This window comes from Aricia agestis, chromosome 18 (genome assembly GCF_905147365.1).
Source record: "Aricia agestis chromosome 18, ilAriAges1.1, whole genome shotgun sequence".
NCBI lineage: Eukaryota > Metazoa > Arthropoda > Insecta > Lepidoptera > Lycaenidae > Aricia > Aricia agestis.
The window spans coordinates 9793388-9910331 of NC_056423.1; the positions used below are offsets into that span (position 1 = coordinate 9793388).

Genomic DNA, 116944 nt, shown 5'->3' on the forward strand with positions numbered 1-116944 from the left:
GATTGGGCCTCCGGTAAACTCACTCACTCGGCGAAACACAGCGCAAGCGCTGTTTCACACCAGTTTTCTGTGAGAACGTGGTATTTCTCCGGTCGAGCCGGCCCATTCGTGCCGAAGCATGGCTCTCCCACGTATAAATTCCCACGTAGAATTTCGGAATTCGGTGCAACGGAGTTGTGGTCGTTATCTAGTACCCACATAATAATTACAACCTTAAAACACGTAATCATGATGAATCCAACCCAACCGGGAACTCACTATAGCTTTCTACTTCGACCAATATAACATGAACCGTGGTGGAAATGTGAACTAAACTCGCTGGTACATCGCAACCTGTTTGTTGACAACTAGCGCCTCCCGCGGGGGTCAAGTTATGCTGGCAACTTGTTTGCCGGAGGCAGGGCAAGTAGTACAGTTTTGGGCTGCACTAGTGTCTTTATACTCGCTAATTACTATATTACTAATTACTAATTACTATAAATAATATGAAAAAAGTCATCAAACTTTTTCCATCTTATTAAGTCGTAGCCGTTTTAATTTAAGGAGAATGCCACAAAAGCACAGAATAGATAATAGTACAAGACGTAGACAAAACCCTAAAGTATTAAAATAAGTAGAATTATTATTGTTCTGACAGCTAATAAGTTAAATATTAGTCATAACTAATTTGTATGTCTATCATATCTATGTCTCTGTCAGCCCTGTCTGATGTCTGAAAAGGTGAAAAGATTCAATAACATATAACCTTCTCCTTTACGGAAGTCGGTTAAAAATAACAATAGTTTTTAACCTCAAAATATGAAATTCGACGCAAAGAAGTTGCGGACATTTAGAATTGAAGATGCTCCGGAAATATTAATATAGCGTAAATCCGCAATTTATTTTAGTGCAAGGTTAATAATTTTAAGAATACATGTTTTTTTTAATTAATTATTATGTTTAACCACTATTATCTATTCTGTGGTTGAACTATAAAATACAACGGGGAACAGAACGGGCGACCCTGACGATGTGCAGTCAGCACTCGATCACTTTTGTAGCTTGATTAATTTGGCGTCATTCATTCATTATTGTATTGATTTATTCTTCCTCTGTGAACTTCTTATGGCTTACCACATAAGGGTCACTTTTATAGTCGCAGAGATCATTTAATTCTAAACGCTCTATATCCATTATTCACGTACAAATTAAGTGATTTACGAATGAGACACTGGTGCAAGTATTTTACATACAAAACACTGGTACAAGACGTATTTTATGATTTAATTAAAACAAATTATTGATAATGAAATCTCCAGATTACGTACCCGAAGGGTAAAAAAGGGTAACGAATATGTCCGTCTGTTATCATTGCTATACGGGCCTAAAAAATATAGTGATTATATTTGGTGTGGGTGTATATGTATCGTTTATCAAGGTGTAGCGAAACATAGACGTGATAATAATTAATATACTTTAGGGTGTGTATGAGTCCCCCGCATAGAGTTCACTATGAAAGTAGCAGCGCTAAAAGAGCAATATTTTTGTGATTTGTATGGGCAAGCACCTCATTATCATGGATTTTCCCATACAAAAGTAAAAAAATTACTCTTTCAGCGCTGCTATTTTCACTGTAAAATCTACACAGGGTACTTAGAACACATACACACCCTAAACTATTATCACTTAGTTTTGTTACACCTTGTATAGAGTTATCTGTGAAAGCAGCAGCGCTGAAAGAACTTGAATGCTACAATGCTACACACACATGCACACACACACACAGACAGACACGTCAAACTTATGCGCGTCTTTATTAAAATCTAGATTCTAGATTCTGTATCACAATCATAAAGTTAATATACCTAGCGGAATAGAGCAACAATCTCGAGCTGTCAAATGTAACCGAAATTGGTTTCATCTGAGTGTAAAAACGTGGGAGAGCCATGCTTCGGCACGAATGGGCCGGCTCGACCGGATAAATACCACGTTCTCACAGAAAACCGGCGTGAAACAGCGCTTGCGCTGTGTTGTTGTTTTACCGGAGGTGAGTGTGTGAGTGAGTTTACCGGAGGCCCAATCCCCTACCCTATTCCCTTTCCTACCCTCCCCTATTCCCTTCCCCTCCCTACCCTCCCCTATTACCCTATTCCCTCTTAAAAGGCCGGCAACGCACATGCAGCTCTTCTGATGCTGCGAGTGTCCATGGGCGACGGAAGTTGCTTTCCATCAGGTTTTGCTTTGCCATTGCTCGTTTGCCCCCTTATTTCATAAAAAAATATATATATATGTGTACGTATACACTTACACAAGCATGATTGAACGTAATTTCTATGAGATTAAATTGTCAACGTGCGGCACGTGCCGACTGGACGTCAAAAAAAGAGTGCTGCTGTCATGTATCACACGTCTCTTTTTACCACGCAGTGTTACTGATAGTGACATCTCTCTTGCTCAGGCCTTTGTTTCTCTATTCCGCTAGGTATATTAACTTTATGATCACAACGTTGTAATCGGCCAGCCGTCAGCCGATCGTCAATCCGGATGACCGGTCGGCGCGGCGCCGACGATAATAAGACCATTTACACACATGCTAATGTACCACGCATTGTAATTACATTGACCTATTCGTTTGTTCGTCACGGTGTAATGTAAGGAAGCCAGAAAAGTTCGTTTAGCTTACCGCTAAAGCAGTGGTTCTCAATTTTTTTGAACCCTTTTAAGAAGTGACACTTTTGACGGACCCCCAAAAAAAGAATATTTTGTCTTTGTATAAATTGTCTCCTGGATGCTGGTGACTGCTGGTGATTGAAGACATTTGTGAAAACATGTAAGTCTACCAGAATCATGGCAAAAAGTGAGAAAATAAATTGACTCTAGCAATACCGAGGTAATTGGAATAAAACATTGTGATCATTTTTTCCTTATAGCGGCTGATTATGTTTGTTAAACATGCAAATAAAAAAAAATATCCAATGATCAAGCATATTTTTTGAAAATCGGCTGTCAGCCATCAGATCCTGGTAGACCTATACCCAATGTATTGCTCGCGGAGCCCCTACAAGGAATTTACGGAGCCTTCGAGCCACAGCTCGAACACACTTTGAGAATGACTGCGCCCGAGGCTCAAATTTAAAGGCTGTGTTAACGCTCAGGCTATATAAAGCTATATTTTATTAACGCTATAATATTTAAATATGTATTTCACGCCTACTAGCCCTGAGGCCAGTACGCAGGCTGTTAGAAAGAAAAAAAGAAAGAAAGAAAAAAAGAACTTTATTCAATGGTAAAAATAATTGTACATTAAAAAAGGAAATAAAACATTTGAAAACCGTATCTACCACACCGTGTTACATAACAACTCACAAGCCATTGGCGCCAGTTACTTCCTAGATATCTTGAGTATTAGATATATTTAAGTATCCTAGATATATTTAAGCGAAAGTTTTACGCTAGTAATTATGTATTTATTGTTGTTTATTGTTTAAATAGAATTTTCTTTAACGACGTTATAAGTACACTATACTTACTTAACGCCTCCGTGGTCTAGTGGTTAGAGCGTCGCTCTCGACTCCGGAAGTCGTGGGTTCGAATCCCGCGTTGGAAACATGTTATTTCCAAGTTTGGTTAGGACAATGCAGGCTGATCACCTGATTGTCTGACAAGTAAGATGATCCATGCGTCGGATGGGCATGTAAAAAGTCGGTCCTGCGCCTGATCTCTCGCCAGTCGTGTCGGTCTTCCGTCCCACTGGGTTATGAGAGTAAAAGGAATAGAGAGTGCTCTTGTGTACTGCGCACACACTTGGGCACTATAAAAGTACTCCTGCGTACCTGGTCTGGTTTCAATGAAACCGGCCACCGTCACCGAAACCGGTGTGGGGAGTATTATTAAGTACACTTCTTTTAATTTTGGCTACGCGCTAAATTACCCTTGTAGAGTAAACTTATGTAAATTGAATGAGGTACATGTCTCAAATAGTTTATTTCGGACCTATAAAATTAATCAACCAAGTGCGAGTTGGACTCGCGCACGAAGGGTTCCGTACCATTATAATTTATAGAGCAAAATTAGACCAAAAATTGTGTTTTTTGTATGGGAGCCCCCCTTCATTTTTAATTTTATTTTAATATAAGTAAGGACTTTGAAAAAAAATTCATACTTACCTACTTGTTGTTATTATTGATTAGAGCAAAAAAGGCCAAAAAAATCACGTTTGTTGTATGGGAGCCCCCCTTAATTAATATTAATTTTATTTTGTTTTTAGTATTTGTTGTTATAGCGGCAACAGATATACATAATCTGTGAAAATTTCAAAACTATTACCTTTCTTGAGTTACAACCTGGAGACACATAGACAGACAGACAGACAGACGTACAAACAACGAAGTCTTAGTAATAGGGTCCCGTTTTTACCCTTCGGGTACGGAACCCTACAAATCAATTATCAGCAATTAGCAGCAAAAATACTCGGTATTTCGTCTCATAGAGAGCTATATTTTTATTTCTCTCCTCAAATACATCTTCTCGCGGGGGAATAGTTTTTTAGGAAAGTTTCCTTTCCCTGGACCCATAGTATCTCCATAGTCCATACTCCATACCTATCAAAATTTTTTATTAAGAGGGCGACTAACCCAAAATTTTCGATTTTATAATTCATTTTTATCCTTAAAAAAAGCCCCGAATTGTTTGCTTTTCTAAAATTAGATACTAGTAAAGTAAGTAGTGCCTAGCGATGCCACGAATAGTGAATTGCCCGAACACTGAATATCGGCCGCCGATATTTCACCCTGGAAAATATTTTGCTTAGCCATATAGACATGTTTAGATGAAGTACAATTACGAGAAAGGCCCTTTAATTTTTTTGTCTAATTCCCTAACCTGCAACTATGACATATGTTTGATTTATATCGTTTGTCCACGTGTACCAACGGTTTTGCCGCTACACCACGAGATCTCTTTGTATAGCGGCCAAACTGCTTTTTCGCGCGGAGGGGCATATTCATGGCTTATCCTAAGTTTTATAAATTATAACATTTGCAACAAGTGTTTAAATACTGGCTAAAAATAGTTATCTTGTGTACAGATCTAGGAATTGATATGCCAGTGGCGTAGGAGAGCCCACAGAATACCTACATAATGACTGTAGTCATTGTACACGGTAAATTGATTAAAGACAGAGTTTTAAAACAAAAGAAATTTTAAAACATGTGTAAGAAGTTGGATAAAAATGCTTATAAGTATTATAATTTCAGTTTCGGATCCATAATTATATTATACTTAAATGCGAAAAAACTTGTACTTTAAAAACTACAAGGTGGTTGCACCAACTTACTTTAACTATAACTACAATACAAAATGTCAAATCTTTGGTTAAAGTAAAAAATGGACGCCATATTTATCCATAACCTTGAGCTCGACAAGGCTTTAAATGAACGTGGCGAAAATAGGAACTAACGCTGTCATCATTCATAAACGCCATTTTTGACAGTTCTCTTCTACCAGCAGCGCCCCCGCCCACGCCTTATCGTATAGCCTTGTCGGACCAGCTGTCATCTGTCAAATTCTGTGGTCAAAGTTAAGGTTAAAGTTAAAGTTAGCCTTAACTATAACTATAACTTTGACCATAACTTTAACTTTAACCACCTAAAATTATAAATTGTAAAATGCTATGACATATCCGGCGGATTGGGGACATCAGCCGGGGTATGTGGACTCCCTGCCACTAAAACCCCAGTCTCCATGGTGCTCCACTCCCTACTTAGGCTGGATTTATATGTACACGCCCAAACGCGCGGTTTGGCGGATACACCGCAAGATTACAACTTACAAGCAAATGAATGTAAATGTAATTACAATTAAGCATAATACAATTACAATTAAGTAATAATATTATGTATTTCAATTATCCTTGGTGCGAAAAACCTAATATATTATACAAAGATACCAAAAAAAGGATATGGGCGAACAGCCCATGACGGCCCTAAATTACATAATATAAAAATAAAAAGCAAATGTATGTAATTAATGATAAGCGCTACCGCGCCGCTATTTAAATAAATCGTTCCGTGGATACAATTGCTTGTGATCTCACGGTGTAGCGGCCAAGCCGCTCGTTCGCTCGGATGCATAATAAATTAAGTCAGGCAAGTACGATAGAACCTACCGCAACTCTGCTTGACCGTTGCTCTGCCTTTTACTAATTTGATACACATTAGTTTAACTAATCCATATTAATCCATTAGAAAGTGAGGTTCCGGTGTGCGTGGTTTCCTGGTTTCTCCGGCTAAAACCACTCCGTAATAGTTTACCATTAATAGTTATAGTTATTGGTATAGTAAATACACTAACTGTGAGCTGTTACGTATTGGAAAACGCGAATTTTAGAATCTAAATGTTTAATGTTAACAAAAAAAATGTTTCGTTAAAACATGAAAAACTTGGCATAACTTGTCACCCATACTATTTAAACAGGAGGTCCTTTCATAGTATTACTTAAAAGTATGCACAAGAATATATATATTTTTTTTTATGAAATAAGGGGGCAAACGAGCAAACGGGTCACCTGATGGAACCTGATGGAAAGCAACTTCCGTCGCCCATGGACACTCGCAGCATCAGAAGAACAGCAGATGCGTTGCTGGCCTTTTAAGGGGTAACAGGGGAGGGTGAGGAAGGAAATAGGGTAGGGAAGGGAAAAGGGTAGGGGATTGGGCCTCCGGTAAACTCACTCACTCGGCGAAACACAGCGCAAGCGCTGTTTCACGCCGGTTTTCTGTAAGGACGTGGTATTTCTCCGGTCGAGCCGGCCCATTCGTGCCTCATTCATGGCTCTCCCACGTCAATTATGATGGCTATGTCCTCGGTTGGATCCTGTCAAGAAAATAACTCTAAACACACTGCAGATACATTAGTATAATAAAGTTAGTCCTAAAACTATTTAAAAAAAAACTTTATATTATAAATATCAAAGAAAAAGTCTATAGCCCAAACGGAAAATTGAGGCGCACCGCGCAAAACTTCAAAATATCAAAATTTGTTTAGTTATTTTGATTAATTGTTTATATTATAGTCTCGTGGTTTCGTTGTTACTAAATAGAAATATACCTTTGCTGTAAATAATAATTTGATTTGACATTTCGCTCAATTAAGTTTAGCTTTCATAGCTTGTTAGCTGCGAGAGAAATTATACAACACACCTGATTCCAACCGGGTAATCGCCAACGAAAGTAAATTTGGCCGCGAGCGAATTATAATTACACTGGTTCTATTAGATACGAGCTATGAACATTTTTAGATCCGGTGTAAGGTTTAGGTCAAGAAATGCAACGCCAATATTGTCATTTTTGAAGTTTTGGATACGGTCAGAGGGCATGCGTCGCAACTCGCAGGCATGCCTCACGTTCGCTGTTGACTGCGCTATAACGCATGCCCTTGACGATCAGAAAAAGGCACAGTGTGAACAAAGCTATACGCCACGTTGCAATTGTTGCTTAAATATGATCTGTCAGCAAGTATGCCTGCTATATAAAATTTAAATAAAAAGTGAAGTTTCATTATAATATTTGAATAAATAGCAAAGACTTCGTGGCAAGTAAAAAATCTCCTTTTCACTCGAATATAATTATTTCAATACTAGTTAGTAGTTACCAATATATAATAATATATAATAGAAGCTTCAACCACTTTAAAGAAAAAAAAAACTAAAAAAAACACGGTTTTCATAAAAATAAATAGGTAGATTATTTTTAACTACTTGCTACAATACGATAATATTTATACTAGAAATAAATAAATTCTTTGTGTCATCTTTCTCCTTATGTTTGTATTTTTTTTAGTACAACAAAGTGTTTTTAAGAACTATAAAAATGACATGATATATCGCATTTTTGACATCCAGCTCGACCGCATCCATATTCCAGGCACGCCCAGATGCCGTTAATCCAGCAGCTATGCGGACATCACCAATTATGGACCTGGTCGCTCCACTCGGAGGAAACCTGGCCCCTTAGCCAAGACCTTTTCTTTATCGCTTCTTTGTAGAATCGCCGGTCAAAATGTATGGAACTGACATTAGCGTTCGTTAATAAGACGTTGACGTTCGACTCATCATATCATCATCATATCAGCCTATATTCGTCCACTGCTGGGCTTTCGACTCGTCTTATATCGTATTTTGATCGACGATTCTATAAAGTAGCGATAAAGAAAACGTCTTGGCTACAGGCTCTGGTTGCTCCACTAGGAACCTGAACGGATTTCTCCGAGGTCGATAGATTTTTTAACACGTACCATAGGTACGTGTTACAGCAGTTGCAGATCTAATTATTGACAGTTATAAGATAAGGATCGATAATTAATAATTATCATAGTTTAGTATAATTGTTCACCATAAATGATTTATGGTTAGAATATTTAGATGAAGTAAAAAGTGTATTGACTCCTATTTCTGTGAATTTTCATGCTATATCTCATGGTTTGCGGTCACGGAACGAGGCACAATACGGTCCAGTTTCACCACTTCCTGATAAAGTGCCGGATAGGCTATCGACAACTTTTTTGAAAGATTCTCCATTCTCTATCTGTCAAGTTAAGTGGTGGATAGTCTATCCGGTACTTATCAGGAAGTGGTGAAACAGCCCCTTAATAATTAGTCTTTTGGCTTGGATCATAGTACCCCAATTCTGCATTATTCATCTGACATTAATACAGCTTTGATGCAGTCCGGATTGTTAATCGATTCTCCATAATACTTTAGGGTGTGTATAGAGTAAAGGAGTTTGCTGTGAAAGTAGCAGTGCTGAAAGGGCAAATTTCCACAGTGAACTCTATACAAGGTACCCATACACACCCTAAAATTATTATCACTTAGTTTTGTTACATCTTGTAGATAATTAAACACACAAAATTTCAACACAATCGATGCAGCAGGCCATTATGAAGGGACTAAATGAACAAACAATGAGGCACGAGAATTTTATATAATAGATTTTTATTTTTATGTGTCTTAATCCATTAATTATCTAGAAAAGCGCCATTTCACATTGCTAAACGTGTTCTGTAGTGAGTGGTAGAAAGTCAACGGTACAGGGCTCGAAGGACCATGTATGGTCCTACTGCACCGGTAAAAACTGGTACAGACGATCAATGGTCGAATTTCATTAATCCAGGCTGGAGCTTTTAGGGTTCCGTACTCGAAGGGCGAAAAGACCCAGTATAAGTATTATAAAAATTTTAGAATTTTATCGAGTTCTTGTAATAAAACTCATGTTACACATTAACACAGGTTAATGTGTAACATATTTTTCGCACTCGAGGGGATATTACATTGTGCTGTTGAATAAACACACAGTAGATTTTTTAAATGATATATTTTGGTTTGGTTGGTAGCCGTCACAAGAAATATTAAAATAAAATAGCTATTAACCCGAATAAAAAACAATGTATTTTTTTTACATTTTAACCCTAAAAATCATATTTTTATTCTTGTCTTCAAGCAGCTTTTCTAACATATCGGACAAGAAAAAAACATTGTGTTAAGTATAACGTATTTGAAAGTGCCAAAGGAGTAAAGGTATTTGAACCCATTAAAATATTTTTATGTAGCTAGTGCATACAATGATACAACAAAATATGGATAATTATTGCGTGTTACGTGTATGTAACGAACCTTTCATGTGCAAGTCCGGCTCACACTTGGCTAGTTTTTTGCTAGTAGCGGTTTCGAGTTTCGAAACATCAAAACAAAAGGATTAAGAATTAATTTGGCGTGCGCGCGTTTAAGTCTTTTTCATAAACGAATTTAAGGAGACGTCTGGCAAAAGAAAGATTTTTAAATTAATACTGTTTAGAGATTCGTTATATTCTTACTAATATTCTTAAATGGGAAAGGGCTTCTGCCTATCTGTAATCTGTCTGTCTGTTACCTCTTTAGGCTCAAAGATTTACGCTTTTGACACTGAAAAACTGAAGGTTCCCGTGCAATAAACTAATTTCAGCACAATGGAGTTTAGGAATGGAATCTAGTGACATTATAAATCTTATACTGATTTAGTAATATCATGTATGATTGAAAGTACCTAAATCTTATTTTCTTAATAATTGATGAGAGTGGTCCATTTTTTACCATTATATTATTTAATGGCAACTAAATAATAAAATGTAACATGATTATGTCCATCCGTCGCTGATTATATTCAAATGACTGTCGATGGACTACAAAAAATATCGAGTTATCAATCAAACAGCGGGTGTAATAGCCTAAGAGCCAGCGACAGCCAGACGTTTCATCACACTAGTATTAATAAAGGCGAAAGTTTGTGAGTTTGTTACTTGTTGTCGCGTCTTAATTTGGTATGGAGTTACTTGATACCCTGGATTAACAGTTAACACATAATATGTTACTTTTCACAATGGCAAAATATCACAATTTATTTTCCCCAATAAACCGCGGGTAACACCGCTGGGTACAGCTAGTCTTTTATAATGACGAGATTTAGTTATACCAAAGAAAATAAGAAAAATAATGAGCTTTATACTTTATCGAAGGTTTGGTAACCTCCAGAACTGGATACTACCAAAAGTAACCGCAACCAAACTTATACTTATACTTGGGCACTATACTTGGTTTCAATAAAACCTGCCGCCGTCATCGAAACCGGTGAGGTATTAATATTATAGGGTTCATTTACAGGGGTGTGCGAGTAACTCCAACATCTCAATCCTACAAAGAACGCAGAACATCATACTAAAAACTATTTCAAAATCCCGGGGCTCATCACAAACACGGAGGTTCATAAAAATCTAGGCATACCCACCATAAAAGACTATATATATATATATAGTGCTATCTACAGTGGTAGAAGCACTCTACCTGCCATGCCATGTACATCTCACCTGCTTATAGTTAAATACTGATTAGAGATTAGAAGAGGAAAAAAAAATTACAGGAAAACTTTTATAAAACTACGAAAGTCTAGGTGTCGCTGGCTCTTTAGTCTTTGGCCACATCCGAGAACATACTCCGACTAAACTGTATTGACAGGCTATGAATCAATGACTCTATCGGATTATTGCTTATTGGTGAGGATCGGTAAAGACGTGACGAAATGATGCGTCGCCAACTCAAAACACATTACATAAACACATTGTGAATACAATATTTTGTTCGTGTCTGATTAATAATAAAGTAATATAATTATTTATTTACATTTGACAACCTAACCTAATAATACAGGGTGTAACAAAACAAAGTGATAATACTTTAGGGTGTGTATGAGTCCCTTTATAGAAATTGCTATGAAAGTAGCAGCGCTAAAAGAGCAATTTTTTTGTGATTTATATCTACGGCAAACCCCTTAACGTCATGGCTGTTCCCATACAAAAGTAAGGAAAAAAGTTACTCTTTCAGCGCTGCATGACACCACCTAAGGCATCCATTACACGATCATGCAAGCGACAGTCAATTCCGTCAATCATGAATTATGTTTGACTGATGGTGACTGATGGACTGACGAATGGTATTACAGTGTCACTCAATTCTCTTCAGTTTTATGTTAGTCAAAGCCAAAATTTTCAAACGTATATGTTTCTAATTTTTTTCCTATTTTGTCAGATGTGATAACGCTCACTCAAAATTCGTGACTGATGTTTGCATGAAGCAAAAATCAAAATATCCAGATTATTGTCAATCAACTTCATGCAACGTCTGTCATGCTCTTACACGGTAGATTATCCATCAGTTACAGCCATGACTGTGGTAAAACTGACAGCAAAACCTACCGTGTAATGGATGCCTAAGAGTCATGGGCCATGGCAAAGGTATGAAACAGTAAATGTGCTTATATAACATGTTCAATGTTCATGTCACTGAGGCAAAAGTGTTGTGGGAAACTCTAGCCCCTTGATTCTGATAACTCCTCACAGGGCCCGCATTACACAGCTGCGGCTGAGTGGTACAAAAGTCTGAGTGGATTGAGGACAATACTAGGAGTATTGTCCTCAATCCACTTATAAAAAAGGTGCAGATTCCATATTAAACATTGAAATAGAACCTAACGTCTAACTCGTAAAAAACCCTACAGGAAAACTTTCGGACACAACGATTGTCTAATTGCGAGGCAACGTGGTGACGCGCGACGCGCCGCACATACAAATGCCTCGTTAGAGATCAATGGATCAACAATTCCAATGTTTGGACACAAAAAGTGGTAGCTGTGGTGTATGGCGTCTTCATACTGCACGCGGCTGCGGTTGAGAAGTTTTGTTTTACGTGCCTTCGGAGCAAGAAATGGTAATTACATGTGCGGTTTTGGGGTTTAATTATTTTAACCAACTACGGGCCACGGTGAAATGGAATGATTTTGACGTAAAAACTTAAAACGCACCTGCACCTCTTCTGATGTTGCGAGTGTCCATGGGCGACGGTAGTTGCTTACCATCAGGTGACCCGTTTGCTCGTTTGCCCCCTTATTTAATAAAAAAAAACTGACAAACTTGCTAGCTGCGGTGTTGCTTGTTCAAAATCCAAAAAATGGCTTATCTAAACACGCGGAAACACAATTTTCATCTTAAATGTTTCTTTGTTTCCGTAGTAATTAACATAATTACGCTATTCGAATACTCCGATTTCAACTCAAAATTTTTATTTATTTACTTAATCTTAGCCACATCATTTGTTGGTTTATTTGACGAAACGCATTACCGCAGTTAGTATGAAACGCCACTATACCAGTTATAAAAAGCCAGTCAAGTGGCGTGCGGCGTCGGAACTTCCGCTGGCAGTAATAAGGGCCAGCCCACATACTTACCCCTGGTTAGTTGATTGTCGCTTCGTACTTGCCAGTCGCTGGCAAGGGCACTGACTTACTGGCGCTACTACTTTTTTTTTTAACATGGGGAAATGCTTTCCGCATCCCCGGTGAATTGGGGATATCCGCCGGGGTATGTAGGACTCATGTAGTCTACCCACTAAAAACCCCATGGTGCTCCTGTCCTCGCTTGGCCGAGTTGCGGAACCTACCGCTACACCGCGGCACCGGCGCGAATGCTGCTGATCTTGAGAATAGTATTTTTCATATTGTAAATGAAGTTGCGTCAGAACAGAGATGCGAATGAAGTGGCGAATGCAAATTCTTTTTAAGAAAGATTAGAATATAACCTCCATGTTGAATAGGAAATATAATCATATTTCAAAGTGTACTGTGCAAGGTAAGATAATGCGAAGGGAAGTTATAGGAAACTCTTTTACTATGTGTATACCTATTTTAGTGTGTTACTGCTGTCAAGCATGTGTCTGACTCTTCGCTAGCACAACCGATCACTATATTCTTCTAGCAGAATTAATGAGCCGATTATGCAAGTTACTGCAATAGTTGCTATATACAGTTTATACTTCCAACGGAGACAGCACATAACTACGAGTATATGCAAGTTACTGGCATACACTAAGTCGACGCGAGACAGTACTGATTTGCGAAGCATGCCAGCATGTCGGCACAGTGAGAAAACATCAGCTTATTAAATATAAACAATGGTCTATTCGTAGAATTTCGAAATATCCGGCTGGAAGGACCATAAAATTTAAGTTACCCGTAATGGTTGTACCGTGAGTTAAAGTTCAAAGATCTTTCTGAATTTCTTTCTTATAGTCTTTGACCATTTAAGTGAATACTGGATGATGCTAACTGTCGCGCGGGAACTGTACATTGCATCGGATAAATATATCCTACGTTTCCAGGTCTGAGGGTATCTCCAAACGATATTTTTTTATTGCAGACTGGCCGACGCACATTTACAATATAATAGTACAAGCAGAGAACATCAAGCGGCGCAAATATATGAGAACCTCAGCTCGGAGATCTCATATTTGAACCGTTTGGGGTGGAAACACTAGGCGCATGGGGTGCGGGGGCACATAAGCTTTTTAGAGAAATATCTAAGAAGCTTGTTGAAGCCACCCGAGACCCCAGAGCTGGGAGCTACCTGGCACAGCGGATAGCAATTGCCATCCAACTTGGCAATGCTGTCAGCTTGCTGGGCACTCTGCCAGATGGGGACGACTTGGGCAAGTTTTTCTTTTTATAGTTTTATATTTAAAGTTTGTATATATACATATTATAAGTAGTTTAGTATTTAATATTTTGAAAGTTTTTTTTTTCTAATAATATTAGACTGTTTTACTAGCTATATAGCTAGTAAAGTAGTTCTCAGTAGAAAACAGCCAGTAGACATAAAAACTTACAGCAAAAAAGGTGCAGCGCAGAAACTGCCTGACTCTTTGCTAAGAGATTTAATTGGTTGAAAGGTCAAAGTAAGTAGATAAAGTAAACGAAATCCGGAAATACATATAACTATTTCGCAGATAACGGGTTTTCGGGCCACGCCATTATTGTAGCTGTCTCTTTTACTCTCCTTATACCTGACGTATGAAAGAAAGGGACAGATGTATTGGATAGAACAGATAATCATGGGGTCGCTAATAGTTCTAATGGCGTTCCAAACACGATGGTTAGCACCCACCTGACCTACTTGTGGTTATATCCCATATTAACACCATAATCTCATGGCTATACAGGGTGTAACAAAAATAAGTGATAATACTTTAGGGTGTGTACGTGTTCCTTGTAGAGAGTTCACTGTGAAAGTAGCAGCGCTGAAAGACCAAAAAATTTTTTCACTTTTGTATGGAGAAACTCGTGACGCTCGGGCCATTGCCCATACAAAAGTGAATAAAATTTTTCGTCTTTCAGAGCTGCTACTTTCACATTGAACTCTCTACAAGGAATACGTACACACCCGAAAGTATTATCACTTATTTTTGTTACACACTGTATACACAGTACATCCGTACTAATATTATTAGCTGTCTGTCTGCCTCTTGACGTCCAAACCGCTGAACAGATATGGCTGAGTTACAAAAATGCTTTACGTATAGAAAGGACAAAGGGTACTATTTATCTCGGAAACATCAAAGTTAAAAAATGTACGGTTCTTGCGCGATGGAGTTGCAGGCGTTACAATATATGAATACAAGAAGTTACACTCAGCTCTACCCGCGTAAATAAAGAATTTAAGACCTGAATTTAGGATTCTGAATTATATGAACTGAATTTATGATTCTGAATTCAGGATCTAGAATTTACTAAGTCGCAGGCCCTTAGCGTGTCACTGATCTGATAGTCCTAGGTCACAAGTCATAGGTCCTAGGTCACAGGTCACAGCGGACCTAAACGTGATGCTCTATATTCTAACGAAATATTGCTGCAGCATTTATCCCTGAACTAGATGTTGCCTGCAGCTTTCTTTTTTTTTTAATGAAATAAGGGGGCAAACGAGCAAACGGGTCACCTGATGGAAAGCAACTTCCGTCGCCCATGGACACTCGCAGCATCAGAAGAGCTGCAGGTGCGTTGCCGTCCTTTTAAGAGGGAATAGGTTAATAGGGGAGGGTAGGGATGGGAAGGGAAGGGAATAGGGGAGGGTAGGGAAGGGAATAGGGTAGGGGATTGGGCCTCCGGTAAACTCACTCACTCGGCGAAACACAGCGCAAGCGCTGTTTCACGCCGGTTTTCTGTGAGAACGTGGTATTTCTCCGGTCGAGCCGGCCCATTCGTGCCGAAGCATGGCTCTCCCACGTATAAAATTTTGCATTTGCAAAAACTACTATATCTCAATACTCAAATATCTCCATGGCTAATGGCCTAAATAGGTGTAAGGGGGTCATAGACAGACGGACAAACCTTTACACAACTAATGATTAAGTCCACCTTTATACATTTGCGTGCTTAGAGTTTCTAAATAAAGAATATAAATAATGAAATAAAATTCACATAAACACGTTTTGTTAGCATCAATATTTCTATAGCAACTTTACTAGTCCCACGCTAAATGCGCTAGGGACACAGCGCGGTATATTTCATCAAATCAAACTCGCAAAGTGAAGGGAGCGCGTAGGCTGATTGCCTGCAATTGGCGATGTTCCACGATAATACATGTATCATTCGTCATATATAATTGAACCGACGACGTACCATACGGAGATATCGAGCAGTGCAAAAATAAGCTGTGAGATTGAGGAAAACAGACGTTTTTTTTTCAGAAGATGAATATGTTTAAAGGTGTAACTGCCGCATTCACAGACATTTACTTCACTGTCATTCAATGAACATCTTGACAAAAATTTATTGAGCTTTTGTAAAATAAAATATAGCTCTCTGAATGTGGCAGAACCTCAGACGACAATGAAGTCTAAGTTGCTGACGAGAATTTACTGCTCTTGTAGTAAATTAAATAACATTTTTTGGAAACAGTTTTTAGGAAAATTACCAACCAAAAATCTATTGTGCCTTTTAACATTTCATTCATAAACTGATAAAAACTTGATGAATGTTCATCTGACAAAAATCCACCTGAATTATCAAAATAGGACTGGTCATTGGTTGTTCAAACTCTACGAAAACCATACACACTAACTGCTTTTATCTTTTAACTGAAGTGAACTTTAGCGCTTAACATATTTTTATGCGACGTCTCTAATACGGTACGTCAATGAAGTGAACCGACAAACTTCCTTTGGGTCATCAGAGTATTACATTCGATACGCATGATTTACTTCTTTATCTCCATAGCCGGAGGGCACAGAATCCCGTGAACAAAGATCCGACATATCAGAAATCAATGTATTGATAGTAAGCTTGTTAATAATCGTAGTAATTTCTCTTTGTAACAATTAGGCATATCGGTAGGTCGGCAGATAGATCTAGGTGAAGCGAGATGTATGTATGTTTCATATTTATTTCATATACGAAACTGCAGGTATCGAAATGGATTAATAAAGGCCGAAAACGCACTAGCAGCTCCTCTGATATTGCGAGTGTCCATGGGCGACGACATGGGCGTATATAAGGGGGGTCCTGGGGGTCCCGCCCCCCCCCCCCCCCATTACTATCCAGCTTACTTGTCCAATCGACAAAATTTATGTACCGCACCGATTTTAATCGGCAGTGTTCCCGCCGCTGCGCCGCACCGTCATGTTTAGAAAATTAAAAGAAAAAATAAGAAAATATTTTTGAATATTTTTGATGATTTCCTAAATGCGTGACCTATTTGCTGCTGCGGAACCCTTCATAGGCGAGTCCAACTCGCACTTGGCCGCTTTTTTACGTTAGGGACCGACCCGCCCCCCCTTATCAAAGCTATACATACGCCCGCGGTGGGCGACGGTAATTGCTTTTCATCAGGTGAGCCGTTTGCTCGTTTGCCCTCTTCTATTTAACGCCGTATTTCTACGAGGCCCTGTACAGTCGTTCAATTATTGGGCAACAGTCCAGTATGCGCCCGCGCAGGCGCCATCGTGTATAATTGAGCCGAACTCGCCCTACCTGTCCAGCTACCTGTTTGCATAACCTAATCATTTCTCATTCCCTGATGCAATTTTCGTCGTCACCAACACCAACTATTTAAATGTAGAGTCCAGAGTCAGATTGGCTTTATATGCGTCCGCGCGAACGAGCGGCTTGGCCGCTACACCGCGAGATCACAAGTAAATATACTATGTTAGAAAGAAGAAGAAGAAAGAAAACCTTTATTCGTGTTACGATTTATTCAATCAGTAGCGCTGCGCGCTGTCGCCAACATACTACGAATACAATAAAATTTCTTTTCATCGTGCGTTATGTAGCCGCCAAACCGCGCGATCGCGCCGCCGCATATAAACCCAGCCTTAGATATCACAAATATATAGAACGAGCTTTTGCCCGCGGCTTCGCTCGCGTTAAGAAGTATCATTATATACAAACTTTCATCCCCTATTTTAACGCCTTGTAGGTAGAATTGATCAAAATCCTTTCTTAGCGGGTGCCTACGTCATATCATTTACCTGCATGCCAAATTTCAGCCCGATCGGTCCAGTGGTTTGGGCTATGCGTTGATAGATCACCATGTCAGTCACTTACCTTTGAGTTTTATATATATAGAAGATAGAAACGTAAAGATTTTAAAATCTTTACGTTTCGCAAGCGCCAAGAGATGCTATAATATGTCAAATCTCGCTTTATCCCATCTAACTTCGCTATCGAAACAAGTGATTTTGACTAAACACTCAAGAAAATGTTAGTTACTGACCCAGGATAAAAAACGGATGGTTAAGAACCACTGCTCTAGGGAAACAAGAGTTTATAAGTTCGTGTAACGTTATATAGTAAACAAATTGTGCTGAGATTTATTAGTGACAGGCAGATATAAGATACAACATGGCACAGGCGGTGTATAGTTACTGCTACTGTTGGTAGACACAGGGAGAGCGTAGATATGGCAGTCGCCAGTTATTTCCGGCTGTCATTTGCGAGATTATCTTTACTATTTAAGATAGACACTACCAAAAGAAATAAAATATATTTTTCGTGTAATTTTGTTTACATTTTTTAACATCGAGCCTACCTATTAGCCCGGTGGAACCGGCGCGGCGTTAGAAACTTGCTCGGCGCTATCTTTTACCAAAAAATATGGAACATTTTTCATTTTAATAAAATAATATTATAATAATACGTTCTAATATGTAATAAATAATAATAATCAATAATATCATAATAATCGTACGTTGTAATTTACCAAAAAAGCTTCATCAAGTTTCATCAGGGAATATTATTCCTAAAGTGTAGTTTTTTCAATGAAATCATTGACTTGTCTTTAATTATTATTTATTTAAATTACCGCGGTAATTGATCCAAATTTTCGTATGAAAAATTTCTAAGGATTAGTTCTGGCCCGGGGAAAAACAGACTAAGCTGCCACTTCTAAATCCACTAAGCATCTTTCGATCGACAATACTAGCAAATACTCAATATCTAAGTAAAACACGATATTTTATACGGTAGTCAAGGTCCCATGTATTATGTTCGAATAACTAGGATTCTGTGTCGTGTGAATGGAGTTCGATCACATTCATTCATTTATTCAATAGTTCATTCATTAATGTTTCGTTCTTTTTATGTGTGTTATGTGAATATTTTTTTATCTATTTATTATCACTTATTCAGATCCGCCTCACTTGATTATAATCCAATCAATTTCTAAGTTTGAGCTTTTACATGTAACATGTTCGACATAATATTATATTAAGTGACTAATAAGTAGAATATAATATCACACACAAATTCAAATCCAATCCTTCAACTTATTTTGTCCCTTATTCGATGTTTTTCCTACCATTTATAAAAATTCACGTCCATCCTTACGAACATCTTATAAAATACAGACTCCCTGTTTTTGCTTGCCGCATAAATTCATAACTCTCATAATGTGCACGTACCTTTACAACCTGCACTTTGCGTTCATGACAATAATTCTAGAATTAATTAGACTAAACCAAGTCTACACTATAAATAGGCACCAATTTCGTAACCTCAGCATTCCTATGTCCGATTGTTTGGGGTCCAGTACCACATTATTTGCATACTTCGACGCCCAGTCGTGTGCATATAGCCTTAAACACCTCCACCATACGAAAATAAACTCAATTTCTTACGATAATAGAGCGATTATTGTTTACCATTGGTATGTTAACTCTTATAACGTTTCCCCAAGCGAATATAAATTCTATCTGTTGGTAATAACAGTTGTATCTGTATAGCAAAATAGATATAGTAAATTCAAATTAATTACATTTATATGTTAATATATATATAACACATGTATTGTATGTTATGGTATGTGACTGCATAATAAATTTGGTGGCTTTCTGACCTCACAATAAGTAATATAGGTTATAAACACATCAAATATTAATATTGTTTTGATTTCCCTGTCAATTCAATAGTATAGCCCTATCATGGATATGTTTTACCGACCTCGAAAAAAGAAAAACACTACTATACTGTCCTCGGCGAAACATGGCGGTAGCGGTCATTGCAGATCATCCCTGTCAAAAACTTGTCATTTTCTATACAAAGCTGCGATTGACAACATCTGACACTTCATTGTCAATCGTGGCTTTGTATAAAAAATGACAAGTTGTTGACAGGGAGTCAATGACCGCTTGGTATGTATGGCTGTAAATGCCATACATTTTCATCGGCGATTCTATAACGAAGCGAAAATGAAAAGATTTTGGCACACCCCCCTGGTATTGAAAAAAGACCTACGAATAATAAAAAAAGATTCAAAAATAATTTTATTCATGCAAAATGTACGATTTCCGAGCGGTAATCGAATCACGGCACTACGAAGTTGTAGGCGACTTTTAGTTTTATAATACTACTAGATTTTAGCATAGTCTATGCGAAATACCTGCTATAAATAGATAACAAGGTGCCCGACCACATTCACCTGTTCTTACATAACTTACGGCCATTCCCAATATTTGATCTATCTCGGTTTTGCCCTACTAGAGATAGGAATAGCTCACATTAGACATTAGAGACATATATTTTATGTCAATTGTGAGCTATTCCTATCTCTAGTAGGGCAAAACCAGAGATAGATCAAATATTGGGAACGGCCGTTAGTGACTAGCCGAGTCAACCTATCTGAGTAGGAAACCTAGAGGCTGACTCTAGAACCGATAACATTATTTTAGTAATTATTATGGAGAAAATTTTGATTTTACTAGATGACTCCAGCAACTCCCTAGAGGCCCAATCCCCTACCCTATTCCTTTCCCTACCCTCCCCTATTCCCTTCCCTTCCCATCCCTACCCTCCCCTATTACCCTATTCCCTCTTAAAAGGCCGGCAACGCACCAATTCTGATGCTGCGAGTGTCCATGGGCGACGGAAGTTGCTTTCCATCAGGTGACCGGTTTGCTCGTTTGCCTCCTTATTTCATTAAAAAAAACTCCGTTGCGCCAAAATTCGTTTATCACGTGGGAACCGTACATTTTATACCGGGATAAAAAGTGTCCTATTGTTCTTTTGCCGGGATATAATATACCTACCAAATTTCAATAAAATCGGTTCAGTGGTTTGGGCGTCATAAGGTAACAGATAGACACTTTCGCTCTGTCTGTTTACTGTTACCTTATAACGCCCAAACCACTGAACCGATTTTGTTGGGTATGGAGTTATTGGAGATACTTTGTGTCCAGGGAAAGGACCTAGGATACTTTTGATCCCGGAAAAAGGTACGGTATTCGCGCAATAAACGCAATTTGGCGCAATAGAGTTGCGGGCGTCATCTAGTAATTATTAGTAAATAATATTAACTTTTGTAGTTCATGTCAATCATACTACGATCATTAGTCCACACGCCTCCGTGGTCCAGTGGTTAAGAGCGTGGCTCTTGACTCGGAGGGCGTGGGTTCGATTTCCGCATTGGAAACATGTTATTTCCAAGTTTGGTTAGGACATTGCAGGCTGATCACCTGATTGTCTGACAAGTAAGATGATCCATGCGTCGGATGGGCATTTAAAAAGTCGGTCCTGCGCCTGATCTCTCGCCAGTCGTGTCGGTCTTCCGTAGCACTGGGTTATGAGAGTGAAGGAATAGAGAGTGCTCTTGTGTACTGCGCACACACTTGGGCACTATAAATGCGTACCTGGCCTGGTTTCAATAAACTGGCCACCGTCACCGAAACCGGTGTGGGGGGAGTATTATTATTAGTCCACACGCTTAAAACTCTTCAACAGCATTCGATGACCTAAACCATAAAAGGATCAGCTAATTAGTTACATAACTTACAACTACCAGCTCTACAGGCTCGAATAAAATTTTAACGGAGTGTCATTTTAATTTTATACCTACTCAAATTTCGGTTATGACATTTCATAAGAATTAATTAAAACTTAATTGTAAGAACCTTTGACACGAACATAACATGTCTTTATTATTATTAATACCGACTAAATAAATAAAAAAGCGTTAAATAAAAAAGTTGTCCACCACTTCTCTACCACTCTAGAGCGTAGGCAGTCTACTAGGCAGAAATACTTTTTAGGGTTCCGTACCCAAAGGGTAAAAACGGAACCCTAACTAAGACTTCGTTGTCTGTCCGTCTGTCTGTATGTCATCAGGCTGTATCTCAAGAACCGCTACAGCTAGACTTCTGAAATTTTCACAGATTGTGTATATCTATTGCCGCTACAACAACAAATAGCGAATCCGACTCTCACTTGGTCGATTATTTTAAGTAACAAGGCATAAGGCATTATTATTACTTCTGGCTTTCTAATAAGAAAGCCAGAAGTAATAATTATTATTATTTTAATGACGTTTTGACGTGGGAGAGCCATGCTTCGGCACGAATGGGCCGGCTCGACCGGAGAGATACCACGTCCTCACAGGAAACCGGCGTGAAACAGCGCTTCCGCTGTGTTTCCCCAAGTAAGTGAGTTTACCGGAGGCCCAATCCCCTACCCTTTTCCTTTCCCTACCCTCCCCTATTTCCTTCCCTACCCTCCCCTATTACCCCTTAGAAGGCTGCAACGCACCTGCAGCTCTTCTGATGCTGCGAGTGTCCATGGGCGACGGAAGTTGCTTTCCATCAGGTGACCCGTTTGCTCATTTGCCCCCTTATTTCATAAAAAAAAAAAAATACTAATTGACGCTCACATGTCCATTGCGCCCAAATTCAGCGCGCGCGGGAACCGTACATTTTCCGGGACTCAAAGTATCTCCATACCTTTCGGAAAAATTGGTTTACCGGTTGGGACATGAAGAGGTAACAGACAGGCAGATACATTTTCGCATTTATAATATTAGTATGGAGTAATGAGTTAGCGGATCTCTAAAACCGCTAAAAATTGATAAGGGCAATGTCACATTGTTATCAGTTTGCACATCCTCTGGTTGGCTTAGTTCACCATGCGGGCTTGTGTGTTGCTGTTGTGTGTTTTGGCTGTTAGGGGGGAAGAGTGTAAGTTTTTATTATTCTATACTAATTAATATTATAAAGCTGTAGAGTTTATTTGTTTATTTGAACGCGATAATCTCAGGAACTACTGGACCGATTTCAAAAATTCTTTCACCAATGTATAGCTAAGATGTTCCAGAGTGCTATAGGCTATGTATGTACTACGGGCGAAGCCAGGGTGGACCACTAGTTTATAATATTCTAGATGACGCCCGCAGGCCGCACTCTCAACTCAACAACTCCGTTAAGCAAAGTTCGTTAATCGCGCGCGAATCGTACATTTTTCCGGGATAAAAATTATCCCATGTCCTTTCCTGGGACTCAAAGTATCTCCATACCAAATTACAGCGAAATCGGTTCAGCGGTTTTGGCGTGAAATAGTAACAGACATACAGTTAGACAGACGGACAGATTTTCGCATTTATAATATTAGTATGACTAGCTGATGACGCCTGCAACTCCGTTTATCTTGCCGGAACCGTACATTTTCTACAAACAAATCTATCCTTTGTCTGTCGAATAGGAGCTCTATCCTATCTCTACACTTTTGCATAAAAAATTAAATATTGACATTGAAACATAAAAAATACTTTGATCACACTAACAAACATGTTTTACGCGTAAAAGACAGGCGAATAAACTTATGTTTCACAATAAACTCCGTGTTTAAAACACGCTAAACTTGAAAATAAATGAATGCGCTATACTTTTTAAAATCATCAGATTGTTAATTGCATAAAGTAAAGCCGGTTCGATTGCACAAGCGACGAAAGCGATGGGTATTGAGTATATTTGAAAAGTGGATAACTGACATTTTATAACAAGGGCAAACACCCATTTTGCGTCATAATTTGAACAAACCTTGTAACTTACTTCATCATCTGGATAATATGTCTACACGAACATCCACATTTTTAATTTCAAATTATTTCCCCCGTTCTAAAACCGCCATTTGTGTAAAAAATGAACATTTTTAAATTGTTAGTTACCTACTTCTTCTACTTAAATCTTTATATTTTATGTAATTTAATTAAAATTTGCGTCCACTCGAATAAATCGCATACTTTATGATAAAAAGTCGATTCAAACGATATTCGCTAACGAGCAAAAACGATAATGAGGACGTCAACAGCAAGGATGCTTAAAATAATTAATTATTAATAAACTTAGGGCCTGTTTCACCACTTCCTGATAAAGTGCCGGATAGGCTATCCACAACTTATTTGATTCTCCATACTCTATTTGTCAAGTTAAGTGGTGGATAAGTGATAACCTATCCGGCACTCAACAAGAAGTGGTGAAACAGGCCCTTAGTAATAAAAACTTGCACGAAAAATTTTATTATATGCCTCGTCAGTAAGGACATCAAGAAGAATATCTATACTAATTACTAATATTATTATTGTTAATGCGAATGTGTGTCTGTATTTCTGTCTAATAACAATAAAAACGCTAAAGCCGCGTTTTCACTAGGGGATATTAATTGTCTCCTGACCTAGTAGCGCGACACGAAATGTACGTGTCCTGCGACATGTCGCCCGACGTCGCAGCGACATTTACGGGTTGCGGGACTTGTCGCTGGCGCTATACTGTTCACCACTGACTAGTGTGAACAAGTCATGTCGAGGGACAAAGTCGCAGGTGACAAACTACGTGTTGCAGGGACAAAGTACGTAAATGTCGGATGACTTGTCTCCGCGACATGTCCCCTAGTGAAAACGCGGCTTTAAACAACTTTTTAAAAACTTTATAATAAGGAGATACGTCTAATTACGGAAATACGTACCTACTCTTTCTATTTTCCCTATAATGCTTTTATAGGGAAAATTCAAAATAGAAAGAGTACGGTCGATATTTCCTCAACGATAAACATGAGAGAGAAACCGCTTCTATTTACCACTGGGGTCTGGGACATCACAACCACTAGGATGACCATTAGAAACCATTTGCTGACAAGCATTATCTTACAGCTCCCCTGACGAAGGAGCTGCTGGACCCGGAGTGGCAGCAGCTGGTGGAAGCCGGCGGGATGAGTCTAGGCCACGGACGAGTCAAGAGGTTCGTTGAGCTCAGCAACTCCGAGGTAAGTTGAATACGATGCTACTATTTAAGAAACGGACGGACGCAGCCCTGGATTTATATATAGGCAGTGTAGGCCATGGCCTATAGGCGGCAGCGTCCTAGGATGGCGGCAGATTACGTACATGGGGCGGCGAACTTAAAGTGGCCTACACTCATAAAAATATAAATCCGGAAACGGATTAAAGCGAACAAGCTAGTAGGTATTTACTATTTAGGAAACGGACGGACGGACGGTCAGTTTGATAGAAAACCGACTAACGGCCGTTCCCAATATTTGATCTATCTCTGGTTTTGCCCTACTAGAGATAGGAATAGCTCACAATTGACATAAAATATATGTCTCTAATGTCTAACGGCCGTTCCCAATATTTGATCTATCTCTGGTTTTGCCCTACTAGAGATAGTAATAGCTCACAATTGACATAAAATATATGTCTCTAATGTCTAATGTGAGCTATTCCTATCTCTAGTAGGGCCAAACCAGAGATAGATCAAATATTGGGAACCGCCATTATGTGAGCTATTCCTATCTCTAGTAGGGCAAAACCAGAGATAGATCAAATATTGGGAATGGCCGTAAAGCGAACAAGAACAGATGCATAAGCGGGCCCCTAGACGAGCAATTATTTTGTTGCACAATAGTGCACGTATTGCGCAGTGCCGTAAACAGTCTTTTTTGTCCTGTGCGAGCTTCTACAACTGCGCCCTTGCTTTTTTAGATATTATATTACCCAAAGCAATGTATAGGTCTATTTTACTTTTGGAATCGTGCTCTAGGGGCGCAGACCGCAGTGGGAACCATTATCGGGAGCAAACCGAAAAAATAATACTCCTGCCTGGTTTGGCCATTTTTGCGCCCCCCCAGAGTCTACGCCCTGTGCCTGGGCACCGGTGGCACCGCCCTATTTATGGCACTGGTATTGCGTAATATTATTGACCGTCTAGGAATGATACTTGATATTAAACATCAAGCAAGCGCCTTCAGCCCTTCAATCTAATAATTGGACCTATTTATGCATACCAGACTCAACCCACACGATGACAGTTCTGAGAAAGAGCCGTTTTTATTAAAATTGTGTACTCCTTAAAACTGATTGTTATTTTAAGTAAAGTTAATTTACAATAGTATATTTTGTAATTTATTCTATGCGTACAAACATAAATATGTTAAAAATTACTACTATTTCCAACAAAAATTAAACAAAAACAGGAGGGTTTATTTTAGCAAAACTATCTTAGTGTGGGATACATTTAATCCAAAGAGAATCATCTCTTAAATTTATTACACAAGTCAACAGGATTTTCGTGCATGAGATCTGTGTACCCGATTTGGATGTCTAACATCTAATTAGTTATAGAAACAATGATTTTAACTTATAAAATTTGCTTTTATATACAAACTGAGACCTTATGAATTTTCAAATTTTGAAGAAAACCGGTATTTTTTTCTATCGGTTTTGTAGTAAAAGAATGAAATATATATTCATTATTTTTTAATTTATATTGTTGCTTATATCCCCAAAACAAGATTGAAATGAAAGAAATATTTAATTTAGATTTAAAACTTAATATTTTTTGTATCTAGGTGAGCATATCCTAAATATTATATATTGTTGTATGCTTCAGCGGTAAGTACCTAGTACCTACCTGATATAATGTGGCGCTCCTACTTTTTTCTGGTTTTTACAAGGATGTTTAAAACTAGATGACGCCCGCAACTTCGTTGCCCCAAAACTCGTTAATCGCGCGGGAACCGTACATTTTTGTCGGGACAAAAAGTATCCTATGTCCTTACCCGGGACTTAAAATATCTTTGTACCAAATGTCAAGAAAATCGGTTTAGCCGATTGGGCGTGAAGAGGTAACAGACAGACATATAGATGGACAGGCAGACAGTCAGACACACTTTCGCATTTATAATATTAAAAGCATATATGTAAGTATGAATATGGATAAAAAAATTAAATATATTAAGAATTATCTATAGGCTAATAGGTAAGTATTAATGTTAAATTATTAAATGTTTAAACTAGACGAAACAAATTTAAAGAAAAAAGTTAAAAAAACAACATTTTTTTTTTTGTAATAAGTATTAAATTGTTACATTACCTTGCTTGTCGTTTTCTTTATTATTTGATTGTTTGAGATAATTAGAAATCATAGTACTTATCTTGGTTTTCATTTTTCCCATTGTTAGTATTTACTCCACAAATAAATTCGATAAATCTAATTTAAATAGGCTAGGCGCGCGCGCGCTTTTTTTTTTAATAAGAACTCTTAGGAACGTAAAGGATTTGTATCCAACAAATCCTATTTCAATTATTCATGATTTCATAAATCATGAACGCGCGCTTTTACAAAGTGTTGCTTTTATAAATATTTCATTTCTTTTGAGTATATCTTACTTTTTAAACAATGTTTAATTTTAAAATTTATAATAAAATTCTACTGTATAAGAATCACTCACTTGATGGAATTTTAAAGATTCAAAGGACAATATGGAATTTTAAAGATTCAAAGGATAATAAACTATTAAATGTTTAAAAATTAAAATATAATATTCTAGATCTCTTAAACATAATATCTGGGATGTTTAAGACATTACGTTTATGTGGAGAATGATTTATTTGTTGATTTTAATTAAGAAATAATTAGTATTTATAAGGACGGCTTTATTGTTTTACGATAAAGTCTCTTCTTTTCTAGATTAAAAAAACAGAATGGTAATAATTAATATAAAAAAACAGCCACGGCCCACGTGAGTCTTTGTAAAATATTAAGAACTAGGCCTTTTTTAAAATGCAAACAGCAACCAAGTCGCATGATTCTACTTGCCTAATTAAAAAAAAATATTGAGAGACCATGTAGTTTGGATCTATATAAGAAAAACAATACTCATTAATTTGTTAGTCGGTAACTTTGTTGTAAAAATGTTTTGTTCTTAAAAAAATGTTAGATTAGTACGATCTTCATAGGGTCGATAAAAGGGCCATTTTGGAATACTTCTGCATTATTAAATCAATTTTGGCAATGGTGTTGTTTGGACTCATTTTGCATAAATAGGGTCAATTGTCAAATAAGCTGTTCAATAAAATTTAAGGGTGATACTTAATTGAGTTATTGACAATACAATTAATAGTCTACCGCTGGCTTACATCTCTATTTCTTGTTCGCTTTAGTCGGTTTCCTATCAAACTACTAAGTTTGTTAAGACGGGTTAGCTTGAGTCTTGACCCACTTACAAAAATGTAATAATATGTTCTGTTTTTAGTAATAACTCACATATTATATTTTTTTAAGTAGGCATCATAATTCATAACGACAAAACGCTGTTTCTGTTTTTCGCTCTGTCGCTAAGTACCATTAGTATTTAGCCCTACCTATCTTTAGGTGTTTCGAGCAATGCTTTCTATAGCTAGCTCCATTATCATTTAGCATAGTAGAAGCTATTCATACAAACATTACAAGTTGGCCACAAAGGGAACATTCGCGGAGAGTGGAAACTCTAAGCACCACGAGTACCTAGGAGTACCTTGAACAATTCAATCAGGTTGGCATGGCGCCGTCGCGCGCCTACGCTGCACTTCACTAAGAGCATAGTGCTTAGTCAAAATGCATTCGCTAGTTTTGATAGCGTAGTTAGATGACTAAAATGTATGGAATTTGACTAAATGCAACTCAAATGCCGAGACATGAACTTCAGTTTCAAAACTCGCGAATTCATTTTGTGTGCACTCGACAGGGATTTACAAAAGGGTCATCTATAAATCACGTAAAACCAAAGGGAAACGGGTGGAATGGGTCTCCTGACGTCACTGTTCCAAATCTGTTATTAAAATTAGCATTAGAAATGACTATCTATATATATAAAACTCAAAGGTGACTGACTGACTGACATGGTGATCTATCAACGCACAGCCCAAACCACTGGACGGATCGGGCTGAAATTTGGCATGCAGGTAGATGCTATGACGTAGGCATCCGCTAAGAAAGGATTTTGATAAATTCCAACCCCAAGGGGTTAAAATAGGAGATGAAAGTTTGTATATAATAATACTTCTTAACGCGAGCGAAGCCGCGGGCAAAAGCTCGTTAAAATATATGGTAATAGCATGTTACATCATCTTTTACACAGCGAATACCAACAAGGTCTTCTTGTCTTCGTCTGGCACGTGGAAAAAGTCTGCGGACCTTAAATATTTTGCTCTTCCACTGATCGATCATAAAGTTTTACGCGACCTATACTTACTCATCTAATACTTTATTTGCCATCTCTACAATCTCTCTGAGATCAATAGTACTCGATAGGTCCCTCAGGCAACGCGCACTTTCCAAAAAATCTGATTAATAGTAACACCATCTTTTCCTGTTGCGTAAAATATTACTTTCGATAAGTTTCGTTTTAATCTCTAAATCTTCCGATCGTCGCTCATTGACAGTTGAACTATTGGATTTATTGTTTGGTTAAGTTGGTGATTAATTTCGAAATATTTTAAAGCTTGTTTGACGTGATACATTCGACGTTATTAGACTACTCCGAAGTCCGAATGGATCCGCCCGTGTAAATAAAGAATCCGGAAACCGTACATTGTCCTGCAAACGAAATATATCCTATAATATGCCCCATGGGCCATGTTCTACTCTATAACTGTGCTTAATTACATTAAAATCGACCCAGTAGGTAGTTTTTTTTTTATAATTTCATCAAATCCAGGATTTTTAATTTTTAATACCTACAGCACCAATAATAATTTTCTACCAACATTTTCCTATTGCAATCTTAATGCCCATGGAAGTTTAAAAAATAGGTAACTAATTTATTCAAATCTTTTACTAATGCTGCCAAATACAAAGATTTTTGTTTCTAGAAAGATATGGGGATGGAGCCACATATTCGAAGTGTTTTGATCTATCCTACCTCTGTTTTGTGGCCTCGGTGTGTGTCACGATAGCTAGTTTAGCGACTACGAGGGCATAAAACTACCGAAATATGCAAAATCAACGATTGTTATTATTATTATTGTTTTTAAAATTTTCTTTTCTCCCCTTGCGGGGTCCACTAAAGTTGCGGGCTTGTGGCCAAGCAACTTCAGGTGATGAGGGAGTTTAATCATTAATTGATAAAAATTTACGGACGATGCGACATGTGTTGAGGATGACTGCTTTTTGTAAGGTGATGTACGATAGAGGGTGAATGTCAAGTGTTTTTAGGGACGTATGTAATGTTTTCGGTATTACACCAGTAGTCGAAATAATTATGGGTACGGTTTTGACTGAGTTTATTTTCCACTGTGTTTTTATTTCCAGCCCCGGATCTTCAATTTTTTTAGGCGGGGCAAAAACTGAAAAATGCCGCCCCGCCTCTACTTATGTTTATTTTCACCTTTATCATCCATATAATTTCAGCTATCATTAAGTAGGATATATATTTAACAGGGTAGGGCTTAAAAGCGAGCGGGAGCCGGGCGTATTTTGGACTATACCTACGCGCCTCGCAGAGTCGCAAATAATAATAAATGTTCGTGCAGCACGTCTCACTCCGCGCTCAGGGTATCGGTCAAGTTGATATGGCCATGAAATTGCTATACTAAGTACTTGTGCTATTATTTATTACGTGGTCAAAATTAAAATATAAATGATTAGTTGTCCATTGGTCCGTGAAGTGTGAATTTGGCTGCCCCCTGAATTTGCCGCCCGGTGCGTAGGCCCCGGCTTGCCCCCCCTAGATCCGGGGCTGTTTATTTCTATGTGAAATCGGTATACTTAGTAACTTTACTTGTATGGGTGCTTGTGTGATTGTGTGTGTTGGGTATGGTATCTATGAGGTAGACTGTTCGGTTTTGTTTGTCGTGTAGTGTTATATCTGGTCTGTTGTGATGAACGGTCTTGTCTGTTAATATTGTTCTGTCCCAGTAAAGTTTGTAGTCAGGTGTGTCGAGTATGATTTGTGGTGTGTATTTGTAGTAAGGTGTTTTTTCTGTGATGAGGTTATGTTTGAGTGCTAGTGTTTGGTGTATGATTGCTGCTACCTGGTCGTATCTGTGTTTGTAGTCTGTTTGTGTGATGGATGAACAAGCGCCCGTGATGTGTTGGATAGTTTCAGGTTGGCGGTGACAGTGTCTGCAGTGATCGCTGCCTGCCCTGCGATCCCGGATAATATGTTTTCGATAATTTTTAGTATCAATGATCTGATCCTGGATTGCTACCATAAATCCCTCTGTCTCTGGGAACAGCTCGCCTCTCTTTAACCACATGTTTGACGCTACTTTGTCAACATTGACGCTGGTTAAATCCATACGATGGCGGCCGTGAAGAGACTTTTGAGTCCATGTGTCTATTTTTTGTTGATTGGAGGTGAGTATTATTATTATTAAAAATTGTCAAAATATGCACTATCGCCTAAAAAGTGCCATTATTTGCATATGCAAGTATGCAAAAGCACATAGTCCGAAGTCTAGTCATAACTGAATATGCGACTGACACTTCAGCCGCTGAACGTTCGGCGCCGTACGCTCGGTAAATGTGTCCTACTTGGTGTCTGAACACACTATGCCAAATTTCCGCGGCGGAAGTTCGGCTTGATTCTGCCTGCAATATATTTTAAATCACCGATGAAACACCATGCCGAAATTCCGTCGCGTTATGTATGCGTTTGACTTCGGCCTAGTGTGTTTAGACCATAAAGTTAATATACCTAGCGGAATAGAGCAACAATCTCGAGCTGTCAAACGAAACCAAAATTGGTTTTCATCTGTGTGAAAAATATGTGAACGTATACACTTACACAATCATGATTGAACATGAATTCTATGAGATTAAATTGTCAACGTGCGGCACGTGCCGGCTGGACGTCAAAAAAAGAGTGCTGCTGTCATGTATCGCACGTCTCTTTTTACCACGCAGTGTTACTGATAGTGACATCTCTTGCTCAGGCCTTTGTTTCTCTATTCCGCTAGGTATATTAACTTTATGGTTTAGACACTTACACAGCTAATTGTCCACAGCCCAACATCCCGCACCAAGCGTGCCTGCTGCCCAACGGCAAGGCGGGCCACTGCCGGCACCTCCACTACTGCGTGCAGGACGACTTCAAAAACGACTTCACCAAATTCATGGACTACCTCTGCATCATCAAGCATTCGTAAGTTCGGTACTCCTTTTCTAAGAAAATTCAAGGTCACAAGACAATAGACATATATTTTTCAAGACGTGGTACATTTTTAGCCAAAAACTCTTACAACAATATCGTATTCGTGATCCGCTAAAGGAGAAGCCAGCTTGAAATGTTTTTTTTTTTACAATTTAGAAACAAAACATGGGCCCTCATGCTGTAATTAAATAAGATAAGTAATAATTGTACTATCTACATTTAAACTGATAAACTTTTAAAAACCCTCATGCTTTTAGTACATTGTAGTAGGTAGGTACTTATAGCGTTTAGTATGTTTACCTACCTCCCTTGTACATCCTACTAAATAATGCAACATACTATTTGTAGCCACTTCATTGTAATATAAACCGTGTTTTTAAGGATCGAATTTGCTTAAAAAACATATTTTGTCTCCTACAGCCGGCTTTTCGTGTCTTGTGGCTGATGAGCTTTACAAAGCCTATATTGCAGCAAAATATTTAAAAGATTACATTTTACAATTATAATTTACAAAGTTTTCTACAGAGAAACATGTATTATGTAGTGCTAACCTATTTCTCGCAAATAAAACCATAAATAATGAATATTATCTAAAATTAGCAGATTATATTATGCAGCGTGGGCGGCGGACGTGGCCGTCCAGACAGATAGTACATAGCACTGCTCGCTGGAACTATATCGTAAAAAATGTGTAAAATCCATATCACGATTAGAAATTATGCAATTTAATTTAAAATTTGAATACACTACTTATTCTTACTACTAAAAATAAATGTAAATGTGTGTCTGATTAGTGATTAGCTTATACCTAGCTACAAGATCAAGCACTTTTTATTTTCATTAGTTTTAAAGAGCAATTATGCTTGCAGATTTTGATATGATCTTTCGTGCAGGCGTTAAAAAAATATATATTAATTTTATTTCTCTTTTACCACCTTCACCGTGCACTCGCATTCACTTCTCATTCACTTCTCATTCTCTACGTTCTAGCTTTTCTCGTTTTTTTTCCTCATTATCTCTGTCTCTGACCTTTTACCTTTACATCAATATCTAGATATTCATCTACCTATATATCTACAATGTGTAACAAAACTGAAGTGCTGAAACACCATTTTTTTCACTTTTGTTTGGGCAAGCGCCCCAGCGCCACGAGTTTCCTCATACAAAAGTGAAAAAAATTGGTCTTTCAGCTCTGCTACTTTCACAGTGAACTCTCTACGAGGAACACGTACACACCCTAATGTATTATTACTTAGTTTTGTTATAGGCTCTCTAACTTTACATCTCTAATACTCTAACTCTATCTTTTTTTCTCTTTCTCTCTCCAGATCAATTGGCGTGTGCTGCCCCGACGGCATGGGCGGCGCGGCGGACACCGCGGTGGCCGGAGACCTGCCCGCCACGGCGCCTCGCGATGAAAACGAGATCACCTTCAAGATCAGCCGAGCGGAGACAAGAGGTTAGATTAAAGTTTTCAATGTATTCATGTCTTTTATTTATACCACTGATCCCAAATATCCAGCACACTCAGAGACAAAGAACAGATAAAGGGACAGATTCCCAAGGAAATCAGCTTTCATTTTGTCCTAAAATATGTCAGTATTTCTATCGTCACATTTCTTAAGGCGAGGATAAACCTCAATTCGTTATTCCGCGACTTCCGGTCTACCTAGTTCCAATATAATAACGAAGTTTTAAAAAATATGAGGTATAAAGCACAATATTTAAAATATCTTAAACCATAAACATTTTAATAAAACTTAATACTTGGCTGTAATTAATTTACAAACTCACCTCCGATAAAAATCTATTTCATCGAAATATAAGTATTAACTAGGATAATTATACATTTTATTTGAATAAATTGTTAGTAAATCTATATTAAAAATTATTTAACCGAACAATTTTGTTTCTTAATGTTTATTTCCAAAGATATTTAAAAAAAACATGATAAATAGAGAAAATCCGTTTGAGTGACTTCAATTTTATGCTAAGCTAAAATGAATCTTATTGCGATGGGTATACGCTTGGTCTTTGGTTGTGTGCAAAGTTATAGTTTTGGATTGAGATTAATCCCCGCCTTAAGTTTCATGCTAAATAGGCTATAGAAGTAAAAAAAAGACATGGCATAGGTAAAACTTTTAAACTTACTACGTTGTAAGTTGAAGAAAATAAATAATAAATATTGTCTACCTATAATATTAAGTCATGATTTCATGAATAATAATATTAATAATATTGTCGTGTGTGTCGCAACAATACTGATTTCTATGTATTTCTATGAAATACACTTCGCAGCTAGCGACACGAAGCTTGCGACACTTTTCATAGTTCAAACAATAGTGTCGCTGCGACACGTCGTCTGCCGCTGCTTCATGTCGCCCGCTACCAACCGGCACCTTTATGCTCTGAAAATGGAATCTGTTGTTCCAAGTTTAGTTGCAAAATAATAATAATAATAATGCAAATATAATATGCAAATATCGGATCGCCTCGGCAAGAAATCTTAGAAAGATAATATATCCTTTTAGACTCAGATATTATTTTAGAGCAACAGCTGAACCTATAAGGTTAGGAATTATCCCAATTATGTAATGAAGTAATAAGAAAAACACTCAAAAAAGTTTGGTTTGGTACAATATAGATATGTACTAAGATACTACTAGATACACTAAGTGGCGAAGGTACAACGAACATGTGGATTAATTATTGTAAGTATATTGTAGCGGTGGTGGTAAGATCCAGTGTAGACTCTATACAAATGCCAACATCCCCCCCTACATAACCCCTGGTTGCAGGTTGCGGCCTCAGCACGCGGGCGACCTCGCGTGTGGTGGGTTCCCGGCCGGCCAACCCTCGCGAGTGGCCGTGGATCGCGTCCGTGACACCTCCCGGTTACGACCAGTACTGCGGAGGAGCCCTCATCACAGATAGACATGTGCTCACCGCCGCACATTGCACCAGGAGGTAGGAAAGAAAGATTTATTTTCAATAGACACAAAACGCCTTTTTATCCGACTACGGCAAAGCAAAAGGGGGGCAATGATTTTGACTAGGTATTATGTGCCTGTGTGGACTGTGGTTGTTATTGTAGTTCCACCTGACCATGCGGTAACACCAATGAAACACTAGATTTACTAATCAATATAACCGTAAAAATACATGACGGGTTTCGATAAAAATTATCACGCGGTAGTGCGAATTGCGAATGCGGCGAAAGACACGAGCGGAGTCGCCGCGGGTTATATCGACTGTGTACTGGGAAAAAGTGAGGGTACTCGTAGGTGGTACACTTAAGAGGATTCCACACCGCCGTTTTTCCATACAGACGCTGTCCCCTGTTTCCTTCCTGGATAATGCCGTTAGAGTTATGATTTTTTTCCTGAATATCTATGGCCACTATTAGCATGTCCCTATGTTATCTTTTTTTTCATAATTTAATTATTAAAAAAGATAAGAACGTCCAAAAACCCAAAAAATGGCCAGATTTTTCTCTGTATTCAAACACCCAGAAAACAAAACTGGCTAGAATATACAAAAAAAATAAAACATAGGAACACAGCCTTGCTTTAATTCTTAATGAAAAAAAAAACTTAAATCGGTTAAGTTTTGGAGAAGGAATCAGCGGACAACGAATCGAAGTTTTACTGTTCTTTTATTAGAACTTTTGTCGGGTTGTCTCTATCGCGCTCTGCGGTGGGAGACTTGAGATTGGTGAGACAGCAATACATTTTCAAATACCTATTTTCAATTTCTCTCGCCCCTGGTGTATCCTCTTAAGTCCAGGCGCGATCCGAAGGGGACATGACCCCCCCCCCCCCCCCCAAATCTAAGGTCAAATTGAAAAATCTCAAAATCTTGCCAAATAATAAAAGGAAATTTCTAGTTATCCTATAATAGCGATAAGTTTTTAGTGTAGTGACTAGTGAGTGACCCACTCCAAAACTTCAGGCTGCGACTGCGCCTGCACTTAACTGCTCAACGTCAATATACTAACTACCCTACAGATAAAATAAAATTTTGGTTGCACGCTGAATTTGCCATAACGCATCGCTGAGTCTTTTGCTGAGTCTCATGGTGCTTGCGATGCGTTACGTCAAACCTCTTACATTTTTGACTTCGCTATACTAGCAAACGATTGATTGCTCCATTTCGACAAGAACTTCGTCGCCGTAACCTGCAACGAATTTAATGTAACTAATATTTCATTGGCTGTTTAAAACTTGATTGGTTAACGTAGCTGTCGATCAACCTCCGGAACTAGGCATTAACCCTGGATGTCCTGATCGTTAAAAATGCGATGAGAAATAATAAAAAACAGATCAGCACACACGATGCAGATCGCAAATATAAAAGTATACGCAGAATTTATTTTGATGGCAGAAAAGGTGGCTGTGATGGTACAGTTGTGAATATAGGTTTCAAAGGAGATGTAATTCGTTTTATAGAAGAAGTAATTAACAAACTATTAAAATAGTTTTTTGTTTGAAATGCCTAATTGTGAAATAAAAAAACAATTTAATACCAAACTTTCACCGTTTTTCTGATGATCATTCCTTGATAATATATCATAAATATTTAAATTTTCTCGATAAAAACATTGATACCACTAACCAGAGCCTGTAGTCAAGGCCTTTTCTTTATCGATTCTTTATGGATTCGTCGATCAAAATGTATAGAATTGACATTAGACGAGTCGAACGTCAACGTCATATTCGCGAATTTTTAAGTCAATTCCATACATTTTGATCGGCGATTCTATAGAGGAGCGATAGAAAAAAGGTCTTGGCTAAGGCATCAGGCTCTTAACGTATTACAATGTAGTTTTTTTTACAAGGAACAGCAAATATAGAAAAATACTATTTGTCAAAACTAAACCAATGTTTTCAAAAAAATTGTATTTTTCGAATTGTCAATTGGGTTGGGGCACCTCATACAAGTAAAGTATATTTTGTATGCATAATTTACTCATCAAAGAGCAACTTTCTATTGCTATGTCATTAAAAAAAATTAAAAAAAATTCTTCATACATTATCGCTCCACCCTAATATTATATTTGTATATTTTTTTATAATACAAACATATATATATTATTAAAAAAAATGTCCATGGCGTGATGGACTACAATTAATTAAAATCTATAATATTAATTCAATTATCCTTGGTGCGAAAAATGTAAATAATAAAATAACAAAAAAAGGATATGGAGCAACAGTCCATAGACGGCCCCAATTTTATAATTAAAAAAAAACCCGGGATGTCCCATGTTGCAGGTGGAAAGCGGAAGAGCTGTCTGTCCGTCTCGGAGAGTACGACTTGCAGCGCACCAACGATTCGCGCACATACAACTTCAAGGTCATCGAGATCCGCCAACACGAGTTGTACGAAGTGCCCAACTACCACCACGACATCGCGATATTAAAGCTGCATCGCGCGGCGGTCTTCAACACTTACGTCTGGCCGATATGTCTGCCACCAGTCGGGTTGGAGTATACGGATGAGATTGGCGTCGTTATTGGTGAGTTGGGGAATATCCTAGAAACTGTGGCCTAGATTCTAGAAGTGTATAATCATGATATCGTGATACTGAAGCTACATAAACTGCCATGGACTACAGGTCCGTGTATGCATGTTGTGCATGTTCAAATGATCCATACTTTTGTATGTATCATTTGAAACACCAGAAGACTAGTTAGAACTATGCCAATATATCACTTTGTTTTGTTAGATCCTGCACTTGGTGAGTTTTTAAGTTAACAGAGTCATTATTTCACTGATGTTTTAATTTTTGAGAGGTCCTTTAATTACCAGCAAGAAATAATATTCATCATGCCTATTATCCAGGTTGGGGAACCCAGTGGTACGGCGGGCCGATCAGCGACGTGCTGATGGAGGTGTCAGTCCCGGTGTGGGACCACCAGAAGTGTGTGGAGTCCTTCGTCGACTCCGTATTCAACGAGACCATCTGCGCCGGCGGGAGAGAGGGTGGGAAAGACGCTTGTCAGGTGAGTTGATACCTTATGGTGAGGTAACAAGGGTCTAAAATGTAAACAGAATGTCGATAGGAAGGAGGCTAAACGATGGCGAATACACAAGAACGGCAAAATTAAAGAGCCTATAGTCTATACTCATAAAAAATATAAATCCGGCCCTGATTGATAACACTTATCAACTTTACCTCTTTTCCAGGGTGACAGCGGCGGTCCCCTCATGTACCAGATGTCCAGCGGTCGGTGGGTGATCATTGGGGTGGTGTCGTGGGGGGTGCGGTGCGGGGAACCTGACCACCCCGGCCTGTATACCCGGGTCGACAGATACCTGGAGTGGATACTGCAGAACGCACAGTTCTAGATGTGGATTCTGTAGCGTGGATACTGTTGTGTTTGGATACTGCAGAGTTCGGATACTGCAGTGTTTGGATACTGTAGTGTTTGGATACTGTAGTGTTTGAATACTGTAGTGTTTGGATACTGTAGTGCTTGGATACTGTAGTATTTGAATACTTCAGGGTTCGGATACTGTAGTGTTTGTATACTGCAAAGTCGGCCTTTGGGATACTGCAGAGTTTGGATACTGTAATATTAAGAGTGTGTTTCAAATGAATAAAGCATTTTGTCAATTTTTACTGTTTACTGTTTTTTCAACTTACCCTGATTGTAGATACAACAGAGAAGTTGATTAATAGGCGGACCTAACCAATTATGTCGCGTTTCGTCAAACCCAGCTAACAGATCACGACTATAATCGGACCAAACGACATAGGTCTGTCAACTGTCTATGAATCAATTTCTTCGATGGTACCCTCTCGTAAAACATTAATAATCGGCCAAGTGCGAGTCGGACTCGCGCACGAAGGGTTCCGTACCGTTACAGAGACGGACAGACAGACATCGAAGTCTCATGAATAGGGTCCCGTTTTCCCCCTTTGGGTACGGAACCCTAAAAAACAAAATAATAAAAAACATTCATCGACAAAGTATACCATTATATTGCATCATAATTCAGTCTCCCTAATCATTTCTCCGCACTCCTCTACCGCCTGCAGTATATCTAGGATGTTCTCCTTCTGCACGCGGGGGTGGAATGTGAGAGCCAGACGGAAGAAGTTCCTGTACTGTCTGACCGGAGAGTACGAGATGAGGAGACGGGAGTTCAGCGTCAGCAGTTCCTTTATCTTTGGCGTTACCTGAAAAATGGAAATTAAAAAACTTGAGAGGTATCAAGGGACACGCGGATGGAACGAAGCTATTAAAAAAACACATCTAGTTGACGCCCAGGAATACTTACTTAAAACGACACATTTGTGAAATTGTAATAAAATGTATTTAAAAGTCCAGTAGATGTCACTGTTTATTCTCAAAAACGAAATTTAGTTGACGCCCAGGAATACTATCAACGCCCTCTGCTCCTACAGCGCAGGAACTAACAAAAATGTGTCGTTACAATTTTTTCCGTCTAGCCCCCTTTCACAACGCGCGATAAGGAACTTCGTTCCAATAAATTTAGTTTTTTGCAGAAAATATAACTATGGAAAAAAGCGACATACAAGTGATGTCTTGATGAGCCAATCTATGCGTCGTTTACACTCAACCACTACCACTGATCCTCGCGCTGCCGGCAATATTGCTTGAATAGTTCTGCGGCTGTAACGACGCGAGTGAATTACACTCAGCCCTCTACATAGTTTGCTGCGTCAGGCAGCGGCAGCGGCATGACGAGTGGCAGCGCGAGTGACTATTTACATTCTCGCGTTGCTCACTTCCCTGCCCAACAGAACTAAGTATAAACGAAGCATAAGAATTTCTGTAAGCTCCGTGTTGTATATTACAGCCAGGCAGACTAAATGGAAATTTTCATCCCGAAAAATGTATGGTTCCCGCGCGATAAGAGAGTTTTAGCGCAACGGGGTTGCGGGCGTCATCTAGTACTCAATAATTACCTTATGCATCAAATCCCACCAGTTTCCATCTCGTTCCCTCTCCCTCATAAAGCGTGGTATATACCAGAAGCAGACGTTGGGGCATTGGATTCTGCTGGTCACCAGCTGGAACCCAGGTCTACTGACTAACGTCTCCAGGGCAAACTCAGCCATGTCCATCGTGTGATCCATGAGCTTCCCAAAGCCAGCGTCACCTCTGGCCTTCCACATCACCCAGAGCTTGAAGGCGTCTATCTGAAATGAGAAATCACTGGTAAAATGTACAATTCCCATTAGAACATAGCTGCATTCTTTTTTCGAGTTTTTCAAATAAAAATGCAAGAGTGATGTTAGTTAAAGTACGACACTTAAAGTGAACGTCACTCTTGCATTTTAACGATAAGTTAATTCCGTTCATCGCGATCGATAGTCACCGCGCGCGGCCTACGACTGTTGTCGTATGAAATAATCAGAGTATGAAAATCGACATCCCATCGACCTTAACGGTGGCCTTTATGTATTGCGCACACTCACTTTTCTCCCGCACTGCACGCTCTTGTCGCCCGTGTCGTAGCTGACGTCGTAGAACTTGTCCTGCTGGAAGAGGTACTGCGCCGCGGAGCAGTTGGCCCGGTGCAGCAGCCCCCCCTTCCGCAGCAGGAAGAGCGAGCACTGGAGCGGAGCACCCGCCATTTTGTGGGGATTCCACGAGATGGTGTCCGCCCTGGAATTGTGAGGAAAATATTGTTACGAACTTATGATCTACAGTGCCATCTAGCGTCAATCAGCGGCACCACTCGGGGAACACAGACAACATAAATTGCCTACTCGATACTAGATGGCGTAAGGTGTACGATTACATGCGCGTATTTTCTAGAAAAATTCAATCCATGTTTACGCGAGTCAGGTACGTTCAAGAAACGAACTCTCTGGAACAGTCTGGTACTCGTCTCGGTCCATATTATAAATAGCCGCAGGAAAACGGGTAGAAGTAGGGTAAAGTGAGTAACCTTTCAATTCCTTTAAGTCTGTGTTTTAGTTTTTCGGATAATATAAGACTGCCTCCCCAACAAGCCTGAAAATAAAAAAGATACTTATTTAGTTACTTAGGTCTAAGGCCGGCATAAATAGTATGTACTTAAGATGAGACCCAGTCTCAAGACGCGGTTCGGCTCTGTGATTGGTCCAAATTTTAACAGCCAACCAATCACAGAGCCTGAATCGTGTCTTGAGACCGAGATGCATCTTGAGTACTGACTATTTATACCGGCCTTAGAGCCTCTAATCATAAAATATGAAAATATTAGAAACTTGAACAACAAGCATATTCAAAACTTGAACCGAATATAGAATACCAATATTATAAATGCAAAAGTGTGTCTGTCTATCTGCAACTTATCAATAATTGTATTGTGCAATATCACGCTTCAATCTTATTGAACAGTTAAATTTGACAATTAGATTGAAGGCGCGTGATGTTCAATATCAACCCTAGACGGTCAATACCATTACCCAATACGTGATTAGATAAATTCCATCTAAGATGCCTACGCGACATTATGAACATCCATTGGTCCCAACGTCTTCGAAGCACGGAAGTTCTACGACGAGCTAATGTCAGCAGTATAGAGGCATATCTAATGAAACGGCAATTGAAGTGGTGCGGCCATGTCTCTCGGATGCCTAACACTGCTGTGGCCAAGCGCGTCTTTTATTCTGAACTTAGTAATGGCAAGCGAAAACAAGGCGGCCAATTACTGCGGTACAAAGACGTGCTCATGCGCCACATGAAGAAGTGTGACTTAGATCCGTCACAATGGGAGACAATGGCTGCGGACCGATCACTATAATGGGAGCGGACCGTGAGCACTAAGGTATCAGAGTATGAGAAAGTGCGTGTGGCCGAGCGACGCGACGCGCTCAAGGCTCGACCACCTGTAGCCATACACTATCATTATGTAGGAGGGGTACCGACTTGCCTTCAATGTTCTCGCACGTTTAGTGCAAAAATCAATTATTTTGATTTTTTTCGCTTGCTCGACACATTACACATTGACTGTGTAATGTGTCGAGCTAGCGAACGGTTGTGCTCCACGTTACCACAGTATAGCAATATGACATTGCTATACTGTGACGTTACACACGCGTTACATTACACATACATTAATATTTTCGCGAATCGCGCGGCACGTTGCCGCTGCACGTGACCATGGCGCTCGTAGCCAACGAGTTGCTGGCGTTTATCCAGCACGCCATCGACACCATGGACGAGGTCAGCATCATGCAGATCTGCAAGTCCTCCTTCACCAGTGAGGAGATTTGCAAGGGGAAGCAGCTGCTGTATGAGACGCTCGGCCAGAGCGCGAACATGCCGTCGCGACGAAGAGACGGAACCGAAAGGAGCGTGCAGGACATCATCTCCCTGCTGAAGCAGACTGATCCAGATGAGGTACAGGCTTTTGTGGCTAAAGAGCTGCACAAGCTGCCGCCCGTCACGTTGGACCACGTCGACGTCGTCAGCCTACTGACGGACATCAGGTTCCTGAAGGAGGAGCTGACCGGAGTTCGGGGTAGATTGCAGGCGTCAGAAGCTATCATTAGTGATCTACGTAATGAATTATCACAACTAAAAAGTAATAATTCATTATGTAGGTCACCAGCTGACGCCGCATTCGTCACTCATCGCCGAGGCGCACAAGCGATCACGTTTAGCCCGTCAGCATTATCGGACGGGTCAACGAACGCCGCCGCTGCCGCCCCCGCCCGAGCTCACCTCCCGGTTGCGCCGACGCCGAGTCCACAGGCGACTCGGCAAAACTACGCGACTGTTGCTGGTCGCCCCGCGCCTCCCCCGCGGGCGCATAAAAATGGGGAAAATGAGAGCCGTAAGGCTTCGGAGAGTCGCAAGACTACGGAGAGCCGCAAGGCTACGAAGAGCCGCAAGGCTAAGTCTTCTCGACCTGGCAAGGACGAGAGCAGGAGGTGCGATGAGGAGGGCTTCATACTGGTGGAGAGAAGGAAGAAGAAGCCCGCCGCCCGCAACCATCGCGGCACCGCGCCATATGTACCTGAGCTGCGGCCGACTGATGTGGTTTACCGAAGGTTCCGGGGGAGACTCCGGAATGAAGCGCGCGTCACGTCGCCGTTAATTCGTGATAATGTGTAGTTGTTAAGTTTATATAATTTTTATGTATGTTAGTCATTAAGGTATATATTGTATGGGCCTACGTAGCCTGATTTAAATAAATAAATTTAAAAAAAAAGATTACGTCAGTCACCTGCGAGCACACGAACGACGCTTGCAATAGCCGTAGCCCCAAAGTCGCTGTGGCCGAAATCGGTCAGAATAGTTATTATTATTATTATTGCACCATAAAGGAGTGAGCCCATTGAGACGGGCCGTGCCGGGGCTCAGCGTGCCGGGGCTCATCGCAAAAATCCGCCTCCATACAATTTGTATGGAAGCGGATGCGCGTATCGCACACTATGCCGGGGGGCGCAGCGGATTTCCGTCAATGCGACAAGGCCCGGCAAGGCCCGACAAACCCGCTGCGCCCCGGAAACAGTGTGACCACACTTCACATAGATTTCCACTTTTTGGTAGATTTGAGGTCAAATGAATGACGATTTAGTAGTCCAAATTTTTTTGTAAATTTTAATAGAAGATCGATATTATATAACAAATAATATAAAATTTTTAAAATGCATAATGAAGACAGTCCATATAAACATTTTAGTTTTATTTTAGTTTCAACCACGTAGGATTACATATTTTATTAATAAAGGTAGATTTTCGGTAGAAGCTAAAACACGGTCTAGTGGATTTTAGTAGTTTTTTATATATCGAGTCACGAGTGATTTAAGAGTGGTCACAATGGAGCTATCCAAAGTACTCAAAATCCGTCAATGCGATGCGGCCCGGCCCGGCAATAGTGTGCTATAGCGCATTTTGCGCTGCGCTGAGCCCCGATCCACCCCGGCGAGCCCCGGCACGCGCCGACAAACTGTGCGCGTACTTTAAAATTGCTCGTCTAGGGGCCCGCTCAAAGTTAAGTAACCATTAAAAGTAAACTGCAAGGTCAAATCTTACATCAACATGCATCCAAATCCCGTACTTCTTGCAGACACCAGCAATAGCATCCAAGTCATCTATGGCACCAAGGACAGTGGTACCAGCGGTGGCGTTCACCATGATGGGATGTTTGTTACTCCTCAACTCCTCCTGGATGGCCAGCTCAAGGTCAGGGACCAGCATCTGTCCGCTATCGCTGGTTCTTATGGTCCTAATGTTGTCCGTGCCAAAGCCCAGCCAGTGAGCGCCTTTCTTGATTGAGTAGTGGCTCTGGTAATGAGGAAGATTACGTAAAAATTGACAAAAGTAAAACAGAACTCTACATTTGTGTATCAGATTGTGATATATTTTCAAACAAAGAATGAAAGAACGCCCGTTTTTACCTAATTTTTTCCTACTTTTACTCTATAGTTGTGAGTCCAATTCGCCCTTGGCCGATTTTTTAATTCATGAAGCCCTAAGCGGCCGCATCCGGCCGCGATAACAATAGATAAGCTATTGTGTCTCGTTATTCCACGATCGATGGGATGGGATGGGATGGGATGACATATAAAACTGTATGTAGATGTGTGTTAATGAAAATCCTTACTCCCTTTTTTAAAATTCTCCTATTAAATATATCAATATATATTGACCCCCTTACTAATAAACGCTGTATAAGCTTTGATAGTTATACAGTGTTTTGTCTTCTTCAATCCAATTAAAAATTTCACTTGTGTGACAGGAACAAAACACTGTATAACTATTCAAAGCTTATACAACGTGTATTAGTAAGTGGGTTAATCTTTATTGTTTTTTATATGAAATAGTTCTTTCGATCTCTGGCAACCCCCTTACGGAAGCTTTGCGACCCCTCAGGGAGTCGCAACCCACAGGTTGAAAGACGATGGTATAGGAACAGAAACTGGTATAGGGAAAGAAATAAGAACTTACATCCTCCGAAGTGAATATCACCATATCCGGTAGACTCTTCACGCCTTTCGTCTTGACTTCCGGAAAGGCCTTATACCTGGCTGCCACCAGGGCGTAGAAGATGGAGATACTGCCTCCAGGGCTGAAGACCCCATCACCCTCGGGTATACCAAACAGATCCAAAACATGGGCTATGATCTTGGACTCTATAAGAGAGAAGACGGGTGCCACTTCGAAGGTATACCTGGAAAATAGAAGTATAAGAAGATAAGTAACAAAATATTGTAGGAAAATAGAAGTATAAAAAGATAAGTAACAAAATATTGTGTTGTAAATTGTAATAGTTGATGCCCGCAAATACGTTGCACAAAAACGGTTTATCTCGTGGGAACCCGGAACAGTATATTTTCGGTATTATAATATGGAAAAAAAGTATTCTATGTCCTTTCTTGGGATTCGGGACTCAAAGTATCTCCAAACCAAACTTCATTCAAATCGAATCAGCGGTTTGGGCGTGAAAAGGTAACTGACAGACAGACACACTTTCGCATTTATAATATTAAGAAAATATTCACGAATGCAGGCAATTTGAAGCAAACCTTTGGTTTCCTTTCCCATATGAATTTAATAAGTTTAGTTCGTTAGAATGTATGAAGGCTAACAAGTCTGGCTGACAAATCTGGAACGCCAGCTTTTTTTACAGCGCGTGGCCAAATATTTTTAAAACTTTAAAGCAAACCTTAACTACAAATATTCAAGATAATTTATTTTACTAAGGACCTGTTTCACTACTTCCCTATAAAGTGCCGGATATGCTATCCACCACTTGTTTGACAGATGCTCCATACTCTGTCAAGTTACGTTGTATAGAGAATCTGTCAGATAAGTTGTGGATAGCAAATCCGGCACTTATCAGGAAGTGTGTTGACCGTAAATGAAGTATCATCAGTCATCACTCTGTTTTATTACACTCCGTCTACACGAAACTCACTGGCTAGTGTTGAAGGCCTCGGCGAGCCAGGCCCCAGCCAGGCCATACACGTCGGTACCAGCATACAGCTGGTTTCGGAACATGACCCGGTTGGTCTTCACGCTGTACCGCAGCACCTGGCGCACAGACCGCTCCAGTTCCTCGTCGGAAACCGGCGACGATATGTCCAGGTCATGCTGCAGTAGCTTCTGGAATTTCAATAAAATAGGTCCTAGAACTTTTTGATAAAGAGTGGCCAAATACAGCAAAGGATGTGTGGAAGGAAAGGGCTTTCTCCCAACTGTGGGACACAAAATAAGATTCAAAATTAAAATTATTTAATCATAACTTTGTCATAGTTCAAGATCAACATCACTTTCAGAATCTGGATACGCCCTGCATAATCTTTAGATTTCGACAATTAATTTTCCCAAGTCGAGATAACTGACAATTAGTGATAAGCTTTAAATAATAATTGATAGCAGTTTTCAAGATTTAACCTTTCCGACTGTTTGTCAGGCCCCTGGCTAGCGTTTAAGGGTGGCATTATACATAATACAATCCATAAATTGCTCTAATTAGCTTGCATACAATTATATTGATATGAACATAAATTGATAATAAATTATTGCCAAGTGGGTAAATAAACATTACAATAATTACTATGAACTAATCAAACAGTTAATTAAGGTTTAATTGCCTATTAAGTTAAGTGAGCTAACCATTAATCTATACTAATTCGAATCGAATGTATCTGTCTCATAGGTGTAGGGATTATCTGAGTACCTACACTAAGATATTCTACTATTTAGGGGAGAGGGGGGAAGCCGGAAGAACATAGGAAAATATTTTCTATCGAAACATGTGCTTAATTAAGCTACGGTCTACACCCAATAAAGCAAGTAGCAGCTAGCAGGCTACATCAAGTATTGAAATATCCATACTAATATTATAAATGCGAAAGTGTGTCTGTATGTTACCTCTTTACGCCTAAACCGCTGAACCGATTTTGCTGAAATTTAGTATGGAGATAATTTTAGTCCCGGGAAAGGACATAGGATACTTTTTTCTCCGGAAAAATGTACGGTTTCCGCGCGATAAACTAATGTTGACGCAACGGAGTTGCGGGCGTCATCTAGTCGTATTAATATTATCATGGCGATACATGGTACACGAATTTGAAAGTCCTTATTGCATCAGCCTTTCGTCCTTATTACATATCTAAAGCTAGGGCTGCTAAATCTGAAAAACCGGACAGCTTAGCCAAACAGTCGAAAAAAAGGCCGGACACCCTGCTTTTGAGGATAATTAGCATCTCAACTCAAGATCTTAAATCGAGAGTTGGGATCATCTGCTCTCAGTATCAAGAAGTTCAGCATCGCGCTTTTGATTTTTTAGTTGAATAATAAATTCGTCTTAGGACTTAATAAGATTTTCATATAAAATTGTAGCTCTTCAAAAGCTGGACTTTCTCTAATTTCGGCCAGATACGCAAAAAGCCTTATTTTATCCGGCTTTATCCAGACGACTGGCAACCCTAAGTCTACCTAGTACTTGCACTGAGGTGAATGGTCGCTAGTGTCAATTAGTGTCAATGTATTGCTGCAGCCTGCAGTCTCCGAAAATGGCCGTTGATGGTATTTTCCGAATGTGTCATGTCATCAATGTTTATAAGGGATCGTTCATTGATCACGTCGGAAACTTTTCGGACAAGTAACCCTACTGCCACATACCACCCCCAAGGAGTATGACAACTTATTTATACCTAGCGACAGGAGAATTTTAGGTATAAGAGAGTTAGCTGACCCGGTAAACGCTGTTTTGCCATATAAATTATTTCTAGTAAATAAAAAGTAGATAAAAACCTATTCTCAGGCCTAAGTCCTAACGAATGTACCTACATACAAAATTTCATTAAAATCGGTTGAACGGTTTTGGAGGAGTTCGCGCACAAACACTGTGACACGAGAATTTTAAATAAGTATGGATTTTTTTCATACAAGATTTTATTTTGTATACAAGAGCCGAGTTTTTTTAACTCGTAAATGAACTTTGAAAAACTATTATCGCATAAACAAAATCTATATTAAAATATGAAAATCAAGTTAGTCACGCTAAAACTTAAGAACTGCTGCACCGATTTAGCTAATTTTAGCCTTGAAATATCTTGGAAGTCCAGGGAAGGTTTTCAATAGTGATACAAAGTTCACCGGGTCATCTATTTGAATTTTAAACAAAATAGTATAAACTCACCTCTAAATCCTTGGGGTGTTTAAATCGTACTAGAGGTTTATCTTCACCTCCTTCTTCTTTGACAATACTCAGTATTCTATCTAGAAAGCTCGACATGGTCTGTCCGTCTGTATGGTCAGTGGTATACTGAGTACTGCCCTTGCGTTAACCATTATACCGAGGAGTTTGAGAGCCTTATGCAGTTGGAACAGAGGTCAAGACAGGGGTAAAATAACAGTGAACAGGTTGTATAGAGACTAGGCACAATGTAAATTGACGACCTCTGTGGCTCAGTGGTGAGCGCGTTGGCAGTTCAAGCCGGGGGTCGCCGGTTCGAATCCCGCCGACGGACCAAAAAGTTTTCAAAGTTCCAGGGTCATGGATGTATATTAAATATGTGTATCATATAATAAAAATCTTAAATACCTATATGTATAGTATAAAAGTATTAGGTAAATATATTTTCGTTGTCTGGTAGTGGTACCTGTAACACCCGACGTGGTGTGAAGCGTCCCTAGATATTATTATTACTATTATTAAATTATTATTTTTAACAAAAACTTAAAACCGACTTCCAAGTTAAAAACAATAATAATATGAACTAAAAAGTATTAAATAACTCTTACTCTATAATGGTGCCCTTTTTCAGAATTCGTCTAAATCTCAACTATTTCTGTACATACTACAGTCTTCATTACTTTGAAGTCGGTACCAGCTAATTTTATCGTGAGTTCAGTCAATGTCAGAATATCTGAAGCTTTTGGGACTGGCACCGACTTCAAAGTAATGAAGACTGTTGTATGTACAGAAATAGTTGAGATTTAGACGAATTCTGAAAAAGGCACTATTATAGAGTAAGAGTTATTTAATACTTTTTAGTTCATATTATTATTATTTTTACCTTGGAAGTCGGTTTTAATTTTTTGTTAAAAATAATAATTTCACTCTTTTTAGTTATCCACAAGATAAAGTTTTATGCGTAAATAACCACTACGAATGTTAACTATTCACATTATGTTACTGTAAGCGAAATTGTGGTAAATGCTTGCAGTTATCTAAGCGTTGCTGCAATTTAAACACATTTATCTTTAAAGGTTCAGGAGTTCTGTTCAGTGCCTTTGGACCAAGAGACACAATCGTATGAACTTTCTCTTATTCGTAACATATGTTTAAGTTACTAGAAATAACATTTTAACCACTATGAGTCTTTTGAGGAGGATATATAAAATCCATAGGATGAATAAAATCATGTTTCCAACGTCATATTCGAACCCACGACCTCCGAGTCAAGATCCACGCTCTTCTACTGGACCACGGAGGTGCGAACCTGAATGAAATTTATCTAACTTGCATCAGGAGTCAGGATGCAGGATGCCGCGGCCACTGTACTATCAACATCGTAAACAAATCGCGAAGGAGGTCAAACATCAAAGTTTATCATCAATGAGTGTCCTTATTCAATAAATTACTACTTAATAATTGATCGTTAACACAAATAAGATAATTAAATAGCGCTCTGGAGTTACAGTTAACATTGATTGGCATAGTTTAGGGCCGAAACTACTAATCTATATACGTGGGAGAGCCATGCTTCGGCACGAATGGGCCGGCTCGACCGGGGAAATACCACGTTCTCACAGAAAACCGGCGTGAAACAGCGCTTGCGCTTTGTTTCGCCGAGTGAGTGAGTTTACCGGAGGCCCAATCCCCTACCCTATTCCCTTCCCTACCCTCTCCCCTATTCCCTTCCCTTCTCTACTCTCCCTTATTCCCTTCCCTTTCCTTCCTTACCCTCCCCTATTACCCTGTTCCCTCTTAAAAGGCCGGCAACGCACTTGCAGCTCTTCTGATGCTGCGAGTGTCCATGGGCGACGGAAGTTGCTTTCCATCAGGTGACCCGTTTGCTCGTTTGCCCCCTTTATTTCATTAAAAAAATCTGATTTTAATGATCATTCAAATTGATTTTAGTGTCAATCTATACTGATATATTATGAAAGAGAATGTTTGTCAGTCAGTTTATCTTTGTCTGTGGTCTGTAAGCCCTTGAAATTATTGAATAAAATGAAATGCGGCATTACTTTCAGTCCAGGGAAATAAGATGGAATAGGTTTTTTTTCCGAAAAATACTTTAACGGGATAAATGAACTTCTGCAATACGAAATTATGTCCACGGTACACGGCCAGAATATTTGATCGAAGTACACGGCTATTTAGGTTGGGTTGCAACTTGCACCAGAGCCGTGGTTATAGTTAAAGTTAAATATGGCGTACAAACACCCCATATTCTATAACCGGAAAAATTGACAGATGTCGTATGCGACATCTGTCAATTTTTCCGGTTGACAGATGTCGTATGCGACATCTGTCAATTTTTCCGGTTATAGTTAAGGTTAAAGTCAAAGTTAGTTGGTGCAACCCAGTCTTAGTTGGCGTAGCTTGAAGTTTCTTAAATAATTGCCAAACATATTTAAAAATAAATAATATATTTAAAGTTCATTACCCTGTACCATAAAAGGGATACTTTAACTAAGAGTGCAGACAAAAGTAAATATTTAAACAACAAATACTCCAGCCTCTACAGAACAATAAACATACTTACTCGATGTTTAAACAAATATAAGTACTTAGTGTTAAAATAATGAATACGACAAAAAAATTAAATCAATGTTATAAATTAATATTATTTGTACTAAATACAAAGATCTCCTCTGTTGATTACAGCTATTATAAGTTCTAATTTTATAACTAAACCAGATGACCCGGTGAAATTTGTATCACTTTCCTCCTAAATCCTAATAAATAATATAAACCTTCCCTGGACTTTCACGAATATTTCAAGACTAAAATTAACCAAATCATTTAGCCGTTCTTGATATTATGCAAGATTAAAAAAAAATTCATTCATCAATTTTTATTTGTCTAAATACATTGTCTAATGTTTTGTCTTTGTCTTTCGAGTTATTTTTAGAGTTCCGTAGTCAACAAGGAACCCTGTCCGTCCGTATGTCCGTCTGTCCGCCTGTCTGTCTGTCCGTCTGTCTGTCTGTCTGTCCGCGGTTTTGCTCAGAGACTATAGGACCTACAAAGCTGTAATTTGGCATGAATACACATATTAATGATGCTGACAAAATGATACATAAAATCTTTAAAAAATAAATTTTTATGGTAGGTACCTCCCCTACACATCAAGCGGGGATGAATTTTTTTTTCACGCCCACCCTTTATTGTGGGGTGTCGTTGGATAGGTTTTAAAAAAATATTGTAGGTATTTATAGATCATTTTCTGATTTAGGGATCCATTTGTTAAATATTAAGTTTTAAAGTGGAAAAAAATCGTTAGAGTCCAGTGTCCCCCCCTTCTACCAGCTAAACAGTTGTTTCTGGAAATGTGAAAAAATTTACGGGAATAGGAAATATGCTGAATTTAAAAGGAAAACTATCACGGCTAAGAAGACTTCATAAGTTATTGAGTAATAGTCGATCAACTAAAAAAATGTATTCGGCGAAGTGTAAAGGAACTTTTCGTTCAAATTCCTTGGAAAGTAACGATGATATTGTTAGTAGTGTAAAATACGTGATAAATGTACATTCATTGACCATACAATTTTTTTCAAAAACTAGCGGTACTACGGAACCCTATATTGCGCGTGGCCCGACACGCACTTGGCCGGTTTTTCTATCTTCATATAGTATGAATAAGAATAAGAATAAGAAACATTTATTTTGTACATCGTATAACACAATATTTACAAACAGACATAAGAACAAGGACAAAGTATAATTAATTTAACTTTTTATTGTGTGATGCCAAAAAAGGAACCCCAGCTCGGCATTAGCAGCAAGTCTGCTGCACTGATATTCTATATTAGTAACTAAACATCTCTAAAAAGTGTGTATTTAGTGTACCTACCTAAAACTCGAGTTGGCTGAAGTATATCCGGATTCCTGTCCGAGTCCATGGCCATTTAGATTTTTTTAAATTCCAAGTAACAGCAAAATGTAAAAATTTTAGTTTTCGATACAAAATGTTGGTAAAAACAAAATGAACTTTAAACGAAGATCGCGGACGCGCTCTCGGCGAAATTCCTTGAGTGTTGTAGCTGGTTAGTCAATTATTATACTATAGGCCTAAGGATGTATGTGTGTCTCTCATAATATAAAGTTCACTGTGAAAGTACCAACGCTGTAAGAATTACTTTCCACTTCTACAATCTACAGGAACTCAAAGTATCCCAATACCAAATTTCAGCAAAACTGGTTCACTGGTTTGGGCATGAAGAGGTGACAGACAGACAAACACTTTTGCATTTATAATAATATTAGTATGGATATTAATACAAAACATCATGAAGCATTACATGTTTCTAGTGCGCCGGTACCGTGGCGCAAATACGCCAAATAGTGAAATTAAACTTAATCACTTTTTATCATTACTAACATAGGATTAAAAAATTATTGTTAATTACTTACCGCTATGGGCTGTGATAGTCTGTAATAAACGTATTTTTTTTTTTTTTTTATTACATTACAGGACCAGAAAAATGGCAAAAATATAACAAAAAGATAAAGAACGATGCTAATCACGATTCTTCAGACGAAGATGGCCTAACAGCTAGCGAACTTAAAGAATGGGTCGATGAATTCTTCGTCCGCAAAAGCATGTTAGAAGACAATATAGACCAGGATGTTGAAGTGAAGCTGACAAGGAAACAAACGCTCGTGCTGTCAACACTGGTGCCAGATGAGATACTGCTGATGGAGAAGTAAGTAATTAGAAGGTAAGAAATAGAACGCTTATGACATAAAATGGTTATAGAGAGAGTTGAAGAAGAAATAGAAAGAGAGATAGTGGAGAAAGATATAGAAAGAAAGAAAGAGAGTCGCATAGAATAAAAATCTAAATCAATCAGTAACTTTGAGTCTAACAAGTTTTCTGTGTTTTCAGATTTGATGTGTCAAGTCCACGGCGCTTCGTTGGCGTCCTACTGATGGCCGATGTGTCCGGCTTCACAGCTCTCTCCGAGAGATACAATAACGCCGGAAAGGCCGGCACTTACCAGCTGACGGCGATCCTGAATACTTACCTCGGCTCCTTGATCGAAGTCGTATACAGCTATGGCGGGGACATCATAAAGTTTGCTGGCGACGCCTTCCTAGCGCTGTGGAAGTTGGACAAGCGATCATTTCTATGCCAAACCATTCACACCGCCATAGCATGCTCTCTAGTCATCCAACACGCGTACGGCTCCTTCGAGACCGACGCTAAAGTAAATCTAAAAGTAAAGCTAGCTATAGCGGCCGGGAACCTCATCTTCTCGCCTATAGGCGCCGGTTCCGAAATGAACTACGTTCTATTTGGCCTGCCCGTCTTAGAAGCGAAGAAAGCTGAGAGCCTCTGTGCCTCCGGAGAAGTTAAACTGACACCTACAGCATGGGGTCACTGCTATTCGAGGAACTACGTCCATCACGTAGATGACCAGGGCTACATAACAATAAAAGCGATACTTTACGATCCACACGAAACTAATGTAACCAAACCGTTCCTTGATTTTCCAGCGATGCTGCGACGAGTTAACAAACCCCAGACGATGTTGAATGACTTATCCGATTCCCTATTCGAACCCTCGAAAAAGATGAGTAACATTGAAATTATTAAGCGAAAAGAATTTCTGAGTCTGCGAAAAACTATACTTTTGGGTGAGGAAAGAAATATTGGGTCTCAGATAAGAAAGTTTATGATAAGGCCCGTCCTTACGCAGATCGATGCACATCAACCCTTGGAGTATTTAACTGAGATGAGACAAGTTTCTGTGATGTTCGTAACCCTAAAACCTAAAGATTGTCCTTTTTCACAAGTAATAAATATAGTTCATAATTCTTACAAGATAACTTGCGAACTAGTTTACAAGTCAATGGGATGCGTCAACAAGATAATATTGTTCGACAAAGATGTGATGATTCTGGTCATATTCGGCTTACGGGGCTTCAAACACGAGTCGGAGGCTCAAGCCACGCTGAAATGTTCCTACAACATTAAGAAGTTGCTCACGGCTCTTGATGGAGTACTAGAAGTTTCCATTGGGGTCACGACAGGCAAAGTATACTGTGGTGTTGTCGGCCATCCGCTTAGAAGAGAATTCACCGTTATCGGCGCGGCCGTCAACAGAGCTGCTAGATTCATGTGCACCTACAGAAATAAAATTACCTGCGATGAAGCTACTTATTTGAATAGCAAACTGTCAGGCAACGGGTTCACCGTCCAACCGTCTATTACAATGAAAGGTATAATACACCCCGGTAAAATATACGAGTACAACGAGGATATACGACTCAAACAAATGTTTGATATAGCAATAATCCCGCCACTCCTGAATCGGGAAGATGAAATGGACTATTTCAAAAGTTGGTTAAATAGTAACACAAGAACTTACCGAGATTTCGATGCTTTGTTACTAATCGGTGAGAGCAGAGTCGGCAAGACTAGACTCCTGGAATGGATGTTAAGATATGCTAAAAATAATGAAATTATTACTTGTTGCGTCAGCTTAACCTCCATTCATGCATCTACTCCATATTTGGCTGTAAGTCAAATAGTCAACCAACTACTTGGATTGAAAGAACCATTGAGTGAATTTGAAAAAGAGAAAAAAATTATTAACATTCTTAGTTACTACAGCGAAGATTTATGCTACCTTAATGAAGTTTTGAAAGTCCGATTTGCGTATCACGAACGTTCTAGCGATATAAGTGAAGAGACAAGATTGGAAAAAGCAAAGTATATATTTAGTACAATTTTGAAATCTTTGCCTCACACGTACGCTATTTTTATCGACGACTTGCAGAACCTGGATGATCTCTCCTGGGAATTCATTTCCCTTTTACTGGATGACATAAAAATATATTCGGTACTGACTGTGACACGTGGAAAGTTCCAAGCGATGAAATCGTGGTTCTACGCGGTGTACATGAAAAACAATATAAGGAAAATGGTTTTGAAACCCTTAGACAAACAGTGGATACCCTCACTCGCTTGCCAAATTTTAGACGTGAATGGAGTTCCTAATGAGCTATGTGATGCACTGAGGTCAAAATGTAACGGAATGCCAGGACAAGTGGAAACATTTTTAATGCATTTATTTTCTTGCGGGGCTCTAGATTTAAAGAGAATAAATAAAGAAGAATTGCCGTCATATAACGAGGAACTTCATTTCCCGAAACCTGCTCAGATACAATTTGTCGCTTTGGATAGCAAGGACCAACCATCCCTTGATCAAGCTCGTAGCGAAAATCAAAGTGACCAAGTATCAGTCTGTATTCTTAAAAACAAAGATGATCTGAATACTGAACTCAACGAAATAAATTTGGACGCTCTGATAATGATACAACTGGATTCCCTTGCCCCGTATCAGCAACTTCTTTTGAAAATAGCATCTGTTATTGGTAATATATTTTCAAGGGATCTCCTGGAGAGCATTATGTATGAAAACGATCCTACTGCCACAGCTAAAGCGATCAAAAGACTTTTTTCCATGAGAATAATATCCTGCGCGAATATAAAGCGTAAACAACACATAACCTTTAGAGAATCTACACCCTTAGGCTCATTCAAGGAGAGTCCTACCTGCGAATGTGGATTTGAATACGATCCTGACCAGAACGAGGGCCTACCGAAGTACGCCTTCTGTAAAGTTATGAAGTTCAAGAACAAGAACTCGAGAAAAACATTTTATGAACTACTACCTTTGAACCAAAAAAAGGATTTTCACACTCGTATCGTTAATCATTTGGAAAATAAGAAGCACAAATGTCATAGCTGTGGTGGTAGCATTACTATTGTACAATCAATTACAGGACTAGAATGTCTAAAAATCGACTCCTCCTCATTAATTAAAGAAACGAACTGCGATAGTGCCAAAGAAAATAAAATCCTAAATGCATCTTCAAATAATGCAATGGTATTGAAAACTCCGAATTTAACTACAAACAGAGACGACGTTACATCAAACGAAAAGAAACATTGTTGGGTTGATAACAATTTGATGTTTGTTAATATCAGGCACGTTCTGGAAGCCAAAACAACAAATGACTGGGAATCGATTGGTATAATAGAGAGTGAGGACAATTTAAATGAAAACAAAAATAATTTTATTCCACCAGGACTAAAACTTGAACGAGGTGTTTCTCGCACTGATTTCAAAGCATGCAGCTGCGCAGAGCTCAATATCACGGTATCTGAACAACTTATTTTCCACTCGAGAGAAGCACAAATTAAAATGAAAGTTGTAGACTTTCTTATTAAATATAGTTATTTAAATTTATTGGCACATATTTCTAACAGTAAAGTAATAGTTAAACTTAATGAGGCAGAAAGTATTTGCATAGATAAATCAGTTAATTATCTCTCTAAATGCCAACGCAAATTATATTTAGGCAAGATTTATACCCTAAAAGCTAATGCAAATCTTCTAGCCGATAAATTGATGGCCGCAAAGATAGATATCGATAAAGCTATGAGAATTTATGGCTTCGATGTTAACAAAGTTAGAAAAATCCTCAATTTTAGAAGCATTATCAGTCACATCAAGTTAAGGCATGGTAAATATCGCAACCAAGCAGATGAACGAAGATCTGATTCGATTATGTGTTTCAACGTCGCAACAGCACTGTATTCAGCGATCAACGATGGAACATCAGCAAAAGCTGCAGCACAACGCGCATTATATCTCAGTCAAACCGTTAAGTGCAATGTTATCGATCTTTGCAATGCTTTCTACAACTTTATTGAACTAGAACTGCCGGGACTGGCTAACACGAATCTCAGACTCGACAAACTAACTTACATGACACTATCAATGATTCCTAATGCAATACAGTCTGAAGAACTGTACGCTGTGGGGAAACTATTCATGGCTCTTTTTACAGCGTACACGGCAAGAGCCAATATACCTGTAGCCATTCGATACGGCTACCAAGCCCTGGCGCTTAGTCAATTCCTATACGTAGTCCATATTTCAATAGACATCATCCCAAACCTTTTCTATTTGCTGCTATCGCGTTGTCGAATAAAGGAGGCGGTTGAAGTGGTGGAAATTTTATTGCAAATAGGTTGTCCCGAAGAATGGTTCGAATGCCAGATATGGTACCACGCTCTATGCATGGACTTCATACTAGACGCGGGTCTACAAATAGAGACCCCAGAGATGATAGACGATTTCACCGAACTCAGTTTACAGAAGAGAAAGTTTTCGGGACCTTGCAGGAGACGACTGATTCTCAACCTCTGGACCTATTGGCTCCGAACGGATGAGAGTAAAGCTAAACGATTCGAAAACGAAGCGTTGACAATAATGTCGAGACAAACTGAAGACAGCTCGCTAAAAACGTTGATGAGTTCTATGAGGTTGGCTGAAGGCATGCTGGAGAGCTTAGCGCGAAAAGTTGGAGATTTGAGTAAAGTAATTAATTATGTTTAACGGCCGCACTGAAAGACACCATTACTTACTAAACTTTAATTTAATGAAGAGTTTAACAGAAAATATATATCCTATCCTATGTCAAAACCTTCAACAAATGAAGGTTAAATAATCATTAAATGTCTCTAAGTGCGGTCGTTACTTTCATAACTATTATAATATAGATATTAAATGTAAGATAGCAACCACGATGTCTCGGTTAAAAGTGATTCGGAATTCACCGCGTGTCGAAGGATTTAAAAGTAGTTGTACTATCATAGAAGTTGATTCATAGGCAGACTGCGGACCTGCGTAATTTAATCGCGTCATGTCACACGGCACACTCAGCCGACAGATCGCCACTAATATTGAATTGACATACAATAACCCACTTTTGGACCCAATGATCGTATGATACCAGGTGGTGGACTTAATGGAGCTACGTTCGCTGGCTGAGAAGGAGCTAAATGAGATGGAGGGGGACGTCCTCTGCATGCGCACGGCACTGCCCCGCTGGATCCTCCTCAAGGCCTACTCTCTCGTCCTCTCGGGACGACATGCAGCCGCCAACTCACTGTTTCTACAGGTTTCTTCATCATCATGGCTTATGCCCATATTAATATTATAAATGCGAATGTGTGCCTGTCTGTCTCTCTACACGCCTAAACCCTAAACTGATTTTGGTTTAGAGATAGTTTGAGAGGCAGAAAAGGATTATACTTTTTATACCGGAAAAATGTACGGTTCCCGTGCGATAAGCGAATTTTGGCGCAACAGAACTTGCAAGCGGCAATGCACGTACAGACGTACGCGTTTTATGCGCGTTTTCTGCTCGCGCGGATTCATCATTCATAGCAATTTCACATGTGCAGAAACCGTACGAAAAAAAAACGCGCATAAAACACGCGCGCTTACAATTGGCGCGATTTCGCTGGTACTCACATAAAAATGCTGTTCATACCTTCACAGGCAATAGAAGAAGCGCGTCGCAGCAAGAACCGCTTGGAAGAGGCGCTGGCTCGAGCGGCAATGTCCAACTCACTGATCTGGGTCCAAAATGCCGCCCACGGCACTTTCTACAGCTGGGAAGAGGGTGTCCCACTAGCTAAAGCTTGTTGGCATCAATATCTGTACAAAATAACATCCAATCGATGAAATTTTCGACTTCAATTAAAATTTAAATACTTAAGTAATATCTTGATTATTGTTTGAATCTAAACCGTCTTAATGGCTGGTTAACACGTATTAAGTAATAAGTTAAACACAAAATTTAGTGGCTAAGGTTCACAAAGCTACTCCAATTTTTTGGTGCTCACATGGGTTTGAGGAAGGATGTTTTGGGTGAGAAAAACCTCCTCGTGCCACTTCCCCCCCCCCATTTAGGAGAAATTTACATTGCATACTTGTGCTAGAGCCCAGAGAGTCCATAAAAAAAACTAATGACAGATGACAGGCAATGACAATCAGCTGTTTGTTATTTTTATTTCATTCGTGATAAGCAAATGATAAGGATAACCTGTTGAATATTGATAACCTTTGCAGAAAAATCCTAATAAATATAATTCTTCTGAATATCCTTCTGTATGTAGAACTCCTCAATCTGTAAACACTGTGATCCCACAAACTCCAAGGTTAGGTAATATACAATTTTACAAAATGTCTTGGAAAATATTCTTGGGGAATATAGTAACGTCTTCTAAAATTAACGAGTTGAACGCATTTTCTGGTTATGTGGTCGTGAAAGATGGACAGGTACGTACGGGATCTTTTATTATTTAAAAGTTATGTTATATCAAAATCATATCTAGGAGAAATTCTCGTAAAATTTTTGAAATAAATCAAGTTTAGTTTCATTAAATTATAGTGCTCAAACACTTTACAGTAACAGTTATTGGAGATAAAATTTTATTTGTACTTTTAGATAAACGGAGTTGGAAAACTAGTAGACTTGGAGCAAAAGTATAAGGACTTTGATACTGAGTGTGAAGTAATACACTTGTTGCCTCATCAATTCTTAATGCCCGGATTCGTGGACTGTCACACACATGCTCCGCAGTTCCCCAACATCGGCCTGGGCTTGGATCTGCCGCTGCTGCAGTGGCTAGACAAGTACACATTCCCGTTAGAGAAAAAGTATGAGGATACACAATTTGCTGCTCAAGTCTATGATAAAGTTGTTGTAAGTATAAAGGTCTTCTCAATTACACCAACTTAACAATCTTAATGTTATAAAGTTGTTGTAAGTATAAAGGTCTTCTCAATTACACCAACTTAACAATCTTAATGTTGTACTATAAATTTAATGTGGCCCATGATAAAATGATTATGAATATCTTGAAGGGCATACTTTCTTATTAATATTGATTATGCATGATTTATTATTTTTATATAAATCTAGCAAGCGTTATTTACAAGTTAACAAATGAGCAGGAAAATAAATAGCTGTTTCTTGAGCTTGTATTGGTTTTGGTAAATGTAAAATTTTTCCTGAAAGCATTATTCAAATCTGGACAGTAATAGAGCAGTTTTTGCTGTTCTGATTTTAATAAGGAAAAAAATGACCATGCAACTTACGACCTTAATCGAGGTAATTTAATACAAATTCATGGCTCTATAGCCATAAATATTTTATACTTGTTATTTGAATGCAATAACTTAATAAAATATACTATATTACAGAGGAGGTTACTCGACAATGGCACTACAACAGCATGTTACTTTGGCTCCCTCCACTCTGAAGGCACGGTGGAGCTTGCCAAAAGTGCTCTCAAACACAAGCAAAGGGCGTTCATCGGTAAAGTCAGCATGGATGTCAAAAACGATACCGGATATTATAATAACACGCAAGACGAGCTGATACAAGTGAAAATGTTCATTGAGAAGATTAAATCATTTCAGGTCATTTTTAATCTTTAATGATTAATTTAATGGCAATTTTAAAATAGCCTCCATACATATTCTGTCAAACTCTTCATTAAATTGCAGTTCATTAATTATGTAAGGTCAGAGAAGTGCGGCTGTAAGCAAATTTTATCAAAGAACATTTTCTGTTAAACGCTAGATTAAGTTAAAGCTAAGTAATCAATAAAATACGTCTATGATGTTTACACGTGGGAGAGCCATGCTTACACGTGGGAGAGCCATGCTTCTGCACGAATGGGCCGGCTCGACCGGAGAAATACCACGTTCTCACAGAAAACCGGCGTGAAACAGCGCTTGCGCTGTGTTTCGCCGAGTGAGTGAGTTTACCGGAGGCCTAATCCCCTTTTTTTTTTTTTTAATGAAATAAGGGGGCAAACGAGCAAACGGGTCACCTGATGGAAAGCAACTTCCGTCGCCCATGGACACACGCAGCATCAGAAGAGCTGCAGGTGCGTTGCCGGCCTTTTAAGGGGTAATAGGGGAGGGTAGGGAAGGGAATAGGGAAGGTTCCCTATTCCCTTCCCTACCCTCCCCTATTCCCTTCCCATCCCTACCCTCCCCTACTACTATATTCCCTTTTAAAAGGCCGGCAACGCACCTGCAGCTCTTCTGATGCTGCGAGTGTCCATGGGCGACGGAAGTTGCTTTCCATCAGGTGACCCGTTTACTCGTTTGCCCCCTTATTTCATTAAAAAAAAAAAAATATGAGATAGGCCCGGCCGTAAGCATAAGTGTACTTATAGTTTTTAGTATGTAACTGTTTACCCACAGTACAACCTAAAGCTTTTCCAAGCCTTTCCAGATGGACTATCCAACACAAAAATATTTCGAGCCGGTACTCCCTAAGATTAGCGCTTTCCGACAAAAATTCAGCTTTAAAATTTTAATTATTTTATCAACTTTCAATTTTAAGGTATACATATTATATGTTATTTTTTTTAGAATGATTTAGTCAAACCTATAATAACGCCGAGATTCGCGCTCAGCTGCGGCGGTGAACTCATGAAAGGACTTGCTGAGCTAGCTCATCAATACATGTGTCCAATACAGGTATTTTTTAAATAATCATTAAGGCGAGGCCGCACTAGGCGACACTACGCTGCAGCGGAGCGACGCGACACTGCACTTTCCATTGTAATTGACGTTTTGTGTGGCGTAGCGTCGATGCCGCGTAGTGCGGCTCCAGTAGGCCTACTACGATACTGGGCTTGTACCATGAAACTGTTTTGAGACTCAAATAGTCCAACGAGAATGCCGTCTCCTACTCTTACAAACGAGAAATTACGTTGTAAGAGCAGGACGCGGCATTCTCATCCGATTGTTTGAGTCTCAAAACGATTTCGTAGTAGGGCTACTGCTTTCGATCAACGCGGCATGCGACCGCGACCGACAAAAATTCAAATAAAATGCCACTTTATGACAATATAATATAGGTTTCATTTTACTCTACGCCACTACAAAGCAGCGGCGGCATGAGTTACTAGACCGATGTCGGTAGGAGATGGAACCTATTAATAGGACATAAAGTGGCATTTTATTTGAATTTTTGTCGGTCGCAGTCGCTTGCCGCGTTGATCGAAACCAGTAGGCCTGTATATAGGCCAGTAGCGGATCGGTAAGTCACCTTTGGCTCATACGATTTCAAACCGAGAGTATTTGGCCGTGAAATATCCAAAGAATTCTATTTAAACTGAGGGACGTATCATGTCGACTGTTTTCAGACGCACGTGTCAGAGAACCAGAAAGAGATAGAAGCGGTACTCGCGATGTTCCCCGACTGCAGCTCCTACTCTGAAGTCTACGACCGCTGCGACATCCTCAAACATCGGGTAATAAGTATATAAAGATATCGTACCGATAAACTGGAGGTCCCAATGTTACAAAAAAAACAAAGTCAAATTTTTGGGTGGTTTTCAGAATCAGTCAACATTTATTTTTCATACCCCAAATTACATCGTGACAGATAAAACAGCGCATAATCCCGCACATGTACAGAAAAAAAACCGCTCTCACTCTTACTCTCAAACATAATATTACCGCAACGTATGCCGGATGAGTAATGAGTATACCCAATTTTTTTGGTTCCAGTGCATCCTAGCTCACGGGGTCTGGCTGAGCGACGCAGAGTTGGCGCTGCTGGTGTCGCGGCGCGCGGCGGTGGCGCACTGCCCCGCCTCCAACACGCGCCTGCGCTCCGGCCTGTGCCCCGTGCGCCGCCTGCTGGATCACGGCGTCACCGTCGGCCTGGGCACCGGTAAAGCCATCTATCCGCAGCTCTATACATCCTAGATCACGGGGTCTGGCTGAGCGACGCGGAGTTGGGCACTGGTAAAAGCCCTTTACAAGCTAGATTTTCTAGCTAGAGCTGCCGTGTATACACCGAAAGAAATATGACCAAATGAGGGCCGCCATTTCTCCGGTGCGGGGCGTTTCACAATTCCCGTTCGACACGGATTCGGAAACTTTACCGTGCGGTCATTGGTCAATGCCTAGCACGGCGAGCGTTTATTGGATTTCGCGGGGTGAAGTTTCGGAAACCGAGTCGAATTAGGCATTACACATCAATGCTATGGTTTCTCGTTTCAGACGTATCGGGCGGTGACAGCGCGAGCATTCTGGACGCGATGCGGCGCGCCATGGACGTGTCCACCCATCTCGAGATGTTGACCGCTGGAGAGCGCGCGCTCGACTGGAGAGAAGTCTTCTACTTGGCGACGCGAGGTGGCGCTGAAGGTAAACTACCCTAATTTTTTTAACGCCAAATTTGATAACACATACTATGTAGGCCACTGACCTCTATAATACACTGGACAGGCTATGCCGTACAAAATGACAGCTATTTCTTATGCCGATTTGAAGCGCCGCGGTGAGCGTACTGTGAACTAATTTATATAGAAAATGACAACCGCCATTTGCAAAATAGTAGTTCCAAGTACACTCACTACTGCTTTCACATAGCAATCAGCGCCAATATGGCGACTTTCAAATAGGAATATTTTATTGATAGCGATCACCTGTCCAGTGTATTAGAGGTCAGTGATGTAGGCATGATACGTGTTATATAATTTGACGTGCCTATGTGCGTGCGTGCCTGTATGTGTGCGTGTGTGTATGTGATATGTAATTTTAAAATAAGTTGTGTAAATTGTGGTAAAGGAACTATTAAAAGCTGAAATTATTAAAACTTTCTTTCAGCACTATCCATGGACAGCAACGGTTCTTTTGAAAGTTCTTTCGACTTCGACGCTCTCGTGGTAGACGTATACACAGACGGACAGGTGGACAAATTCGACTATCCCCCCGCGTCGGGCGAGGAATACATACTACAACTACTACAGAAGTTCATATACGTTGGCGACGACAGAAACATAGTACATGTGTACGTAAAAGGAGAAAAAGTAAAAGATGTTAACCACCTTGAGAAAAAAGTTGCGACTTTGCAAAGTGTTATCAAAAATCTCACCGGTCGGTAAAAACCCATAAAGTTAATATACCTAGCGGAATAGAGAAACAATCCCGAACTGTCAAACGAAACCAAAATTGAATTACAATCTGTGTGTACAAATCTGTTTACGTGCGTGAAAACGATGTTCCTACATACATTTTTTTTAGAGCTCAAATTGTCAACGTGCCGATAAGTGCAGACTGAATGTCAAAACAGATAAAAAAAAATTTTTGATTTTTTTTTTTGATTTCTATGTGTGTAACAGACTTCAACCATAAATAAAAGAGTATAATTCGTATGTATAGGCTTGTCACTCAAAAATATGTCATTTCTCATGTGTGTGTGTTGTAGTGTGTGTAATGTTTTATTTGTTAAATCCATGTATGATAAAAGCATAATTTCAAAATAATATTAGTTCGATGCACTCCTTCTCCATATATGTATACTATAACTGTGCAAAATTTCATGCACCTACGTTTCCCCATTTTTCGTAAAAAGGGTTACAAAGTTTTTCGTTCACGTATTAATATTATGATAAAGTAGATATAGGTATAGTAGTACATTCACCTCGGCCTCGTGACCGCTCCATCATCATCATCATCATCCTCTATAAAAAAGACATAGATAGATATAATATTTACTGTTTAATGTAATAATTATTTTAAACGGCCCTACAATAGTTGTCTTTATCTGATACTTTGAAAAATGTTTAACAGTCAAGAATTATAAATTTTTAACAAAATCATTATTTAATTACAGTTAAAAATTCGTCTCCGAGTGCGGCAGTAAGATAAAGCTTAGATGTCCAGTTGGATCGCTGGTTCAACTAGATGGATAATAGGAGCATAAGATCCCAAGCAAAGGCGGAACGTGTCTTGGTGGGGCTCCGTATAAAAAAATTGCGGCCCTTAAGAAAGGTCGCCTATTTAACTTTTCTAATATTTTTAAAATAAAAAGAAAGTTTTTATAACTTTTTGCAAATGTACTTTGGGAGCACCTGTGACCCGGGGGTCCTGTAGCTCTACCATGAGTTTAAAGCTATAGTTTTTATCGATACTCTATACCGACTACGTAAATATTTATTATGGCAAATTTTACAGCGCCTCTAGCGGTCACTTGCGGAACTAAAATCGCCGTACTAATTATTTACGTAGTCGGTATCGAGTATCGATAAATACTACAGCTTTAAACTCATGGTAGACCTACTTTATAATTGATACGACATATAAGGCAGTAGCTACGCCCCTGAGTCCAAGTCGCAAAATGATGAAAAAAAAAACACAGTTTACATACTATATATTTTCGTGTAATCGTTTATTATAATTTGTAGAAAAATGTGCAAATACAAACATAAATATGGAATAATATGTATACATTACAATACTTAACATATTATAATACTATAGCGAAACTGTAACAGAAAACGACTGGCATTGCCTTTAGTCTGAAGTGAAGTTAGCAACGAGTCGCAAATAACAAAATAATGTCATGTGCAAATCGTTTCAACTTCATGTACAATCGGCAATAGGGCATATTACAGTTCGACAAGGCTCTAAATGAATATGTCAATGATGTCAATGGGCGCTGCTGGTAAAGGAGAACTGTCAAAAATGACGTTTTTGTATGATAGGAGCGTTAGTTCCTTTTTTCGCCACGTTCATAAACAGCCTTGTCGAACTGTACTCTAATTTTGTCACACTAGAGGCAGCACCGCCAGCGCAAACAAAAAGTTTTGTTCAATGTTTGACAACGTTTCTGTCAATATTCTGATATGACGTGTGCGACATTTCGGAATTTGGTCGGATTGTTTACTGTATGTGCTAGTGGCGCCCTCTGCTCTGACTTTTGCGATATTTTGCGATTCCCTATTGTGTTTCATTATGGACTATCACTTTTCTTATTCAATACAATTAATTTTGATCCAAATGTTATCAAAGTGTGAGCGTCTTTAATGCTACCAATTTCAATTATTCGACTTTCAATTTGTTTTCATTTAGATGAAAATTTATTAATTAAAGATTCAAATGTACTCTACATTTGAATTTCAAATATTTAGCCTCCCGAAAGTATTTATATATTATTTAAAATTAAGTATTTTTTTTAATAATATAAAATATTTCTAAGATTAGACAACATTACAAATTATTTTAAGATTGCAAAGTTCGCCGATTGTACAAATTTTAATTATCACTGAGAGCGCGTTACCTTATAGCCTATTCATTTCATTTATTAATTTACTTTTTCATTTAAAAGCTTGGAACCAAACCAGTTTTATAAAAAAAATTGGCAACGAAATAGAAACCAATATCTACAAAACTTAAAGTCTAATGAATTAATTTTCAATTAAAAAATAATAACCTCTTTCAACAATACAAAATGGCCGACATTTGTAACAAAACTAAGTCGGTGGAATGATGAACGTATAATCCGTTAAAATTGTTTTACCTCTGAGTATCTCCCTTAGGCTGGATTTAGGTATATCACCGCGAGGCACACCGCGAAATCACAAGCAATTGTATGTAACTATTTATTTAAATAGCGGCGCGGTCGCGCTGTCATTTACAAACATTTGCTTGTCATCTCGCGGTAGCCGCCATACCCTGCGTTCGGGTGGGCGCTAAATCCAGCAGTATTTAGCATTATGCATTATGAGCAGCTCTCAAAAATAATTTGGCCTCTTTTTATCATTATCTAAAGGTCTCATCACTCTCATCGTAGGTAAAATAATTCTGAACGGACTGTATTCGAGTGTCGATCATAATGGACCGTCTTAAAAAAATCTAGAAATATCCAGAGTCTTGGTTTACGTACAAAAACTCTAAGATGACTACATAACACTAATAATAATAGTTAATATAATAAAATATTGGACGCAGATTTATATTGGCTTTGACACTGCGTGCAAAAGACAGTGTGGGCGTGTTTTCGTACGCAGTTGGTACGCACTGTGCGTACGTCACTTAGATTTTATTTCAAAGACATAAAAATCAATAATATTTAAAAAATCTTTCATAATCACAACTGGTCGCTGTTAAGCATTAGTGTCCTAACCCACAATTTTTTTTGTTGTTAAATTTTGAATGCAGTCTTGTTCTAAATCATCTACAGAACATAACTGCATTCATAACTCAATACGTAATTTTTGTGTGGGTTAGTACACGAATGCTTAACAGCGTCCACTGTAATAGTAAAATTTTAATAGGACCGGTGTATACATATACCGTACAGAAATGTATGTTATTTTTTTATTTTTTGACGATTTAGCGACAAATCATTAGTCTTTCTTTGTCATCCCTTCCAATATTTCTTTGTCATTCCTTTGCGCACGAGATAATATTTATCTCGTGCCCAAAACATCAAATCCTTGCTAAAATTATCAAATGTCTATCTGTTACTACTTATCCGATTTTGTACAGGGATTTCGAGTCCACAAAAAGGACATACTATGATACTTTTTATCCCGAAAAATGCACTATTTCAAAGCTGCAACATCTAGTACAATATAAATCCACACCAAACTTACAATCTAACAATGAACACAGAACTTGGAACAACCGAGACGTTTAGAACCGAACCAAAAGTCTTCATATGGCTCGTTAACAGTTATTCTACCTCGGAGTTATATGAGATTGAACCTTATGTGCACGGAATAGAGGTCTTTCAAAGGTAGAATATATGTAAACGCACCGTAGCTACCACAACCTCATCGCACGTTGAGCTGCCGTAAGAAATAAAGCTTAATTATTTACAAACAATAATACTCTCTTATCTTAAAAAAAGAAAAATAATCATGGTAAAATTCGCTGAGATAATATGTTTTTAACATTTATATTTTTGTTTCATTTATGATTGATTTAAAGTCTTGCATGTTACAAAATAATGTTAATTATAAAAAGTATGTACGAGTATTGGGTATGCATGCGAGCTACCTGTCTAGCTATTTTTTTGGTTATTTTGATAAAATCATATAACAATACTTTAATACAAAAGTAATGTTTTTTTATTATTCTGGTAGTTATTCTGGGTTGCCATTCAAATAAAAAAGAAATGTAACATTATTTAATAATAAAATGCCCTTAAAGGTTGCCTTTAGTGACTTTGTCTTAATAACATGAAACACTTCTAGAATTTCGCACAATCATACCATCTATAATTATCGTGTGTTTTTTATAATAAAAAATAATAATACAATATATATACACCTCTTATTCTAATTTGACATTAAATTCTCAGTAGTATACGAACTAACGACAATAATTTACTATTTTCATAAGAGATTTCACAATCAGCTAGCACCTATAAATTATATTTGAATATTCAAATTCTGCCTTGTTCTATAATCTACATTTAAATCACGAACACGAAAATTTTAAGCCGGCAACACTCAATTCAACCTAGTGTTGCTAGTTGCAAATTTATATAGTCAGAAAAACTTGTAATTTTATTTACATTTTGGAATTGCACATTGCACAGAGTGTAAAAACAATATCCGAATACTTTACATAAAGGGAAAATACTTACTTTAAATTGGCAATACTGAAATATATTCAAAACAGGAATCGATCAAATTGAACATATTTGTACTGTAGTATTCGATTGATTTTTTAGTGTCTATCCCAAAAGTGGTTAGAAAGAGAGGGAAAACCTATCGTTAAATATTTTCTCAGTCTTATAATAATTATAGCTCTGTTCTAGGAAATTATACAATAGTTCATATTCGACAATTTAAAAGTATTTAAAAAAATTAACCGAGTTTAGTAAATATCTGACCGTAGTCGATAAATATTCCTCGAATTAAGTAATAAAATTTTGGTATTTTTACAAAAAATATAAAGCTACATTTACACAACGTATCAAACACTTGGATTAGTATATCTATTACATTCTAACATCCATACCCCCTTACTCAAAAAAAAAACATTACACAATGATTAGTCTATATACAATGTTTTGTCTTTATCTTTCGAGAAATATTTTCTATATATCAGACAAGATCAGAGCATTGTTAAGACTTTAGAGTATCCATTATATAGAATATTTATTAGTAAGGGAATAGTCTATACACATATAATTAAAAAATAAATTCATTTTACAAAGACAGTTCGAGGGATATACTTCCAAATTAGCCTTAAAGTGAGGTAGTAAAGAAAATTGAGTTTTATTTCAATAGTTACAAGTCGCAATTTACATTGTCCTATCTAAAATCGGGAATGTTACAAATTTTGACCCTTATAATATACAACTACCCACAAGCCGCCAAAAAAATATAGGCGACATACAATGGCACATACAACTATATTAACTATATAAAGCTTGACCACAAACTATATTCACTAGTTCACTACACAATTTGACTAATTAAAAGAAAAATTCGAATTAAAATTTTGAATTTGACTTTGATCGTTTAATAAATAGATATTGTTTAATTAAAATGTAAGGAAATAATCCTTTTTTTTCCTTACATTTTTTAAACAAGATCTATATTTTTTTCCTTTCATATCCATGAAAATATATCAATTTTTTAGATATATACCATTATTTTCCAAGAAGTAACAACTAAAAACTTGTATAGTAACAAGAAAATTTTAATATCAGATCAAATAGCAGTATTTACAAATAATTATAATCACACAGGAATTGATAAGCAGATGTCGGGTTATGCCAAAGACAAAACCTACAGTAGATCCCCCATCCGCTAAAAATCAATTTCTGTTCCAAAACATTTGTGACCTATCCTCAAAAGCAATGTCGTAAATAAAAATTACTTGTAAAATTCGTTCCTCAGTTCTCAAAACAGAAGAGCAAACAAAACATTATAATATACAATTCAAAATACTCTTAAACTTTTTGATTGCTCAATAATATCTAGGAGATCGAAGTAGCAAATCGTTCGTTATTTTACCTTTCAGTTGTTAACGTCAAGATAAATCATTAGCTCGAAAATTCAAGGTCAAATGGTTCAACTGTTAAAAGTGAAACAGAAGATATTCTATCTCGCTTTCATTTGACCCTTGGTGCGTCGTTAGGTAGGTACTCAATGCATGGACAGCCTTCATGCTTTTAGTGTGAATAGGGTTACTCACTTTGCGACATATGAACTCAGATCAAATAGAAAAGCAAGATGGCGCGCGGCCTTTCAATTAGTGGTTTTTTCGCAAGCGTTTTAAACGCCCAAATATGCAAGAACTATACTTTATTTCGTACGTAACTGACACGAATAAAAAAACGGCCTCACTTCGAACTTACAACTCTGTATTTTTATTTGGTCTGAGCATATGAACGTGTGAATGCGGATTCGGATTCGACAATACTCTCGGCAACCAATAAACGCCAGAGAGCTAAGCGTCGCCAAGTTGCATGTTCTCGAATCCGAGTCCAACGTTTGTGAACAGCCTCCATAGTGTAGGTACATACTGCTATGTAACTTAGTAGGACAGTAATCACAAGGGTGAGACATACAATATTCATAGTAATATTTCTCTTTGAACAACAAAAGTTGTGACATCGCCATTTCGAATTTCGATGCGTGCATGCAAGTTGGGGGCGTTTGGAACTTGCACGTCAGACATGACAGCGCGGCCATTTTGATTTGCGATGTTGGCGCCATTTTGGAGCTCGTTGACACTTTGGATATCGTGTGCGATAGCGCCATTTTCGTCGTGGACGTCATCTACAGCGCCATATCGAACGAGGACGTCATCGGCAGCGCCATATTGGAAGAGGACGTCATCGACAGCGCCATTTTGAAGGTAGGCAGCGCCGCCATTTTGGGTGGGTGTGTGCTAGAGTCAGGCGTGTCAGGCGGTCACTTTACGAGACTGGAGAGCGAGCGGGATCTCAGTGTCGGAGAGCGCGACGCGGCAGGCGCCACCGCCGCACACGCGCGCGCGCCGAGACCGACGCCGCGAACCGCCTGCGAGTTGCGACACACCGTTACGTCGCGTACGCGTGCGCTCGCATCACGTGCTCGCGTTATGGTCAATTCAGACCGCAACGCAACGCGTAGATGCATTTCTAAATTTGTACTGAATTAACAGATTTCAATTGCGTGAGACGTCTTGCAAATCTGTCAAATCCATAGAAATTTATAAATGCATCTACGCCTCGCGTTGTAGTCCGAATTGACCCTAAAATGCATTGAGAAGACGGTCGACGATTCAAACGATGTGGATTTTAGTCTTAAACTAATGTTATGATTTGAAGTTTATTAAATTTATTATTTATTTTTTTGTCGATTTTATCACATAGTTTGAATTGGACCGTCTCTGGAGCGCATAAGGATCAAGCTACATCTGTTCATAAAAAGCAGAATGTAATTTAATGCATCTATCCTTTACTTATTTAAAAGCGCGTACAGCAATACGCTCTTTGTCTCACTTTATTTTTAATAATTGTAGAAAAGTATAAATATAACAGATGTAGCTAAACCCTAACGGATCACAAGCATAATAAATACCCATGTATAGATTAAGTGTCCAAATGATTACCTCCATTTCATTTTTTATTCTATTCTATTCGTTATTAATTACTTAATTAGACACTGAATGTATACTTGGGGCATAAAATATTTTGAAAATATGTAGAAATTAATGGATCATTATCTATGCAAACGCACTAGGCAGTGTAGAAATAACGGCGACGAACAACAATCACACATTGTATGTATTACTGTCAATAATTCGAAAATGATCTGACTACAACAATAAAAACAATTTTATTTAATAAATAATAAAAAATGGGCAGCAAAAACTAACATTTTACCTCTCTACTAATAGAATATTTACGCAATGGATATCTCACAAACATTTCTGTCCCTGTCTGACAGACGACTATTCCATCGTATAGGTGTATCATACAAATGCAGCAATTCATAAGTATTATCCATTAGCAATTTCTATTACTAAGGAAGTCATAGGCGATAGGTTTTTTTGTATATTTTGCTGTCGTTTTTGTTGTAGTCAAATATTTTAAAATATTAATGCGTGCACTTATAAAGAGCTTATTACATTCTTATTATTGCAGACATTCGATGCAACCATATTTTGAATCTCAATAAATATTTGATTTTGTCATAATTTAGATATTATACGGTCGATGAGAGATCCAAGTTTACCACTTTATAACCCTATTACTCAGCAATACAATTCAGATGATACACTCTCTATCGTTGTTATAATAATTCTAAATTGATATTTATTGATATTTTATATTGTCTTAAAGTAAAATTATCGACAGATAGTGGGATTACTCAAAAAGACTGGTCAAAAAAATGTAATACGCTCCAAAAATAAGAAAAAAATGCATGCTACGCATTCTCACATTTCAGCAGAATTATGAGACATTAAGCGCCAAATACATAACAAACGGTAAAGAGAAATACATTAAAATAAAATACAGACGTACAAGGCTGGTTTGACATGGCCGTAATCAGAACTAACGACGTCATGTTGTAAAGTGTCATTTAACAGGTACTTTTACTGACCTGCATTATGCAAGTACGCTGGACTTATGATACCCTTTGAAATTACAGCTATTTTTTGTGCATTTGAAGCGGAATCAGCGCCCCCAATGCGGGGGAAGAGAACTAAATCTGACGTAAAAATGACGTTTGTAAGCCGCCATATTGGCGCTGATAGCAGTAGTGAGAGTACTTGGAACTAATACTAGTGATGACAACTGTTGTTATTGGTTGTGGTTACGTCAAATTTAGTTCTCTTCCCCCGCATTGGGGGCGCTGACTCCGCTTCAAATAGGCACAAAAAGCAGGTGGGCATCATAAGTCCGTACTGCGTACTTGTATAATGGAGGTCAGTGGGTTTTTGGCGTGTGACCAAAATGTAGACTATTATTGTTGGTGAATGACAGTTTGCGTGGTATTCGCATCCACATGCAATCATCGAGGATGACATTTTGGATGTTATCTGGATGACAATGTGGACGTCATCGTGGCGTGAATTCAAAGCATCCTTGTAGGTATTTTATAGATACTTGTTAATGTAAATAATACCTACTTACTATAATAAATACTATATTAAATTTTAAAATAAGTTGAAGAAGGAAGAGTCTACATAATAGCAACTATGATCAACTAAAATATATGCGTTATATAAAAGTTCTAATAAATTCGTCGCGATATAATAAATGTACTTAGTAGACCTATAAGCCTTTGCATGCCTTAAAAACATTGTTGTAAATCCTTAATAATTTTAATTTAGTATCTATTTTTCCTTTATAAACGATGATATACGATTATTTTTGGATCAAAGTCAGCCATAATATTTTAGTTATTCGTGAACCAAAAATTTGGTTATCCTGTTCTCTTTTAGAAAAATCGAAACCATTTCGAATGACGGTGATATAACTATAGACATAGTAATACATTCTATATTTTGAAGGTACCCGCGCATTACGTGAGATCACAGCGGATCGGGCGGCATTTTCTTTATACTTCTACTAGCTATCGCACACTAGGTCAGCATTCTGCAGCCTGACATAATGTGCGTACTTTAAATGGTATAGAAGAAGAGATATATATGTCAGTGTACATATAAAGCAGCAAACGTGCAAACATGCGAACATATACAAGTCAAATGCCACACTAAAGCTACCCCCTGCGCCACACTGTTAGTTGCGAAGGCATTTCGACGTGAAGTGAATTTGTCAGTCATTTATCTATTCGTTAACACTATTGGTTCGACAAATTGTTTAATTATAAAGTGAGTTAACTTAAATGACCAATGAGGTCCGTTTGTGGATTTCACAAACAAGGTATAACAACCTGTAAAACGCGAAAACAACAATAACTGGATTGTTTATGAATATATTATACATTAAAAAGAGACTGTGCGATTTAGCAAAACTGCGCCATCTATCCACAGCTCAGGAAACTAAAACTTTTTATTAACATTTTACCAGTATTTATTTAAAAATGTATTGGCTGTCAAATCTTTAGCCTTTCAGGACAGCAATGTGTTAAACATTTTTCGATTAAATGTATTATCTAAATTGCGAATAAAAGTCAACTGAAATCATATTCATCCTTCATAAAACCGACGTTGACTCAATCTATTCAGCCGCAACTGTGATAATCTGTATCCACAACAGCATAAACGTATTGTCTATATAACGTTGGAAATACGTTCGAGTGATGAGTGAAATGCCTTCGCCGGATTAGTCCGCACCACGTTATAACACAAACTGTACCGGTGCGCGGCCGCGGGGTTCAAAACAGAAACTCTAGGCAGGCGACAAGCACGTATAGAGCGGTGCTCTCCGTCGGGGCCCCGCAAGCGGCGGGGGCTTGCGGGGCCTCGGGGCGGGGGCCCGGGGGCGGGGCCTCGGGCGTACCGGCGCGCGCTCGCCCCGCGTCCAGCGACGCGGCCGGCTGCAGGAACCACTCGGAGCGCGTGCGCATTCGAGCCCGCTGCCGCTCGTGCACCTACACACCCGGCCAAAACTGATCAGGCGCGGTCAGAGGTCACGTGACCCCCAAGCATCTAGGTTTCTTTTATTTCGACATAATTTGTGTGTCTATTTGTGACCCCCTTCAAAATCTTGGTTAGATTAGTGTATTTTATGATATTTATATCGTCATAGGTATTGTGGTCTGTGCCTTATATTATTCGTGACTTTGAAAATATCGTTACAAACCCCCCACGCCCCAAGTTTCAGGCTGAGGGACATGACAATCCAAAACGTAGATTATTGTATCTTTTATTTTATTATTATACCTATTTGTGACCCCCGCTATAATTATGTGACAAAGCCCCCAAGGTTCAGGCTGCGATCGCGCCTGCGCCTGATGGTAAGTATGGGGTTTCACAGACATTACCCTTCACTGTTTATTGTATGGGTTTTCTCCTCAGTCTTTTTTATTAAACTTTATTTTTTCATTTCACCCTACTGATCGTATTGCGTTATATAACAGATGTCATTTTCACTAGCATTTACTCAGATCTAGCCCATCTGATATTCAATGTAATACCATTTGTATATTAAACCCTTCCTTACCCTATATGTATATATATAGTTATTAGAGCTATCATAGAAAATAACACCACCTTATAAGCCCAGATTGAAGGTGAAGTAAAACTTATAAGTACATTTTATTGAATTATATATAAAAAAAACATGATAGTTTTTATTTTAGCACCAATAATTAATTTTGATGTGAAGCACTTTATAAGTTTCTACGATAAACATAATAAGGAAAAATATAATTTTAAAATGTCTTCAATAAACTTTACCAATATAAAAAACAACTGACATGCCAAAATTTTACACTTCAACACCACATCATCAATTTTTTCATTCTGTTAGTTATTAAGCACCAACATTAAAAATTTAAAAATATCATTATTTGGTCGCAGTTAAGCATCTGTGTACTAACCCACAATTTTTTTTTGTTGATTTATGAATGCATTCTTGTTCTAAATGATCTAAAGAACAAAACGACATTCATAACTCAATAAGTATTTTGTGGGTTAGTACACGATTGCTTAACAGCGTCCATTTATTGTTAACACTAATTACGGGGTTAGTGAAAAGCTGGGATCGGGTTACACCTACCATCACAAAAATTAGTATCAATGAACACAGATATAACTACATACTTAGAAATTTAGTTCCAATTATATAAACATATTATGCCGTTCGGCCAGAGAACGGGCACAATCAGCTTAAGCCCCATTACCAGGAGAATGAAAGCAAAATCAAGCTAATTATGAAGGTTCTTTCAGATTGAGGGTAAGTCCGGACAATTCAAGTTAACGCTAAGTATCGATTTATATGAGCCCGTGTGAACGTGCAGTTTGGCCGCTGCACAATGAAATAACAAGCAATAGGCATGATGACTTTTTTTTTTTCTTATTGGTAATTAAAAGACCCTTAAAAAATAGAAACATAGCTGAAAGAATGACTCTGATAGCTTAAAAAATCACCAAGATATGATAATTCAAACATCTCATGAAATAGACCTGCCCGAAACGCTCCATACAAAGTGCTACGAAAGTATGACGTCACTCTTTCGTAGTTTGTATGCATCGGGAGAGAACTTTGTTCGATAGGTATATTTAAATATTGCGTTTATGAAAGTGGTTTTATAACAAAAGTGGCTTTTAATTGTATAAGTTATCGAATGGTATACAAATATTAAGAAATTTAATTGAAAAAAAATCGACTGGAAGATCCAACTTTGAAGGCGCATAACAAAAAAATACAAATGCTATCAAGCTGAAATTTTGGGAACACTTATTTTTTACCGTAATTTCTTTTTTTTTTTATTAACAAAATTCGCTAATCTTAATCCCTATTCTATGTAAATAGCGGCGAAACGGCCGTATTTAAATAAATCGTTATATACAATTGCTTGTGATGACTTAATTATCGCTGTCACGCAGATGCATATAAATCGGGCCCAAATCGGCGAATATTTTGCTGTCGTGTCGACAGTGCAACGACGCCATTTCATTGTCACTGCAGTGCTAGGCGAACTAAATATTCGCGTATTCAACGTTTACTTGAATTGTCCGGAAAAACCCTGTATCTGAACTTACCTTTTAACTTAACTAATGAAAAGGTGTACTTTTTTTAAAACCCAAATAACATTTACTGCTAATGGGTTTTATGCTGATTGAACCACAATGTAAAGTTTCTTAAACGTTTTTGTAATTTCTTGTTCAGTAAGGGCGATATTATAATACTTTAACATTTAAACTATTTTTAATTTTGTAAGGGCCTGTTACACCACTTCCTAATAAGTGACGAATAGGCTATCCACCAATTAACTTGACAGATCAAGAATCTGTCAAAAAAGTTGTGAATAGTCTATTCGGCACTTTATCAGGAAGTGGTGAAACAGGCCCTTAGACTCGTTTTATATAATAATCTGTATTTTTCTTTTATTTAAAACTAATTTAAAAACTACATATTATTAAAAACTAAAATTCGCCCTTTGTAAACAAGACACTTAGTTTTATGTATGAAGCATAGTTGCCTGGCAGAAACCATTTTTTTTATCATGCAACGATAAACCACTGAATTATACGATACATCAAATATGTACAATTTTATATATCACACAGAAAATACACTTAGTACTTTTACTGACCGTAGTGACTATATCATTGAGCATATACAGGGTGTAACAAAAATAAGTGATAATACTTTAGGGTGTGTACGTGTTTCTTGTAGAGAGTTCACTGTGAAAGTGGCAGCGCTGAAAGACGAAATTTTTTTTTCACTTTTGTATGGGCAAGGGCCCGAGCGTCACGAGTTTCCCCATACAAAAGTGAAAAAAAAAATTGGTCTTTCAGCACTGCTACTTTCACAGTGAACTCTCTACAAGGAACACGTACACACCCTAAAGTATTATCACTTATTTTTGTTACACACTGTATAATGAATGAGGTTTTGCTAGACATCAAATACTTCCAAAATCTTTCGTTGCTTCTTTTGATATCACGAAAACAAACGCAGATATCATCAACCAGTGGTTTACATAAGTGAACAGATAGACAAATACATTTCGTGACTACGGGTGCGATATTAGTTAAACCTTTTCACCATTATTTAAACAATAATTCCTTTAGTGCGCGCTAAAATTCAAACAATCTTAAATTTAATAGAAAAGAAGGTTTGTTATTTACACCTGTATAGAACCAGTGATTTGTGTTTATGGTTTCTATCTATTAGTTATCAAATATTAACTTTTAGGTTGGGTACACTTAGGTCAGGTATTTTAAGGTTTTAGGGTATATTGAATGAAACCTATATAAATTGAAAAAAATATCTAGAACTCTAGCATTGGGGAATACAGTCTTAAAGTTAATACCATAAAAGTTCTTTTCCTCTATTAACTAGTCAAATCTAAAGGATCTAGCAGAGCTTTTAGTGTTTGTTTGGAACATTCTAGAACCTAACGAGAGTTCGTTTAAAAACATAAAGGCCAACTTAAGGCTGACTAAAAGTTAATCGTTGATCAAATATCATGTTTTCTCTCTCTCGTTTTATATGAAAGAGATGTCACGATACTTTAATTAACAATTACTAATAACCTATTTTAAAATGTTATGTATCTGTATAAAGGCCGCACACAACTTTAAGAACACTTGGCGAATCTGGAGAGGATAGTTGGAACATGTGTACGATAACTATTAATAACGTACAAAAGTTACCAGTGACCTGCCACAAAAGCCACCAATAGTGTGCTATCGTCTGATCGCGATCTACCAATAACGACTCGTCTGATCACTTAGGTCAATGTATACTGGCGCAGAGTCGAAGCAAAAAACGAAACATAACAAATTCAACCATAATTCCAGAGCGTAACGCACACATTACTTCTGCGATTCTGCGCGAGACCAATCAGCGTTGGTGGCGTGCCAACGAGCGAAATGCCCTACCTTTTAAAAATCTTAGAAGTATTATGTACTCTCTTAGAAGTATTATGTACGCTCTGGAATTAAGATTGAATTTGTTATGTTCAATTTTGGTAAACTTCGCTTCGATGCGCTTCGACTCTGCGCTAGTATAAATTGACCCTTATCTACCAATAGCGTACCCACCTCGCTCACCAAAGGGAACTAAAACATTGCGCATTCCCCTTCCATTTTTTCCAAGCGTTTTTAAAGTTGCGCTTGGCCTTAACTTTTATAGAGTAAAGTTTATATAATTATAATAATATATCGATATAATAATTTAAAGGCTTGGACCTTACCTGGGGCAAGTAGGAGAGGCTCTTAGTACTCTCAGCGTACTTGTTGATCGCTCGCAGTTCGTCCAGCGTCATGTGCGGGCTCGAGTTGGACCGAGACGACTGGGACGACGAGCTCACTGACACCTGGAATCATCGTCATCGTCATTAATCATCATCACCATGTTTTATGGACGAGAGATAATAAGGATCACAGATTTTTAGAAATAAGTCATATTATGTTATGGGGGCGTGGCACTCCGCACGCGTCGCCAACTAGTGCGCAATTAAAGGTTCTATGATACCTTCACCATGTTCTACTACCTCTGTTTTCCGGTAATAAAAATAAAAATTTGTCAAAAATCTAAGCCAACGCGCTGGATAACAAAAGGTATTAAAAGATCCTGCGCTGTTAAGAGATCATTATACCTTAGTTACAAATATAAGAAAGCAAATAAAGAGGAACAAAAAAAATAATATAAAAATTACACAAAAATATTAAAAAAATGTATAAGTAAAGCTCAAAGTTCATTCAATAATAACTACATAAAAAAATCAAAAAACAAATGTAAGGCTACCTGGAATGTGATAAAAACTAACATGGGCAGTATAATTAATAATAAGAACATAAATATAATAAAAACAAAAAATAGAGTATATACAAATAGTAATGACATAGCAGAGCTCTTTAATAATTATTTCATTAATCTAACTAAGACAACTACAAATAATAAAAATGGAAATATTGACATGAATACAAAAGATGACAATTCTACAAGAAATTATAGCAACTCTATGTATTTATCCCCAACTGTGCCACAAGATATATACAAAATCATTAAGTCTTTGAACGATACACAGTCGGCAAGCTATGACGGAATTGTAACGAAAATAGTAAAGTTGGCAGCAAAATATATATGCATCCCTATTAGTCACACGGTGAACCTATCATTTGAACAGGGGCATTTTCCAAATCAATTAAAAAAATCGATCGTTAAACCCCTCTACAAAAAAGGTGATAGAGAGAATATTGCAAATTATAGACCGGTTACAATAGTACCTATATTTTCAAAAGTGTTCGAAAAAGCAATGCAAACTAAATTAATGAGTTACCTTAGCACTAATAATATATTGACTAAGCAACAATTTGGTTTTATAAAAGGGAGCTCTACCACCCTAGCTTGTTTCTCTCTAATTAAACAAATCGGTGAGGCTATTGACAAAGGTCTAGAAGCCGCCGCAGTATTCTTGGATATGAGTAAGGCCTTTGATTTTGTGGAACATAAAATACTACTCAATAAATTAGATAAATGTGGTATCAGAGGAAATGCTAACGATTGGTTTAAATCTTACTTAGAAAAGAGGACACAGTGTACAGAAATAACTAATTTATCCAACAAAAGATTAAAAAAATATCAGTCGCAATTCAAATTGAATACTATCGGAGTCCCACAGGGCAGTATACTTGGTCCTATTCTATTTTTATTGTATATTAACGACTTGCCACATTCAACAAATCATGAATGTATTATGTTTGCTGATGACACGACATTGATAATTAAATGTAAAAAAGGACAATTAAATCATGATATTAAAATTGAATTGAATAATATAATAAATTGGCTAAATAAGAATAATTTGAAAATTAATTTAGATAAGACAAAAATTATTAAATTTAATAAAAAAATTGATGATAATGACAATGAATTAGATCCTATAAAATGTGTGACAACAACAAACTTTCTAGGTTTTACAATTGACAATGACATGAAGTGGAAAGACCATGTTGACAATGTGTGTAATAAATTGAATCGATTTATATTTGCCTTGAGAAGAATTAGAAATATAGCATCTGTTAATTCAGCACTAATGGCATACCACGGATATGTTGCGTCTATTTTAAGATATGGGTTAATATTATGGGGGAACTCATCAGATATCACAAGGGCATTTATTGTTCAAAAAAGATGCATAAGGGCTATAGCGGGAGCTGACTACTTGGAACATTGTAAACCGCTATTTAAAGACCTGAAAATTCTCCCCCTACCGTGTCAGTATATATTTGAGATCTGTCTCTTTGTTAAAAAATACCAATATCTATTTCCAACAAATCAAGAAATGCAGAAACAAGGATCAAGTAGGCATAAGCATAAAATTTGGGTACCTAAACAAAATCTTGAAATTTATCGTAGAAATGCATTTATCATGTCAATAAATATATATAATAAGCTACCAAATAATATAAAAAATATAACAACCTACAATAAATTTAAAAATAGTTTGTTTTCTTGGCTGTTAGACAAATGTTTTTATTCAAATAAAGAATATTTTGAAGACAGACAAAATGTAGGAAGGTTTTGATCAAGTTAAAATTAGATTGTTGATATTTTTTATAATTTCCTACTACAATTAAATAATTCTGTAATTTTAAATTCTTTGACATCTATGGTAAATAACCCTTATTTAATAATTTTAATAATTGTAAATTTGACTGACATTTTTATTGGATTGACATTTTTATTTAATTTATTATTATAATCAATAAATAATTATTGTATAACTTGATTATATGACCACAATGTATAGCACAGAATTGTAAAAATGACACTGACATTATAACTTCTTTTTTTTTTTTCTTTTTGTTATTTAAATCGTTTTAGACGATGAATTTAATTTAATTACTGTATGCATTGCTAATTTTAATATTTTTTAATTGACATGTTTAAAAATACGATATTATATGCCTTAACTTATAAATTTGATTATTAATTGTGTAGTGATTATGACAATGTAATGATTATTATGGAACTAATGTTACTATCTTGAGTCTTGACCAATGTTCATATTTTAATGTTTGCATGTCGAGAAAATCGACCAAAATATGTGAGACACTGTAAAATTGTACCATCTTATGACCATATTTTTGCAAATAAAGATTATTATTATTATTATTATTATTATTAAATAGGAAACATGCACATTGCACATAATATAATAGTTATAAAAATTTTGCTAAAAAAATATAAAAGAAGGGCCACTGCAAGGTTAATATTTTATAAAATATTGTTTTTTACAAAAATTAAGAATTAAAAGTAACTTGAAACGGAACGGATTTCAAAACACTATAGTTTGTGCGTTTTAAGATGATATGGGTGACAGTTTTCATATTCCTTGCTACGGTTTTTTTTTACAAGAAAACAAAAAAAAATGTAATAAATTATATTCCATCTACAAAAACAAATGTTCCTATAATTGTAAATGAATAAAAACGAAAAGTTGCTAAATGCTAACTTAGTAATATAAAATTATAAATATTAATTGTGAAAAATTATTGTTACGAAAACATTTGAAAAATTTCAGATGCATGAAACGGAACTTATGTCAATAGAGATTGACTCTGTTGAATCGAAATCAAATCGATAAAAAAGGGCGGCCATCTTAAATCGCCGGCACCACTGAAATGTCAGTACGAAATCGATAATTTCGATTGCAATTCCTTTACGAAGTGATTCGATATTTTTAAACTATCGATTAATTTTTGTTAGGTAACTTCCCTACTATTGTCAATTATAATGTGTCACGCATATCATCATAAAACGCACAAACTATAATCAGCGTTCTGTCGTGCGTTCTGCCGTCACATCTGCTATTCGCATTCCAATTTAGCGTTAAAAACTATCAAAATTGAGCGTTTTGATCGTTTTTAACGCTAAATGGAATGCGGAGCATGACAACTTTTTGAGAGGTACGATCAGGTGGGGCCATTGTCAATAATTGTCAAACAGTAGTGACGTCATACAGACTACAGGTGCGTTTTGGCGCCAAAATTGAAATTGACAATCCTAAACCGCAGTTTTGCAGTAAATTTTAGTGTTTTAATTTTTTTAATATTCTTATGGTCTATTCTACATGGAGTTCTTCAAAATAAACAGAAAAATAAAAATATCGCATCTTCCCTATTGTATATAAAAGTGTCAACCGTATGCAAAATTGTAGTGTTTAACCAATCAGAGGTCCACGAGATATTTTATTCGTGCGATTACTATTAAAATTGATGCCGAGCCCCGCCCCACTGGAATCTGAGCTCTATAGCGTGCACATAGGGTGCAGTGTACCTTTTTTTTATAGTTCCTCCCCCTAACATTATCAGGGCTCGTTAATTCACATAATACAATTTTTCCCAAATATATTTCCTGTTCACGACCTACTATGAATAATTTAAAATAGCCAATTATAGTACAATATTCAAATTAATACTTAATAACAAATAAAATTTCTAAAATTAATACATTGTCTCACTAAACTCAATAGAACAGTGGCACGATACAAAAACTATCCTAATATCACAGCTGTTAACCTATCAATAGAACCTAATTAGTATCACAGATTATAATATTGCTATTTCTCTTAAAAACTACACCCACGATCGTCCTGCAAAAAGCTAGGAAGATGTTCCGCTTTTTCCTCCCCAGGATGGATGGCAGATGGTGCAGTGTACCTTGAAGACGCTCTCCTCGAGCGAGATTGACAGGCGCGTGCAGGAGTCGAGTAGGGAGTGCTCGGGGATGATGCCGAGCCCCGCCCCCGCACCCGCGCCCCCCGCCGCCCCCATCAGCGCCGGCATCGATTGACACTCCTCAGACTTAGATAAACCTGGAAGAGAAGATTATTAGTACTCCTCATATTTTGAACCGACTTTCAAAAAGGAGGTTATGACTTGTGTTCGTCTATATGTATTTTTCTTCTGATTAATTCCTGCGGATTAAAAGAATGCTCATTAAAAGGATTTTTGTATTGGGATACCGCTGTCGATCCTGGGCCCGTACCACAAAACGGTTTTGAGACTCAAACAATCGTACGAGAATGCCGCGTCCTACTGTAACAAACGTGAAATGACGTTGTTAGAGCAGGACGCGGCATTCTCGTCCGATTGTTTGAGTCTCAAAACGATTTCGTAGTAAGCCTACTGGCGACACAGGAGATACTATATAGGATAGGATATTGGTGTGGGGAATATGTGGTGACAAAACCGTTTAAAAAAGAATACATGTAGAAGAAAGCTTTATTCACAAACTACGATATACGTCTACTTGTGTTGTGATTCCAATTCGGCGTACAGAATTAAAATACGATAGCAAAATTTTTTTTTATAATCATACATAAAATACGACCGACTCATCAAGTTAAATTCCATTTTTTTTTTCGTAAATCTACGACTACCTAATAAGTTTAAAAAGCTATTAATAAATGAGGATAAACTAATAACGGTGCTTAACTAATGAACTACAATGACATTATCATGTGCTTCCTCATACCTGATGCGTGTTAGTTTTAAGGTAAGACAGCACTACGCGGCAGCGACACGACACGACACTTCACGTTCCATAAAACTGACGTATTACAAACGTGAATACGTCAGTATTACAATTTGTAATACTGACGTATTCACGTTTACAAACGTGAGCATGGAACGTGAACGAGTCGTGTCGTGTCGCTTTACTGCGGTCTCACCATAACTCTTTACACAATTTGACACTCACCAATATTTACAATTTAAGTTATAGTAATGTAATATACTCAAGAAGAAATTAATGACTGTCGCAGCGATCTGCAAAGTAAATTTTTAATGAATTTCGTTATCGGTTTTACCTACAACACCTTCGGACACACTGGGTAAAAAAAGAATCTCCTTTTATGTTAGTGTTTTTGGCAAAATTTTGTCAAAATAAACACAGAAAAAAACTTTTTGCAGAAGTCGGAAGACTTCTGTGTGCGTTCTTATCTAATCATTAATATTCAGTTAGTAAAATTAGGTTTGGCGTCTTCTATTTTTTTACGGGCTAAAGAGTTAACAAATATTTTAATTTCTTGCGAACAGCGACACAAAAAATTTAGATATTAGGCCAAGACATTACTGCTTTTATTACATTGTTATAGTCAGATACAACGTATTTATATGCAAATCTTTTTATTAATAATCTTTTCAGGATATTAATATACGAATTTCTAAGAAATTCTCTGTGCTACAAAGTAATAAAAATGTAATAAATATTCATTATTTTACATTTGTAATTAGTTTATATCTTAAATATTATTATGCAAGGTCAACGTTCGCGAATATATAGGTAGCTTTCAAATGAATGTAGCATGCTAAAGTCATCTACCCTAATAGCCAAGCAAGGGCGGATCCAGGGGGGGGGTCATGGGGGTCCATGACCCCCCCTGGGCTGGGTCCAGGTCCTAGGTGAACCACTAAGTAAAATTGTGAAACATACTGATTTTATATATTTTTATAGATTTTATTTAAGTACTTTCAAATTTCAATACTTAATTAATTTAATATACCTAATACTTTGTTTGACGGCAAACGCATGACTCGGGATCGATGATGACCCCCCCCCCCCCCCCCTGGCGCCAAAGTTGGATCCGCCCTTGTAGCCAAGAGTAACTTTTTTAAATATTGTATGGGCATAGTTCATGACCTATGATCCATTCCTCATAGAAACATGGAAGTCAAAAGCATGTCTTTCAGCGCCGCTAAGCAGTGAACTCTATATAAGGGACACATACACGCCCTAAAGTATTATCACTTAGTTCTGGTAAACCCTGTATTGTACGGTTGTCTCACCCTCAAGGTTGTACTTGTTGCCCCAGCGGTCACACTCGCACTGCAGCCACGTCTTCTCAGCCTCCAGCGACAGTTGCTCTGGAAATAGCGGATAACATCGTTTCAATATTAGGCATACGTTTTGCTCAGACCATTCCTAATACCGCATTTATACATTCGCACGAATAGCAAGGCGAATCACGAGGCGAATGACGAACACGAATGTGTAAACAGTGCGCTCGCTATTCGCCTCGCACTTTGCCTCGCTATTCGTGGCATTCGCGTTGAGAGCGGTTTTTCGGGCGCGAATCAAAGGGCACGAATAGCGAATACGAACTTACTGTTTACACATTCGCCTGCATTCAGTTGACAGCTAGCGTCCGACCCTACAGGACGTACAGTACAAAGCCGAACATGCGTAATATTTGACTGTACACTGTACTGAAAATAAGCCTATTTTTAGTACAGTGTATATGAAAAATGTTATCATGTTATAATTATTATTATGTTATAGTACAATGTTATTAGTTATTACAGTCGTTTCTTTTCTTACTATTGTGTAAACTTATAAGTCATAATTTAAGATTTAACTTATTATACTTACATTATACATACAAAAAGATTTTGTAGTTAAAGTATATTATTATATTTATTAGTTTTAATATATTATTTATGAGCGCATAGCTCGCCGATAAACTGCTATGCAGTTTGGCGGGCTAATATAATAAGGAAATATATTTCGGTTTTTAATAAAGATTTATTATTATTTTTTAGTATTATTATGTAATAAAAATGGAGTGGAGTGAAGGGCGAATTTTAGAATTTCTATAATTTTACAAAAAGGATGAGCTCATTTGGGACCCAAAATATCGCTATCATAAATTTCATATTCCTCATTCAACATCGCTATCATGATATGAACACGTCCTCCATGTTCGTGTGCGAATATCAAAATGAATCACCCCACGAATGTGTGAACGGTAGTTCGCGACAGCATTCGTATACGAATGTTTCGTGGGATGTTTCGTCGAATGACGAGGCGAATAGCGAACGCGAATGTATAAATGCAGTATAACAGTCTCACAAGTTACAAGGCACTAAATAGGTTCAAACAGTGACCACCTAACGGCGCATTCAGACGTGCGCGTTTTCTGCTGTAGCCAAGGTGTTTGGGAAAACACGCGAGCTGAATTCGCGCGCGCAAAAAACGCACACGTCGGAATGGGCGCGTTCAGACAAGCGCGTTTTCTGCGCATAGATAAAGACCACAGATACAATAAATAAAATATAATATGTTATGGGGGCATGGCCCGCCTGAAAATCGTGCGCGACAGTCGGGACTCGGAAGAAGTTGCTTGCGCAAGAACAAGTATCCGCGCTGGTCTGCTCCATCGCGCCTGGGTAGGTTTTAATCCCATGTGCACTTACTGTCACTACTGCAGTGCAGGGATCTAAGGGATTGGAGCTCCCAGGTGGGTTTGTTTCTACTGTCAGTTTAAGGATCTCAGGGATGCACTAGCCTCAGGTTGCTGCTAGGGTTCGGGGTCTCCTGTTTAATGTGACTACTTACAGGTTTAAATCTACTGCCAACTCTCAGGGGATCTCAGGATCTACTTACTGGCATATGCCTCCTGGTCGCAGCGTTGCCTCGTCGGCGGTAGGTGATAGGTCGAGGAAGGACAACTTTTCCACACTCAACGCCCATCTCAACAAATCCCTGCACTATTCCGCTCCTTGGGTTTTTTACTTTAATATGGAGGTTAGTCAAACAGTTCAAGGGGTCTACTCACTGGCATACGCCTCCTGGTCGCGGCGGTGTCGCGGCGGCGGGGGGTCGCGGAAGGAGCAGATCCACTCGTCGCGCACCCTCAGCACTCGGCCGGTCACGCGCGCGTAGTACTCGTAGTTCTCTCGCCCGAACAGATCGCCCGCGCTGAACTGCTCGATCAGCTGACGCATTATGCGCGTCGCCACCTGGAGGGTTAATGACATTAAAACCAGGGCTCCCATTCACAATGCCTAATTCGACTCGGATTCGGAAACTTCATCGCGCGACATCCAATAAACGCTCGCCGTGCTAGGCATTGACCAATGACCGCACGGTAAAGTTTCCGAATCCGTGTCGTGAACGCCCTGCCGAGCTCTTAGTTCTTCTCCTTTTATAATATGGCCGACTCAGTGTGTTGCCAATGTCAGAGAGGCTCAACCAGCCCTTAGTTATTACATTTGCGAATTTCGACAACGAAGTTAGATATCAAAAATGTGTGAGAATTGATATAAAGCATCGCTAAGCATCATCTAAATTATAAATTATAACACATGATTTTTTTTGCCGGAGAAAGACAACTGAAGAAATTGTATATCTAGTTATTTGCCGTGTAAATATTTTTATTGGTAATGGGAAAACATTAATTATGTCTTTAAAATATAAAAAAGCCTAAGGACCCTTCAGGCCACATGGGATTACATATAATTACTAAATTATGGTTCAGAACTTCAGATTTATTCAATAATATTGTATCTAAAACTAAGTGCTTCTTATGAAACTATGATTCATTCAAGTGATAATGAAATGTAATAAGTATCATAAGTGAAAACTATTAAAATTCCACATGAATTTGTAATTCTGTTTGTTTTGAAAAAGAGTAAGTCGCAATAGTGTGTGATATTACAAAAGAAACAATTAGATACACTCCAAAAAACACACATTAAATTTTATCTATGTAGATTGTAGATACATTTGAAATTATTTATCTATTTTACATCTATGCTAATTTTGCAACCTAGAAATACCCCTTACTAAAAAAAGTTACACAATGAACATGGGCGTACCCAGGTAGGGGCAGGGGGGGGGGAGCTGCCCCTCCCCCTGGAATCTATTACCTATACTCATGTTTTTCATTAATTTTCATGTTTTTTTTTAAATAATATGTACCAGACCGACCATCTTCTCGAAGGTATGAGCTGCTGCCCCCCCCCCCCCCTCCCCCCCTCAACTGAAATCCTGGGTATGCACATGACAATTAATAAATACAATTTGTCTTTGGACTTTATCTATCAAGCGCATTTTTCAATATATTATATATCTATTATCTATTATATTGAAAAATGTGCCAAGGACAAATTATTATAAGGCTTATGTATTGTATTTATATTTTTATTATTTTATTATCTATAATATATTATGAAATAATTACGCAAAGAAACATACATAATAGCCCTATAACAAGCTAAAAGTAACATCTAACGGAAGCTATTAGCTATACAATATTTCTATAACATTTAAAAATATGATGTGATAAAGAATGAATGGATGATGTTGTCATAAAATATGACATTTGTGTGCCAAATGTTATAAAACGGTCAATTGCCCAATGTCACGTCTATTTTACAATATCTAAGAAAGCACAACTTTAAATAAAATCACTAAAGAACTATTTAATTGCTGTATAAAAAAGGATGCTTAGGGCCTGTTTCACCGCTTCCTGATAAGGCTATCCTATTAACTTGACAGGTCAAGTATGGAGAATCTGTCAAAAAAGTTGTGAATAGATAAAGTGCCTAATAGGCACTTTATCAGAAAGTGGTGAAACAGGTCCTTAATATTTAGGTATGTAATTAGTTGTAGGCAACAAAATAAAAAATTCGGCACGTATTTTATAGGTCTAGATGTGAAAAGAGATTCGCATCTACTAACAGATGCGAAAAAAGTAGTATTCTTTCTAACCTTCCTGCTGAGCTGAAGCTTTTATAAATCGACAGAGATAACTTTTAGTTTTTATAAAATGACGAAAATCTGGCTGTTACTGGCCTTTACTCTAGTCGATTTTCCTGCATTTGGGCTCGATTGGTAAGGTTTTGCCAAGAGTTTATCTTTTCAAAAGTTTTTCAGACTGATTAATATTTTGACGAACCTAATTTAAAGCGTAAGGGCCGCGCTACACCGGAATGGCACCGGCGAGGCGAGCACTTTCAGTGTCATATGATTTTAAACTTTATCTTCACTATTGTAATACATAGTATCGCTTGAAAAATCTACGGCCACGGGCGGCCATTCCGGTGTAGTAGGCCGTGCAGGTGATTATTGCAGGTGATTAAAAATCAGGAGAAAGTATGTGTGGACAACGACTGATTAGTGCAAGTCCTTTATTATGCCCTAATCACTAATCACTAATCATTCACTCGCACTAATCAAAGTGATAACAGGCCTTTAAAGAACTAACTTTGCTCGAACTGAAATAATATTTTCGCTATTCAAAACTAATATTCCTACTCAAAATGAGGACGCTCCTAGCGGGTTGCAACAGAGTAGAACATCCAATCCCGTCGTAATTGTATCAGCGCGGATGACTCAAGTTGATGACTTATCAAAATTGTGATTCAAATCCACTAGGGTTGCCGACCGAACGAAAAATGTTGTAGATAATCATTTTAAAATTACTTATATTTTACAGTTTGCTTGCTATACAATTAATTAATTATTATCTACAGCTCCTTTAGAGTTTTCTTACAGAGGAGTTTGGTATTATGTCAGAAATAAAATAATAGTATTCCCATTCTACTAGTTTAATCTAGATGATTAATACAGTTTCGATCCAGTCCAGATCAAAATATCAAACGGCAAAATAGTGTTTTAACATGCTTCAAACAAACGACAATCGACTTGTTTTGGAGATTTTGATAAAAACGCATTTGAAATTCGTTTGATGCTTACGAGAATTTTATCTTTTTTTTTGTTTTGTCTTTGATTGCATCGGAAGCACTTACAGACAGAACACGACACAGTATTATTACAATATTATTTAGCAAAATTGACCTACTTAACTAAAAAAAACAAACACGTAAAAATTGTTCAACATTCATTCTAAGTTGGCAACCCTATTTATCTCAAGTATGTAACAAACAAATAGCAAATAGCGATGGTGCATTGTATGAACTATGAAATACATTAACTCGCTTATCAGATTCTGAACTTTTTCTTGGTCTGATAAAAGCGAAAATAGTCTAGCTGGGCATAGAACATTTTTGCTGTGTTAGCATGTTTCAAAATTATGCTTAAGAACTTAAAATATATTTCACGATAATCTAATTCTTTTTTTTCAGTATTATTACAGTTGGTTACCTCTTAAAAATATATGAATGCAAAATGGCAAAGCTAGCATGATGATTTTAGCATTGTGATCGGGGAACCTATAATTCTCATGCCTTGAATTCCGATCGCAAGCAGTCGCACTCGCTTGTAAGACAGCATAATATTGTGTGCGCGAACCAGGAGGCCTACTACGAAACCGTTTTGAGACTCAAAAAATTGAACGAGAATGCCGCGTCCTGCTCTAACAACGTCGTTTCACGTTTGTTAGAGTAAGACGCGTCACGCGGCATTCTCGTTCGATTGTTTGAGTCTCAAAACGGTTTCGTGGTACGGGGCCTGCGCTCGAATCGACATACTAGTCATGAGAATAAGCCCCCTGTGATTATAGAAAACTCGAACGAAAAAACTGAAATAAGCTTAGTGCTTACAACATACAAGCATGCCTTCCTTTTCCGTGTACAAACTACCTACACGCAAAACAAGCGTAATATGTACAAAATACTTACTGACACCTCCGCCTTAGTGTGCGTGTACATACAAGTTATATAAGCTATTTACATAACGCTTACATTACTATACAGTATAAGTAATAGTCTATAGTCTATACAATCTCCAAAATGAATCAGAACAACGCAAAAAACAATTTCGATTTCGAACGAGTCAGCTTCGACTTCGATTTTCATATAGCTTTGATTGTGATTTGTGACTCTTTCAAGTTTAAACTGACTCGAATCAAAATTAAAATCGCATTGACCAAACGTCAAACTTCAATTATCACGAAAGCCAACGCCACAATAGACATAACTACCAGTAGTTCGACTGCAAAGAGACGGACAGGTTTCAATATCTGTCAAATTCGTCGGGTTTCACTAGGATTATGAACGGAATGTGCCCCGCGCTGGCTGATATAATTTATTTTAAATATTTAAAATAAACATTTCAAAATTGAATTCTGACAATTTTAATCGCATGTGCCAAAACACAAACAACAATACCACCAAAGAGGAACACGTCCAGCGAATATGTCATAGTTTTAAATTCGTAGGTAACAAGTTAACAACCCTAGCGACGATTTTCGTCATAATACGTCAAATTTAAAAATTTCAACATCAGTTTTAAGTCGGCATACTCTATAATTCTGTCTACTGTGCCAACGCACCATCGTGTGCTAGACGCTAGTGTCGACTGTCGATGTTGGGACTTGGGAGTACCAAAAACTACTGTGATCGAGTAAATTCGATTCTCGATTTTGGACTCGGACTAATGCTCAGTAGAAGACACAGTAGAGGAGTTCAAGAAACCACTCTTCCACCATGTCTCTAAAATCTAAATATTGTTATATTTACACAGGAAACCACATAAACGGTTATCAATCGACATAATCGACAAATGGAGCTTATCTCGCGCCGTAATATACCATTATGGTGGAAATTGATTTTAAACGTAAGAACTCGATAAGGAGCTAACGGGACTGATAAGAGTCAACATGGTAGTTACTCATCTGATAGTAACTTATATCAATAAGGTAAATAGATTTAACATGAGCCACTAAAATTTTTAGAAAAAGCGTACCTTTCATCCCCCAAGATAAAAAATCTGCAGAACTTGATAAGGAGCCAACAAGACCGATAAGAGTCAACATGGTCTACTCATCTGATGGTAAGTGATATCAATGATGGTATATTCAACATGAGTAACAAAATTTTTCAGAAAAAGGCCTTTCATCCCCCATAATAAATAAAAAATCCGTTAAATTGGACAAGAACAAAGAAGCTCTTACTATATGTATATAATATTTCCCTATCCCTGCCCTGCCCTGCCCTGTCTCAGAATCTGTCAAACTAGACAAGAGCAAAGACGCTTTTGTGGAACGCGGGGAAAATGTCCTGTTTCTGCGGTGTTCACACAGGAGTAAATATTTTCAATAGACATTAGCCAATCAAAAGTGCTAGCATGTGTTTCCTGTTTAAAACCCTGAGAAACCTGACATAAGGGTGTTTTCAGATCTTAACCGACTACTAAAACAAACTCCTGGGAATAAAGTATAAAGGTACAAGCTGGAAGCCGCCTACATGAAGTTGCAACGCGACACGTCATTTCTATGTATTTCTATGAATGTGTCGCTAGCTTCGTGTCGCGACGACACGTCGTCTGCGGTTGGTTCATGTCGTCCGCTGCCAACCGGCACCTTTACGTTCTGTTATATTTTAGGTGAACATAATCCCCCACATTTCGAAACTCGGTTAAAATGAAACAAGACGTTATATTAATAGTATTACAACTGTCTACAGGCGATCTAGAATCTAGATTTATGACCGCTGACTGACGACCTAGTCGTTATCCTAGATAATTGAAATCCGGGCTGGTCTATTTCTGGAGCGTGGTAGCCCTAGCACAAGAAACATCTCCAGGAAACTTTATCACCGTAATAATCAATACTAATATTATAAACGTGAAAAGTGTATCCGTCTGTTACCTCTTCACACTTAACGGCTGAACCGACTCAAATTATTTTTGTATGGAGCTACTTTGAAAGACGGGAAAGCATATAGGGCTGTTTATGTCTGCGTTTCCACTGAAGCGGAGCGGAGCTAAACGGTGCCCGAATTGACCAATCGTGCTATTCTAGCGGAATGACAGCGAAGATTTCGAGCATGGTGATTAGTCAATTCGGCACCGCTAAGCTCCGCTCCGCTTCAGTGGAAACGCAGCCTAAGGCGACGCCTTGATAATTTAGGTGTAGCGGTATCGATTTTTCTCAGCAATGACTAAAGCTAAGAAATTAAAGTTTATTGTCAGTATTCATCATGTCTTTGTCTTTGAATTACCCATAGCGATTGGTCAACTTTTATAACACAGAATAATCAATCAAAAAGACCTCTGTAAAAAAAGGGATTCCTATTTTGCCAACAGAGGAGAGTGATTTAAAGCTTCCAAAATTTGTACATTTAAATTGGTTCAAGCATACACTTCAATTTGCCCATAGCTTATATGAAATGTATCTATGGTTTTTAAGTTACGCGACAAAAACCATTTTGTCGCTTATGCCCTTACCATTTTTTGCAATCTAAAACATATCCAACACGGTTTTTTACTTTAACGCGGCGTCGCCTTAAGTCGCGGATAAATGTAGTTTCCGCGCGCTAACGAATTTCAGCACTCAATGTGTATCTTCTATTAAATTAAGATCCGTTTGGAAAGAGTCATTTAAAATTGCATCGCTGATCGCCTCATCACGTCGGTCGTCGCATTTAGGCCTGTTTCACCACTTCCTGATAAAGTGCCGGATAAGATGTCCACAACTTATCGACAGATTCTCCATACTCTATATGTCGAGTTAAGTGCTGGATAGCCTATCCGGCACTTATCAGGAAGTGGTGAAATAGGCCTTTAGGGTGGTATTCCAACCCCATGATTACACGTAAATGTTATGTAAGATGTAAGAAGCATAATCGCATCAAAGATAGTAAAAATAGCCTCCTTTACAACTGTACAAGATAATAAAATTACTTGTCTCTACTCTCTTTTCTGCGTCTTCAGCGAAATTGATATTTTATTGGCAGATGGTAGAACATAGACTATGAATCAATTTCTATGATTGTCGTATAGCTTTGTCCACAGTGTCTTTTTCTGTTCTACAAGAGCATGCGTTATAGCGGCGCAGTCAACAGCGAACGTATCCAAAACTTAAAAAATGACAATGTTGGCGTTGCGTTCGTTGACGCATTCAAGTAGAACGAAAGAAAATGACGAAAATTTGTAGACGAAAGCTCATAATGTGGATTGTGGACATAGTTTATGGTACATTTGCCGAGTGCTGACTGCCGACAAGTCCGAATCCACCAATTTCGAGTTAATAAAATACTGTTAAGATTCAGTCGTTACGTAGGTACACCCTTCTTCCAATCGAAATCTTAGAAATACTATACTAATCGCACGATACATAGCCTCTATAGTCCAGGGTCGATAATTTTTAAAACCAAAAAAAATCATAATAGGATGAAACCCATTAGAAAAGGAGGGAAATATGATAAAAATGAAAGGAAAAATAATTTACGGGCGATCTGAGGTTGGGAAGGGGATGGGGGTGAGTTTTTAAGGGTAAAAAACGGTTTTTCTCGATTTCCGGCAAAACTAAAAGTCCTATTGAAAAAAGTCAAATGGAAAAGTTGTAGATAATAAAAAGATCTAAGACTTTTGTATTTACACTTTTTTCACATAACCTCAAAATTTATGTGAAAAATTCAAAAAACCAAGTTTTTGGTTTTTTATTTTTATCTTTTACAAAAATTATTTTTTTATAACGAAATTTTGTGAAAACTTACCTTTTTATGTCCCAAATACGCTGTAATTTATTTAATTAAAAATATTTATTTTTTCACCTTATTTTGAATTAATATCGAAAAAACACCCTAATTTTCAATCGAAAATTCACCCGTCAAAATATCAGCTTTTTTCAAAAAGTTGGTGTGGTTTCTGTTCGTTGGAATCTCTACTTTCCGATGGTAAAAAAAAAATATATGTTACTATGGTAAATCTTCTCAGAAAATGCAAAAATTAAAAAAAAACTTGAATTCGAAAAAATTTTTTTAATTATTATAAATAATTTCATCTAAAAAATGTGATTGCTGCAATTTGTTTCAATTAAAAAGTTGATTTATTTAATTCTAATTACATTTATCAAAATCATTTAATGTGTTCTGTTTTTTAATATACTGTAATACATTATTTCTTGTATCGCTGCTTTGAACACATGAAATTTTTTCTTTTGATTTATTACCGAAAAATCCACCGCAGATACTCGTAAAGCAATGAGATTCAAAATTAAATCCAAGAGCATCTTTAATTACTTATTTTCCTTCCTTTGCTTTTTTTGTCTTGAACTACAAAATGTAGCTATTGCGGTCTCGTCATTATATTGACTTTGACAACTTCGATGAATAAAAGCTCATTTTTTGTATTTATTGTCGATTCTTTTTTTGCTGGATACCACTAAACGATTCAAAGTGCTTTTTTTATTGCATACACTTGCTTATCATCTGCCTTATTGCAAATGATACAAACAGATTCATCCATACTGATAATCTGAAAAGACAAAATCGAATTAATAATGTCTTCACTATTTAATCGTGAATAAACTCCCATGAAAAAAAAAATTAAAGAAATCAATGTCAAAATGTATAAATAATATATTATAAATCTATAAAAAAGTATAAAATATATATGAAAATCGGCCAAAAGTTTGTTTTATTAGAAATATATTTACGATATATATTTTATATATTTTTTATAGATTTTAAATATATTTTTTATAGATTTTGAAATATATTTTTTTTCATGGGATTAACTAAATATGTTTGTGCAAAATTAAGGAGATAATTATTTTTTTATCTTGTACTAAAATATCATTTAATGTAACAGCTGCTACGAAATATATAGTATATAATAGTAGGTATGTATGTAGTAAGACCCAGACCCGCCTAGCCCCTTCCCCACTTCTCCACGAAATACCTTTTGATGGGCTACAATTTTTCGTAGGTCACTCAGGTATATCTACTCAGGTATATATATAATTTATCTCAAAATAGTTATAAATAAGCATCTACGCATATAATTTAAAGAAAATTAGACAACTTTCTCCAAATATTGTAGATGTCTTATTAAATATTAATTTAATTAACTTATTTGTTTGTTAATTATAGTAGTATATTTTTATTTGCAATTTTTTTGTTATTGTTGTAATCTAACGTTTTTCGAGTAATTAAAGTCTAAATTTTAATAAATAGCTCAAAATTATTTATAATAATTAAAAAAAATTTTTCAAATTCAAGTTTTTTTTTAATTTTTGCGTTTTCTGAGAAGATTTACCATAGTAACATATATATTTTTTTTCACCATCGGAAAGTAGAGATTTCAACGAACAGAAACCACATCAACTTTTTGAAAAAAGCTGATATTTTGACGGGTGAATTTTCGATTGAAAATTAGGGTGTTTTTTCGATATTAATTCAAAATAAGGTGAAAAAATAAATATTTTTAATTAAATAAATTACAGCGTATTTGGGACATAAAAAGGTAAGTTTTCACAAAATTTCGTTATAAAAAAATAATTTTTGTAAAAGATAAAAATAAAAAACCAAAAACTTGGTTTTTTGAATTTTTCACATAAATTTTGAGGTTATGTGAAAAAAGTGTAAATACAAAAGTTTTAGATCTTTTTATTATCTACAACTTTTCCATTTGACTTTTTTCGATAGGACTTTTAGTTTTGCCGGAAATCGAGAAAATCCGTTTTTTACCCTTAAAAACTCACCCCCATCCCCTTCCCAACCTCAGATCGCCCGTAAATTATTTTTCCTTTCATTTTTATCATATTTCCCTCCTTTTCTAATGGGTTTCATTCTATTATAAATTTTTTTCACATTTCATTATTTTTAAAGGCTTCTACCCTGGTCTACTAAGCATCCCCTGTCCCAAAACCCAAGTCATTGGTATAGAAACTGACCTTGAAACGCTGAACGTCCTCCATTGTCGCTGTCTTGCCGTCCGACACGCAGGAGTGGAAGAAGGAGGGAGCCACCGACACGCCCAACGCCTCTGATGTCATACCGGTACCTGAAGAAAAAGAATTATTCTTAATTGGGAGGTGTAAGGTTTCTGCTTCCTACATTCTTCTGCAGGGCGATTCACGATTCCCGTTCGACACGGAATACGGAAATTTTACCGTGCGGTCATTGGTCAATGCCTAGTGCGGTGAGCGTTTATTGGATGGCGCGCGATGAAGTTTCCGAATACGAGTCGAATTACGCATTGTAAATCAGGGCCTGTGATTTTATGTGACGATAGGTATAGCATGTCCTTTGGACTTCAATTAGATTATTAAGGGAATTTAAAGAGTAGTCACCAGTAGAAGCTAGCTACATTACAGTTCGCATGTGATGTGTGGAACCATTTGCCCGTAAAATTTGAAGTCAGCATGCTAGGTGTGCATGCGAATGCACGTTACTTTTCAATGAGCAATAATATTATGTGGATTATGGAATACTTCATTGACTGACAGTTGACTTATGGCAACCTTACTTCGACTGACTTATTTCGTGTCCCATTTAAAAAGAACCGAACTAGTAATACTTCCAAAAATTTCCAAAATTTTTGATCCCTATTAACACAGCCTATTAAGGTCACGGTAACCTTCACAACTACTAGCTGAAATCATAAGACGGCTCTTCACATTTTTAATTTCAAGACGATTATGTCTTCCATCATCAGCCAACTTGAAAAGACTTACTAAAAACAGTCACAATACATAGGTAAGTAACCCTCAAAAAGTTGTACCATGTAGAGCGAACCCAAGGTGACATTTCCATGTCGTCATGTGCTCGCTAGTGAGATGTTCTGCTCCAATAATACCACCTAATGGGGGTACAAAGCCAGCGGTGCATTCACTCATTTTACAGCGCGCCGCAATACCGATATATTATGACTTTACATGTAATATGTCTTGTGTTGCGTGTATCTTACTGATATATCAGTAATAGTGCTCCCACACTGCCGTTACAAAATGTTTGTAAAATATATTTTCTAACATATATATATATATATATATATATATATATATATATATATATATATATATATATATATATATATATATATATGTTAGAAATTTTTTCTAATATATATATATATATATATATATTATATATATATATTCTAATATATATATATATATATATATATATATATATATATATATATATATATATACTAGCTGTTGCCCGCGACTTCGTCCGCGTGGACTTCAGTTAATAGCGCGCGATGTCAACAAAATTGGTGTCAAAAGCTTTTATAAAAAAAACCCTGGTACCCCTTAAATCAAAACAGCTGTGCAGTGTGCACATAATATTTCATTTTTAAAATTAAACTTTATATTTTATGCCAAATTTTAAAGCTTATTTAGCCCCCCAATTACCTACACAACTTTACCCATAAACTATTTATCATTAAGGTTACGTCACTGTATATAATATAAAGTACTGACTTACTGAATAACGTAAAAAACAATTAATAACAATCGAAACTCGAACGTATGATGATACCACCTCTTATAGAAAGATGTTGGGCAAGCGTTAGCGCGATGTAAGAGACGCACGGCGCCATCTAGTATGAATTTTTGGAACTAACTTAATTTGAACAAATTTTCGTATTTTCACCCCCTTACAACCCTTGTTTCCAGTAAAAAAGTAGCCTACGTCCTTTCTCAGGCTTTAGACTATCTGTATACAAAATTTCATTACAATCGGTTCGGTAGTTTTGGCGTGAAAGCGAGACAGACAACAGACAGACAGAGATACTTTCGCATTTATAATATTAGTATATATATATATATATATATATATATATATATATATATATATATATATATATATATATATATATATATATATATATATATATATATATATATATATATATATATATATATATATATATATATATATATATATATGGAATCTCGGAATCGGCTCCAACGATTTTCATGAAATTTAGTATATAGGGGGTTTGGGGGGCGATTAATCGATCTAGCTAGGAATCATTTTCAGAAAATGTCTTTTTATTCGTGTTTTATCGATAATCGATAAACTGAAAAATATGACTCTTCCTGACATCTATTGGCGAATAATAATACTATTTTGTTGGCAACTAATTGTTTTAACGACACAACAACAGCTAAAGCTATTCCAGCAGATGGCGTTGTTAAGTAACACGAAGTCAATGAGTGTTTGCTATACCGAGCAAAGCTCGGTCATCCAGGTACTAACGTTTAAATCTGGTATTGGCTCACCCAAGAGGTCACCGCATACCCCGTCGTCACCTTTATAAAAGGTTACGCATGTTTTATATTGTTTTGTTATAATTTGTTAACTTACGTTTACTAAATATTTTCTAACATATTTATTTTTAACATTTTTTAACATTTGTGATTAAATGTTTGCTAACAAATGTTTACTAACGTTACTAAACATTTTCTAACGGCAGTGTGGGAGCACCATAAGAACAAAGAATTACTCCCTGGATACTCGCTTAAATAGACAGAATCTCGCTCGGAATAAAATTTAGATACATCAATCTATTCTTTCCTTTTTCTCCGTCTCTTCTTTTTAGGGTAACAACGGGGACCTATTACTAAGACTTCGTTGTCTGTCCGTCTGTCTGTCTGTCTGTCTCCAGGCTGTAACTCAAGAACGGCTATAGCCAGACTTCTGAAATTTTCACAAGTGTACCTATATCTGTTGCAGCTATAACAAGAATTACTAAAAATAAAATAAAGTTAATATTTAAGGGGGGCTCCCATACAAGAAACGTGATTTTTTGGCGTTTTTAGCTTGTAATCAATAATGGTAACAGCTAGGCACTTACATTTTTCACAAAAAACTTAATTATATTGTTACTTTAATAATTAATAAGAAAATTAAATTAAAGTAAATATATAGTCCCTTACAAAAAACACATTTTTTTGTCTACTTTCGCTCTATACCGGTACGAAACCCTTCGTGCGCGAGTCCGACTCGCACTTGGCCGATTATTTATACATGAAAATTGGTGCCCACCCCAACATCTCTATCCTAGTTGTGGTTACTTTTTTCGTGATAGCCAAAGGAGTAAATGTAGTACTTGAAGAATGGATGATTGTTTCTCCATTATACAACTATTGTCCAAGGAACCCTAGTGAAACTATATGCATATTTCCACCATTGTCACATATCAATGGCGGTGTCATTTACAATGTTGCGTCGGACAAATCGAACAATAACCGGAAGCATACTATTCCCAACATGGCGAGCAAAAATGTAACACGACCAGTTGGCTAATTTGATAACATTTTATATTAGCGGGCCCGACGTACGTTGTCCCGTCATATGAAGTTTAAATTGTCAAAAGCGGAGCCCAGAAAATAACCCTTGCTTTCCATCAGGTGACCCTCGTCGACCCTTGCTCGTTTGCCCCCTTATTTTATAAAAAAAAGAGTAGATACTAGAGATCCCGCGCCAGATTTATATGCGTTTCGTATTCGGTGGTCTAAACCTTTAATTGATGTTTAAAAATGATTCTTATGTAGTTAACCCAAGGTCCCGTCATGGGTAAAATAGCTGTGAACGGTTGCATGCGCGCACGCACCATCGGGCACGCTTCCGGCACATTGAGCTAGCGTCTAATTGACTGGAAACTTTACATCTTTCCGTGTTGTCCACCGAAACACCGACCTCCGTATTATGCCTAATTTGAGGTTAGGGTGTATACATTCACATCTGAACTTTGCCCTATCCATACTAATTTACGAAAGCCTGTCGGTCTGTCTGTCTGTCTGTCTGTGTGTCCGTTATCTCGTCACGCGTAAACCACTGAATCGATTTTGATGCTACTAGAAAAATACTTTAATAAAGTAGCATTAAAATGCAATAGCAACGCTTTCGAAAAAGCTGTACGGCATGGCCACCATTTAAAGCATGGGTTTCTTTCTACGAGAGACAAGACAAAGTAACAAATAGAAAGAGGACATATTACTGCAATGCTTTTACGCTAGATGCAGCAACAGCATAGACAGTAAGCAAAAAGTTTTGTTCGTCGTCTGACGTTTCTGTCAATATCTGATATGTATAAGTATTAAGTAGTCTGTTTATAAATAATTAATAAGTGATTTCTACGGTTTTTTAGGTATGGAAGAGCGTTGTTACCTGACACAGGCCAAGGCCTACTAGGTGACTTTAATCTTGTATCTTACTAATGTAATTGTTTATAAGAAATAAAGATTATTATTATTATGTATGTGCTAGCGCCCTCTGCTTCAACCTTTGCGTAATAATTTCCCTATTGAAAAATAAATATGTCATGTAGCACCACCATCGTGGGTATCGCAGAGTGCAGACACAATAGATTTTCAATTGTTATGCAGCAGGCGGCTGGCTGCCGCTTAGGGATTGATGGGTTAAGTCTTACTTCTAGTATCTACATCTTTTGCATATTTTGCTTAGTATATTATAGCCTAGAATGGCTACAATACTGGCACTGTTTCATATAGTGACGCTGATGAATCTAAATTCTAGGTCTTATTAAATCATGAGTAACATCATTATTGTTCCCTCCATGTCTCTACCACGTCAATGAAGTTATGAATGGGTACCTCCCATATAAGTGAATCAAAGAATAACTCTGTTGTACCTTTTACAGTGTACAATGAAAGAACACCCTTCATAAAATATAACATAATATGAATTTTGTAAAATTAAATTCATAAAATGAAATAATATTTACTCCTATAATATCGAAAGAAGCTAATGTAAAATTGTCAAAATCTGCTTTACAAGGAAAAAACCTTTTAGTCTTTGGAACGTGCAAGATTCAGAAAATTTAGGCACCATGAGAATTGTCATGGTGCCTAAATTTTCCTGCGAAGAATATTAAATATGTAGTAATTAAAAATTTCAAATAAATAAAATAGCTATAATATACTTATTAAGTATTAACCGACTTCAAAAAAGGAGGTAATGTGTAGATGTCTACAGTCTAAGCTCCGTCTACATCAAAAACGATCCAGCATTTTTGAAGCTTATTTAAACAAACAAACACGTAAGTATTATGTAGTATGCATTTTAATCCAACATGATATTACAGAGTTACCGAGTTTTCGCTTTCATAGCGAGCGCGTGCGCATCTGACCGCGATACATCATACAACCATCAACAAAGGCAAATTATTACTTTATATGGAAATCGGCAATTATGTACTTAACGCTCTGATTACTGCGTCTCAATGATCTCTGGACTCTGGCATCATTTTGAAGTATGAACATACCTACTCATTAAATGTCGTTTATAAAATATTAATTGATGCCTCGAGCTCCCTTGCGCCTTTTTTTAATCGCGCGAAATTTTCCATTTTTCCGGGATACAAAATATCGCCATACTAAAATTCAGCAAAATCGGTTCAGCGGTTTTTTTTTATTTTATTATTAAATAAGGGGGCAAACGAGCAAACGGGTCACCTGATGGAAGGCAACTTCCGTCGCCCATTGACACTCGCAGCATCAGAAGAGCTGCAGTGCGTTGCCGACCTTTTAAGAGGGAATAGGGTAATAGGGGAGGGTAGGTTTGGGCGTGAACGGGTAATAGACAGACAAACAGACACAATTTCGCATTTCAATATAAGTGTGGAATATGGATGTATGTAATTAATTTGTGAAGCACATCCACAGGTGGAAAAGTAGAGTCTTGAGTAGAGTATAATATTGTTTTCTGAACTAGCGCGTCGCTTATCTATATTCTATGCCTACTCGATTTTATAAAGCTGAAGGTTCTTTTGTTTGAACTCGCTTATCTCACGTACTACTGGACCGATTTTTATGTAATTTCGTCGTCGTCGTCGTTAGAGTAGACCACGGGGAAGGGACAAAGGTTACTTTTTTGCCGGAAAATGTACGGTCCCCGTGGAATTTTTCGTTTTTGCGGGCGGAGCCGAGCGAAGCGCACGCTATGCATGCGTTGCCGACTTGCCGCTATTCATCAAAGGTTTGTAGACATTTACAAAAAGCCAAAAATATATTTCAGCATGTAAAGGCTGTTAATTTTTTATTTTGATAAGTATAGCAATTTTCATATTGTACCTAGATAACGCCATTACGCCATTACTAAACTATTAAATCTAGCCTACTCTAAATTCATTCTTGCAGTGGCGTAGCTAGGATGACAGTGGGCATCAATATTTCGTTTCATCTCAAAATTGTATATCAGCCTTTCCCAAAGTGAGCGATAACGCCCTGAAGGTCTGGAAAAACTTTGGAAATTACAATATGGTTTGTGCAGGTTCCAGCGCCTATTATAATATAGTTAAAACCAAACAGAATGATACGTATCTCTTTTTTTATTTTAGAAAAATGGCCCTCAGATTTTAGGGAATCCGTATTTAGGCAATTTTTTCTGAAATTCAAAACGTAGGGTAGGCATTTAGGGGCCTCCTCCATTTGCCTTAGCTACGCCCCTGTCTGCGAATGACCGACAAACCTTGCGCCCACACGCGCCAGTAATTGCCTTATTATACTAATTATTTTCGGCTCTGAATGGTGTCGAAATTGGCGTATTCGTCGCCAGCATGCTATTGATTTATTTGATGGCAGGTTTGTTACAATGCATTACTATAATGTTACTAGCTGTTACCCGCTACTTCGTCCGCGTTAGTATAGTAGATCACGTGCCAAGTATTATATATTGTACAAAAATATTCAATGTACAGCATTGACTTTCCTACTATTTTATTATATATAGATGTTCCGCGCGGCTTCGCTTACGTAATTTAGGAATTTCACGCAACCGTACATTTTTCCGAAAAAAAATAGCCTATGTCCCTTCACGTGGTCTATTCTTCATGTTTGCCAAATAACATAAAAATTGCTCCAGTAGTTCATAAGAATCTTAAGATAATAAGCAATTTCATATAATTTCCTCCGTTTTTTCCACATTTTCCTCTATTTCTTCGCTCCTATTAGTCTATAAATAGGCTATCTAACACTGAAAGAATTTTTCAAATCGGACCAGTAGTTCCTGAGATTAGCGCGTTCAAATAAGCCCTTTCAAATAATTTCCACCCGTTTTTTTCCATACTTTCCTCTATTTCTTCGCTCTTATTAGTCTTAGCGTGATAAAATATAGCCTATAACCTTCCTCAACAAATGGGCTATCTAACACTGAAAGATTTTTTTTAAATCGGACCAGTAGTTCCTGAGATTAGCGCGTTCAAATAAGCCCTTTCATATAATTTCCGCCGTTTTTTCCACATTTTCCACTATTTCTTCGCTTCTATTAGTCTTAGCGTGATAAAAAATAACCTATAGCCTTCCTCGATCAACGGGCTATCTAACACTGAAAAAATTTTTCAAATCGGACCAGTAGTTCCTGAGATTAGCGCGTTCAAATAAGCCCTTTCAAATAATTTACCCCCGTTTTTTCCACATTTTCCTCTATTTCTTCGTTTCTATTAGTCTTAGCGTGATAAAATATAGCCTATAGCCTTCCTCGATAAATGGGCTATCTAATACTGAAAGAATGTTTCAAATCTGACCAATAGTTCCTGAGATTAGCGCGTTCAAACATACAAACAAACAAACAAACTAACAAACTCTGCAGAATTATAATATTATAGTATAGATTAATTATTGTGTTATCTAATAACTATGTATATCTAAAAATCGGCCAAGTGTGAGTCGGACTCACGCACGAAGGGTTCGGTACCATTAATTGATATAAAGCAAAAAAGGGTAATCGCGTTTGTTGTATGGGAGCCTCCTAAAATATTTTATTTCGTTTTTACTTTTTAGTACTTGTTGTTCGAAACACAATATAATTAATTCGTAAAATTTTTAACTGTCTAGTCATCGCCCACCTATCGCGGTTCTTGTGATACGGGCTGGTGACAGTCATACGGACGGAAAGTCAGCGAATTTTCAGTAATATTTTTTGTAGTATTGCCGCGAAAAGTTACCCATCTCTGATTTGTCAGTACCTATTTTAGGTACACACTTACCAGTACACACTCAAAATATGTAGAATTAAAGCCTTTAGTTAGGATTGGAAAACCAGGTGCCTTACTCCCGAAACTGATATCGATTTTGATTTTCGATTTCAACGGTTTTTGACACTTTAGACATCTAAAATAGCGCTATTTTAGATGTCTAAAGTGTCAAAAACCGTTGAAATCGAAAATCGATATCGATATCAGTTTCGGGAGTAAGGCCCCAGGTTTATCATTAATTGGTTAAGTAGGCCGATCGCCAATAGAACAATAACAATACCTAGTACCAACATTATGATGCATAATTGCAAAATATTATGACATTTTCCTCACGCATTACACTCATTTTCCCTAGAGATAGAGAGTCCTTCAAACATCGCGATTGCGACATGTTGCTCTATGTATGGTCGCCAATAGAACCGCAATAGAACTTAGAAGTAAACTCTTCAAAGTGTAAATGTCAGTAACAGAGAGCTATGATGTTTGAAAGGGCTCCCACACATAACTGCGAATTCGCATCAAATATCTGCGATAAAATACTAACTACTACTAATATTATAAAGCGGAAGAGTTTGTTTGTTTGAACGCGCTTATCGCAGGTACTACTGGTCCGATTTGAAAAATTCTTTCAGTGTTAGATAACCCATTTATTGAGGAAGGCTATATGCTTTACTTATTATTTTATCACGCTAAGACTAATAAGAGCGAAGAAATAGAGGAAAATGTGGAAAAAACGGAGGAAATCATTTGAAAGGGCTGATCTCACGGACTACTGGAGCATTTTTTCTGTTATTTGGCACAGATAAGAAGTAGACCACGTGAAGGATTATATACTATTTTTTGTGAAATCATTTGTCTGTGAAATATCTAATTTACGCGGGCGAAGCCGCGCGGAACGTTCACTAGCTAAGTTTATAAAGCAGTCTATAATATGCTATGAGCCTAAGACGTAGCTCCCATAGGCCAACGTTAAATGGATGGGCCCATCAAAATATATACGCGGCACACCACAATTGCAAGCGTTGTCCACTGTCGTCGATATGCAGCGACTGCAGCCGTCGGCAAGTGGCGACGGCTGCAATAGGCTACTTGACCTATATTCAATTTCATTGAACAAATACATATTTCTAGTAGAACTTGGCCTAGGAAACCGTATTTCACCCTTATCATCAAATAAAAGCTTATGATTGATAAATAAAGTCGATTTGAAAATATGATTTTATGAAAATAGGATTTGTACTGACGAAAACGCTTTTGCGGTACTTCCGAATTGGATGTGACGTCATTCTATTCGTAATTTAATATATTTTATTTATCGCGCTCGTTATATTATGTAAGTTTATTTGTACATAAATAATAAAAATAAGCCTAGAAAGATTTGTAAAATATATTTTCTTGAATAATTCAAATAAAACATCAGTTTTATAAATTATCTCCATTTATTGTAGACGGGAAATGAATTGGCCAAAACTTTTCTCCAAAAGTTTTCAACATTACAAATGATTTCTAATTTCTTATTTAATTCTTTTATCATTTTTGGGCACTTTTAGACGCGTACATTTAGCATATAAAAAAACGTTCAATAAAGAGAGCTTAAAATACAAAACGTATGACGTCACACTATGGCGGACAGTCTTTTCGGCGCCATTTATAAGGCATATTTTTCATTTAACATTTTTATGGGTTTCTACTGTGTAAAATATTAAAATATTAGCTTTTTTATAATAATGAATGATTATGAAGCGATTAGCATTAAGAAAAAAATGAGGTCAAGTAGCCTATTGTATCCGCTGTTGGCAGGTGCCGTTCGCCTGTAAGGGGATGTTGTATAAAATAGCAGAATTCGCGTATCTGTGCAAACGGTTGTAAAGTATGCTTACCGGCTTTGTCTGCGTTGGAGGCCATCACCCGGAAGGTACCAAACAGCAGCACCAGCAGCCGCTGCGTGCACACCGGCAGCGACAGCAGCAGCCTGCGGACAGACAACAGACAGTCAGCGGACAGATCACCCCAACCTAAATACAAAATATATTAGTATTCGTATTTGCACACATTTGGTATTTAATAGAGTTACGAATTACGATAAAAAGTATCCTATGTCCTTTCTCGGGACTCAAAGTATTTCCACACAAAATTTCAGAAAAATCGTTTCAGCGGTTTGGACATGAAGAGGTAACAGACACACAGACGGACGGACGACAGACAGACAGATAAACTCTCGCACTTATAATATTAGTATGGAAGTATGATTGGGGTTAGTCATCAAATGATCATGATATAAATAAGATTTTATCATAATTAAAAACAATGAATTAAAATCAGAACAGTTTCTGCCTTTGTTTGCAAAAAGGTTTCCCAGATTCGAAATGATTAATCCAATCATTAGAGCGCTAAAAACTTAGTCATCGGAAGCAATTAAATATACATTTAGTAAAAAATAAAGCCTACATATTTTGTACATTTTACAGATAGAAAAAATAAGCAAAATAGTCGTCTACATTTAAGACGTGGGGATGTGATTGGGAGCCAGTAGCCACCACGGAAGATCTTCCGAGTTCTGACCGAGCGAGGTGGTAAGCTCCGGTTAGGCTGAAGGCTGAAGCCTGAACCCACTAAATTTTCAGCTGTCGCACCGCCGTACAGAGAAAAATTCGAAAGCGCGATGCAGAGGCCGTACCACGAAACCGTTTTGTGACTCAAACAATCGTAATCGAGAATGCCGCCTCCTACTCTAACAATCGTGAAATGACGTTGTTAGAGCAGGACGCGGCATTCTCAACCGATTGTTTGAGTCTCAAAACGGTTTCGTAGTAGGCCTATAGGTCAGTGCGGTCTTTTCGGTGGGGCGAGCGAACCCGGTATTCGTAATCAGTAATCACTAATCAGTTATCAGACGGGTCGTTGCTGACGAGAATCATTCTCATTTTTCATAGTTTCCATTGCCCATCCATCGCAAATGAGAGATCACCTCCAGCCGATAGCGAGTTCGCACACCCCACCAAAGAGACCTAAAAATCAAACATTACCTTCCATTTTTGCCATGCTAAAGTTGTGCGTAGGCCATACTAAAATAAGTCATGTGCGATTTGCAGAATCAATGTGTCCGTCGCGTGTTCCCACCATTACGTATGACCCAATTAGAGGAAAATTAAAACAATAAGAGCGGAGTCAATGACCGCGACACAACATAGCTTATCTATTGCCATATTAATCAAACAATACGCTTTTTGTATCGCATAATAAAGTCGTAATGTGGTTTAACTAGTATGATTTTCCTTGAAACTCGATTTGAATGAAATTTTGTATGACTATGAATGAAACTACGATTTAAATTTTGCTAAAATCGAACCAACGACAAGACAAGAGCACAAATTACTTTGAAAATGTAAAGCAGTTATGCCCGTTTTAGTGTGGTGTATTTAAAAAGTATTTGCGAGTTATCGATACTAATATTATAAAGCGGAAGAGTTGTTTGTTTGTTTGAACGCACTAATCTCAGAAACTACTGGTCCGATTTGAAAAATTATTTCAGTGTAAGATAGCCCATTTATCGAGGAAGGCTATAGGGTATATTTTATCACGCTAAAACTAATAGGAGCTAAGAAATAGAGCAAAATGTGGAAAATACCAAGGGAAATTATTTGAAAGGGCTTATCTCACGAACTACTGTGACTGACTGACTGATTGACATAGTGATCTATCAACGCACAGCCCAAACCACTGGACGGATCGGGCTGAAATTTGGCATGAAGGTAGATGTTATGACGTAGGCATCCGCTAAGAAAGGATTTTGATAAATTCCAACCCCAAGGGGTCCAAATAGGGGATGAAAGTTTGTATATAATAATACTTCTTAACGCGAGCGAAGCCGCGGGCAAAAGCTCGTATCTAATATACTCGGGCGAAGCCGCACGGAACGTCTAGTCTACACTACTATTATAAAGAGGAAAGATTTGATTGTTTGTTTGTCTTGAATAGGCTCCGAAACTACTGGACCGATTTGAAAGATTCTTTTACCATTGGAATCCTACATTAATTCTGCTGAACATATGCTAAATTTTATTTTGGAAAAAAATAGGGTTCCGTAAGATATTTGAGATTTTCGGATGCAAGGTGTAAAAAAACCACCAGAAATAATACTTTTTTCGCGTACGCTGCCTAAACTATATAAGATAGAACCATAAAATGTTCTAAGTAATTGTAGATCTTTTAAATATCTACAAAAAAGTCCGCGACACTCTATACCTATCTATGTTTTACCATATATTGTACCATTTTTTTATTAAAAAATCTTGAAATGTTTTTGGACTACATTTAAATGCCTTTATTTTACTCATGGCGTTAATTCTTATCAAAATAAATTATTTCATTACTAAGTACAGTTAATGTACCTAGATAATATTTGGTCTTTGAATGATTAAAATTGGACGTTTGGTTTTAATGTTATGGCGAAATTAAAATATTACGATTTTAATTTCGCCATAACATTAAATTGCGATGCTGCACGTTGCGAATTGGGCGTCGTCAAGGCGCGCCGCGCGGGTGTGCTCGCCCGGAGAGTCCACGTAAATATTAATTATTATTACCTCGATCATGGGAATCGCAGACACAATAGATTTATATAATAGTTATGCGACAGCCGGGTGCCGCTTCATTGATGGGATAATAATATTATAGTGCTTCATTAATTCATTACGTTTAGTGTAAACCATTTTTATGTTCTGCTTAACATAAAGATTGACTAAGAAATAAAGATTGAAAATAAATTATTTAAAAATCAATGTCCACCCGTGCGAAGCCGGGGCGGGCCGCTAGTAGACAATAAAAATGTGGTATCACTTTTTCCGCACGCTATTATTCCTAATTGTTTCAAGATAATGCTATTCGGCTATTTGATAGGACCCAGAGTGGATACAAGCTATAGATATTAATGTTGGATTTAAATAGCAATTCTCTTGCACTTTACCCTGCGCAATATGCACATAGCACACAATATGACAATTACATTAACAATAAACATCCTTGTTTGGATTGTGGATTAAAATAGCTTATAGCTCCCCTTTTCATCAGTTGCTTGGGGGAAGAACTAGCATTTATAATACGAGTATTGTTTTAGAATTCGGTAGCTTGTAACTTTTTTATATCGCAAAAATTCATTGCCGGGATAAAAAGGTATCCTATTTCCTTTTCCCGGGACTCAAATTATCTCCATACTATATTCAGTTCTGTAGCTCTACCATGAGTTTAAAGCTATTTTTCGATACTCGATACCGACTACCGTAAATTTTTAGTATGGCAAATTGTACAGTGCCTCTAGCGGTCACTTGCGGGACTAAAACGCCATACTAAATATTTACGTAGTCGGTATCGAGTATCGATAAATAGGTACTATAGCAGGGATCACAGATTAGTTACGCTCGGGGTCCGTTTTAAGAAATAAAATGACCTCCGCGGTCCGCACATTAAAAAAAAAAAGAGTCAATTTTTGTTGCTACATGTTCATCAGTATGTCGAGAGTCGAGACTGACAGAAAGGCCGACTCTATCCAAAGTGTTATAGTGGTTTATAGTGTACATTCTTTAACAATTCGAGTGCACATACAAGGTGTCATGTATTGTGAAGCCATAACAAGTTGTATGACGTTGGCCATTGTGCGTTGCACTGTAAGTATCCGGTGCATAATCTCATTTTCCTATCGAAAACGTCTTATTGTGTAGGAGAATCAATTGACTGAGCTAAGAGGTACTGTGTAAACCTGTTTCACCACTTCCTGATAAGTGCCGGATAGGCTATCCACCACTTAAATTGACAGATAGAGTATGGAGAATCTGTCAAAAAAGTTGTGGATAGCCTATGCGGCACTTTATCACGAAGTGGTGAAACAGGCCCTAATACTATTTAAATTAATTTGTCTGTTACCTCTACAAGTCTACACCTATAAACCGCAAAAAGCTTAAGTTCCGGGATAGTTTAGAATCTAGATTCTAGAAAAAATTACGATTCCCGCACGATAAACGAATTTCGGTGAAACAAAGTTGTTGAACAATGAACCTATAATTTGGTGACAGAACAGAGAAATTCGGCCATTGACCTTTTGCTGATCTTTTTTACTCGCACATGAAAACACTGGTATTACTTTTCCACGCACGACGCATACGTTTATTACGTTATACTGTATACAAGTCTATAGTATACTGGCAATATTTTGATGAAAGAGACAATCAGCTCCTTAATAATTTCTTTCTAACCAACGACCGGACTCTATATATTTTTGCACAAAATGTATTATGTAGTTACATATTTCATAAAATATGTTAAAGATTTCTCTAGTGTCTAGAGCAGCCTTTCCCAAAAGTGGGCGATAACGCCCCCTTGTGGGCGCTGAAGATCTAAGGGGGACGGTGTGGGACCCAGAAAAAAATGGTGGCGTTGTGTAGAGGCTTGGGGGGTGATTTATTTCATCAGGATGCATTTGAAATTGAAACAATGGGGGTGCTAAAATATAATTTGTAATTAAAGTGGGCCGTAGACAAAATAAGTTTGGGAACCTCTGGTATACAGTCTAGAGTTCTTAACAATAATCTTCTACGAAATGAATAGTGTATCTTTTTACAAACATTGATATAAAAAACCGATGTGCAAAGTAATTACACAATTAACCGACTCAGTAAGGCGTGTATAATTGTTTGTATCGGCGCGCCTGATGCGCTAACTGTACGTAATGGTGTTTTCACTGTAATTGATGTTTGTTATGCTAAGTACTCACATACGGTTTTGCTCGATAGTTTTACTCCAAATCGAGTAACAATTACTGTGTTGACCGCAAAACTCACAGCTCGCAGGCTCGCATCGAGCCGGCTCAATGGAATTAAATGTATCGATTTGGATTAAAACTATCGAGCAATGCTGAATGTGTGGACGAAAGCCGGAGCCGCGGGTTTTGCTTGACGTAATATTGCTCGATCGAGCAAAACCGTATGTGAGTACTTAGCATTAGCTGTTACCCTTTCCCGCAACTACTGAACGGATTTCGATGAAATTCGGTATGATAGATGTTAGGCTCAATTCACACTGGGGCAGACTCGAACCGCGCTACCATACTTTCATACCGGGTACTTAAATACATAATCGTAAATTATAAAACAATAGTGATGATTGATTAATATTCTGCCGGCAAAAAACGTGACGAGTCGCAACGCTTTAACTCTACTCCAGTGAGTTGAGCCACAGAATATATACTAGTAGTACCAAGTTGAGCCTTAAAATTGGACAATCCTATACTGCGGGGCTAAAATGGTCGCTTTGAAGAATCATGATATGAATCATAATATGATTCATTTTTCTAAAATCGCAAAATGCAACTCTGCTTGCAATTCATTTCTGTATTTTTGTGCTGATTTGACATTTGTCAGTTTGACAGTTTTGACAATTCATTTGCTGAATTGATTGAGAGGAATTGCTAAATGTGACCATTTTAGCCCTGCTGTACTCGGCGGTCATTGACTCCCTGTCAAAAAACTTGTATTTTATTGTCAATCGGTTTACAGTTACAGGCTTTATTTGAACGTGGCGAGAAAAGGAACTAAACTCTTCTATCATACAAAAACGTCATTTTTGATTTGACATGTGTTTGACAGTTCCCCTTTTCTAATAAAGCCTTGTCGAACTGTATATAGAAAATGACAAGTTTTTGACAGGGAGTCAATGACCGCTACCGCCATGTTTCGCCGAGTACAGTATTAGCCTAATAAACGAATGCCGAAAATGGGGTCTGCTTGGAAAAGTCGAAAGCAGAAATTTTAACGTTGGTACTTTGTTTAGAGTAGTTAGGAGATAAACATACTAAAAGTCCTGACCCCTCCGAGGTGAGCCCGAGGGAGGGGGGGGGGGGGGGGGGGGGGGGGGCAAAGAAGGTCCCGTTTCTTGGTTTTTTGCTTACTCATCAAAAACGGTGCTTCGTACGAAATTCTCTTCTACTACATAATAAAAGCTAATTAAATTCTCGACAATTTCGTCCTTTATACTTTGTATCTATCTCCAATCATTGCCTCGCTATGAGCTTCTAAAATTGACCGATTTTCAAAAGTGTGTTTTTTCCTGACCGTCTGTCTGTCCATCTGTCTGTCCGTCTGTTTGTTCGTCTGTCTGTCCGTCTCTCTGTCCTTCTGTATGTCCGTCTGTCTGTCTCCAGGCTGAAACTCAAGAACGATAATAGCGAGAGAGTTGAAATTTTCAGAGATTATGTATTTCTATTGCCGCTATAACAATAAATACTAAAAACAAAATAAATTAAATATTTTAGGGGGGCTCTCATACAACAAAATAATTTAATTAGCTTTAGTAGCCTGTATGTTATTAGTAGATATTTGATTTTTTGATTGACACCCTTCAAAACCGCAGGCCTCTGCTGACTACTTTTACGGAAATATTAGAGCCCACTGGAATAGTAGTTATTTATGCTAGGAGAAACGGGAACAGCTAGTCTCTTTATTCACATGATACTAAACCGTAAAACTGTGTAATCTACTGTTGCACTTAAAACCCATAAACAAGATTTAAAACATTATCTTACAAGCACTTACAAACCACTCAAAAAAGTGTTAACTATTTTAATTTGTGATAGCAGTCTTATATTCAAGATTAAAATTAATTAACTAGCAATTATTTATTAAAAACAAAAAAATATATATATTTAATTATTACCTTGACGAAAATAGTATACCAGCATGTATTAAGGACATTACAATGAGGTTTTACTAAATTATATTTACACAACAAGTCATTTAAACTAAGCAATTGATAGTTATGGTGCAGTTATACGTGGAAGAGCCATGCTTTGGCACGAATGGGCCGGCTCGACCGGAGAAATACCACGTTCTCACAGAAGTCCGGCGTGAAACAGCGCTTGCGCTGTGTTTCGCCGAGTGAGTGAGTTTACCGGAGGCCCAATCCCCTACTCTATTCTCTTCCCTACCCTCCCCTATTACCCTATTCCCTATTAAAAGGCCGGCAACGCACTTGCAGCTCTTCTGATGATGCGAGTGTCCATGGGCGACGGAAGTTGCTTTCCATCAGGTGACCCGTTTGCTCGTTTGCCCCCTTATTTCATAAAATAAAAAAAAGTTGCCTTGCAAAAGGGTGAAGTCATAGCTCATACATTTTTATGTGAGTTTAGTATGATAATATGAATCATAGTCATACTATGTAAAGGGTATTAAAGGGCCAAGCCACAACAACTGCGTTGCGGCGTTGTCGTATCGCAAAAAAAACCACAGCAGAGTTTATTTTGACGTCTCAATCTAATGTTGTGTTGACCCTTGGAATTAATAAATAAAAAAATGATGCTCCTCACCTTTTTATGGCTTCAATCTGCTTGTTAGGCGGTAGCTCGACCGCAGTGAACAGTTGCATCTCCCCTTCCCGTCCGAACACACCACCGGGGATTTTCCTACAGAAGTAGGGGTAGCTTGTGTTTAGGTCAAAAATACAACATAATACCTGCTGTATTTCTAATCTCTAAAAATTTATTTTGATCATGTGAACATACTTTAATTTAACATATTAAACTTTCGCATTGCATTATAATTAAACTTTTTAATCGGGACTTAACGCGACTTATTTAAGTAGTAATGCTACTACGAGTACATACTTTTTCTCGACGTTTCGAAAAGTATGTACTCGTAGTAGCATTACTACTTAAATAAGTCGCGTTAAGTCCCGATTAAAAAGTTTAATTATACTTTAATTTAGCAAACATGGTATGGTCTATAGGAGTAAACCATTGAGTAGGCTACATTTTACTGTATTTTGACTTTTGAGCTAACATTGGATTGGGATTGTGAAGCCTGAACACTTTATAAACTTTAAATACTACATACCTAAGAAATTTCTTCAGCACACTAGCAATAGTGTACACGGAGTAGTTGTCTACGTTCACAAGTCTGCCCGTCTGCAGGAAGTGTATCAGCTTCTTCATGGCCCCCTGGTGTCCGGGAGCTCGGAAAACATCTCGACGTAGAGGCGCTTCTTTGTTTAGCTTCAATATCAGCACCTATGAGGATAACTTTGATCAGACAAAGGCAAACAAAAAATAGGGGACATTTAATTTTTTCACGACAAGATTTTATTAAATAGAATGCAGTGGCCATAAATTCTAATTCGTAAAGATTTTAACAATTTTTGGTTACTTTATTTGCAAGCACACAAGGAAAGCACACATTTGGCATGATAAAAACTATCCTATATATCTTTCCAGGACTCAAAGTACTATGATATAATAGAATGTCAAATATTTGATCAATATTAATATTCAATTTCATTTCAATTTTATTAATTTTCAATTCAATGTAAGCTATCCGTAGGTATCACAGCATTCATGCAAAAAAATTGTTTCAACAGTGAGTTTAACTCAATATTTTTTTGTTTTAGATAATGATAAATTATCTAAAATAAAAAAATATTGAGTTTTATTTAAGTATCTATATATTTTTATTTATCATATTAATATCATAAAAAAAAGTTGCGTGTCTACACTCTACTAGACCTTCTGTAAAGGTAATTGATGATGTGAAGCTAAATAATTCCTAAGCAAGCAACACTTTTTACTATCGTAAAAATATATTTAATAAATAGGAACATACATTTAAAATGGGAAAACCTCTTAGGATTATATGAATATAGAACGGTATACTAACAAGTAGAGGTCCGGGAATATCGTCTTTACACACTTCATGTAAGGGAACACCAAACTTCACTTTTTCCAGTCTCCTGGGGTAAGGAAGCGAATTCGGGTGGCCGCAAGAAGTAACTACATTACTTAAAGTGGCCGCCCGTCTGTGCATCCGCCTCGCCCAATTACTCATGATTATCTTCCTTTTTAATCAAGATGCGGGCCCGAAAACTTAAAAGCGATATCTAGCTAATGACAAAAATTTCGTCGACGACACTCAATCACTGTTTATTCCGCACATTCTTTAGCACTATCATTGTTGTTATATTTATTTCCACCCTCGGACTCATTAGAAATATTATTACTGTCGGCAAGCATCGTCTCGATTCGAAAGAAAAAAAAGATTTTCACTATATTCGAATTTATGGACTGTTTTTCCTCGCTGGGGTTATTATCAAACACAAATGCACTGCACTTTATCACAACAAATAAATTAAAGATGAATATTTGCTATAAATATTCCTTGTTTCACACGACACGGCTGTTGTATTCGGCAAAGAGTACTATTGACGCGGCCATATTGTAACAAGAAAAATGACGAATGGAGACAGTGTTGCCAACTATTCAAAACGTTTTCCCCCTAAAGCATCTTCAAACCCACTAAATTTCAACAAAAACTCCCCAAAAAATCAAAATACATATTTAAAATTTCTTGCGGTATGTTCTACTAAGCGCTCAAAACGCTGAAATACACCTTCAAAAGGCCAAACAAACAAACAGGCCGGCAGTTTTTAAATACTTCAATCTTTCTTTTTTTCATTACATACAATGACAACAAATATAATAATCTGTCAGCTTCCTGTTAGCTGGCACGACTCAAAAGACTATAGCGACATGTGCTTTGTGCGGCAGTTCCATCTTAAAGGTGGCTTTCGGATCTATACCGCGAGCGACCGCGACCGGTAAAAAATCAAATAAAATGCTACTTTATGACATAGAATATAGGTATCATTTTCTACTGACATTTACGTGGCGAGTTGGCGACCCATGCTGCCGCCGGCGCGGCGGCGGCGTAAAAGCTAGTGATTGAGTAAAATGAAACCTATAGCCTATGTCATAAAGTGGTATTTCGTTTGAATTTTCGTCCGTCGGGGTCGCTCGCCGCAAAGTTCCGAGCCACTTTAAGGTTGTTATTAAAAAAATATTCCATTCTTCAAAATTTTTATCCCCAAAAATATCCCCAAAATATTTTACCCTCTAAAAACCCACTAAATTTATTTTTTCCCACTAAATTTAGTGGGAAATCCCCATAGTTGGCAACACTGAATGGAGACAGCGCAAT

At 37.5% G+C, this 116944-nt stretch overlaps 4 protein-coding genes and 1 long non-coding RNA gene across 12 annotated transcripts; 3 read left to right on the forward strand and 2 right to left on the reverse strand.

Moving 5' to 3' along the window:
• Positions 1-22770: 22770 nt before the first annotated feature.
• On the forward strand, positions 22771-38681 carry LOC121736079 (venom protease-like). 4 transcript variants are annotated; one of them, XM_042127136.1, is made up of 9 exons: positions 22771-22828; positions 24796-24908; positions 31912-32048; positions 33386-33516; positions 34856-35024; positions 37331-37575; positions 37902-38062; positions 38247-38412; positions 38459-38681. In XM_042127136.1, exons 1-8 carry the CDS (start codon positions 22777-22779, stop codon positions 38406-38408), a joined length of 1170 nt encoding a protein of 389 aa, XP_041983070.1. In that variant the 5' UTR covers positions 22771-22776; the 3' UTR covers positions 38409-38412; positions 38459-38681. The 4 variants fall into 4 exon arrangements, with proteins under 4 accessions (XP_041983070.1, XP_041983072.1, XP_041983071.1 ...); XM_042127138.1 differs by having other exon boundaries at positions 38610-38681; XM_042127137.1 differs by having other exon boundaries at positions 38247-38411; positions 38474-38681.
• A 344-nt stretch (positions 38682-39025) lies between these two features.
• Positions 39026-116186, reverse strand: LOC121736076 (cysteine sulfinic acid decarboxylase). Of its 3 annotated transcripts, XM_042127130.1 has the most exons (17): positions 115628-116186; positions 114812-114984; positions 114286-114381; positions 106814-106905; positions 96877-96986; positions 90878-90889; positions 87070-87253; positions 85301-85378; positions 83171-83325; positions 78697-78819; positions 45951-46138; positions 44981-45203; positions 44066-44317; positions 40986-41050; positions 40510-40699; positions 39997-40230; positions 39026-39243 (listed from the first exon to the last, which is right to left on the reverse strand). In XM_042127130.1, the coding sequence occupies exons 1-17, from the start codon at positions 115793-115795 to the stop codon at positions 39052-39054; spliced, it is 2535 nt and encodes an 844-aa protein (XP_041983064.1). In that variant the 5' UTR covers positions 115796-116186; the 3' UTR covers positions 39026-39051. The 3 variants fall into 3 exon arrangements, with proteins under 3 accessions (XP_041983064.1, XP_041983065.1, XP_041983066.1); XM_042127131.1 differs by lacking the exon at positions 90878-90889; XM_042127132.1 differs by lacking the exons at positions 39026-39243; positions 39997-40230; positions 40510-40699; ... (3 more) ...; positions 45951-46138; positions 90878-90889 and adding an exon at positions 73957-74418.
• On the forward strand, positions 52129-58774 carry LOC121736075 (adenylate cyclase type 10-like). 3 transcript variants are annotated; one of them, XM_042127126.1, is made up of 5 exons: positions 52148-52264; positions 52693-52924; positions 53107-57616; positions 58035-58199; positions 58583-58774. In XM_042127126.1, exons 1-5 carry the CDS (start codon positions 52204-52206, stop codon positions 58766-58768), a joined length of 5154 nt encoding a protein of 1717 aa, XP_041983060.1. In that variant the 5' UTR covers positions 52148-52203; the 3' UTR covers positions 58769-58774. The 3 variants fall into 3 exon arrangements, with proteins under 3 accessions (XP_041983062.1, XP_041983063.1, XP_041983060.1); XM_042127128.1 differs by lacking the exon at positions 58583-58774 and having other exon boundaries at positions 52129-52264; positions 53107-57611; positions 58035-58194; XM_042127129.1 differs by lacking the exon at positions 58583-58774 and having other exon boundaries at positions 52129-52264; positions 53107-54443; positions 58035-58194.
• On the forward strand, positions 59087-64158 carry LOC121736077 (guanine deaminase). The gene is made up of 8 exons (XM_042127133.1): positions 59087-59365; positions 59535-59792; positions 60293-60511; positions 61478-61585; positions 62257-62364; positions 62624-62789; positions 63122-63268; positions 63731-64158. The coding sequence occupies exons 1-8, from the start codon at positions 59270-59272 to the stop codon at positions 64006-64008; spliced, it is 1380 nt and encodes a 459-aa protein (XP_041983067.1). The 5' UTR covers positions 59087-59269; the 3' UTR covers positions 64009-64158.
• On the reverse strand, positions 65265-66029 carry LOC121736082. The gene is made up of 2 exons (XR_006036966.1): positions 65680-66029; positions 65265-65530 (listed from the first exon to the last, which is right to left on the reverse strand). It is a non-coding gene; the product is annotated as an uncharacterized LOC121736082 (long non-coding RNA).
• Positions 116187-116944: the final 758 nt, after the last annotated feature.

What these genes read in the sequence shown, in the direction of transcription:
- LOC121736079 (XM_042127135.1), top strand. Translation starts at nt 22,777, where the DNA reads ATGCGGGCTTGTGTGTTGCTGTTGTGTGTTTTGGCTGTTAGGGGGGAA. An exon ending in GGCTGTTAGGGGGGAAGAGT is followed by an intron (nt 22,829 to 24,795) that starts GTAAGTTTTTAT and finishes ATTATCTTACAG; the next exon opens with CTCCCCTGACGAAGGAGCTG. An exon ending in GTGGGAAAGACGCTTGTCAG is followed by an intron (nt 38,063 to 38,246) that starts GTGAGTTGATAC and finishes CCTCTTTTCCAG; the next exon opens with GGTGACAGCGGCGGTCCCCT.
- LOC121736075 (XM_042127126.1), top strand. Translation starts at nt 52,204, where the DNA reads ATGAACTTTAAACGAAGATCGCGGACGCGCTCTCGGCGAAATTCCTTG. An exon ending in TTCCTTGAGTGTTGTAGCTG is followed by an intron (nt 52,265 to 52,692) that starts GTTAGTCAATTA and finishes ATTACATTACAG; the next exon opens with GACCAGAAAAATGGCAAAAA. An exon ending in GAGATACTGCTGATGGAGAA is followed by an intron (nt 52,925 to 53,106) that starts GTAAGTAATTAG and finishes CTGTGTTTTCAG; the next exon opens with ATTTGATGTGTCAAGTCCAC.
- LOC121736077 (XM_042127133.1), top strand. Translation starts at nt 59,270, where the DNA reads ATGTCTTGGAAAATATTCTTGGGGAATATAGTAACGTCTTCTAAAATT. An exon ending in AAGTCTATGATAAAGTTGTT is followed by an intron (nt 59,793 to 60,292) that starts GTAAGTATAAAG and finishes ACTATATTACAG; the next exon opens with AGGAGGTTACTCGACAATGG. An exon ending in AGAAGATTAAATCATTTCAG is followed by an intron (nt 60,512 to 61,477) that starts GTCATTTTTAAT and finishes TATTTTTTTTAG; the next exon opens with AATGATTTAGTCAAACCTAT.
- LOC121736076 (XM_042127130.1), bottom strand. Translation starts at nt 115,795, where the DNA reads ATGAGTAATTGGGCGAGGCGGATGCACAGACGGGCGGCCACTTTAAGT. An exon ending in CAGATTGAAGCCATAAAAAG is followed by an intron (nt 106,906 to 114,285) that starts GTGAGGAGCATC and finishes GTCTGTCCGCAG; the next exon opens with GCTGCTGCTGTCGCTGCCGG. An exon ending in GAGGCCTTCAACACTAGCCA is followed by an intron (nt 45,204 to 45,950) that starts GTGAGTTTCGTG and finishes TCTATTTTCCAG; the next exon opens with GTATACCTTCGAAGTGGCAC.